Source organism: Poecilia mexicana, unplaced genomic scaffold, assembly GCF_051168715.1.
Source record: "Poecilia mexicana isolate PSO_F unplaced genomic scaffold, ASM5116871v1 scaffold_4, whole genome shotgun sequence".
Taxonomy (NCBI): domain Eukaryota; kingdom Metazoa; phylum Chordata; class Actinopteri; order Cyprinodontiformes; family Poeciliidae; genus Poecilia; species Poecilia mexicana.
Window position 1 is genome coordinate 1,924,955 of NW_028263373.1, and position 140,247 is coordinate 2,065,201.

General features: G+C 41.3%; 10 protein-coding genes across 17 annotated transcripts in view; 3 read left to right on the plus strand and 7 right to left on the minus strand.

Annotated features, from left to right (window-relative positions):
• Positions 1–642: 642 nt before the first annotated feature.
• LOC106922605 (polypyrimidine tract-binding protein 1-like) lies at positions 643–24,723 on the minus strand. Of its 3 annotated transcripts, none has more exons than XM_088004716.1 (15): positions 24,466–24,723; positions 19,322–19,352; positions 14,378–14,438; positions 13,353–13,525; positions 12,394–12,540; positions 12,165–12,293; positions 11,220–11,330; positions 10,972–11,149; positions 8,955–9,032; positions 8,501–8,643; positions 7,648–7,681; positions 6,028–6,120; positions 4,826–5,042; positions 4,664–4,741; positions 643–3,915 (listed from the first exon to the last, which is right to left on the minus strand). In XM_088004716.1, the coding sequence occupies exons 1-15, from the start codon at positions 24,531–24,533 to the stop codon at positions 3,783–3,785; spliced, it is 1,674 nt and encodes a 557-aa protein (XP_087860842.1). In that variant the 5' UTR covers positions 24,534–24,723; the 3' UTR covers positions 643–3,782. The 3 variants fall into 3 exon arrangements, with proteins under 3 accessions (XP_087860842.1, XP_087860841.1, XP_087860843.1); XM_088004715.1 differs by having other exon boundaries at positions 19,322–19,355; XM_088004717.1 differs by lacking the exon at positions 19,322–19,352 and having other exon boundaries at positions 24,466–24,552.
• Positions 24,724–27,742: 3,019 nt separating this feature from the next.
• On the plus strand, positions 27,743–38,780 carry stil (STIL centriolar assembly protein). Of its 3 annotated transcripts, none has more exons than XM_014995144.2 (16): positions 27,743–28,122; positions 29,001–29,111; positions 29,387–29,502; positions 29,659–29,837; positions 30,576–30,820; positions 31,018–31,101; positions 31,183–31,269; positions 32,056–32,209; positions 32,276–32,379; positions 32,453–32,561; positions 32,993–33,940; positions 34,480–34,579; positions 34,650–34,827; positions 35,744–35,834; positions 36,661–36,992; positions 38,028–38,780. In XM_014995144.2, exons 1-16 carry the CDS (start codon positions 28,043–28,045, stop codon positions 38,566–38,568), a joined length of 3,459 nt encoding a protein of 1,152 aa, XP_014850630.2. In that variant the 5' UTR covers positions 27,743–28,042; the 3' UTR covers positions 38,569–38,780. The 3 variants fall into 3 exon arrangements, with proteins under 3 accessions (XP_014850630.2, XP_087860844.1, XP_087860845.1); XM_088004718.1 differs by having other exon boundaries at positions 32,279–32,379; XM_088004719.1 differs by having other exon boundaries at positions 29,004–29,111.
• Positions 38,781–40,219: 1,439 nt separating this feature from the next.
• On the plus strand, positions 40,220–47,950 carry serpinc1 (serpin peptidase inhibitor, clade C (antithrombin), member 1). The gene is made up of 8 exons (XM_014995167.2): positions 40,220–40,313; positions 42,461–42,821; positions 43,828–44,043; positions 45,001–45,138; positions 45,280–45,498; positions 46,335–46,509; positions 47,270–47,334; positions 47,447–47,950. Exons 2-8 carry the CDS (start codon positions 42,462–42,464, stop codon positions 47,621–47,623), a joined length of 1,350 nt encoding a protein of 449 aa, XP_014850653.2. The 5' UTR covers positions 40,220–40,313; position 42,461; the 3' UTR covers positions 47,624–47,950.
• Positions 47,951–48,563: 613 nt separating this feature from the next.
• zbtb37 (zinc finger and BTB domain containing 37) lies at positions 48,564–61,439 on the minus strand. Its single transcript, XM_014995166.2, has 4 exons — positions 60,312–61,439; positions 58,325–59,297; positions 57,201–57,300; positions 48,564–56,003 (listed from the first exon to the last, which is right to left on the minus strand). Exons 2-4 carry the CDS (start codon positions 59,287–59,289, stop codon positions 55,482–55,484), a joined length of 1,587 nt encoding a protein of 528 aa, XP_014850652.2. The 5' UTR covers positions 59,290–59,297; positions 60,312–61,439; the 3' UTR covers positions 48,564–55,481.
• A 740-nt stretch (positions 61,440–62,179) lies between these two features.
• Positions 62,180–66,692, minus strand: LOC106922602 (uncharacterized). 2 transcript variants are annotated; one of them, XM_088004754.1, is made up of 6 exons: positions 66,481–66,692; positions 66,138–66,291; positions 65,876–65,908; positions 64,134–64,421; positions 63,765–64,055; positions 62,180–62,674 (listed from the first exon to the last, which is right to left on the minus strand). In XM_088004754.1, the coding sequence occupies exons 2-6, from the start codon at positions 66,199–66,201 to the stop codon at positions 62,511–62,513; spliced, it is 840 nt and encodes a 279-aa protein (XP_087860880.1). In that variant the 5' UTR covers positions 66,202–66,291; positions 66,481–66,692; the 3' UTR covers positions 62,180–62,510. The 2 variants fall into 2 exon arrangements, with proteins under 2 accessions (XP_087860880.1, XP_014850651.2); XM_014995165.2 differs by lacking the exon at positions 66,481–66,692 and having other exon boundaries at positions 66,138–66,455.
• Positions 66,693–67,543: 851 nt separating this feature from the next.
• s1pr1 (sphingosine-1-phosphate receptor 1) lies at positions 67,544–73,075 on the minus strand. Its single transcript, XM_014995164.2, has 2 exons — positions 72,677–73,075; positions 67,544–71,652 (listed from the first exon to the last, which is right to left on the minus strand). The coding sequence occupies exon 2, from the start codon at positions 71,527–71,529 to the stop codon at positions 70,402–70,404; it is 1,128 nt and encodes a 375-aa protein (XP_014850650.2). The 5' UTR covers positions 71,530–71,652; positions 72,677–73,075; the 3' UTR covers positions 67,544–70,401.
• Positions 73,076–85,817: 12,742 nt separating this feature from the next.
• On the plus strand, positions 85,818–94,637 carry dph5 (diphthamide biosynthesis 5). Its single transcript, XM_014995163.2, has 7 exons — positions 85,818–86,072; positions 87,547–87,671; positions 88,053–88,161; positions 89,866–89,986; positions 91,900–91,939; positions 93,041–93,147; positions 93,814–94,637. Exons 1-7 carry the CDS (start codon positions 85,938–85,940, stop codon positions 94,044–94,046), a joined length of 870 nt encoding a protein of 289 aa, XP_014850649.1. The 5' UTR covers positions 85,818–85,937; the 3' UTR covers positions 94,047–94,637.
• A 1-nt stretch (position 94,638) lies between these two features.
• Positions 94,639–105,137, minus strand: slc30a7 (solute carrier family 30 member 7). Of its 2 annotated transcripts, XM_014995161.2 has the most exons (11): positions 104,930–105,130; positions 104,577–104,678; positions 103,475–103,588; positions 102,916–103,003; positions 102,459–102,588; positions 102,161–102,376; positions 102,035–102,082; positions 100,003–100,138; positions 96,771–96,861; positions 96,512–96,661; positions 94,639–95,096 (listed from the first exon to the last, which is right to left on the minus strand). In XM_014995161.2, the coding sequence occupies exons 1-11, from the start codon at positions 105,007–105,009 to the stop codon at positions 95,049–95,051; spliced, it is 1,203 nt and encodes a 400-aa protein (XP_014850647.2). In that variant the 5' UTR covers positions 105,010–105,130; the 3' UTR covers positions 94,639–95,048. The 2 variants fall into 2 exon arrangements, with proteins under 2 accessions (XP_014850647.2, XP_087860871.1); XM_088004745.1 differs by having other exon boundaries at positions 102,035–102,376; positions 104,930–105,137.
• Positions 105,138–109,108: 3,971 nt separating this feature from the next.
• Positions 109,109–122,665, minus strand: vcam1b (vascular cell adhesion molecule 1b). Its single transcript, XM_014995160.2, has 10 exons — positions 122,476–122,665; positions 118,361–118,663; positions 117,994–118,284; positions 117,529–117,780; positions 116,271–116,537; positions 115,885–116,166; positions 113,171–113,473; positions 112,184–112,456; positions 110,330–110,590; positions 109,109–110,250 (listed from the first exon to the last, which is right to left on the minus strand). The coding sequence occupies exons 1-10, from the start codon at positions 122,501–122,503 to the stop codon at positions 110,090–110,092; spliced, it is 2,421 nt and encodes an 806-aa protein (XP_014850646.2). The 5' UTR covers positions 122,504–122,665; the 3' UTR covers positions 109,109–110,089.
• Positions 122,666–124,814: 2,149 nt separating this feature from the next.
• cdc14ab (cell division cycle 14Ab) overlaps positions 124,815–140,247 on the minus strand; it is a 27,669-nt gene continuing 12,236 nt past the window's right edge. Inside the window, exons 7-16 of one of the 2 annotated variants that reach the window (XM_014995158.2) lie at positions 139,242–139,304; positions 138,256–138,343; positions 137,574–137,804; positions 135,803–135,941; positions 133,463–133,619; positions 131,795–131,895; positions 130,819–130,866; positions 130,604–130,732; positions 129,245–129,581; positions 124,815–125,906 (exon numbers count right to left, since the gene is read on the minus strand). In XM_014995158.2, the coding sequence (XP_014850644.1) occupies positions 125,877–125,906; positions 129,245–129,581; positions 130,604–130,732; positions 130,819–130,866; positions 131,795–131,895; positions 133,463–133,619; positions 135,803–135,941; positions 137,574–137,804; positions 138,256–138,343; positions 139,242–139,304 (1,323 nt within the window). In that variant the 3' untranslated portion in view covers positions 124,815–125,876. The remainder of the gene's footprint in view (positions 125,907–129,244; positions 129,582–130,603; positions 130,733–130,818; positions 130,867–131,794; positions 131,896–133,462; positions 133,620–135,802; positions 135,942–137,573; positions 137,805–138,255; positions 138,344–139,241; positions 139,305–140,247) is intronic. The other variant, XM_088004727.1, reaches the window with a different exon arrangement.

Here is a 140,247-nt window from a genome sequence, read left to right on the forward strand (position 1 = left end):
CTTTGTGTTAAGACGTTCCCCGTTATGTCAACATGAATTAAACTTGTTACATGTGAAAACTGAAGGATATATTCTGGTTAAAAATATACAGCGCCTTTAGCCGGCAGAGGGATAAAGACTCATCCAGACTCAAAGTCCTCAGAAACGTAAGGCTTGAAGAATTATGTTTCCTGAGAACCACTGAGGTGACATCTAGTCAGAGTATTGTGAGTCAGACCGAATGTATTGGGGCCATCCCATTAGGCGTAAATAGAAGAAAATGTGGTGTAAATTTCCACCAAGAAAACTCAAATTATGAAAAATTAAGAACATTTCTGAGCTCCAAAACTCAAAACATTTGCAAGACAAAAACTTTTCAAACTCAGAAATTTATAAGATATTTTCTAGAAAATGTTTTAGATTAATCTCAAAATGTTACTTTTTTGTTGCAAATTTTCAACTTTGTGTTATTCATGCGTTAACTATGAATTGGCACCTCTGGGCCACCATAGTTTTCAGTTAAATCGTGACAGTTTCATGTGACATTTACCTGATTTTAAAATCCACTTTTGGACAAAGAAACCATAAAAATTAAAAGAGGACATGCTCCTTTTTTATACTTTTGTCAACAAAAACAGACATAAGAAACGACAAAAGTCCAAATGTTTTAAAAAAAAACTGATTTATTTTTTTTCTTTGTGACACAATGTAAGGCTCAGAACTTGTTGCACACTCGAATCAAAATATACACGTTTCATTGGATATAAAACCAACAATCTCCTCTCAGACAGCCATGTATAAAACATGTATGTACAGTCAGGTGACCTTTGACCCGGTTCGGGCTCCCGCTCCACCAGACAACGAAAGGTCACGATGCATTCAGGTGCACCCAGGGAGAAACTGAACAAGCAGCCGGTTCGTTATGTTCGCAGTTAAAAGCTTCTTCACAGTAAATAAAGGACTTTATGTCCAACATTTGGAGTGTTTTCATTGGTCCACTTTACTTCATGGTGGGAAATCCTCGTAACTCTCGATACTAACAGAAACCCTCAAAAAACACATTAAATATATAAGCAAACTATTTTCTGTTAAATGTCATTTAACGACAAAAACCTGTGAAAAACAATGTTGTCTTAGTTTTACAGAAAATATTTTAGCCAATAAAATTAATTCAGATTTAGTAGGCGGAGTCGGATCAGACTACTGCAATCGACCAATCAGAGGAGACTTCTTTAGGTTCAGCGAAATCAATATTTCTCATCTATGGAAGAATTCAACTGCCAAAAGTGGGAAATAAATTCAGGAGCATTATTTTGTTATAATGAGATATAAAACTCATTAAACAAGAAACTCAAATGCTAGAGATTTAAAACTTGTCAAAATGAGACATTTTATTGCAACAACTTTTAAATCTGGTTATAACGCAAGTTTCAAGTTTTAACGGGTTTTATATCCCATTTAAAAGAAAAACTTATTATAACACGTTTTACATCTGGTTATAACATTAAAGTTTGTTATAAAAAGTTTTGCATCTTATAAAAAGTTTCATTTTAACAAGTTTTATCTCTCCAACATGAAAGTCCCTCTTTTGAACAAGTTTCATATCTTTATAACGTGAGAAACTCTTGTTATAACGACATAAAACTCAACAAGTTTCTCATTTTAACAAGTTTTAAATCTCCTTAAAATGAGAAACGAGTTTTACATATTCTTATAATGTGAAAGTTTGTCAAAAGGAGTTTTACATCTTAGTATAACAAGTTTCTTGTTAAACGCGTTTCATATTGTGTTGCGTGAAAAACTCTCATTTTACATTGTTATGTGAAAGTTTCATCTCCTTATCATCCAAAACCTTTTTCTTTCAGTTCCAAAGTTTCACACTGACGCCATGAAACTCATTGAAATGATAAATTCACATAACGAGATATAAAACTCGTCAAAACGTGAAACATTTGGATAATAATGTAAAACTCGCTCCAACGAGAAATTTTGTTATAACGAAATTTAAAACTCATCAAAATGTTAAATTTTCGCATTACAACAAAGTGAAACTCAGTATAGGGAAAAGGTTTCACATTACAACGTGATAAAACTGGTCAAAAACAATAAAAAACAAAAAACTTTTATGTTACATGATGTAAAACTTGCTATAATGAGAAAGTTTGTTTTAACAAAACAAGTTTAATATCAAGTTATAGTGAGAAACTTTCCCGTTGTAGCGGTATGTAAAACACGTTAAAACGAAAAAGTTTTACGTTATAACGTGATAAAACTCGTCAAAACGAGACATTTTCACGTTTAAACATGATGTAAAAATCATTGTATTGTGAAATTTTCACGTTAAACATCTGAACTGGTACGTTGTCTCTTTTTTCCTTTTCTAATCGAAGTTCCTCGAACTTTTCCCAGGTGCACCGAACGCATCGCCACCGTAAACCTCAGCAGCTCATTTCTACGAAACACTTCGTTCAGACAGCAAAATATTGCGCTACGCTGAAAATGGAGTGGACTTCCGAGCGGCTGGAATGTCGACAGTTTGTAAAATTAAGACATAAATGAACCAAACCAGCAAACTTTGACTAAACCGTCTGAAGATTTCACTTTGTGATGCTGCGACTTCAGCGCTGGGTTGAAGGCACGCCGCGTAACCAAACATGAGCAAGTCGGTTGAAGTCATTTATATTTTCACAGGAAAAAACAAAAAACAAAACAAAAAAAAAACCACCAATAAAAGCCTGAACCACTATTATTTTGTTTTTTTAGTCCTTAAAAATCAGAAACCTGAGGCAGGTGGAATTGTTTGCATCTAAAAGGCTGTTTTTGGTTTTAGCTGTAGTGGATCACAAACGTATAAATTAAAAACGTTCTGAGACACGCAACTAACAAAACAAAAAACATTCATCTTCGGGTCGAAGAAGGCAGCGGAAACGGCCGAGCTCTCCGACAGCGAGGAAAATAAAACAAAAGCTCAGGAATGATTAAAATATTGCTACAATATATGATTACATAATGATTGCATATTTGGGAAAGAAAAGAGCCAGAAAGTGACGAGAAAGAAAAGTTCAATCTAAACGACGTAGCGAAGCTGCTAAAACACTCAGTTCACATGTTTGATGCTACAGTAACCAACATTACAAAACACTAACAGAAAGCACTGACAACACCAATAAAATACACAAAAATAGGAATATATCTGTAATACATCTCAACAGTAAACCTTTATCAACTGTAAACCTGCTTTTGCCAATTCAGAGGCTTCGTTTTTGTGTTTGAGTCAGAATAAGGCACAGGGGTCATTTTAAGGTCAAAGAGGCGTCTCTAGAGAACGCCTGGGTGAATCGTGACACCAGAAGCTACGACTTCCCAAACTGGGCTCATCATTTAACAACCTTAATTTTTTATTAAACCAGGCGAGAATCAGAGACTAAAGTGATCATTCTGAGTTAAGTCAGTTCTGAAGGGCTTGTGAAGGCCGACTTTAATCCGTGATTAAAAGTCGAAAGGCAGAAGACGCTAAAAACTTCCCAACAAGGAGGACATTAAATTCTGACAACCTGACCTTTTATCAAACAGTTAAAACTCAGAATACTGACTTTTCTCTGGTTTTAGAGAATAATTACAGGACTTCAGAGAACCACCTCTGAAGTGTCGTATTTATGGGATAATCCTACCTTTCTCTGAAGGTAAAGAGTCCAAAACAAAAACCAAACAATAATTTAACATCACAGCAGACTTCGTGGTGGTTTCTGCATCGGAATGATTGGAGTGTAGTGGACGCCGTATAAAAATAAAAACTGTCCGGCTCAGATGGACGACTTGGAGAAGGAGACGCGCAGGTGGTGCGTCTCTCCCAGGTCGTGGTTATGGAACGTGATGAGGCAGTCGATGGCTTCCTCCACCGAACCCATCTGGATCAGAGCCATCTTATGGTCCTTCCTGGATGAGAAAAAACTGATTTTTCATCTCCCAGTACACTTCAGAAAAACAAAAATTCAGAATCAGATCCTGCTAAAGGCCTCTAAAACCAATCACGCCCTCCATTTCCCTACAGAATGGAGAAAAACAACAACTGTTCGCCAACGGTGACGACCACTGGCTTTAGCTCTCAAGTTAACGCGCAAAATCCTCAGTTAGGGCTGGATAATAAATCAATAACATATGAATATAAATAGATAATACATCTGATAGAATATTAAAGATTTATAATATTCACTGAACTCCGATTCAGAACCGCATGGCATTCTGGGAAATGAAGGCAGAGGAAAGGTTTTAGCTGTTCAACCTCTCATAGCTAGTTAAGCTAGGTTGGTGGAATCAACTAGCTCACTCCCTCTTTGGTTACCTAGCAACTCACTCACAACCTACTTTTTTTCTCACTCCGTCAGCTACGCTACACACAATCTAGTTGTCATAGCAACAGACTGACAACAGTTCTACTAGCATATCAGGATTATACATAAAACTGTAAAGACTGAAGAAAAGACAGAACCAAAGTCAAACAATACAGCTTGTTAAAAGTTCATAAATGTAGAAACGGTTTGACAACAGGATAGTGTTCTTCAGAGCCAAGTCTGTGGTAATCAAGGTTTGGATTTAAACTCCACACACAGCTGCTGACGTTTTAGTAACAAGAAGTTGTAATCTTACAGGTTTCAAGGTTAGAAAGAGCGAATCAGTGACTTACTGGAAGAACTTGAAGGCCTTGACGATGGCTCCAGAGCTGGAAAACAGCATCTTCAGGTCGTCTTCAACCACAGAAGGGCTAAAACACACAGGCAGACCAGTTTTATAAGAGCGCTGCCATTGTTTTCTTACCGTCCTTCCTGGCTGAGTTCTGGAGACTTACGGGATGTTGGAGAGGTGCAAGGTGGCGGAGGGAGGAAAGATGTTGGAATAGTTTTTGGAGCCGGGCTTCTTGAAGCGGTGCAGCGGGGAGTTGCTGTAGTCTTTGGTCAGGCCCTGGTCCTCATGGCCTTCACGGGGAAGCTGGACGCTGGTGTGTTTGGACAGCGTGATCCGGAGAGGTTTCCCATGCAGCCGCTGGCCATTCAGGTGGCTCATGGCTGCAAGGCAAAGCAGGTTAAAGGTCAACAGCTCTACGTTCACGTTCTGCTCCGACTTATTAGCTTCATTTACAGCTAATAGCAACATCTAGATGCTAAAGACCTTCATATGCAGAAAATCCATACAAAATGGTTTCAATAAGTCTACCATTACTGAAACCATCAGGATGCACATGGCGGCCATCTTGTTTGGCAAGTTTGTTTTAAAAGTGACCCATTATGTTCCTGGAATAGGATAGGATAGGTCAGGTCTATGGCAGGGGTGTCCAAAGTGTGGCCCGGGGACCATTTGTGGTCCGTGATGGGATTTTGTTCGGCCCTTGGCCACAAGTCAACAGTGGTCAATTTTTACCATCAAAACACAAAACTGATGATACAAAAAATTGTAACGCGTCTTTTTTTTTTTTTTTTTTTTTATAAGTCTGAAATCTTTGTTATGTTTTGAATCTTTATGTTTTCGATATGCAGAGTTCATAAAAAAATAAATTAAAAAAAAGTAATTTTCAATGGAATTAAATTTTATGGCTTCCCCAGTAGTTTAAACTTTGGCCCACACATCACTGCTCTATGGTCCTTAAAAAACAAATTCATTACATTTTTTCCACAAAATCATTCTTAGATAATGACATTTGAGTCTGGTTGCAGCAGAGGAACGGGTGGAACTCTGCTGGGGTTGCTAGGTAACGGGTGGAACTCTGCTGGGGTTGCTAGGTAACGGGTGGAACTCTGCTGGGGTTGCTAGGTAACGGGTGGAACTCTGCTGGGGTTGCTAGGTAACGGGTAGAACTCTGCAGGGGTTGCTAGGTAACGGGTAGAACTCTGCAGGGGTTGCTAGGTAACGGGTAGAACTCTGCTGGGGTTGCTAGGTAATGGGTGGAACTTATAGTTTTTTGTTTTTTTTAATCACTTGTTCTGTTCTTAGAAGCAGTAGAAACCCAAATGGAAGAATAAAATGGGGTCACACTGATCATGTGCAGACGGTTACCTAGCTGAGCCTGAGTACTGTCACACATCTGGACCAGAGCGTTTTCCTTCTTGTTGAACAGGATCTTCACTCTCATCACGTCTCCATAAACACCTTGACACACAGTCAGAAGTGAGAAAAAAACATTTAAATATTCATCTTAGTTCGAGTCACGCTGTCATAACCTGCAGTCATAAACCCTACAAGACGTCGTGTATGAAGCAGAACGCTGACCCTTCGTCTTACTGCTAAACACTCTTAATGGAAATGTTGAACTTTGATGGGAATATCAAACTAACATGAAGGAGCTCAGGAGTAAAAAAAAAAACAATAACAAATTGATAAATATAACTTTGAAGGCAGGGATTCCTGAATGATTATTCACAGGAAATGCAAGTGAAGAAATTAAGGACAAGGGTCGGAGAAAATTAAATAAAACGATGGCAGATTACACCATGTAGGCACTGAATTACGGGTTTGATGAAACAAAACCAAGCGCAGCTGGTTCAGCACTGAGGACATGCAAACTGAAAGAAACCCAGCATGCAAACTTAAACTGAGGCTCAGTGACCTGAAATGAAACAACAATACATGCAGATCCTCAGAGTTTGCAGAAGCTCCAGACGGAAAAGCTTTTATTAATATTAATATCATCATCATCAATTCTTTGACTATTTTTTTTCCATTCTTACCATCAGGACCATCATTTTTAATGTTTGCTTTTTTAACCATCTTTACTATTTTTGTCTCATCTTTTATTACTATTCTTAGAATTTTATTAGTATTTTATCATGTTTACCGTTATTACTACTATTTTATTATTACAATTTTTATTGTTACTACATTTTTAATTTTATAACTTTTTTTTACCATTTCTGCTGTTTACTATTTAAAAAAAACTTTTTTTTTTACTATTATTATTGTTACTATTACTGAGAATTTCCAAACAGAAAAAAGTTTTCTTCAGAATAAAAGCCCCAGTCTTTGTATGTTTGGGTTTTGAATAACTAATGGAAGTAAAACAGGAATAAGAGACAAGATGGACTTTCAACAAAAGTCATAATTATCCATGAAAAATGATTCTGCTGTATTTTCAAAATAAAGCTCAGTCTTACTAAGGTTAGCTAATGTACACATTTTCTAATATGGTAGCACATTATGGACATTTCCTCGGGTATTATTCTGGTTTATTCATAAAATGTGTTTATCTGTTTATTGTGTATATTAAAAGACAAAAATACTCAAAACATGAAAGAAGTTTAAACCATTTCTTTTTTTGCCTCTTTTCAACCACTAAATTAAAACTAATCCAATTAAGTTGAACCTGTTTACATTAGGTAAATATTAAACCATTGCTAACAGCAGCTGATTGTAACGTTTTGCTGAGATTTTGCCAACTTCCAACTGAATTACTGAGGCCAAATATTTAAACCTGAAAGGAGCATCAAACATCTGAGGAAAAGCTCCACGTATTGCAGATAAACTCAAATCAACTCAAAAGGTCGAACAAAACAAGCAGACACTCATTTATCATGAATCAAGAAACATAAACCAAAATAAAATAAACAGAAATTCAAGACAAAAACCAGAACATCCAGGTGGTACTGATAATTCAAAAATAAGAAGCTAGTGACAACATACCGAAGAGAATAAAGAGGCAGTGGGGCGTAACTCTCTTTAAAGACAGCAGAGAAGGCAGCGGAGGGACAGGACAGGTAAAGGTGGGAGGGCAGGACAGGTGGAGGGTCCGAGGCGTTTCCATGGCAACAAATTAAAAGGGGAAGAGAAAAAACAAACAAAAAGACAGGTGAGGGGTCAATCAGAAGGATAAATTACCTTTGGAGAGGATGGGGTTAGATAATGTCAAAATAAAAGCCTGAGTGAAGCTCAACCTCCAACCTTCTTCAAATCTGATAAAATGGAGTCAAATTTTAGTTTGTGCCTCTGACATTTCAAAGACACTAAAAAATGTTTCCAGAGGTCATCAGAGGTCGTCAACAGTATCATCAAAGCAAAAGCAGCACAAAAAATTACTGCTGCACAAACCTAACCTCTGTGTGGTTGACCTCTGATGACCTCTGTGGTTGACCTCTGATGACCTCTGTGGTTGACCTCTGATGACCTCTGTGGTTGACCTCTGATGACCTCTGGAAACTTAATATCTTAACATCTTTAAACGGCACAAACTAAATTTTTGCTGCACAAACGCTTCACACCATTTTGTTAGACTTGAAGAAGGTGGGGGCGGCTTCACTCAGGTAAAATAAGATCATTTCAAACATCAGGTGTGTGTCTGTGTAAGGATGCAGGTGTGGGGAGGGGTGATGATGTCACAACAGGAAGTCAGAGCTAAAAACCTCAGAGGAAGTGTGTGTGTTTCAGAGGCAGGAGTTCGGGATTCCCCACTCAGCTCTGGGATTTCAGACATTTTGATCAGATATTTTCAGCAGTTTGGGGTGAAAGCGGGTGAGTGCTGCCCGTCGGCGCCGCTCACCTCAGGGTTCAGGTTGCTGACCAGCAGGACCGAGTGTCCGGCGGGGATGGAGGGGAAGCCCAGCCTGGCGGTGGCGGGGAGGGCCAGGGAGGCCAGCGCTCCGGGGAGAGCCGGCACCGTCAGGCCCGGGTAGGCGGAGGACACTGGGAGAGCGAAACACACCAAGAAACCTGAATAAAACCACGATTATCACACCAGGTGTTGCTTCACAGCAGGGGAGGAAAAATCGTTTTGGGACAAATCGACATCATGAGTGGCGAAATCGGTTTAGAAGAGCAAAAGGAGCCGCTTCAATAACCTCCGAATGAATACTTTCACTTCTTCATCAAATAAAGACCATCAGCAGAAATTCAGCATCAAACATTTTCAGGGTTGAATATTTGATGAAATATTCCCGGTACAGAGTCTGTAACGCTGGCCTCTGATTGGCTGCAGCTCCTCAGGTGAAACTCACCTGCTGGCTGGAGCGCAAACGCCGGTGGAAAGCCGTGCGTCGCTCCGGCGTACGGCGCCGCAGAGATGATTCCTGGAGCTGCAGAGAGGAAACAGAAACGTTCTGAGGCCGATTCTACTTCCTGTCTGTTTCTCTGAAACTTCTTTTAAAATCTGTTTCTGATCAAAGATTTTCAAAGTGTGGCAAAGCAAATCAGCAACCGGCTAACAATCAGCAGCTAAATCACACACAGTTACTAGACAGCTTTCATCCAGACATCACAGGATTAAATTCATAATTACGTTTTGCATTAATTACTAAGTAGCTTGTTCAATAATTCATTACTTATAAGTAACAGACATCATGTCCTTTATTCAAAATACATTCAATAATAAGCCCAGGCATAACAGGCATTTATTTCACTAATTATACTCCAAACATTAACATTTCCAAATGTATCAGAAACACCATTAAATAAATAAATAAATGAGTCGATGACATTTTAGCCGAATTAATAAGGAAACTTGAATTATTATTCAAAATTCACATTGTGCAGGTTTTTGTGCTACCGTTTGTGTCTGTTGTTTTAAAGCAACAGACACAAACGGTAGTTTGCAATGGGCTCTTTGCACCTAAGGCGTTGACGTCACATCTCCAGGAGCTAATGCGGCTCACTTTTTTCCGCTTTGAGTTACCATGACTGGTAGAAAAGACTAAGTCGTATTTCAGATGCAAAAAACCAATACTATGAACATTGTTGTCTTCCTAATATAATGGGCTTTTAAGTTTTCGTTAATTTCCAAGCGATCCTGAATTAAGAAGATGGCTTGTAAATATCTGTCGCTACCAGCTAACGCCGCACAGCAAAGTTTGCAGCCTTCACTTCACTCCGGATCAGCCTAAAACTACCGGGGATACGGATGGTAAATAAAGGAGCCTCCCTGAGTTATTTCCATGGAATCACTTCTATATTCAGCCTGAAAGAGTTTATGGGAACGAGAGAGCAGACCAGAGCCAGACAGCCGAGCAACTGATCCGCCTGTACATCCTGCTGTAAACACCGTCCTATCTGAGCTCTTCACAAGAAACATGCAAAGGTAATAAAACGAAATAACACGGAGACATGAAGCAACACGGTCATATTTTTCTAAAAGCAGCAACTTTGAACCTGAACAGCTGAACCAGATCTCTGACACCAGAGCTGCGCTACTGTTAAGCTATGAGGCTTGTTGAGCTTCGTCAGGCTTCGGAAGTAAAAAGCCCGAACCGGAACCTCCCCTTTAGTCTGACACTAACGACAATAAACACACATAATATACTTGAAAATAAGATAAATACATTGTCCGTTAGAATGTTTAGATACTTAAATAGCACATTTTACAAGAACAATGTCCGAGAATATTGCCTACTAGCATAAGCTAACGTTAATGTTAGCCACAAAGTTTAAGTAAAACTCACCTTCGTGTCAGTGAATGTATAACGAGGCGAACATCTTAAAACCTTTCTCCAGCTGACTTGTTGGGGCTTCGGATCGATGTACAAACCTTGGCCAAGCACTGCAAGCACCTCATGTAAATGATATTTGTATTGGAAAGGAAACAATCGAGCCGCTTTACCCCGAACGCGGAAGCTGAGGTGCAAAGAGCCCATTGGGCATCATTTTGGTGTGTGAGTGGGGGGCGTGGCCAGCAGCAGCTCATCAGGATTTAAAGGGACAGGAGGCCCAAAAACGCCTCGTTCTGAAAGAACTGAGCCGACTGGAAGCTGAATATCTAAGAATGATTTTGTTACAAAAACAGTCATGCTTTGTAGCCGATGGACTGAATTATTTAACTCCCCATTGAGTCTCATTGAGTTTTAGGATGTAAAAGGCTTCAGCCACTGACAGTCAGCAGTCTAAAGACGGCGCCCCCGGTGGCTGGAGGGATGAACAGGTAGGTTAAATCTTTGTAGATGCTTTATTTTTGTGAACTTGCCCCCTTTGCAAAGCCCTGCTGTAGCAGCAGACTTCACGTGGCGGCGTGTTGGCCGTCCTTACCGAAGGCGGCGGCCATGGCATGGTGCTCCAGGGCGGGCTGGCTGTCTCCGGACGGCAGGTCCGGCCGGGTGAAGTCCCGGCTCTTCTCGTTGTTGTATTTGACGTTGAGGCTGGTGAGTTTGGAGAAGCTGATCCTCAGAGTGCAGCAGCCGTTGTAGATGTTCTGTCCATCCAGAGTCTGGAACACAACAGAACCGTCAGGGAGCCGCCCCGCCGCAGCACTGGGAGCTGGGAGCAGCACTGGTTACCAGTTTGGCTGCTTGGGCAGATGAGCCGTCTGAAAACTGCAGCAGCGCCTGAAACTGGTTGTTCTTGGTGAAGATGATGATCCGCAGCACGGTGCCGAACTTTGAGAAGATCTGAGGGTCAAACAGGAGCAGAGACACGATTTCAGATAAAAGTTTAAAGGGATTTTAAAGACGGATTCCCATTTAGTTCTTTGAATCATTTCAACACAGCGCCAACAACTGATATACCATCAAAAACTATCAACATTTTCAACTCAAATCGCTTTTTTACTGCCAAATTATTAAATAAACAAACATACAGGCTCAAAAACAAAGATATTTACAGTTTTTAATCTGTTATTGAGGCTCTTAAACAGTCAGATTGGATCAAAGTGATTCAGGAAGTCCTGATCTTTCATGAGATTCTCTAGAAAAACGGACTGTGGTCGCCGACATTAGCATTAGCTGCTTCATGTTAACATTGAGATACTACTTTAGCTAACTCCTTTTAGCACAACTTGGACACAGCGACAGTATTTTCCAGTGTCCAATGAGATCGCTGAGCGACCCCGTCGTCCATCGATGACATTTACAGGTGTTGCTCATGCGTCAGATTTATGGTTGTACCAGAAACACAATAAAAAGGGAAAAAACAAACAAAAAACAATAATTAAAAAACCCAACTGTAAAAAATTTTAACGCATTAAAATCTACTTAATCGCAATTAACACAATATAAATATAAATGAATGTAATTAACCTCGATTAAAAACAGCCATGAATATATTCATACTAGGTTATATGTAATTAATCAAAATGGACATGTTGTAGAAGGCTGACTTTGTAACTGTGTTTATGTGACTCTGAAGGTTCAAACCCAGATTTCAGCCTGATCTTTAGTTTCCACCTGCAATAACTGAAGCTAATTGTTCCTCTCCAGGTGTAAAGGTGAAAGCAACATTCTCACCTGGCAGAGGGCGTCCAAGGTGACCGGATAGAGCAGGTTCTCCACCACCACCCGCAGCACCGTGCTGGGAGCTGCCATCAGCGTGTCCACATGGGAGGAGCTGAGGGCCCTCAGAGCCGCCTGGACCCTCTGGCAGAGAGAGAGAGCGGTTAACGGGGCCAATGCTGGCCACCGGGGGCCAACAGGAGCCACCAGGTGGCCAGCAGACTGCAGACAGAGCGGGAGTTACCTCCTGGTTGGGGGAGTTGTCCGTTTTTAACTCCTTGTGGTTGGAGAACTGCAGGTAGACGGGTTGGTGTCGGATGACGGGCATCATAGTGGAGTAATAACCCACCATGTTCTGAGCCGCTTCCTCCGAGTTCATCTCCAAGAAGGCCTGACAGGCGACACGAAGCAGACAAACAGTCAGGGCTTCTGCAGGTTTCAACAACTCAAATCCAGGAGCTTAAAGCTGCAGTGTCACTTTTTAATAAATATATATTTACACGTTTGTTAAAAATGCCACCATGTTTGTCGTGAGACAGATAATCTAAAGAAAAGATCAATCTCCTCCCAGAACAGCTACTGCCTTCTGAAGAAAAGAACCAAAAGCAACCAATAGGAGCAAGGAGGCGGGTCTTAGCGCTGTCAATCAACACTCTGTATGCATTGAAAAATGTGAAAATGGCCGTTACAGGAAAACAGTTTATTCACCGTCGTCAGTGGCTATGCTAGTCCTAGCTCTGGGTTAGTTTCTTGAAGGCAGAAGAGCCTTTCACAGATTGTATGTCTCATACCAAACTGTCACAACAAATATGTGAATTGTTTTTAATCAAAGCTACCTGCAGCTTTAAGGCCCTGCTGTTAGCACGAAGGTAAAGGTTGTTGTTTTTTTTAGCTTGGATCAAATGTTGAGAAAACACAAATTCCTGACTTTAAAACAAAGTGTTGTGAACCTTTTATATAAATTTTAAGCAAACCACTGAAAAACATTTTTTGAAAATGAAATTGTTCCATAAAAACAGCCATTTTAACCAGTTTGTTTCTGTTTCCCTCATGCAGAATCCAAACCACTGGGACAAACTATTCCAATTCGTATCCACTTTTATCCAAACCAAATAGATTTGAAACACACAGAGATACAGAGACGATATAAAGTCTTCAGTTTCCAGGATTGGCCGGTCTGGGCGTCATGGCGACGGCCTGTACCTGGTTCTTGGCTTTCAGCATCAGCAGGTTGGTGACGTCGCCGAACGGCAGGCCCAGGCTGATGACCTCGGCCTCTGTGATGTCGCTGGGAAGCTTGCGGATGTGGATGACCCGCGACGGCAGGCTGGGGCCTCTTATGTCACCTTTGAACTTCTTGCTGTCGTTGCCATTGGCTGCAGGAGCAAAACATGAGAACATTCAGCCACTAAGTGGTGAGGTCGTTTTCCTGTTATTGACCCCCTGCATGTTATTAACATTTGGACACAACGCCGCACGGCAAAAAGACGGAGGTATTATTAATGCAGTACGCCACAGCAAAGGGAAAATATCGCAGAAAAACCACTGAACAACTCGCATTCTTTTTTCTCGCTCTTTGTGTCAGCTACGCTACACACAGACCCGTTGCCATAGCAACTGACGACAACACTTTATGTTTCAAGATTCAACACCCAAAAAGATCAAACCATTCAGTCGGGTACAGTTTCATGTTTTCAGGCTTGATGTTTGTTTTATGATTAATAAGTGAATCATAAAACCACCGTGGTGGTGAATTAGCTACCACTGCTATTAGCTAAGCTAACACCGCGGTGGTAGATTAGCTAATTTGATCACCTGCTCTACTGATGATCTGTCAGAGACTTGACAGCTAAAACCAATGCTAGTCATTGTTAGCGATCCGCTTTTTGCCCTCCGTCTGGGAGGAGGGGGCAGGACGTTACCCTGCAACAAGTCTAAATCTTTTTGAGAAACAGTTAAAGCACAGTCCAGCCGTTACACAAAAAACTTTGATACTGTAGGATAAACTTTTATAGAATACAATATAGTGTTTTATTGCTGTTGTACATTTTTCCAATGTTAAAAATGTTTCAATGTTACAAAAATGTTAAAACATTTTAAACTGGAAATCATTCTTGTGTGTGGAAGAAATCATAATGTAAAATATCACAGATGATCATATTTAACCAACATTTAAAAATTGATACAAAAACAATGAAAACTTTGGGTAACTTATGTGAATTTCTGACCTGTGGTGCTCATGATATACGGGCCGTTGGAAACGCTGGAGAAAAGCTCGTCAGATCCTCTCTGGAAATAAACATAAAATTGATCACATTTAATATCAAAACGTTAAAGTTTTAATTATGCAAACAGTAAAAAAGAAAAACTTTCTGAATTAAAGAAGTAGAAAACCACAGATGTGCTAACAAGTTTTCCTCCTGTACAAGAGTCTGCTGGGCAGAAACCCATCATTACATTCGTATAGTTAGAGTCGTTCTCAGGGCCAGTGTTGCAGTGACACACTTCTACCAGCAGATGGCGCCCCACAGACCCAAATGCGGATGAATTTGAATGAAACCGGCAGGAACACTAGAAACCGATCATACCGCCCAAACATCACCTGCGGCCTCTGGCTGCCGCCCCACCAGCAGAGGGAGCCGGGGGGTAAATTCCTGAACCAGTTCAATAAAAAACAGATGCTGACAAACAGGCAGAGTCTCATTCAGCAGACTGAACCGTCCTCATCTCCGGCTGAAGGACTCCAACTAGAGCGCAACCAGAATGTTTCTCAACAAACCCAGAGTGAAGGTTTCACTTAAGATTTACCAATAAAAAAAGCAAAAAAACTCAGGTAACCTCAGGTAAATGTTTAAGTTAAAAATTTTTTTAAAGTTGACAAGAAACTTGAGCATATGATGAGGTAATTATGCTATTAGAAGACATTAAACTATACATAAACACCAACGACTACAACACATTAAAAAGGCAACCATAAAATGTTTTTTCCTATGAATTTTTTTCCACTTTAATACATAGCTCCCAACAGGTCTGAATCGGACGTGGAGCGCGCCATCTTGGTAGGCGGGAGCACTTTACCCACCACCGTGAAATACTAAGATAAATATCTGGTATCAGCAGAATCAGCTTAGCTAATGTAGCTTTTAGCTGCAAGCTAAGACAGACACGTAGCCTACGTGTTTGTTACCAGATGTACTTATTCTGCCAGTCACTAAACATTTTTATTCACCCAAAGAGTCGTTTGTCCTTTAAAAAGCAGCTTAGGCACCGATTGTATGTGAAGCTCCTCCAGGTCGGACGCACGCTTCATGTTCACCAGGTAGTTTTATCGTAGTGTGAATTTGGAGGCAGACTGTCCACGTTGTCCGTCATGTTTTCCTTCTCCGTGTTATACGGGTTGAGCCTCACAGCCGCCATTTTGTTCGTGGATCTTTTCTCTCACATTTGTTGGTCTGGAAGCCATGGACTGATTGCTGGGATTGCTTTGCGTGTTGATGGGAACACACATCAATGCTCAAAAAGTCTGAAGAACTATTATTGATCTGGACTTTTTTAATTTTTGGGGCCGTTTGCTGTTTGGAAGGATAAAATAAAATGAAGGATGGTTTTCAGCGCTATGCTACATTTCTCTGCTTCCAGTTTTGCTGCCTCATCGTTTCATCTCAGCAGGAAGCTAAAGGTTTTTTCTTTCTACCTGCATAAAGCTGCTGGGATCTGCTTACCGATCCTCCCATGAATAATAAAAGCAGCAGAAACCCGAGCGCTTCTCTCCGCTGAGTCTCTATCTCCGTCTCCATCTCCGGCCGCCAGCTGCCGAGCGACGGCCGGACAGAGGAGCCGCGCTCCGCTCAGCGGCCGCCAGCTAACCGCCATGAAACGACCGAACCGCCGCGCTGCTCCTTCTGATGACATCACTGATGATGCGGCTGGTTGCGCCGCATCACCGAGGGATTGAAAATAACTCGGTGTTGATGGAAATGATAATAGAAAACTGAAGCTCTGGATTTGTTTCCGGTTTAAATGAAATATGAGGAGATCAGCATCTTCAGAGCTGATCTGAAGATGTTTCCCAGAGTTGTGTAGCTAGTTACATTTACCTGAGTAACCTTTTGAAAAAATGTACTTTTAGGAGCATCCTTACTATGCTGTACTTTTTACTTGAGTTATTTTATTGTGAAGAATCGCTGCTCTTACTTGAGTAAAACGTTTGGCCGCTCTGCCCTCCTCTGCTGCTTCCAGATAAAGCTGCATGTTTCTGAATTAAACTGGTTCCTGTGCAGATTAATGAAAGTTTCTGAATTTAAGAATCCATCTGTCTTAAAGGCCGTTTTTCCTCGTAATAGTTCAGTAGATTTGGTTTGATTGGGGACCAAAGATGAATTATCTGCTCCATCTCCAGCTGCTGTGGTTCTTTCTCTGCTCCGAGTCAAACCAGCCAAACCTTCTGAACAACCTGTTCCCCTCCTGGCCTGTGGGGGCGCTGCACCAAAACCACTGAAGGAAATGACACAGAAGAAGAAGACACTAAGCGCAACTTCCTTCTTCACTAAATGTAAAGAAAAATGGAGTGGCGTCAAGGATTTCTCTTCAGTCTTTTGTTAAAGACAAAGCCATTTCTCCTGCTAACGCTAGCCTAGCGTGTTTGTTCTGGTTGTATTTACCCAGAATGCCCTGCGCTGTAGTCCACTTCCTGATTTTGTAGCAGTCTCCAGTCCGCTTGGCATTCACATTCTAACTGCACCAGAGTTCACTTCAACTGAACCCAGACTGAGGTTTGGAGGTGGAGCAGAGTTCAAGCTTCCACAAATGAACTGGACTGGAGTCGGATTAAAGCGGACCGAACCAGGCTGCCGTGAATTAGTCCTAAATCTCATTTCACAGTAAACTACATTGTAGATGATAACTGTCCACCGTGGGTCCTGGAGTGCCGGCATCCTGCATGTTTTAGTTCTCGCCCTAGTGGCCATAACAACCTCCTCAGCAAGTCGATGTTCTCCTTAGGTCTCTAACGAACATCATTTGATGCAGGTGTGTAAAACCAGGGCGAGAATAAAACATGCAGCATGCCGGGCCTCCAGAACCCACCTTGGACACCACTGTTGTAGATAAGTGTCCAAAGTGCGGCCCGGGAGCCATTTCTGGTCACTGGACCGATTCATTTTGTGACCCTCAACTCCAATTCATGAAATATACAAATCTGACCAGGTGCTTTATGCAGACAGACTCCTTTATCTTTATTTCAGGCAAATATTACCCACCAATTAAAATCTTCTTTCAAGGGACAATTTTAGGTGCAACACAGAGTATCTGTATTTTAATAAACGTTCTTATTTCACCTTAATTTCACAGCAAACAGAACCACGTGTAGCAAGACATCCAACTTATAAACTATGAAAAAGGTGAAGCATCTTGAATCAGGTTAGTCACCAGATTCACAGAAATCATCTAAAAAGAAACTCATTGAACCGGATGAGGAATTGCTGCATGCCTTCCCAAACACTCTCAGATGTTTTTATCCTAAATGTAGACCTGTCTGAACACGACTCCACCCTGCTGGCTCCTTTACCATTCATCAAACTAATCACCTGGAAAGAAATGTCGATTGGAACATTTTACCAGTTTTCTTCCCAACATCAGAGTTTATCTGGGATTATTCCCGACATTCACAGCCCTGTTGGGAATCTGTGAATTCCTGAAACCTTTCTGTGGATTATCTGGGGCGGTTCCGGTCTCGCTAGCAGAACCGGGTGTTAGCACTCAGCCTGGCTTCAAGTTACTCGGCCGAGGCCAGAGGAGGAAACCGTAGAGGACGCCGCCCCGGCTCGTCGCATCACTTCCTGCTCTCTGATCCCCTCAGATATTACCGTTTCTCCTGATCAACGCCGCGTTCAGGAACCACAGCACGGCAGGACTGAACACATGCTAACAACGTTTTTAAAATATCAAAAAGCTTTACTGCTAAACAATAAGCGACCAGCACTGAACACAAAACCAGCTAAAAACTAAACGTCTCATTGAAAGTAAAAGTACGGTTCCATTTTCACTCAATTGGGACAGTTTGGAAAAAAAAATTGTTACAGCAGGATAATAAATCCTGAGAGTAAATCCACAACTTCCTGCTCCCACCTTGAACAGAAACACTTTCTGAGATGCACAGCAGGCTGCAGAGCAATCCATTTAAACAGTCACACCAAACACAGCAGAAACATCGCTGGAGCGATCACAAACCTAAACATTTCCTCAGTTAAAAATAAAAAAGTTACGCCGTGAAGACTCGTCTGTCTTCAGCGGATCGTCGGCTGTAAATGCTCCAACACGCTCTGGTATCTTCCAGTTTTACTGTCCAATTACTGCATTCCTTAGAGATGTGATAAACCGGCCTATCGCTGTTCACACAACGAGAAACGAGCTCCAGGACGGCTGCTGGCGGCTCAACGTGACAACAGCAAATTAAACAATTATCACAACAGATCTCTGGAACTGCTACTGTTAAACATTTCTTATCGTGTTAAAAGATAAGATGTTAAATATCTGACGTTTTTACTATTTTGGCCTGTGAAATTATTTTGATTGTTTCAAGCAAGATAAAACTTTGGTCAACAAAACAAACAATTACCGACAACCCTGGAAAAAAAGTAAAATGATCAGTTTTTCTTCTTTTACTTTGGATCTGAGGATTTATAGATTTAACAGGTAAAACAAAATCACTATATTATGAAATGCAAAATTGAGCTTAAATTATTTTTTTGGCCAATGAATACCTTAAATTTGCCAGTTTTGGCCTCAGAGGAAAAAAGTTTGGACTCCATCTTAATTTAAAAAAAAGCTAAGTCTACTAAAGCATTTGCACTAGAAACTGGACCAAAATACTTGGTAAGAGTTTTTGCAGTGTAATCATTTATAGAGATTATGGGGATCCGATTTCTTCGCTTACAAACCAGAAAAATCAGGAAACAAGAAGGAATCTGGGTAAATTTTAGGAACTTAAATGTGTTGAACCGTGATTTCTACTCCGTCATCATCGAGAACCGTGATTTACCAGATTTATTTTGCAGTTAATGATCAATTAGAACCACAGAAAGCTTAAAGATGAATCCTCAAACTGGAGAGCAAACAGAGCAACAAACCAGCGGCGAGGACGGAAAGCAGGAGGAAGAAGCAGAGGTGCCTACCTTAGTACCAACTGTTATATCGTGGTGGACACTGCTGTGAAGAAAAGAAAGCATGTTAGAAGCAGCAGGGAGAAAAACTCAAACAGCAAAAAGAAAATAAATAAAAAGACAGAAAATGGTCGAGGTTAAAGAGACGGCGCGAGCGGAGAGGCAGGAGGAGACGGAGAGGAGCCCAGCAGAGATGGCAGGTGAGCCCAAGCAGAGCCGCTGCACCACCAACAATTAATATTATTATTATTATTAACTGCTTCTGGGTCGCTCTGCTCTAAAATCATGATTCACACTAAATACTAAATCAGAACCGTTTCTACAGTTGGAACAAACCCAAAACAAAAAACTGCGAATTAATTTTAAAATAATCGTGTTTTAGACTGGAATTAAACAGCCAAAGTGTAACAATGTGGGTCAGAGCTGAAGCCACTAAAGCTGCATTACATCAAACTTTACCACTGACAAGTTAAAACACTGATCATATTTAAAGGGCCAATTTTATGTGTTTTCCAGGCACATTGTTCCACTTTATAGCACAAATCAAGTAATTATGTTAACGTCAGTTATTATAAAAATGCTAAATATCCCTTAGAATAAATTTTACTTTGTAAGTTAACACTCTGGAAAATGCCTTCTCTTTTTAAAACTCAGAAACAACAATATGATGATGAGGGTTAAATGGTACTAAGTGATCTTTAATTCATTTATATTGGCCAATTGTAATTTCACTGAGAAGATTACACTCTATGCGGTAACACTTTATTTGAAGGGGTTGAATAAGACTGACATGACATTGTCATAAACATGACATAACACATGTCATGAACATGAATAAGCCTTCATGAATATATGACTGTTGTCATAAAGCGTCATTCTGTAAATTATGACACTTTTAAAACAAAGTTGACATTATTCAAAATGTCTTTGTTATGACAACTTGACATTAACCAGGAAATCATTACTGATATAAATTTGTTGTAAAAGTTTTACTGATTGCACTTTAAAAATTAGGTAACTTTATGTTATTAAAGGTAAAGTTTAAACAGTGATGATTTCCTGGTTAATGTCAAGTTGTCATAACAAAGACATTTTGAATAATGTCAACTTCGTTTTAAAAGTGTCATAATTTACAGAATGACGCTTTATGACAACAGTCATAAATATTCATGAAGGCTTATTCATGTTCATGACAGGTGTTATGTCATGTTTATGACAGTGTCATGACAGTCTTATTCACCCCCTTTAAATAAAGTGTTACCCTCTATGCTGATGATGTTTTGTTTTCCAAAATTCTTAGTTATGCGTTTCCCAGGCACATTGTCCCATTTTAAAGCATATTAACTTCAATTATGAAGTACTTTACGCATCAAATATGACTTTAGAAATTTGACTTCCTGATTTAACGCCTTGAAATTAGGTCTCTTGTCTCTTTAAAATCTCCTGCTTTTTCTGAAGCTCCACCTCCAGGAAGTCGTCATAACATGGCTCCTCTATTAACCCTTTAATGTTTTTACCAGCGTTGCTCAGGGCAGTAGCTCCTACAACGAGCTCAGCTGTTTGCCAATTGCTGCTGGCTAGTCTGAAGGAGCTGAATGTGGGAGGAGCTGAGCCTTAAAGGCGGGGCTACATCCACCAATGTGTTTTAGAAACTGAATGGTTGCCATGGAGATTAAGGATTTCTCAAACTTTGACAAAACACTACATTTGTGAAAAATATGCACAATTTTGTGTAAAAACACAAGCTTGACTAAATGTAGTGTTTTAAAAGTCTGGAAATAAAAGCACAGAGTTTGAATGTCGGGAGCCTGGACAGTTTGTTGATCCTCTTTCTTACAGAAACATAAACTCCTGCGTGTCGTCAGGTGATATTTGCAGCAGGAAATGATAAAATGCAAATAATGAATGTGTGTTTGATCACAGCAGAAGTTTTGTTCCTGTTAAATCTGCTTTGGTTAACAAACCGTTTTCTCCAAAAGTCAACCAAATACAGCCTGATGTCGACCAAAATGCTTTAAACGAACTTCTGAAGCGAACCGCAACACGTCCAACAGCTTTTAGGAGCCTGGTTCTTTACTCCTACTGGTTCAGGAAAATGTGTCAAAACTTTTAACTGAAAAGATTAAACAAAATTTTCAACAAAATCCTGAAGTAAACCTACAGCAGACAGAGAGGTCTCACTACACCACAATAAATACAAAACAAGCTTTCTGTGGACACAGACAGGAAAAATCGATTGAACATTTGAGTTTCTGGATGTTTGAAAAAGCTTTAGTAATTCTCATAAAATAAATCTTTGCAAAAGAAATGAAAGAAGACGATGATTCACACAGAAAAGACAGCGGCTCTGAGAAGTCTGAAAAATCGCCACAATTCTGAGATGCTAAAAGAATTAGACAGAAATAAATCCACGTGGTTCAACTGAAGTTATACACAATAAAACAATACGCAAGACACACCAGAACTAATATTGTATCGGCTGATTTTACTCATTTTTTGACAAAGCTGAATCAGTCTTAGCCGGTATTAGCAACCAATGTTTATTTCCATCTTGTTGAGATTTGAGTTTTATGTAAAAAAAAATGGTACTGGATAAAAATTGGCAGGTCAGATTCCTTAAAGATCGGTAATCGCCCAGAAACTGCAATCAGTGCAGTCCTAGTTCAGACTGGCATGAAAAAGTCAAATTTGGGTTGAATGATGTCAAACATATGAAAACAAAATACCATTAATACCATTTTAGGCCCATTTGTAACTTGGAAGCTAAATAAAATAAAAGTAAACTTGAGTTGCCTTGGCAGAAACAAAATCTTCTTCTGCGCTATTAAATATAAAAATGATTCACCCATTTCTATCTATTGGGTTTATTTGGTGATTAAATAATTTTTAATTAAATAAAAATAACACCTGTTGGCAATCAAGAAGAGCGTCATAAGCAAGCAAAGTCGTAAAAAACAAAGAACAGTTCTTACTAAGAACGATTCTTTAGAGTCTTTCAAAAGAATCGTTTTGCTCTTGAACGACATAAATAATCTCAGCAGGTTTGACTTGGTTTCCTTCGATCACATAAATATTGTATATATTATTAATATTCCTGTTGTTTTCTTTCCATCGCTATCTTCAGTTTTAATTTTCAGTGACAGTTTTAAGCCACTAGTCCATTATTATTTTTCAAAACAAGCCGTTGCTAAGCTAGCTGTAGCGTCGCACTTCGAGCTGACGTCACAGAAAATAAAGCGACGTCTACATGCTGTCCACCAGGAGGCGCCCGCGGACCACCAGTGGCTTTAAATCAAGGCTAAAACCCACTGTTTGCTGCTTCTGTACCATAAAACATTGACCAACATATTTGATGTGTATTGATAATTTTTGACAAAATGTAAAGTTTGTTCTCAAATGAGTGACTATTTAGTTTTTATGACTTTTTATTTTTGTGTTTTTATGATGTAAAGCACTTTGAACTGTCTTGTTGCTGAAATGTGCTGCACAAATAACCTTGACTGATTGATAAATTTTCCACACATGAAGTTTTGGGTTTAATCTTCCACTTCCAACATAGGACCTCCTGGTTTTAGGTCAAAGGTCACTAACATTTTAGATCGTAGCGTCATCCATCTTGAACGTAACTTCAGCTGCTTTCATACGGTGATAATATTAGGATGTAAACACATCCAGGTTGTTATGATAACTTTATTTTTATTTTTTTACATTTACTCTCCAAAACAGATAACGTGGAGAATTTGGAAAACGATTTTAAACGTCACAAACACATGGCACTTTATCAGAGGTGTGTGATCTTTTCAGAGCTACGTAGGATGAGTGAGAAACCGGCTGGTCGGCCTGAAGACCCCGCAGGGCGTGATGATGACTCCTGACGAAGAATATTCTCCAGCAACAGAAGAGTCACCTGGTGGCACCTTCAGGGGTTTATGGGTTCGCTAACAGGCTGGACTGGTGATACAGCAAAACATCAAGAGGAGCTAAAACTAAATGCTCAGAAGGTTTAAACTACGGAAAATAAAAAGTTATTAAAAAGAAATGGCATTAATGCCTATGATTTGACCCAGACGTATGCAACAAACCGCATGTGAAAGTGTGTAAAAACACCTTGGGGAAGTTCAGCTCTGTTCTAGTAATGATTTCATTTAAAAACTGATTATATTTCTCAAACTACTTTAAACTATTTTAAGTTTAGTTATACTTATAGAACTAAAATTAAAGTCCTTCAAATCTCAACTCACAATTTGCTGAATGTTTCCTCATGTTTAAATATTGTTCAAAATTTAGTTTTTAATACAAAAATTTTTTGGGAAAAATGTAAAACAAATTTTCCTTTGGATTAATAAGGTAGCTTTGATTTTGGATCAAGGCATTCTTTGAGTTATTTTAAGCATTTTTCTGTCGCTTAAACAAAACATTTATGAAGTTAAACACGTTAACAAAGGGCAAGTAAAAAAAATACAAAAAAGTAAAGAAAAAATAAAATTCACCAATCAATCTAGTTTCAGTAATACAAGTTACTTCCGTTTACAACTTTGGCTCATAAACAGAACTCCATGTAAAGTTTCAACCTCTTCAATTACTTCTGAATCTTTAGACGCTCAAAAGACACATAAATAACTGTTAAGCAGCTAAAAATGTAGTTTAGCAATAATTCTCTAATTCGGCTCAGAATTATGTCCCGTAAGTTACTTTTTATTTGTTTTTTCACTTCCTCAAAGTGATAAAACAGTAGCAGTGGGCGTGAGACACACCGTTACCGTAGAGATGAGAGCTGGAAGTTTGAGACTCCTCCAGCAAATTATTTATAAACCATATATAAACTGGACAAAAGCGGCCATGAAGCTTCTTTCTTTGGGTAAATATATGACAGTGTGCTGCAGGGTAGTGTAAGGGGACTTGTTCCCCCAGATAATGGCCCGTTGAGAGGCTAGCACTGCGGCTAACTGCTAACGTAGCTTCGTTTCCTGTTTTTTTTTTTTTTTTTTTTTGACAAACACAAACTTCTCCGACAGCTTCTTTTCAAAACAACAGAACCCGATACTCTGCGGAAAACTACAGCACCTTTCAACACGTTTGTGTGTCTGGTCTGAGATGGAAGTAAACAGTCAGAAACTAAATGTAAGAGGAGCAGTGAAGTCGATGGGATAACTCACCCGTCCATTGCACAACACGGAACTACGGAGCAACAGGTTCCAGCCAGCGGCCAGCAGGATTCCCCCATCCACAAACTAGTATCGACCGACAAAATGGCTGGAGGCGGGCCTGTGATTGGACAGATTTACTAAATATGTGGGTGTTGCTTCTTAGACTCGAGTGGGGATTGGCTAACGCCCAACAACAAAGAGGATATGTTCCAAAGAGCAGAGATCGTCTATACAAAAGAAGATGTAACCCTCTGAAGGGCTTGCTTTGCTAGTGGGCGTTGTCCCGGAAAAAAAAACCCGCAAACTTGCGACCCCCAAAGGTATGGAAGCCCGTTAATGCTACTTTGTAAAAAATCCACAAATATAAGTTAAAGTACTATAAAAATTTGATTAAAACTATGAGATTAAAAAAATCTTTAACACACAACAAAAGTTTCTGTAACATTTCGAGATAATACTATTTGGTTATGAATTTGAAAGCCAGAGCTTTGTGGTGGTTATTATGAGTTTAAGAAAACTAATAAATATGTTTTGTAATTATGAGATTTCAAAATCCTGAGGTTTATAGTCACAAGCTTACTGTTTTGAAACTAATCATGAAATAAGAAGTTCAACAGTATGAGCTTTAAAGTCTTAATTAAACTTAAAAAGACAAAATTATTAGCTTGAAAGTCATAAATATTAGAGTCAAGTTGTAATAAAGAAGAAAGTTGTAGTTTGAGTGTAATATCATAAATAAATGTGAGTCCTGAGACATCAGGTGGGGGTTCTGTTCTGTTATCTCTTCCCTTTTTTCTCTCTCTGCTTGTTTCTTGTCTAAATAAAGGGCAATAGTGCGCCTACTTTTTTAATGCAAAGATAAAAGACATAAAGTTGTAGTTTGAAATTTTGAAGTCATACTCAATAGACTGAAAGCTTTATTTAGATACAGTAAAAAGTATTAGATTAAGACTCATTTAGAAATTCTAATTTGTAAATTTAGTCATAGCCATTAGACAGGTTTTCTAATTGTCCCTTCTAAGTGGAATATTACTGAATGAGACTTTTTGTTTACACACAAAAAATTTTGGTGAAAAAAAAAATTGAAACTTGTTTGCATTATCTCTTTAGCTACTGACAGAAAGTAAATGGAGTGCTATTTATTCAAATTTCTCTAAATGCATAAAATAATCGGCACTATTAGAACAATTCCAAAGAGAACTGAGCTCATAATAGTGGAAATTAACAGAAACTGGAGGTACTAGGACAAAAAAGTAGGAGTGGGAGGTCTTACAAACAACATACAGCAGGGAAAAAGTCTTATTTTACAGAAAAAGATCAGACACAAAACCTGTGATCATACATTTGAGCTTCCCGTTTGGAGACAGCCGTCTAAAAGTTATATATAAGGAACTGAGACTCAGAAAGGACTGAAGTTGCTCCTATGAGGATTTCCATCAACATTTTTACCAAATGCCATAAATTTCCATACTGCCTGAACTATGTACAAAGAACAGTGAAATTTCAATGTATATTGACAATTTAGCATAATAAACATAAAAAAAAAAATCTAGAAGTGCTGCAGAAAATATCTGGATAATAATGTATAGTCACTTATTGACTATTGAAGTGTTGAAAAACACTTTTTCAACTTGGTGCATTGATAATATTAGAGAAGCAAAGATCCTAAAGAGGCAGGAGAACTAAGACTACAAAATGACAGAGGTTCTGATCCATTCGAAGGTATTACCATAGCAGTAGCTGGTTTCTTTCTCTCTGCTGCAGCCGAGTCATGTAACACGCTAATAAATAATTCCTCTCTGCTTCGCTTTTCAGGATATGAGTCTATGTGATGGTAAATGATCCAGCAGTACACAAATAATTCAGAGGGTGCATACACAAGGTGCATTTTTTAACACCTGTATCCATGGAAACACATTTAAAAATAAAAGCTGTCACAGTTGCAAGATTAAAAGTCACAACTAAAAGATTTAAACTCATTTGTTTGGATGTCATAAATGTAAAGTGATGATGACATGAAATATAACAATTATAAATTCAGAAGTCATTATGATATTTTTGAAATTCATCGTTATAAAGTAGAAAGTCAGAATTCATCAAGAAAATATCCTTATGTAAATTTAAATTTCACCACAGTAAATGGATTAAAAAAATACTAACAATAAATGAAAGTAATGTTATGAAACAATATCATTATGAGTTTATAAGTCACCATCGTGAACAAATATGTAACTATGAAATGCAAAAATAATTATTAAAACTAAATCCTAATAAGGAGACATACTTCTAATTTAGAAGTAAAAAGAGGTAATTGTGAAGTCAAAGTTCTTGATATGAAATACCAAAAAGTAGTACAATTTGGATTAAAAGTCACATTTGACGTTTCTAGAAGTTTATGGAAACATAAAATTTTAAATAATTAGGTTATAATGAGTCATAAACATGAAACAACTCTAAATCATCATGACACAAAAATCCATAGTGCCAAATTAAAAGTGTAATCATTTTATGAAAATAAAAGAAAATTGATTTTCTTTTACATAAATTATATGTAGATTTATGTTTATTATTATTATTATTATTTTTTTTTTTACAAATTATAATCTTAAAAAGTAATCTCAGCATTATTTCATTGTCTCAAAACCTTCATTAATAAAATAATTTATTTATGGTGATGGGCTTATCCTTCTTGCCCAGCGGTGGTCAAATCCAGGCCTCCAGAGTTCCCATCCTGCTGCCTCCCTGCTCCACCAGAGAAATGCTGTTTATTTATGCAAACTGCAGCTCTGTGTAGATTCATCAGAAACATAGTGAACAATGATACTGAAATGTGGGTGAACTCTCAGGCGTCCCATTATCTCTGAACAGATAATTAAAAGTTTTCCCAGTTGTAGAAATTTCTGATCTGTAGTTTTTCTAGTCGATGTTTAATGATGAATTGTTGATTTAGTCACATCTGGATCAACTGAGTGGCTCGTTACCGGCCCGGTCAGAGCTGATCCCGGTCTGCTGGAGTAAGGATGCATCTAAAAGTTGCAGGATGGACACTCTCGAGGACTGGACTTCAGCACCCCTGTTCTTAAACCGTTGACAACCATCATGTTGTCATGGCAACATGCTGTTAGGGATCTGAAAAACCATATTTTTCCGTCAGCCTGCAGAAGGCAGTGTCGAGTAACAGTTTGTCACATTCGACGATGACAACTGATGACGCGAAACAAAGCGGAAGGTAATTGGTCAGACCGAATGTGAGGACATTTCTTATTGGTCCATTCCTTCACCCCGCCAGTACGACATAGAATCAGCGCCATAATTAAACGGCGCTTGTCTTTAGATGTCAGTGGAATTTTGTTTTTATGTATTTTAAAACAAGCTCTAACAAACAAAGATGAAAACAGTTTTTGAGGAAATCGTCTTCTACGTCCATTAGTCATCTAAAGGAGTGGAGTTTTGCCCGGTAAGTGGAGCTCAGACGGAGCCGATGCGGCCGGAGCGGGAGGTTAGCAGCGGGCGTTAGCTGCGGGGACCCCGGTGTTACCGTCCCTCATCCACCGCTCACTGCTTCACTTCACCGGCCTCAGCAAGCATGAGCTACCCGGTGAACCTCCAGGCCCTGCCCGGGAAAGTTCTTCAGGAGGTTTTCACTCCAGAAAACATGAGAAGAAAGTGAGTTTGTTATGATATTTACCTGTTAAGGTGATTTAACTGTCATGGCTTCCACAAACAGCCGAGCAGCGCTGAGAGGTTTAATGGCGTCAATGTTTACAAATACTTCATCTAAAACAAGATGTCAGCGTTTGAGCCATTTCCTCCAGTTCTGTTCATTATTGCTATAACCAGATTAATATAAAATATTTAACATACGAGTGTGTTAAGGGTGGATTAGAGTTAGCAGCCAAATCCAGGACATTAAATGTTCTGAAAACTTTTATGAACATTAATTTGTTGCCAAGAACTGGATGCATTTAAAAGTTAAAGTAGTTAAAATGCGCTGCATTTGAGGATCACAAGCTAAATAACGTGAGTAAAAAATATGACGACAGTAATAGTTCTAAAATAAAACTGTCTTTATTTTGAGACATGAACTCATAATGTTGTGGTTATATTTAAATTTTCACTCGGAATTGTGACGTGTTAAATTCACATAATTCTGACTTTTTTTTTCAAGGAATTTAAAATTTAAATTTTAGAATTTATTATTGTTTGTCACCGGACACAATGAGATTAAATGTAAACTTAAAATGGTAACTAATTTCATTAAGTTCTTGGTATTCTGACTTTAATTCAATAATTCTGATTTTTTTTTTCTCCTCTCAGAATTCTGAGAAAAAAAAGTAAAAATTCTGATTCTTAAAATTCTCGGAGGGAAGAATCGGAATTATGACTCAAAATTCATACTTTTTAAATTCTTGTAATTCTGACTTTATTTCTCAGAATTTTGAGAAGAGTCAGAAATGTAACTTTTTAATCATATTATTGTAACTACAATCTCAGAAATATGACTTTTTTTCCCAGAAGTCTGACTTTTTCCTGTTTCCAACCAGCAGGCACTCCGTTGGCTCCCTCGCTCAACTGGAGTTCCCTAAATCCCGCTTGGCTCTGTGGGACAGCAGCGCAGTGGGAGAGAAGCTCCGCCTCCAGCTCTGCTCCCACAGGTAAACGCTAACCTGTTGCTAAGGCCACGCTAGCTCAGATTTGATTGGAGTTTAATTATGGAGACTCGTTTTAAAATCAACTAAATAAACAAACTGACTGCAATTATCTGCCTATAGTCGTTATTTCAGGTTAAAACATTTCACCTAATCTTATTTATAATAAGAATGGTGGTTCTGTTCTGGTTAGTGGTGCAGTGATTAAATCGGGTCGTTACCTCACAACAAAACCGAGATCTCTGACCTCTGACCTTGGCCTCCTCCTTGGTTTCCTGCAGGAAACCTCGGCTTGTCCTCCTGGAGAAAGCTCTGCGCCTGGCGCAGCGCCATGCCCGCCATAGCAACAAGCCCCGCCTCCACTGTTTCCTCCTGGGGTCGCTCTCTGTGAATGAAGGTGAGAGTCGGTTCCCATCCTGATCGATCGGTGCGCTAATGATCCGCTAAAAAAATGAGCTATTGGGTTGCTAACGAGCGCTAATGGTCCGTTATCAACCTGTTAATGATTAGCTAGTGATCTGCTCCATGTCCTGACCTCTGCTGCGACCCTCAGATGAGGATGGGGTCACTGTGACCTTGGACCGCTTTGATCCGGGTCGGGACCAGGCCGGAACCGCGGCGCCATCTGCTCTGCTTCCTGGAGACGTTCTGGTCCCCTGTGTGGTTGTCCAGTCTGAGACGCCGCAGGACGCCGTTGTCCAATCAGAGGCTGAGCTTCACCACTGCTTCAAGGTGATTGGTTTGTACAGGTGCTGGAATTTCATTTTGGTGTTTTCAAGGTTTGGAAAGTTCTTGAATTCTACATAAAGTCCTCCAAACGTGCTTGGAATTCAAACTGCACAGTTTATAATAAAGTGAAATCAATCTGGAAAACTTAGCAAACCAGGTTTTTAAATGAAAATATATATTTTATCACTTTCTGAAGGTAAATCAGACTAAACCTGTTTTGTTTTAGGTTAGTTAGAATTAGTCAGCCAGTTTTCTCCATTTGCTAAACGGCAGAAAACTTTGTGAAAAATAATTGGAGACTTTTTTTGTAACGTTCTTTGCATATTTGTGTCTAAGCATTTAATTTGAGCTGGAAAGTTATTTACAAATCTTAACGTGATTGTTTTTATGTAATGAATACTTATTCCTAATGGCTTATTGACTTATTGATTGTCGTTTACTTTATATGTTAGTTATTGAAATTGATTATTATTATAATGTTTTGGTAGTGGGGGAGCTGTGCGAGTGTTAAACATTTCAAAACATAAATTTTTGTCATATTCTACATTTTAGAATGACGTCATGTGACAGTGAATTAAAACTGTCATTTTCAGTTAATTTGTATTGTTTTTATCTCTAAAGTTGGTAGAAAGTTTAAAAATGTACCTTGAAAGTTTTTTAATTTTTCTGTGTTTAAACCATTTTTTATTTTACTTATCTTTTGAAGCTTTATCCTCCAGCTGATCGTTTCTGTTGTTTCAGGCGCTGCAGCAGTTGGTGAGCAGCAGACAGACTCTGGATCTGTCCCAGCTGCTGAAGGTCAAAGTTCACGTTGTCTGCCAGCAGCAGGCCGACGCCGCCATGTTCAACCTCAGCTGGTCGGCCGTCTGTCCTGCCGTCCCTCTGGACGTCCAGCCGGTCCGTGCCGTCCCCATCATCCCCACCGCCTTGCTGAGGGCACTGACGAGTGTCGGCCGACCGGCGCCCCCTGCTGGCCGGCAGCGAGGGTGAGAGACAGCTTTACTCTGACCCACAGCTGGGACATTAATCAGTTTTCAATTACTAACAATTGGAAAATCAGATTTATTTATTTTTTTACCAGTGAACGTTTTGGGTTTCCATTGTTCCCAGTAAACCTGTTTTCATTTTGAAACTGCCATTCTCTGATGGCGTCACTTCCTGCTGATGTTTGTGTTCCTGGCAGGTTTCTGACCATGGATCAGAGCAGGAAGCTGGTTCTGCTGCTGGAGTCGGACCCCAAGGCCTCCAGCCTGCCGCTCGTCGGCCTGTAGGTTTACAACTGTTTTCAAATCCACAGAAACGGATGGTGAAAACCCGTTTACTGACGTTTCCGTCTTCCTTCCATCAGCTGGCTGAGCGGCGTCATACATGCCTACAACCCCCAGGTTTGGGCCTGGAGCCTCAGGTTCATGTTTGGCTCCGCCCTGCAGGACAGGTGAGGGTTCTGGTTCTGGTTCTGGTTGTGGAAGGTGAGACAAAAAAATCAATCCACAAAAGAATCCTGATTCTTTTTTACTGCGATTCAGAACCGAACGGATGGACAATAAATCAATAATTATATATCAATAGATAACAGAGTTGATGGAATATTCACTGAACTCTGATCCAGAACCGTGTGGCATTCTGGGAGATGTAGGCAGAGGAAACCTCTCAAGGCTAGCTTAGCTAAGTTGGTGGAATCAACTCACTCTCTCTCTGGTTGCCTAGCAACGGCCTGCTGAGTAAGAAGCAGCTCCCCCCAACTTTGGTTACCTAGCAACGGCCTGCTGAGTAACTGCCAGCAGCAGTTTGACGTTTCCCCTCCGCGCCTCAAAACTGCTTAAAGATAAAAAAACAAAGGAACGGAAACTGGATCAAACACGAAATATCACACCACCAGGTTGACTATTTTAGATATTTAAAACCAAAAATTGATCAATAATTATTGACATTAACTGATGTTGACAGCCCTAATAATTACAAAATCAGTTCAGCCTAATAATATGAAATTTAAATGCGTTAATAACACAGATTAATCAAAGTGCCTACTTTGACCTAGAAGCCTCTCTCTCTCCAGGGCGGCGTAATAAAGGGGTGGGACACTCAGAAACTAAAATCAAATAAAATCCATCTCCTCTGTCAGCTGTTCCTGAACCGACTCTGTTGTTTGTGCCTGAAGATAATTTGATGTGTTAAGTTTCCGGGCCGTAGTTCTGATGATCTCGTCTCCGCTGCGTTTCAGGGTTCTGTCTGAGGTCGGCTGCTTCCTCCTGGTCGTGTTTGGCTCCGCCCACAGAACCCCTCAGTTCTTCCAGTGTCGAGATTCCCGACCGGGACCTGGAGCCCAGCTGGACTTCCAGCTGATGACGGCCTCCCAGGCCGCCACGCTCTACCAGGTAACCACCGGCTCTGGTTTCTGGGCCTGACGGGTCGAGGTGCTGGGTAACAATGTGTCCGGCCAGCAGGTGGCGCCGGTGGACGGCGGAGCGCTGCGGTGCGAGTTGGGCCCGGAGGATCGCAGCAGGCAGGGCGAAGCATTCAGAGCGGCTCACAGCGCCTTCAGCAGGTCAGAACTCACCCAGTTCTTCTAGTCAGACCAAGAAGAAGAGCGTGGCGCTGATGTTCGGTTCTGTTGCCAGGGCGACGCCTCCAGCTGCCGGTCCGTCCGTCAGCGATCAGGACTCTGGAGTCGAGGATGAGGACTTTTCTCCCCGACCGTCTCCGAGCCCCCACCCTCCAGCAGCTCAGGTGGATTCAGTCCCTCCAACCTGAAGCCACTGAATATCCGTCCCGTGTTTTGGCATCTCAATACAGAGAAAACCGAATGTTGTTTTTATTGTGATTAAATAAAAGTCCCTTCACCCAACTGGATAAACGCAGCTATTACAGCTGCAGACACCATTAAAGCAACACGATGCACCAAAGTCAGCAGAGATTCCTCAGGTTTATTTTATAACACATAAATGATGAACAACATTTAAAGGCACCAATATGCAAAATTCACATTTTGTTTCTTTGTTTTTCTATTTGTGTTTCTTGTGCTTCTAAAAAAGCCCCATTGCTTAAAAAAACACACAAGTCGATGTTTTCCGGTGTCATGAAATTGAGCTGAAAGGTTGTTTGTGTTGCTAGGCAACACTCACTTCCTGTAACGACTCTGCCGTTCGTTTCGGTTCCAGGCTCGCCGCGTCCAGCCGTCCGTTCCTGAACTCTCCCTGCTGATCGATGGCAGTTTCTCCTCCAATTACAGTGGGGGGCAGCACTCTGGCCCCGCCCACAGGCTGCCTCCAGCCAATAGGAAGCTGGCTTCCCCCACTGCCTCTTCATCAGTGCCACAGGCTCTTCCTCACCTCCACAGCACACCGAACTCCAACCTGCAGCAGCCCTGCGCCTGCTGCTCTGCCCACAACTGCACCTCCATCTTCCCCTCGCCAGCGCTCCTCCCTGCTGCCGTTGCTCCTCACATCCAGCATTCTGCTCCTCTTCCTCCCTCTTCCTCTCCGAAAGCATCTTCACCCCTCGCCTCCTCACAGCACTACACCCCCAAACATCCGCCCACTCCTCCTCTTCCTCCTTCCTCCTCTCATCAGCAAACTACTCCTCTTCCTCTTTTCTGCTCCCATAAACAGACTCCTCCTCTTCCTCCCATCGGCTATCCGTCCACCCCTCTTCTTCCCTCTCCTCTTCCTCCCATCGGCCCTCCGTCCACCCCTCCTCTTCCTCCTTCCTCCTCTCATCAGCAAACTACTCCTCTTCCTCTTTTCTGCTCCCATAAACAGACTCCTCCTCTTCCTCCCATCGGCCATCCGTCCACCCCTCCTCTTCCTCCCTCTCCTCTTCCTCCCATCGGCCATCCGTCCACCCCTCCTCTTCCTCCCTCTCCTCTTCCTCCCATCGGCCATCCGTCCACCCCTCCTCTTCCTCCCTCTCCTCTTCCTCCCATCGGCCATCCGTCCACCCCTCCTCTTCCTCTTCCTCCCCCCCCCCTGTGGCACGCAGACCCCCCCCCCCTCGCTCGCCCCCCCTGTGGGAATCCCTGCTGTGAGAAAGTGGGCGGAGTCCTGACCTCTGACACCTACCAGTTGCTGCTGCATCAGGACCAACAGCTGCGCCTCCTGCAGGCTCAGGTAAGAACTGCAGCTCGGCTCTCGTCTCCTTGGCTGCGGCAGCATCATGCTGAGGGTCTGGAGAGGAGGAAGCCATCTTAGAAACTCAACAGCTTGATGGGTTTTCCACAGAACACAGATCCAAAGCATTCAGAATATTCCTCGTTTTATTTTTTGGTGTAGGAGGTTTTATTAAATTGCTACTTTAATGCAGTGACTTTCTTGTATAACAACTTTATTCTGATGTTATTACGTTATTTTCATGTTACGACTTTATTCTCACGGTATTTTACTTTTTCTAGATGTAATCTAACTTTGCTAGTAAGGTTAAATCTTTATTTTACTGTATTACCACTTTTTTCTCTCTATATTAGGACTTTACTGTGGCTCTTTACTTTTTTCTTCTTTATTGTATAAAAACGGCTTTGCTCTGTTCTCCGGATCAGGTTGAAGCTAGTAGAGGTGAGATGCTCTGTTGTCATGGTGACAGGTTGTGATGCAGCAGAATCGGATCAGAACATGCAGTGTCAGATCCCAGATGTTCTGGTTGTCTCCTGCAGGTCCAGATGCTGCTGGAGGCCCAGGGGAAGCTGCAGTCGTCCGGCCCGCAGCTCCAAACGCCGACGCCCAGGAGCACCGCCAGCATCGCCGTGGAAACGGGTGAGCCTGCCTCCTCCCAGCAGCTCTCACCTTCACACATTTCCTCCTCTAACGCCGCTGCTGTTTGCAGGCGCCAGTTTGTTCTGGGGTCAAAGTCCCGACCGGCCGCTCCTGCAGGAGGAACCGGAACCCAAACCCGACCCCAGAACCCCGCCCTCATCCTCCTCCAGTGCCTCCGCCTCGTCACATGACCTGTCGCTGCACAAGCCAGAGGAAGGAGCGAGCTGCTCTCCATCCGACCCCCACAGGTAGACGGCAGGATCCCACTGGGATGGACTGGTATCAGTTGGCTGTATACTGGGCAGGTGACCAGAACTGTCCAGTTAAGTCTCTGCTCTTAAAGCTGCAGTATGTAACTTTTATAACTTTTTTTTTTTTTTTGCATTATTATGAGAGATGATCTGTGAAAAAAATCCAGCTTGTCTGTCTTCTCCCAGTGCTAACTAGAAACAACCAATCAGAGACAGGAGGTGGGACTTAGCGCTGTCAATCACCCTCTGCACAGCCTGTCATGAATGCTAAGGCTAGTTAGCATAGCAGATAAACGACAAGTTGTTTATCTGTACATGAGATTGATTGACAGTGCTAAGACCCTCCTCGTGGCTCTGATTGGTTGGTTTGGTGCATTTCTTCAGATGGCAACAGCTCAGGGAGGATATCTCCTAACAAACTGTCACAACATGGAGACAGTTTTAATGTAAAACAAAGTTACAAACTGCAGCTTTAAGAGGTGAAGCTTTCATTCATTCAGGAAGTTTGTTTCTGATTGGAAATTATACGAAAGTCTAAGGATAGGATGGCCTTTAAGGGAAAAAAAACATTAAATATAATTTCTGATTTGCTGTTTTGGTGATTCATCACGATAAGCCGGATGTTTATGATAAGCCAGGCAGCAAAGGTATCAGTCAGGAGCAGGCTACAAACATTTCTACAATATGTATGAACAATGAATCAAAATATTCTTTAGTAAAGTTTTAGTTGGAATCAGTGTGAAGTGTGTCTGGGCGTAATACTGTTGTGGCCAATAACTGATATTTTACCAATATCGGATATTTCTCCCAAATCTTTTAACATCATAAAAACTCAACCACAAATATCGGCCCGGTTTTACTGATCGGACCGATACTGCTGATCTGTAACCCGTGTTCTGTTGGTTCTGTCCAGCACCAGCGGCCTGCAGAGTCCGGTTCTGGGAGAGAGCGCCAGCATGTACGGGCCTCCAGCAGAGCAGCAGAGCTTCTACCAGAATCTGATGGTAACGCCACTTTTCTGATCGGATCAGAACCAAAAGGACAGAAAGCTGAGCTTTACCATGCCGGGATTACCTTATCTGTTAGGGATTAGATTAACCAGCCGAAACCAAACACACGAGGGATTATTCTGGGATTTCTTATTTGATTTTTAAATATTTCAAGAGATTGTGTAAAAAAATAAAATAAAAATTCCACTTCTATGGTTTTGTTTACTAAAACTCTGGAGTCTTAGGCTAAGTTCAGAGAACCAAAACAATAACGTTGAGAATGAAGTGGTATTAAAACGAGAGCAGTTATATTACCTGGATAATGTGAGATAATATGACAAGTCATAGAAAATTCATAATATTATCCAAAGTTATAATGGGAGAATAAAATCGTAATATTTCCAGATTAAAAGGAAAATGAATACAGTTGCAACAATATTAGTATAAATTCTCAATAATACGAGAATAAAGTCACTATAATTCCAGTATAAAGTAGTAACTCCTTTGTAAAAAAAACTTACATTAAAATGAGAAATGTTGAGCTGTACTTTGTATCAGTTTTAATCTTTTAAATCAGCATCAAGTTATTATCAGCAGAACTTTAAGACTGAATCTGTTCAGGAGAACCGACCACATTCGGGTCACGTTGGATCCTAATAACCATCAGATCCTTTTCCTCCTATTTGTACGTTTTTATTCTCATAATTTCACAATAAATAAATAAATATGGCAGTCTGGCCGTATTCCTCCATCCTGTTGAAACATGTTAATGTTTTTGTTGGATCAGATGGTTCTGATGGGTTCCAGCGGCCCGGTTCTGATAACTCTTCTTTCTCCTCAGACTCAGCTCAGCAGCCGCCTGCAGGAGTCGGACAGCAGACAGGAAGCAGAGGACGACTCCAACAGGAAGAGCCCGTCTGCATCCCAGCACTCCCAGTCCTCCCAGCACTCCCAGTCCTCCCAGCACTCCCAGTCCTCCCAGCACTCCCAGTCCTCCCAGCTGCCCTCTTCCTCATCCGACAGGAAGCAGGACCAGAAGAAGAGGAGGAGTCCGGACAGCGACGCCGTGACCCGAGCGACGCTGCGGCGGCTGCAGCAGCTTGGCGTCACCGTGGATACGGAAAATCTGACGGAGTTGGACAAGAACCGAATCAGAGCGGTGGAGACGGCCAGGTACCGGTCTCACCTGGATGGCTGCCCATTTATATGACGTCACTTCAGGATGCTAGCAAAACCTCACTGTTCTAACTATCTAAAGGGGCAGTGACACGTAAAATCCACTTTTTATCTTTCCATCATGTTTTAATGTTTTTCCCTAATCAAAATCAAACCTGGAGGGTTAGTTTGATCCTTTCATGTCTGAGAAATCCTTCAATCTTCATGGCAACCATCCATCTGTGCAAAAAAGCCTGGGTGGACTTATTCCCGCCTTCAAGGCGCAGCTCCTCCCCCACTCAGCCCCTGCAGACTAGCCACCAGCAATTAGCAAACATCTTCTGAGCTCGTTATAGGAGCTGCTACTGGTAAAAACATTAAGGGCTTCATAGAGGAGCCATGTTGGGATGACTTCCTGGAGGCGGAGCTTCAGAAAGAGCAGAAGCTTCTTAAAGAGACAGAGGTCCAATTTCAAGTCTTATTGGATACATGTAGCATTTTCACAACAACTAAAGGTAACGTAGCACAAAACGATATCAGCATTGAGGGTAATATTCTCAGTAAAATTACAATAAGACAGTAAAGATAAAGCATAAAATATTAAAGGAAAAATGTAATCATATTTTAACATCTTTCAGTTGAAAACTGAAAAAGTTCTGTATATAAGAATGGATTATTGAAGAACAATTTATCATGATCAGAGAACAACTTTAACACCATTTAATCATCTTATTGTTCTGTAGTTTCTGAGCTCAGCGGTTATGACGACCACTTTGCTATAAAATGGCACTCAGTTCCTGGAGATCACATGACTCCGCCCCTTTAATTCGCTCGGCCTCCTCTATCGGCCTAACAGGTCGCTGATGATGTCAACTGAGCTTATTTGATCACGCTGTGATGGTACGATGACAACACGCTACCCGGTGTTAAAGCAGCAAGATAAATCCCATCAGTAACCATGGCAACCAGTGGCAGTTTAAAGTTGCTATATTTACAAACAATCGATACTTTTAGATGACGTTTGACCTTTGACCCATTGTTTCTCTCCGCCAGCACGTTGGCGACCATCGACCCTGCGGCGGTCGTCTCCAGGCTGAGCGTCTCCGAGGCGATAGGCAGCGATCTGTTTGCCGGCGGCAGCGTGGACCTGAGCCTGGAGGCCAACGCCATCGCCCTGCGCTACCTCAGCCAATCACAGCTCAGCAGGCTGTCCCAGGGAGGCCACGCCCCCCTGCACGGCCACGCCCCCTCCAGCTGCGGTGACTCCCTGCTGTCACCTAGCAACATGTCCCTGGCCACCAGGAAGTACATGAGGCGCTACGGCCTGATCGAGGAGGAGGAGGAAGAGGTCAGAGGTCAGGAGGCCCGACAGCCGCTGAGCGACGCCCTCAACCTGAAGTCCCTCCCACAGAGTCAGCTGATCCGGGAGCTGCGGCCCAAAATGCAGCTGCTGGCCAGAACCGGCTCTGGCGAGGAGAAAGAGAACCGAATGGCACCGGTGGGCCGGACTGGTCCAAACGGGCCGCAGCCAGAGGGATCGGTCGGGAACATCCTGGACCTGAGCCGCCTGAGGCAGCTGCCCAAGCTGTTCTAACCCAACAGAACCAGAACCAAACCTGGACTTACCTTAATACATGTGAACTTTAGATGAAGTTGGGTTCTGGTTCTCTTGGACCAGAACCCGGTCAGTTCAGCTGACTCTCTGTTTTTATTTTTTTTGTTTTCTGGTTTTTATGGGAAATTTCTTCTGCACTTTTTTAATATTTATGATTTCACAAATAAAATTTGATTCAGATTTTAAATAAATTGTTTCTGGATAATTAATTACAGAAAATAAAAAGTTCAGTTTAACAGAAAAAGAATTTATCAATACAACCTGTTGATTAAATTATTACAAGACAACTTTTCATTCTTATAAACAGATAAATAATATGTCTCATATATTTAGCTCTGCTTTTAATGTAAGTTTTTCATCTTTTTATCAAATGTTTACAGGAGAGTAAAAACATTAGATCCGGTTTTAAATCCTTCCAAAAACGTTTAAAAAATTAAAATATTCTCAATATTTGAGTATCAAAACAAATTATTTTTGTTTTTTTCGGAAACGATTTTGATTTCTTTGAAAAGGTTTTTTAAAGTCGGAGAGTTTCTTGTGAGGTTGTTTGGTCAAACGTTTCTTCTAACAGTTTTGTTTTATTTAAAGTGAACTAAGATATTTTCACAAAAAATTAGACAAAAATAATAATTCAAGTCAGACAGACATTTCAGCTGCCCGTATCATTACTAAAACCCCATCCATGCACCACATCACTCCTATCTTGCAAAGACTTCATTGGCTGCCTACCAAGTTCCGTATAGAATACAAAATTCTTCTGTATACTTTTAAGGCTCTTCACAATTTTTCCCCACTATATCTTTCCAATCTTATTCATATTGCCACTCCCTCTCGTTCCCTCAGATCATCCTCCTCCATCCATTTGTCTGTCCCCTCTGTTCGTCTTACTACCATGGGGAGCAGAGCTTTCAGTCGCTCTGCTCCCCAACTCTGGAACTCATTACCACCTCACCTTAGAAACATAAAGTCACTCCCTAAATTTAAAACCGAACTTAAAACACACCTTTTTAGATCTGCCTTTTCAATATGACACAATTGGTTTGCTTGATTTTTATATAGATTTTTTACATAGATTTATATATAGATTTCATATAGATACATTGTTGTGTATTTATCTGATCTATTTTTAATTGCTACATTTTTATTGTTGCTGTTACTTTTCGCTCTTTGTACGGTGTCCTTGAGTGCCAGAAAGGCGCCTTAGAAATAAAATGTATTATTATTATTATTATTATGAAAAGAGCCCCATTCTGTGTTTAAACGTAAAGTAAAACAATTTTTGTAAAAAGTAAAATTTTTCCCCAAATGAAAAATTTTCTGCCCAAAGTTTCCTTTTCAGAGAATAAATAAATCACAAAGCAAATATTTGACCTGAAAAATTGCAAATATTTTTGAAATTCATTTTCAGCACATTATTTACTCAGACTTCTAACTTAATGTAATCCCAAAAGCAACTTTTATTTATTTTCTAAATTTAAAAAGGAAGGTTAAAGATTTTGCAGCTGGAAACAATTTCAACACAGTTGAATACAGTTTTGTTCCTGTGCGTGGGTTACCTGACCCGCTCAGGTATTGATCGGTTCCGGAGGGGTACGTCGTCATGGTGATGGCGGCGGGTCGATGTCTCAAAGGTTGGAGTGGATTTGTCGCTGCTCTGCAGGACAGTGACCTGATTCCAGCTCAGACTGCTCTCTCCTCCTGGACTCGCTGCCGTACCTGCTCAGGTAAATTCCTCATTATTAGCTAAAATAATTCTGGTTCTGGAATATTTGTGTTTTTGGTTTTATTAATGTTGCTGAAAGTAAAAGTTTCTTGAACTTCAGCCTTTTGGCCTCACTGATCTTTGATCAATATCTACCATTTGTTGCTGTTTTCCTCAAGTTTCTGATCAATAAGTGAAGGAAAATCTTCATCTGTGTCCGACTGAAATCTGAAAAAATAAAACTTTATTAGTAACGCAACCTGAACATCTGAAAAAGTGATCGAACGTTGGAGGGAGCAACTGATATCAAATGTCCTTATCGTCACTCTGCTTTAATTCAGCCGCATAGGAGGGTTTCCCAGCCTGAGTGGCCTAGTTAAAGGCTGGAATCAAGTCCAGGCTTTAATTAGGTCACTTCAAAACATTCATGTTTTTGTTTTGTATCGGTGCTGAAAGTCACAAGTTCAAGGTCACAACCTGATATTAGATCAGTTGTTTCTGCAACTGTTCAAGAAAGTTGCTGTGTTAGGGAGAGTTGCTGTTTCAGGGACAGTTGCTGTTTCAGGGACAGTTGCTGTTTCAGGGACAGTCGCTGTTTCAGGGACAGTTGCTGTTTTAGGGACAGTTGCTGTTTCAGGGACAGTTGCTGTTTCAGGGACAGTTGCTGTTTCAGGGACAGTCGCTGTTTCAGGGACAGTTGCTGTTTTAGGGACAGTTGCTGTTCCAGGGACAGTTGCTGTTTTAGGGACAGTTGCTGTTTCAGGGACAGTTGCTGTTTTAGGGACAGTTGCTGTTTCAGGGACAGTTGCTGTTTCAGGGACAGTTGCTGTTTCAGGGACAGTTGCTGTTTTGGGGACAGTCGCTGTTTCAGGGACAGTTGCTGTTTTAGGGACAGTTGCTGTTCCAGGGACAGTTGCTGTTTTAGGGACAGTTGCTGTTTCAGGGACAGTTGCTGTTTTAGGGACAGTTGCTGTTTCAGGGACAGTTGCTGTTTCAGGGACAGTTGCTGTTTCAGGGACAGTCGCTGTTTCAGGGACAGTTGCTGTTTTAGGGACAGTTGCTGTTTCAGGGACAGTTGCTGTTTCAGGGACAGTTGCTGTTTCAGGGACAGTTGCTGTTTCAGGGACAGTCGCTGTTTCAGGGACAGTTGCTGTTTTAGGGACAGTTGCTGTTCCAGGGACAGTTGCTGTTTCAGGGACAGTCGCTGTTTCAGGGACAGTTGCTGTTTCAGGGACAGTTGCTGTTTCAGGGACAGTTGCTGTTTTGGGGACAGTCGCTGTTTCAGGGACAGTTGCTGTTCCAGGGACAGTTGCTGTTTTGGGGACAGTTGCTGTTTCAGGGACAGTTGCTGTTTCAGGGACAGTTGCTGTTTTAGGGACAGTTGCTGTTTCAGGGACAGTTGCTGTTTCAGGGACAGTTGCTGTTTTGGGGACAGTCGCTGTTTCAGGGACAGTTGCTGTTCCAGGGACAGTTGCTGTTTTGGGGACAGTTGCTGTTTCAGGGACAGTTGCTGTTTTGGGGACAGTTGCTGTTTCAGGGACAGTCGCTGTTTCAGGGACAGTCGCTGTTTCAGGGACAGTCGCTGTTTTAGGGACAGTCGCTGTTTCAGGGACAGTTGCTGTTTCAGGGACAGTTGCTGTTTCAGGGACAGTTGCTGTTTCAGGGACAGTTGCTGTTTTGGGGACAGTCGCTGTTTCAGGGACAGTTGCTGTTCCAGGGACAGTTGCTGTTCCAGGGACAGTTGCTGTTTCAGGGACAGTTGCTGTTTCAGGGACAGTTGCTGTTTTAGGGACAGTCGCTGTTTCAGGGACAGTTGCTGTTTCAGGGACAGTTGCTGTTTCAGGGACAGTTGCTGTTTCAGGGACAGTTGCTGTTTTAGGGACAGTTGCTGTTTCAGGGACAGTTGCCATAGACAGTTTTTGCATCTTTTTTGCCTACTTCCTGCTGTCAGTCAGATTCTAATAAGGTGATTTTTTACAGGTTGTACGTAATCGGGTCAAACTGAACCAAATTTGGTTAAATATACTTTTTCTTTTTCTTTTTCATTATTTAATTACATTTCCAGGTTGTATTTATTCTGGTTAACTTTGCTAAAAAGTTTTGGCACCCTTCAGCGTTTCTGAAATCTTCTGGTTTCTAAATTGGTTTGCTAATCTCTCCTCCATCCAGGATGAGGACTACTAGTTGCTGGTTGCTTCTGGCATTGTTGCCATTGCTTTCCAGTGCCCAGCTTCTGGACATCTGCAGCGCCCGACCCAAAGACCTTGCTCTGGAGCCGCGCTGCGTCTACCGCAGCCCCGACCCGGACTCAGACGAGGCCGACGAACCGACCCCGGAGCCGCGGCCCGTCAACCCCAGGGTGTGGGAGCTATCGAAGGCTAACGGCCGCTTCGCCCTGGCCCTGTACAAGCAGATGGCCCTCAGCCGGACGCCCGATAGCAACATCTTCATGTCGCCCCTCAGCATCTCCACCGCCTTCGCCATGACCAAACTGGGAGCCTGCAACCAGACACTGGAGCAGATCATGAAGGTCGGAATCCTACCGCTAACTTGACAGCTAGCTGCGCTAACTCTGAAGCGCTACTCATAAACATTAGCTCTGATAATGCTAAACTGCTAAAGCACTAAGCCAACATAATATTTAGAAGAAGCTATTGCTAAAGCACTAATCGTAAGCATTAACTCCACTAGTGCTACACCAGCTTGATATTTATAGAAGCTAGTGCTAAAAAGCTAATCATAAACAGTTCATAAACGCTACAGCGCTGAACTCCTACACCAACACAATATTTAGCAGAAGCTAATAGTGAACTCTAAAGCACTACACCAACACGGTATCAATTGAAGCTAATGCTAAATCGCTAATCATTAGCTTCACTAACATTATGGCAACAGGTATTTGTCAGAAGCCAATGCTACAGGACTAACCATAAACATTGGTTCTGCTAATGCTAAAGTATGACACCCACATGGTATTTAGCAGGAGCTAATGCTAAAAAGCTAATCATAACATTCGTTCAGCTAATGCTAAGCTGTCAACATCATGGATGAAGAACATGAGGAGAGGAAACAGACATGCTGCGTAAACACTTCAAACACTTCAAAATAAAAACATGTATTTAAGAGCCTAACTATGTGAATAATGTTTAACAGCTAAAACCCAAAATTTCAACACGGATGTTGAACTTTACTTAACTGAAAGTTTACAAAGCAGTCAAGAAAATGAGCGCTTTAGAATTTAATTTGAAAAAATTACTAACAAAATAGCATTTTCAAAGTTAGCAAAGTGTTAAGCTAAAAAAAATAATAAATCAATTTCTTTAACTAAAATAGCAAGAATGGGAGAAAAATCACATTAAGATTAGTTTTGTGTTTTCAATACAACAAATCCTATTTTTAAGATTTGGTGATTTTAAGCCCAAAATGTTAAACCTCTAACATTTAAAGAAAAGTGAATAAAAGTTTAGGTGAAATCTGTTTCGCTCCACATCCAGTCAGTAGTTAACACTGACCCGACCCGATGTTTGCATCTGCAGGTGTTTCAGTTTGACACCATCAAGGAGAAAACATCAGATATGATCCACTTCTTCTTCGCCAAGCTGAACTGCCGACTGTACAGGAAGAAAGACAAAACGACGCTGCTGGTCTCCGCCAACCGGCTGTTCGGGGACAAGTCGCTCTACTTTAACGAGACGTACCAGAACATCAGCGAGACCGTGTACGGAGCCAAACTGATGCCTCTCAACTTCAAGGTGACGCCACAGATTATTAAACCGTTTCAAAGTGTCTCCAGATTAATAACTACTGGAAACGTCACAGGATGAAGTGAAACATTTGAATTGGACAGGAAGTAAAGTCAGTACTTTGAATATTAAATATGTTTTTCTTTATGTCTAATGTTCTTTGATTAATATGTTAATATTCTACATTTTAATGCAATTAATCACTTTTTAAACACAGGTTGTTAAGTCTAATTAATTAATTGTGTTTTTACTGAAAGCAACGTTTTCAATTTAAAAACCATGTCATTGTAGATATCATACCATAAAGACATATCTACGATGCCGTATTAAGGCAAATGTGGACAGAAAAACAAGAAAGGAGGAGTAGATTTCTTTAAAAAAAAATCTCACATGGTCTAGAAAAAACTTGGAAATTTTCTGAGTTTCAAAAATCTAAAATATTTGACTTTTCAAAATTAAAAATTTTAAATATTAATCTCAAAATGTAACTTTGACTTAAACAAGTTGCCTGTATTTTTATAATGGTTTTCAATTAAAATACAATTAATCAATTAATTAAGCCCCTGCAATTAACTTAATTAAAAATGTTAATCGAGTCTCACCTCTGGGTAAAAACTAAAATAACAGCATATTCTGCAAAATTAGAGTAGTAGAATATATTTATTTATGTATATGAATTCTAATTCTAATTATATAAAAGTAATTATTGATATTGTTAAATTATACTTACAAATTATAATTTATATATAATAAAATTAGGAATAAATAATTTCATTTATAATCTAAATAAATTTATTTTTTAAGAATCCCATTTTTAAAAAAAGCTCTATTTAATTTTGCTGAGAATATTACCCTCTATGCAGACGATATTGTTTTGTGCACCAAAAGTCTTGCTAGAGTTCAGATAAAGAATCTGTTGTTTTTTAAGTCAAACTGGATCCGTACCAGTAATTCCTCTGATGGCAGACAAACCCGGAGGCGGCTCGGATCACCATCAACGACTGGATCTCCAACAAGACGGAGAACAGGATCCAGGACACGCTGCCGTCCGGCGCCTTGGACTCCAACACCGTTCTGGTTCTTGTCAACACCATCTACTTCAAGGTTGGTAAAGACCTGAAGATAAAGCAATCTGCATAGAAATCTGTTTTAGGACTTCAGAGATAAAAAAGCAGGATATCATCTGCATACAAAGATAATCTGATGTTCCTGAACACTGAGGAACAGTTTTTGTTTCCCTTTCAGGGTTTGTGGAAAAACAAGTTTCCCAAAGACAGCCTGATGGCGTCAGAGTTCTTTGTGGACGACAGTCGCAGCTGTGAGATCAGCATGATGTACCAGGAGACCAAGTTCAACTACAAGGACCTGCGTGAGGAGAAGGTGCAGCTGCTGGAGATGCCGTACCGAGGAGACGACATCACCATGGTGATCATCCTGCCAAACAAAGGCCATCCGCTCAGTCAGGTAGGCTTCGTTACCTCCTCCGTGTTTGTCCTTACAAAGAGAAAATTATCTGGGAGTTTTGGTTAAATCTTCAGGCTGTAAATAAATTCAGAAGTATTGCAGAGGAAAGTGAAAACATAAAAAACTGTTACTTTTGTTAGCCAGAAGTTACTGGAATTAAACTGAGGTGGAAGAGCAAGGAAACCGGGTGATGAGGTGAAGGTGGAGATTACCTGAGACGTTTGGTGAGGCATTTCTGCCAACATTAGTCATTCATCAGGCCTGTGAATATTCTTTTTTTTTAGCAGGAAAGCAGAGAAATTGACATTAAAGCTGCAGTTCATAACTTTTATAATTTTTTAAACATATTTGTTAAAGCTGTCACATTGTGACAGTTTGAGATAAATAATCTGTGGAAAGATCGATCTCCTCCACCTCCTGCCTGAACTGCTGTTTGAAGAAATTAACCAAAAACAACCAATCAGAGCCAACAGGAGAGGCGCTGTCAATCACCCTCATGAACATGCTGCTAAATGTGCCAATATCACAGAAATAACCCACCGTTACAGGAAAACCATTTATCCACCATCATTGGTGGCTATGCTAACTGGTATTAGCACTCATAACATAAGGAGGCTGATTGGCAGCGCTAAGACCCGCCTCCTGGCTCTGATTGGTTGTTTTTAGTTGGCAAGATAACATTTTCACAGATTATTTGTGTTTTAACAAACTGTCATGACAACAAACAAGTAAACAAATGATTTTTTTTAAAGTCTCACACTGCAGCCGTAAGCTGAACCTCAGACCAGGACGCGCTGGGATGAATGTCGGATTATTTAGTGAGTTTTTCCATTCAGGTGGAGCAGAATCTGGACCAGAACAAGCTGAAGAGCTGGCTGGACCAGATGAGAGAAACCTCCGTGTCCGTCACCGTCCCGCGCTTCCGAGTGGAGGACAGCTTCAGCCTGAAGGACAAGCTGCAGCAGATGGGGCTGACCGACCTGTTCAGCGCAGACACTGCCAGCCTGCCCGGTACCAGAACCAGAACCTGGACCAGAACCTGGGCCAGAACCTGAAACACAACTAGAACCAGAACCTGAGCCTGGGCCAGAACCAATCCCCATAGAAAGTCATAATATTAGCAGAATAAAAAAGCAATAATTTAATGATGCTAATAGATGAAGCGTTTCCTTATTTGTAAAACCGATACATTTATTCAGGATTTTGTTTTTCAGAGTTTGTGTAGAAATGTTCATAGAATTATGACTTTATTCTAACTGTATCACTTTATTTTGGCTTTGTTTTCTCATATTATTACGATTTTAAGCAACATCAGCAGATTTCAGCTCCACACTGAAATATTCATTAAATTCAGTTCCACTGAGTTTTGTTCAAATGTATTACAGACAAAAAAACATTGATTTAAAAAAATATATCTCTACTAAATTAGAAAAATTTAGCAAAAACATTTTGACAGTTCTGATATTTAATTTTTTGTTTAGTTTTAATTTATATAGCAATACAGTTTTTTTTATTTCATTTCGTGTATATTTACAATTATTTTTAATTATAAATATGTAATTTTTATAACATTTTTTGCCTTATTTTTATTTTCTACTTAGTTATGTCATCCATCTTTTTGTAGTAGTTAATACTTTTTATTTTGCTGACGTTATGAGTTTTTGTCTTTGTTACAGTCCTTTACATGATTCGACATTAAACTCTCACGTCCAGATAAATGATAAAATCAGTCATATATTTATGAAATGATAATAATCGGGTGTTTTTCCAGGAATCCTGGAGGACGGCAGCGACTCCCTGTTCATCTCTGATGCTTACCACAAGGCCTTCCTGGAGGTCAGGAACACAAAGTTCATGTTTTCTGTTTGTTTTCACTCAAACTGCCACTGATTGGTCAAGTTGAAGTTTAATCTGATCTGCGTGGGCTTGTTGGTTTGTTGGTTTCCAGGTGAACGAGGAGGGAAGTGAAGCTGCCGCCTCCACCGCCGTGGTCGCCGTCGGACGCTCCCTGAACCTGGACCGGGAGTATTTCCTGGCCGATCATCCGTTCCTGGTGATCATCAGAGAGACGACGCTCAACACGCTGCTGTTCGTCGGCCGCGTGGCCGACCCCTGCCAGCAATGAAACGGCCGCTGTTCATTGGCCGATGAAACGGCTCCGTTGAACGACGCCGTCCTGTAAAAATCATTCAGAGGTCAGGAGGGTTTCAGGCTTCGACGGCACCAGAAACAAACATAATCCAGCTCCAGAAGAGCTCAAATAAAACATTTGTGTATTAAACTTACTTTGAATACTTAATGTTGATTTTCAACTAGACTTGGACTAGGCCATTTTTATGGTTTGATTTCAGCTCCTCTGTCCTTGTAAATGTAAAATCCTTCTTTGTTTGAGTCTGTTGAGTAAAATCCCAATAAAACACACTGAAGTTTCTGACTGTTAAAAAAAGAAAAACGGTGCTGAATTTCTGGCCCAACATCTGGGATAGTTTATCATTTACTTAATATTTCCAGAATGGGTTTAAATCCACATTTTCTGGTATTAAATTCAGAAATACTTTATACCCAAAAGAAATTAAATGTTTTAAATCAAATATTTCTTTCCTACTTCATTCTCCTAATACTACAGCTTCATTCTGGTGATATTCTGAATATCTTCAGCACTAATATGACTTTATTCTCATATTTTTATGACTATTCTTGTATTACTTTATTCTTGTACTGTTTTCTGTTCTGTTAATTTTACCACTTCACTCTCTTAAGTCTGACTTTATTCTCTAACGTATTTTTCTCGTAATCTTTCTTTATTCCTGAATCTTCACAACGTCTATTCTGGTTTAATTAGTGATTTGTTTGCTTTATTTAACCCGCTGCAACTCGTTTCATCCAAGAATCTTCAACGAGTCGATGTAAGTGGTGATGCTGTGGTCAGGAAGGATCTCCAGTAGCAGTCAGTCTTCCAGTGACTCTGAGTAGGCCTCTGACTTAAGGCAGCTGTTCAACAGTTTGAAGACCGTTAAACATGCCAACAGCTAAAATATGAAGAAAGGAAGAGGAGTCACTGCAGGTTTACACTTAAAGTGCTTTATTTCCTCTGGAGGAGAAACAACCTGTGAGTGATCTAGTGGTCATCGTGAAAGAAGCTTCTTCACATTTTATTTTTTTACTTGAACTAATCGACCTTTGGCCTTCACATACAACCCCCCTCCCACCCCTGTTTCCAACATGATTTAGCAACAGACACATGCAACATAAGAGCTTCACATAAAACCTTTCAGGTTCATCTATTAAGAGCTCGTCAGGTACCTCCTTAAAAAACAAAAAGTACAATATTAAAAGTTCATTCACTAAATTTCATTTTCTGCTTCAATATATTAGGATATACTTTGAGGAATCAACCGTAAGGAGTAATCTCATTAAGTGATTATGTTTAAATGATTTGATTTATAATTAGGCATATTGTGGTCAAAGTTACTGTATATTCTTTATACTAAACATTAAATTCACACAGTAAAAAATATTAAAAAGCAAGTAGGTTCAGACTTAAGCTAAAGAAACAAGAAAACAAAGTTTGGCATGTTGTAGAAAAGCAGAGTTACCAAAAACAAACAAAATGGAGCCCAGGTGATGATGTAGGTGATGAGGTTTGGCTGTTTTTCACAGTTTGAACATGAAAATATTTAGTGAGTAAAATAAAATAAGGCGGAATAACTAAGAGGGAAATGTCGGATTTTACGAAGTTCGGAGGCAGGAAGATCGTCACTTCGCAATGACTCGTTAAAATTTAGCAGTCGTTTGTTTGGGGTTTATTTTGTTGGGAAATAATAAAAATGAAAACAGAAGAGAAAGAAAAAGTTCACAGCAAAAAAACGAAAACGCAGATCCGACTTTTCCCTCTGGATTCCTTTAACAGAACCAGAACCAATCTGGTTCGTTTCCGACTAACTGGCTAAAAACAACGTGATGATAAATGAAGAGACTTCAGCCAAACCAAAAACAACTAGAGGAAAAATTAAAAGGCTTATCGTGGCATTTTTAAAAACTGCACCTTTGAAATAAATCAAGACTTTATGCAAAAACACATCCTAAACTTAAATGTTTGTTCCTGAAGTTTCAGGAGGACAAACTGGGTTAACGTCTTTGTGTTGCTAGCTGGGCAACATTTACTTTTTATGTACGGTATTTTTAAAATATATTTAAAAAACACAAGATGTCTGAGCCACAATTAATACAACTTCATTTTACAGGAAACCAACAACTAATAAAGCTTTAAATAAATATAGAACATTTCTCTAAATTTAAAATCTTCACATCCATTAGCTTTAGCTCGCTAGAAGCTAACAATGGATTAGCATCTCAAACAACCATTTAGACAATTAAGTGAGGTATTCGGTTACAGGAATATTATATTATTATATGAACAATACTTATAACATGGGAAGTTTTTAATTGAAAGATTAAAAAAATTACAAAAAAATAAAACCTTAAATTTAACAAAGAAAGGCTTGAACTTACCGTAGCGTTATTTTATTCTTTCCTTTTCATTGTTTTAATAACTCTGTACTTGTTATGATTCATAAATATTTGTACATTTTTAATTTTGTATGTATAATTTAATAATCCATTTGTGTTGCAGTTTAAAGTTTTAAATAATGAGATTTAAGAATACAACATGAAAATCAGCAACCAGGCTATTTTGATAGACTGAGCCAGTCGGAACCGGTTCAGACCGGTTCAGAGCTGCTCTGTCATTTATTTGTTTAAAGCCAGGTAATAATATTTAAACTGTACATTTTCTACAAAAGGACTATAAAAGTCTTAAACTTAAGTAGGCTAAAAACAAATTAGCATTAACATTTTAATGCTGTAAGTTAATGCTTATTACTTTATTCTGCTTAGCCTTGAACAAATATCTAGAAAGGTTTTTCCACTAATTACAAATTAGACTGGTTCACTGATTGGTTTGAAGTCGTTTCAAAGTATCAAGAGTTAAAATTTATTTTTGTCAAATAAATCAAACTGAATTACAGTTGGCACCTAGCTTGACTGTTCTGGCACATTTTCATGTTTTTTTTCCTTTAAAGAACTACATTTCCCAACAGTGATTAGCCTACAGTTTAACAGAAACTAGTTAAACATTTTGACTTAAAATTGTTAGCATTTTGACCACAGCAAATTAAACAGTTTGGACTGGTTCAGACAAATACTTAGTCAATATTGTTTTACATTTTGAACTCACACTTTGTTTAAAGAAAAGGGAAAAAAACAACACAAATATGCAAAAATATTGTAGCCTGAACTGGATTTCAACTAAAATCTTTTCTCCAACTTTGGTAGATTAAAAATCTGAAGGTTTTAGATTTGCATAGTTACCTAAATAGTTTACAGTTTCAAAGTGTTAGGTAATGCTAATTGTTGCTGTATTTTCAGTTTTTACAAAGGAACAAAAACACCATTGAAATAAAATTTAGGTAAATTTCACTTTGCTTAAGTCTAATTTTGGACAATAGTATTAGCTAGTTATTAGCATTTTGGTGGCTTCTGAACATGAAGTCTCATCCTAATGTGACCAGATTAGATTCATGTTTGTTTTTTATGACGCTTGGTAGAAAGTAAAAATAAAAACTGAGAAGCAGTTAGCCAGATTGTGCTTTTTTACAGAGATTAAAAGCACTTTTTTGATGCACATTATAAAGATCAATGAAATGTTGGATTTAATGTATAAAAATGACACACGCAGCTCCAAATGGTCACTTTAAGGTGAAAATTATGAAATTGTAATGCTAACAATATTACACAATAAACTGTCTTCACTTGTAACACAAAGTCGAAATCTGTTGGAATCACTACATTTCCATTCAAGTCTGTATTAAATGTGGCTGCAGTACACCTACAGAGGTCTTGTGGTTTTAGTATATTTTCTCATATTGCCCAGCCCTGTTTTTTATTTTCTGTAATCCAGTTGTCCCTCACAAAATTACTATTTTATATATTTTTACCTGCTGCTAGCGTGTACATGAATATTTTATTTCTGCAGTGTGCAAACTGCACTGAGGTTTAACCGTTAATGCTCTGCTACAAAGGGAAAAAAACAACAGAAAACGTCCATTTGAGAGACTAAAGAAGAAAGTCTTTATACCTGATAGATCCTGGTTAGGCCTGAATGTGAGCATGGTGGCGGCTCTGGTTGTGAGATCCGAGAGGAAAATCTCGAGTCGCTCAGTGTGAGGACGGAGCCGCTGGCTTCACTTGCATAAAAAAACGTTTTTTACTGTCCACTGAGAATCAGATTCACAGTCCTGTAGAAAACAGTAACAGCGGATCCATGTGCTACCTCCCACACGCCTCGATTAAACTCATTTACATTTATAAGCAAAAAAAAACAAACATCTAAGTAGTTTAAATACATCTGTCTGATAATATCTGTAGATTTGTTATTGTTCTGTTTTTAAAAAACTTTTTCTACCACGACTCTTAGTTGGCGTTAAGTGCGGAAGTTTGGGTGTTTCGGAGGACCAAAATGGCCGCTGTCCTTTGGTTGCCAGTTGCTCTGACATGCAATGTCTGGAGGTTTAAAACGACCGGGTTTTTACATCCATCTGGTCTGACAGGGTATAGCTCCGTTTATTTGTTTTAATCCCAAATCTTCAGCCGTTAATGACGCAGTACATCTAATGCACTCTGGATAAAACCACATCTAATTAGCATATGTTCAAAAATCACTCAGGTTAGCGGAGATTCACCTGAAAACAATAATCCTGCTTCCAAACGTCGACTTATATTATGTCTCAAGTCTATTTAAGATTGGGGTGATAAATGGTTAACAATGGAATCGTTTTCCATTGTTTTTCAAGGTACTAGCTAGCTGACGTAACAAGCTAGCAGCTAGCTAAAGAATCCTTTCAGTTTCTTTGCTCTACTCTTAAACTTTTTGTTTTGCTTTGCTTATTTTCTTTGTTTCCGATACATTTTATTTTTCTTGGTTGCAAGTGAAACATCCAGAAAGAGTTAAATTTTGAAGGCAAAAATAGCATCAGCTAATTATATTAGCATTGGCTAACTATGTTAGCGAAATTAGCAACAGAAGCTCACAGAAACAAAGACACTCTTTGAACCAGCAAAATATGAAATGTAGTCTCAACCTTGAAACATTCAAATTAATATCGTAAATAATTCCTAAAAAATGATTTTAAGTTATTTTTTAGATATGTTTATTCCACTAGCTCATTCTAAAAATGCTAGCCAGGAAACAGAATAATGTTGGATTGAAGTCATTCTACAGTTTAACTGACCAAATTAAGCTCGGTTTAATACTCATTAATTGCATTTAATTACATTTATTGAGACAGCTTGTGATAAAAATTAGATTTTTTTAATCCAACTGGATTTTTAGGACTAAACTGGGTTCATTAAAGTCTTTGAAATTTGATTATTTTTCTTTTCTAGGCCCAGATAAGTTGTATTTTTGTAAAATGGATTGATTTAGAAAACTATTTTAAATGTAATATATGGCCAATTTAAGCATAATAAATAGTTTGTTGATTTATAACAGTAAGCTGTATAATTAAACAAGGTGTTGAGAGGAGTTTTAATTGTTATGGTGAAATTAATGTTATACAGTCAGTTATATTTCAGGTGGAGTGCAGAAGATTTAATGTGTCATTAACCGACAGACTTCTGATCATTTCCTCCTTTAAATAATAAGCTTCATTGTCAAAAGCACAGATGTGTACAGTGATGACAGAGAAACCAAGACCTGTTTATAGAACCGATCTGAGAAGACTGACGGGGATCTGAGCGGACCAGAGCGCCCCCCGGTGGTGCTGAGTGAGCAGCAGCTGTATTGCGTAGTGATGAGAGGTAATTATCGAGCTGTGTAGCTTATCTGAGACTGTTTCTGTCCTACTGGGAGTTTGTTCGCTAGTTTGTCCCGCTGCCAGGTGGTTCAGGCTGAATCTATGAGAAACTTGGAAGGTTTCACCGCCACAGTTAGCAAACATCAACATGATCCGGTTAAATATTTCACAGCCAATTGAACTAATAAACCAGCGAGACTGGAGTTTCTCTGCGGATGATGGCTTCAAATATCACATTTAAAAAGGCAGAAATCGTAAAAATCATGTGGATCGGTAGCCGACAGTCCAGGGTTCGGATCCCTCTGCTCTGCTTTCTGCTCAGCTACCAATTAATAAAGACCTAAAAGGAAAAACCTAAAAACAAAAATTATTCTCTACATAACATTGTTTAGCCTAACTCTGGTTTTCTCCACAGACGTCTTTTATTCCCGTGTTTTCTTTCTGTTAGACGGATTTTTTGCACATTTAATTTGAATTACAGCTACTATTATTTATTTAGTACAATTATTCTTTAAGGATAATTATAAACAATAGCTATTGTAATTTTAAAATAAAATATCTTTCAGAAGAGAAACTTGATGTTTTTGTTTGTAAATTTTGGTTGATATTGATATCTGATATTAGTATTGCTGCTACAGCCGATAACTGATATTTACCGATATTATATATTTTCTCAAATGCTAACATCCGCTAACTCACTAAGAGCCGAGCTACTTTTTAGCTTAGCTTTTTAGATAACTTTTAGTCGTTTATCCCACTTAGCTTCGCCTAAATTAACATTTCTGGATTCATTTTGAAGCACCAATTTTATTGGTTGTTTTGTAAACTTTTAATTTTTATTTTTGAATAGTTCGACATTTAGATTCATGCTTTTATTTTGAAGTGGATGAAGGCAGATTACGCAACTGTTTCACTTCCTGCCCTCACGTTCTCTCCGTTTTCCCTCAATAAGTTTTAGCAACATACATAAAGAAACAAAACAAGATGGACATTACAAGATATAAACAAAATATATCTTCTAAAGATATTATAGCGCATTAGGTTTAGCTTAACTAGCTTTTTGTTAGCATGGCTAACTCCCTCCAGAAAAAAACGGCAACAAGATGGAAATAAACATCGTCTGTTTGTATCGTCTCAGTTTTACTTTTCAGTAAAACAGCTAACATCGGCCGATACCGATGTTGATGCTAATGTCGAGCATCCCTAGTTTTTCTGTCGTACTTTGTGACTGATTTAGCATTTTAAACCAACAAATTCAGCATTGGTAAAGCTGAACGATTTCTTTTTATCACAGATATTGATTATCGATTATGAAGATTTAAACAGTAAATATGAAAGTCAAAATAATCTAAACTGATATATTTGAAGCCACCATCCTGTAAGCAACAAAAATAAATGAATAAAGCTGTAAACGGAGCAAAATGTCTTGAAACTGATGACGGAAAAGTTAGAGCTGCAGTTTTTTGTTTGTAGTGTAAAAAATGAAATGTGACGAAGTCTGAAACTCCAGTGGCGCTGAGATGTAACTCTCCCAACGAAACAGTCATCGCTGTGGCACTTAGAGCGCAATGATTATTATTATTATTAACCTGACTGCTCCGGATTGTCTCAAGGCAAATAAAAAGGATTTGAACCGTAAAACTGGCACTGAGTATCTTGGCAAAGCCCTCCTTCTCCCCCGGACAGTTGGGATTAGAGGTGCACCGATAAATTGGCCCGATTTCCTCAAGAAAAGGTCTAAAAATCAACGTCTGTCCTCTTCTGCTCCAGAGTAAGAGAGGTTTGACCCACTGTTGCTAACTCAGCGATATTTAGCAAAATTCAGACATAAAAATCGGAACCGGCCGGAATCGGTAATCGGTGCACCGCTAGTCGTGATGCTGCGTTGTGAACCCGGAAATCCAAAAAGTAGAAACCTGCAACATAAAGTCGACGGCGGAACGCCGCTGAGCGTTGTGTGTGTGTGAGGTTGTAGGAGTGTGTGGCGATTCTTCATCTTTAGCTTAATCTGTTCTGTCTGGTTAGTGAAGGTAGATGCGGTTTAAAGCGGTAAGAATCTCATTTCGGACTCTGAGGTGTGCGTTGACTTCAGACGGGACCGGCGCGGCGTTCGCCTCGTCTCCGCCCGGGTCAGTCGGGCCCCGTGGTGGAAACCGAGGTCTGAGGGCCGTCTGCGTAATGGCCGCTGTTGCTCCCGCCGCCGGCCTCGGGTTCCTCCTGGCTGGGCGAGGCCTCGTCGCTCGGGCCGCCGCCGCGGGACGGGACGGAGGCGGTGGTGGTCTCGGGCGAGGCGCTGTGGGCCTCCTGCGGCGCGCAGCCCGGGTGGTTCTTGCGGAAGTGTTGGTTGAGGATGGCCTGGAAGGGGAAGCTCTTCCCGCAGACGTGGCAGTGGAAGGGCTTGTTGCCGGTGTGCTTGCGGATGTGGTACTCCAGCTGGTCCTTGCGGGTGTACTTCTTCCCGCAGATGCGGCAGACGAACGGCGTGATGCCCATGTGCAGCCGCATGTGGCGGTCCAGGCTGCCCTTCTGGTTGAAGGACTTGCAGCAGTAGATGCAGGTGAGCCGCGGGTTGTAGCGGAACCAGCGATCGCCCACCTGCTCCCTCAGGTAATCCTCGTAGCCGCCCATGTCGAACGCCGCGTGCTCCTCGCCCTGATGGACACAGACAAACCAGATGCAATACCAACAAAAACAGGATCAGGAGTGAAAATAAACTAAACGAGATAATTTACATTTAACCAGAGGAGAGCAGAAAACCCAAAAGATTAAACACAGCAAGAGCAGCAACATGCTTCCATTCAACTAAAAGTAAAACGTATCCATACAAGAAAATACTCAAGAGTGAGAAAGTATTTGGTAAAAAGTTTATTCAAATACTGAGTAAGGGATCAAACCATCAATCATTTACTATTTAAAAATTACATCATTGGCAAACCAAAATATAAAGTTAGGAGGATTTTTTGGTATTTTAAGGATCAAAATGACAATAATTCATATAAGCAAAAAAATAAATTCAGGTAAATTAAGTTTTTCCAAATCAGTTTCTGTCACTAAAAAACTAACAGAACCTGCAAGTTCGAGTCTGATTCTGGTTGATTTAGGGCAGAAAATCCAGAAGTTTTAGTCAAGTAAAAGTAGAAATACTTTATAATATAATTACTAAAGTAAAAGTACAAATAACGCAGTCATATTACTCAAGTAAATGTAACTAGTTACTAACCAACTCTGCATTTAAGAAACGTTTACATGTTTTGGACAAAACATGTTGAGAAGCACCATTAGGAACCTGAATAAGTTTATTTAGGAGATTTTGTTATTTTTTGGCTTAAAGCTGTAGTAAAACTTTTTTAATGAATATATTATTGTTTTACATATTTATTAAAACTATCACCATGTCATGACATTATGTTATGAGACAGACAATCTGTGAACAGATCGATTTAATCCCTGAGCTGCTGTCTGAAGAAATGCACCAAAAACAGCAAATCAGAGCCAGATGGCGGGGCTTAGCGCTGCCAATCAACCACGTTTACTCGATGCTAAATGTGCTAATCACTACAAGAAAACTGTTTATCCACCGTCATCAGTGGCTATGCTAACTATCCTTAGCAGTCATGACAGGCTATGCTTGCTGCAGTCGAGCAGAGAATAAGAAGAAGTGATTGACAGCGCCAAGTCCCGCCTCCTCGCTCTGATTGGCTGTTTCTAGAAGACAGAGGAGATTGATCTTTTCACAGATGATGACAGTTTCAACAAAAAAAGGTATTTTTAATAAATCAGGTTTTCAGACTCCGGTAGATCTGGGTCGGTTCTGGTCGGAAAGCGCCTCATGTCACCTGATGTTCTTACCTGAGAGCTCGGCTGCCGCAGTTCGTCGGCTCGGCTCGGAGACTCGCTCTTCGCTCTCTGGCGCTCGGTGAGGACGACCACGCTGCCGGTGGGACTGAACCTGGACAATCACCAATAATCGATTACTGATGTAAGTCAACTAATTTAGTAATTGATTCATTGTTATTTGAGTAATTCATCATGATAAATGATATGATTGTTGTAGTTGGTAGGATTAGATCTAAAATGTTAATTTTCTTATTAAAAAAAGGAATTAACTATTTGTTTATTTGTATTTTCTAGGTTCTTCTATAAAAGATCTGCAGAGTGGCAATTATTTTAGAAGATTAATCACCAGAATAATCGGTTCCTTCACTACAAATACACAACAAGTATTTATGTCCAGTTTCTAGTGGAAATATCCTAAAAATAAGAAAAAACTTACTGACAAGTAACTTTTGACCAAGACTTGGCAGCTTGTTTTGGGAAAATAATGTATTAATAATGAGGAAAAAAATTAGTTTCTCTCACGTCTGTCACAATAAACAATTAATTAATTGCAAGATAAATTAAAATTGCCTCGATTATTTTCATTCCGAATGATATTTTCTGAAAGACGACTTTGTTTACAGATACCATTTTATTTATTTATCGGCTGCAAGTCGTTTTTATTTCCATTGTGGAGAAAATAAAACAGTCAATGGGTCTTTGACACTTGTATTATTGTACTGAAACAACAATATTATCGTTTATCGCGATAACTTCAGAGACATTTTATCGTCCAGCAAAATTTGTTATTATAACAGTCCTAGTTAAGTTTATTTTGATATCTAATATTAAAGTTTATAAATCTATGAGAAAGTGTTTTTGCATTATTATCCTGTTATATTAATTAAAGTTGGTCTAAAAAACAGCGACATTATCATTTATCGCAATAACTTCAAGAACAAGTTATAGCCAAGCATTGCTATTGTGTTTATTTTGGATATTTTACATTTAAAAGGATAATTTTCAACGAGAAGGCAAACTTGTATTACTAAGTCATTTTTATATTACATGAAAACAACAACATCAATGTTTATCGCAGTAACTCGTGGGACAATTTATCGGTAAATTTCTTAATTTATGGTGTGGTTCCGACTCACCGGTCCGTTTCGCTGAAGCTGGAGGACGCCTGTCCGCTGCGGGTTCCCAGCCCGCCCAGCGGCGCCGTCATCAGCGTGCTGCGCCCCGACGTGTCAATCATCACCGTGGCTCCGCCCTCCTCTGCGGCCGCCGCCTCCGCCTGGTTCCCTCCGGCTCCGATCCAGTCCTCCATGCGCTCCGTTTTGATCCTGATGCGGTCCACGCCTCCGACTGCTCCGCCGCCGCCGCCGCCGCCCTCCTCGGCGCTGTCGGTCCTCTCTGGCTCGCTGCCCGTCTCCATGTACCACTGGCCGGCCCGGTTGATCCGGAGAATCGGCTCCTTGCTGGTTCTGCTGCTGGTGGCGCCAGGTCCCGCCAGCCCGCTGTGCTCCACGGTCGGCGGCGGGCTGAGTGGCTCCTCTGCCGGGCTGATGACCTCGCACACCTCCGTCCCGCCTCTGGCGCCCAGCAGCTTCAGCCCGCAGTGATGGCCACCGCCACCGCGCACCATGGCCTCCATGGTCCTGCCGGGCCGGGCCGCCCGCGGCGGCGCGTCGTCGTCGTCGTCGCATGTCGCCTCGTCCACGTCGGCCAGGCTGATCTTCAGGTGGATGCCCTCCAGGATCTGGGTGCAGCGGTCGATGATGTGCTGCATCTGCAGGAAGCTGGCGGCGGTCAGGTAGCTGATGATGTCAGCCAGCTGCAGGCAGAGGCGGCCCGTGTAGCAGAAGGTCAGCAGCTGCTCGAACACGGACGGGTTGCGGATGACCGTCAGCGACACGGTGCTCATCTGGCTCAGCGACATGTGGTCGCGGAAGTACGGCGAACTGGCGGCGAGGACCACCTTGTGCGCGCGGAAGCTCTGGCCCTGGACGTTGACCACGATGTCGCAGAGGCGGCCCTGGACGCGCAGCTGGTTCAGGTGCGACAGGACAGAGTTGCTGAAGTCAGGGATGTCCAGCTGGATGCTGCCGGAGCGCTCCATGCCGCCACCTGGTGGAGAACAGAGGAAAACATCATACCGATTAAACCAGAGCAAACAAAAACCTGGTTTTAAGCAACAACAAGGGCATTCTGGGTAAACACAACCAGAACAAACATGCCAGCCTAGCGCTAGCAGGATAAATGACTCGTGGCCTTTAGCCAAACACTAAAATCTGATACTGCTCCATTTCACAAAACAGGAAGTTGCGAGGTTTTTTGTAATTTCTTTCAGTGGCGCCCCCACAGGCCAGGAGGGGAACAGGTCGCTCAAAGGATTTGGTTCTTTTAACAAAAGTCCTGGTTTGGTACTTTGGTTTTTAAGGCCAAGTTGCATTACACTATAATCAGGAAAAACAATCATTTATAAATGTTTCGTAAACATACGATCGCTCATACGGATAGAGCGACCGTATGTTTTCTACGCTCCTTCACCCTGATGTACCTTCATTTTGGAGGGGGGCGATTTATGTTTTCGCATCCACCTGAATAATATGTAGTTGCGCCCCTGTACATGTCTGAAAATACTAATTTTTAATACAATAAATACATCCTTACGGGTCTAATGAAGACGGATATAAACTTTTCAGACCTAGAAACCGTAGCACCAGTGGCAGCATCATACTCTGGGGTTGATTCACAGCAGATCAATCAGGAAAAAAGCCCTTCCTCTAATTTATCCAACTTCACCTCAGATCATCAACATTTAACGAAATATTAATCTGTTTTTATGTTCATGTTTGTGTGCAGTTTCATTAAATCCTAAAAAATAAATGTAGATTTTCGTGTTTTTAGTAATTCCTGTAGTTGTTTGTTGCGCTTTTTTTCACTCAGGAGGAGAAAAGTTTAATTAATTCACTAAAGCCTCATTTTGACTGGACGGAAACTTCTGGTACGAAATGTTGCTGCATTACTAAGACGGCGCCGCTTTGATTCGCTCCAACATGACACCGAACCAGAACCAGTGGTTTTCTCGGCTGAATCCAGGTGCCAGCTTGAGCCCAGGTGTGCAGGGAGGGGTCTCACCTGAAGCGGGCTTCAGTTCGGTTCTGGTTTCAGGATGCGGTCGACTCTTTAGTCCCGCAGGTTTCTCTGCATCGCCGGCAGGCAGGACGGTGGATGACAGGAACTCTCCTCGGCTCGGTTCGGTTCGGTCCGGCCCGGCGGGGCTGCAGCTCCACCCGCCCCGCTGCTCCAGGCTGGTCGCGTCGCGTTCAGGGCCGGGGTTCGGCAGCTGGGCTCGGCCTGCGCTCCGACAGCAGCCGCTCCGCCGACATTCCACTGGAGGTCCGGTTCGGTTCAGTGTCGGTTCTGTTCGGGGCTGCAGCGGCGGCTTCTCATCTTCCTTTTTCAGCTGAGAAGGGCCGAGGCTGCAGGAAGGAAGGAGAGGAGGAAGAAAACGCGCTAGGACTTGTGGGAAATGTAGTTATATGGTTAATCTCCGCCGAATCGTTCGGTTTCAAGAAACTACATTTCCCAGCGTGCCTCTGACTGCGGAGAGGTCATGATGGTACTTTAAGAGTTTGGCAGAGTATTCCAGTGAAAGTACTAATGTTGAATTAATAATTTTAGGTACAAGTTCTGATTTTATAACGTAAAAACTGCAAAAGTACTTTTAAATATTTTTTTTTGTTTTGTTTTGTTGCTATAGATGCATTCAGGGCCGGAATTAGGAGGATAAGCGCCCTTGGGCTAGTTTAAAGTTACGGGATCCTTTACATTGAAGTTTATTTTATTCAGACAATGTCAATATAAATATAAATATAATATATAAAATATGATACGAGAATACGGAAGAGGATGAAGTCCACTGAAAAAAAAAATCTGACTTTAATCTCTACGCTATAGAGTCTATATCGTATTAGGGCTATCGAGTTCTGAGGTACAAGTCTGCCAAAATCTTAGAAATTTTTATATTAATCTCAGAAATTTTCTAGAAAAAAACCTTGGAATTTTTGAGTTTCAAAAGATGAACAACACAAAAATTTAACATGAATCTCATAAATTTTTCAGAAAACGTGAAAATTCCTGAGCCTTTCTTCTATCACATTGTAAACAGAAGTACGCGGTCCCCAAAGAAACAAGGCAAACCTGTCTGCGCTCATGTGAATTAAATGAATGATTTGCTTCAGGGACTTTTTGCAGTTGAGTCATTTGATGAATCCTCACATCTCCAACTTTATGGTACATTTAAAACAACTTACTTTGATCAAAGTGCAGTTTCAAGAAAAAAAAGACCTGAAAGAGAGGCTTTGCTTTACGGGACGAAATGTGAAAAGTATCATTGAAACCGTGGAAACTGAATGTGGCCAAATGCAGTGCCTTGAGGTAAAACTGCTTATTGAGAAGGTTTGCCTCAATAAACAGAACATTTCTTTATCCTGAGCACAATAGGAACTATTTAAGTGTAATTCAAGTGAAACAGTGAATGGGAAAAACCCACAGCAGCAGATTTACATTAGTCAGCATATACAAATAAAATGTGAACAATTTTTACAATGTTTTCCCACCTGCTAGTCCAGTAGATGCAGTCTGAAAAAATTACATTTCTAACATTTTCAGCTCCTTAAAATGTTAGCAAAAATGGAATAGCGTCAGATTTTAGTGGTTGTAGAATTTCTCTTTTGTCTTTGCTAAAAAAAAAAAAAAAACACGCGTCATTTCTCCCGCTAGGGCGTTTGTTTTGGTTGTATTTACCCAGAATGCCCTGCGCTGCAGTCCACTTCCTGCTTTTGGAGCGGTATCCGGTCAGTTCGGTGATCGCATATTCAAACCGCAACAGAGTTCATTTCAACCAGACCGAGGTTTGTAGGCAGCATGAATGGCCTTCAAACACTTCAAAATAAGAGCATGAGCATAAAAGTCTAACTACTTGAAGAACTCAGAACCAAAACTTCAGCACAGAAGTCAAACTTTATTCAACTGAAAATTTACAGTCGAGCAAATTAGCAGTTAAAGCTCTATGTAGAAAAGTTAATTTAGGAAAAGGTAAGCGTGCTAAACGATTTCAAAGTTTCAAAAGTGCTAAATTACAAATTAGCTCCGTTATTAGTACATTAGTGGAAATGTGCCCACCTTAGCTGTTAGGTTATGTGGTTAAATGGACGGATGATTATTTTCACTGGATTTGAATCTTCCAGATTTTTTTCTTTTTCTGACGTTTCATTATAATCGTTTCTTTATCCGAGCGGTTCTCTGTGGATCAGGTCTTGTTGCGTTTGGACTCTAGTTGCAGGTGTTTTTGAGGGTCGGGTCACCCTTGGTGATCTGAATGGTGACGGTGGTTCCATTAGCACCAAACGCCGTCCATGTCCGGTCTCCAAACGCCTCCAGCTGATCCTCACTCACCGAGACCGAACAGTTGACTGATGAGGTCACTTCTCTTGGATCTAAGCACATTCAGACAGCAGATTTAAAGGAATCTGACCACAAAGAAACCTGCCCCCATGATTATTCAATACAAATTAATACAAAAACTGTACAAAGTTCCCAAAAATGTGCACTGTTATTTTTCCCCATCACTGTCTGGAGGACAAGAAAGGTAGCTTTGATTTTGGGCTTCCTGAAGTTCAAAGGCCAAACATGACTAAACTTTGAGCGGAAACAACAGCTTGAAACTAAAACTAAACTAAGTATAGAAGGAAATGGGCATAGTTCATACCCTTACAGTCTACCTGTATACTTTCTATACAGGGTACAAAAGGGTATTTTTGGGGTCCTTATGAGATACTTAGAGAGTATTTTCAGTTTACTTGCGAAGATCTTACATGGTACCTAAAAAGTACTGCACATGGTATTTATAGTGTACTTACCCGGTACCTATGAGGTTCTTACTGGGGACTTAAGTGATTGCCTGCATCTTTTGGGAACTTGCAGGGTACGTATGAGGTATTTAGGGAGTGCTTTGGCGCTCCACTAAGGCAACTTACAGGGTACATACAGGTTACCTATGGTATGAGATTTACTTATGGGACAACTACGCTTTTCAGGGTGTCAACAGAATACTGATAGAGTAAATAAGGGAAACCAGTCCCTCCAGTTTTTTGTGATTCTGTGATTGCGGAAATTCATGTAAATTCAATAATCTACAGGAATCAGATTGTTGTTTTTCAGGTACTTATAATGCAAAGGACAAGTAGAACTCAGTAGTGAAAACCAAACAACTAACTTGGCATCATGCTAATCTGATGACAAACGTGACACACTACTATGTCTCAGTGATGTCTTTCTGTCCACTGACTGTGTTGTGTAATTGCAGTAGCTTCAAGCTACCCATACCGTACAATTGTCCTGTGGACCTATGACTGAAGGGAGGACAGGAATGGTGTCGTTTGGGTCGGTTGTTTGTGCCAGTTTAACAATGGAAACAGAAAAATAGCTCCCAACTGTACCACCGAGAGGAATTAGCATATACAATGAGCCCCAAACTGTTCCTTACGATTCGCTGCTCATATTTCCTTCCTCTAACAGCAGACTTACCGACTATAAACACCAGCTGGTGGTTGCTGTACTCAGAGCGGATGGAGAGAAGTTTGTTGGGGTAGTAGGTGCAGGTGAGGTTGAGAGGAAGCAGAAGGGTGGGCTTCTGAAACCTGGTGAGCTCTCCGAAGGTTATGTTACTGCTGCAGGGTGCCTCATTCAACCAGTACTCCTCTGTGTAGAATCTGCAGTAAGAGACGGGGAACACCGGAGGTGTACAGGTGGCCTCGATGATGTCATCAGGTGACACAAAGCGACGGCTGATGGACAGACTGGGACTGGGTCTGGTACCTGTACGGTAGAGTGTTTTTATGTACTTTCATAGACAGGGGTACTTTCTAGACTCTTTACAGGCTGATCAACTCTCACCCCAGACAGTCACAGGCATGTCATCGCTGGAGATGGAGGTGTACTCCTGGAGCCTGTAGTCACACCTGAGTCTGAACGTGCTGCCTACCATGTAGTGTCCCAGCAGCTCCTTCGACGTCAGATTGAAAACACACACATAACTCATTGCTACGATCACACTGAAGGGATGATTAGAGTCTTCTCTGAAGAGACGGCAGAGCCCGCCTGTGTAGTCAATGGGAACAAAGCAGCTGATTTCCACCGTTTCTCCGTCGGTGATTTCATTGCTCCCCAGGATCTTAGGTTTGTCTGCAGAGTAGAGGCATAAGCTACTTTAAATCACATGAAATCGCTACTGTAATCTATCAAAGATTAACATGAAGTTCTTGAATTTTCTATTGAGTCAGAAGTTTAATGTGTAGTTCTCAGGACTTTAGATGTGTTTAACATCAACTCTGAACCCTTTAAAGGATTTAGTTTGATTAAAATTATCAATCAAACTCATGTCCATAATGATTAAACTGAACAAACAAATGTCTAACAAAATCCACAGCCTTTGGCCTATTCCATAACAAAAGGCTGAAGGGGGAGTTTCATGACAAGGTTAGCTACAAAGTATGTTCAAAAGGAACTTAGAAGACACACAGTGCCTACTGGGTTCTTTCTGGGACCTGAAGGGTTACTTAAAGGGCATCAAATGCCTCACTGGTGAGAATCGGATCATTATTGTCCGATGTATTCAGGAGAGCGTTTCCACCACCAGTTGGATTTTCACTGGGCAGGCGGGTTAAGCCCAAATGCCTAACATTGCATCGTGCTAGTGCAAAGACAAACATCGTCATGTTTTTCTCAAGCAGTGATGTTTTTCTATCTTCCAATGAATGGACTGTGTTGCATGACCCCAGTGGCTCCACCCTAACCTACCGTTGCCAATGAAGGGGTTCAGGAATGGGTCAGTTGTACACAATGGAAAGAGGGTAAGTGGTGTATCGAACAGCACCAACCCGTGCTGCGCCGCTCAGTGGAAACGAGGCATAGGAATACTCACACAGGTTAAAGGTCTTAGCATGTTCTGAATGAAGTATTTCCACATGTGGAGTCATAGTTTGCACACCCTTCAAGGTCCATGTAGGATGCCTATGTGGTACCTAAAGGACAGGGTGCCTTTGGGGTTACTGGACCCTGAAGAGGTATTTAAAGGGCATCAACTGCCTTGTTTTCTCTTGGTGCCATACAATCTGGATCAGTTCAGTGCAGTGCACTATTTTATGGCCTACTGTACTCAAGAGAGCATTTTCCACCACCAGTTGGACTTTCACTGGGCAGGCGGGTTAAACCCAAACGCCTAACCTGGTGCCATGCTAGAGCAACAACAAACATCTTCATGCTTCATGTTTTCTGATCCCCAGTCAACAGACCAAGTTGTGCCGCTCTAACCATACATTACCATATTATTCTTCTCTTCTTTGGTTTTGCTTTTGGTCCAACCATCAAAGCTACTTGACCCTTCAAAATAAAATGCCTCATTTACACAATACCTGATGTAAGAAATTGGATTTTTTTTAATGAAAAAAAACCCTTTGAATATTTTTACTTCAATGGAGCGTTCCCATTTTTATAGATAATTACATCTAGAAAGCCCATAAGTTATTAAGAGCCAAGGTGTGAATAAATAACTTTTAGACTTTTTCACCAGTGTTTTAGCTCCTAAATCAGGTTTTATCATTTATTGAACTATTTTGTTCAAAGTAAAAGTGACTCACCTGACCAAACATACCTGCCGTCTGCTGTCCAATCTGTCAACAAATCAGAGGCAAACTGGATTCAATGAAGGTCACTTTGATTTCAAACTCAAGCAAATCCTTCATTTTAGTTCTCTAATGTATTTAATATCAGAAACTGTGATGTCTTGTTGACTTATTAGTGAAATTATTAACATTGTTAGATCATCAAAAAACAGCTAAAAGTTCCTCTCATTATGAGTTGATGTGTTGCTGATGGAAAGCAAAGAAAATATTTACTCACAGCAGAGAGACAAGGTGACGAACAGAACCAGATCCATCCTTGGACTTCTGAGGGACGAACTCATCCAAATCCTGCTGGAGTTCAGCTCTGATTACATCAGAGGTTCCCAAACTGTGGGCCGCCGTGTCATTGCAGGGGGGGCGCGGGAAGCCGTCTGGATGAAAAAAACAAAAAACAAAACATGAACACTGTATGCGCTGGGTTTTTACCTTAGAATGGCCAACTCTCTGTTATTCCTCTGTCAGTTTGATACAGTAGAGGCTTCCACACTTCCCATATTTGTGTCCTCTGTCACTTTTATCAGCAGTTAAAACTGTTTAATCCGTTGTTAAAATGTTGTAACCTGTTTTTCCGAGCCGCCTTTAAACGCAACATGAGCGCTACGACGCTCGCGCTGGGTTTCCACCTGTGAAGGAGACCTGCTGCTGCTGGGCGGAGCTACAGGTGTGTTAGAATCACGGCAGCAAACCAGCAAAACGCAAAGAACTTTTCACAGCTTTTCCCTCCAAACTAACCGACTGAGTTGAGTAAAGCTGTTGGATGCAGGTAATGTTAGCTAAAAGATGACTAGCTAATGTTAGCTAAAAGATGACTAGCTAATGTTAGCTAACAGATGACTAGCTAATATCAAGCTTAACAAGTACCTTGTAGGCTACGATGTTGGTGTCTATTTTCAGCTACGTACATTCATTTTGCCCCCAAAAAAGTCGATGCCCCCTCCCCCCGCCCCCCCGTCACACGCGTCGTTTCAACTAGACAGCCATTTGTAATCCATAGGGGGGGCGCAGAAAATGTTTGGAAACCCCTGAGGGGTCGCAGAAGAAAAAGTTTGGGAACCACTGCATTACACATTAACTCCTCCTCTATTTAGCAAAGGGTCCAGTCCAAAGTCATTGTCACTGATACCTCTGTGATTTTTTTTTTGTTTGCATTTCTGTCAACTGTTTGTTGTCCCCAAGCAGCTTGACTTTCTTGAAATATCTTTAATTAACAGTTTTTATTTAGACTTTTCACAAATTTTTGCTCCTGATTTAGATTTTCCACAGCAAGATAACAGATATTCTCCTGCAGTTTCCACATGTGACCACATGGGGGCAGCAGCTCACACTCACTGTGTTCTGATCCTGTTTGGCTCATAAAAGATGTTCGGCTGCACACTGGATCCAAGCCGATCCTGGACTGAAGGAAGCCCCCCGTGGAGAGAAACCAGTTCTAGTTTTAACAATCAGCCCTGAAAATTACAGATTAAAACAAAGGAAACAGAAGAACAGGCAAAAAATCTATATATAACTTATCATCTATTTGGTCAGGAATTCTGATCAGACTGAAAATTGTAAAGGAATCTGAAAAACTTGGGACAACATATGCCAGATGGATGGATGGATGGATGGATGGATGGATGGACGATCTGGTGAATCACCTTTATTTTTTCATTGGTTCATGAAATCTGTGTTTCTATTCCTTCCTTTATTAAGTTCTAATAATCAATCAAACATCTGGAGTCAAACAGCAGGAACATCTGTACTGCTGACAGAAAAATGTTGCAGCTTCTACGGGAGCCTGTTTGTGCCAAAAAGCTGCTCAGGGTCCTGAGACCGTGAGCATCATTTTTCCATTTTAAGATAAATTTTCTGCTTTTCTTCTCACTTTGTTTCGGTGACCTTTGTGCTCATAATGGGTGTTTGTGGATAAACGCTAAGAATTTATTCAAGTTTTTAGTGTCACATATAAATTAATAAAATCTAATCTAAGTTCACCAGCAATAAAACAAACACGTAAAAAACACATTCAGTCAAACTGATTCTACAATTTTTACAAAAAAAACCAAACAGTTTTTACATGAATGTAACAGGTGAAAACATGAATTTGGGTCGTTATGCTGTAAATAAACTGGGAATTCAGAAAACAAAAATACAATTTAGAAAACTTTTCTACATATATTTTGTGCCAATAATTTAAGATCGAGTTTTATCTGTATCATTTTCCAGCTTCACAATGTAATGCCACAAACTCTTTATTTCTGCTTTAAATAAATGGAAACTACAAAGAAAAAAGTAATTTTCTGAATCTTCAAACCAAAAAGGTTAAAAATCAGTTTTTAAAAGTCTTAAAATGTCCTAAATTACATGCAGTAACATGAAATCACAAGCATCTCTAAGGCAGACGGTTTCCACTCAAATCTACAACAAACTGCATTTTTTTTGTCTTTAGCCGTTTATTTTACTACAATAAAACACATTATAATTACTAGTTATTGTTTGGGTTTTTATTACCAATGGAAAACATAACTGGGCCTGATAGGAAATTGATACTTTTTACCATTTATTTACTGATGTTTCTGCTGTTTTCTATACTTACACAAGTTGTGATTTCCTGTTGAAAATGTTTCCAGACAAGGTGCAAGACGCTTTCGCAGCTGACTACAAAGATACGTGACATCCTGTGTGAATGTCAATCGCAGCTTTCTTAAAGAGTTGGCATATTTGGAAGACATTGTCCTGCACTTGCCTGTGCTGTTGAATTACCACCATGACGACACGCCTATGGTTAGAAGTGAATAAATATTGAAGGGCTGAGCCCCCGTTGGAGTTGGCTCATCTGACACGCCTTTCTGCAGGAAGACAAGTTTTTGTGTCCTTGTGATTCTTTCAGAGCTTATTTGAAGAACAAACCTAACAGGGCCAAATAACGCAATAATAAGCTTAATATTAATCACCAAAAATGTATGAAATTAAATTTCATAACTATCAGAACTGCTTTCTGGGTGAAATAAAACCTTAAAAATAGTGAAAATGTCCAATTATGTGAACAATTTCATTATTAAATTAATATATTAACTTAAATTTATAGATTTCATTAAAAGAAAGAAAATACATCAATTAATAATTTCCACCCTATGTGTTTTTATTTTTATAGATAAAAAATGTGATAACTTATAAAAAAAATTGTGAAATTAAAATTTACCCAGACAGATAAGAAATAACTATTAATTCAAACCTCAATTTTTATTATTATTTTTAAAAACTTTCTATCTTATTTTAAAACAAATGTTTTTTTATTTATATTTTAAGATTTTTAACCAACGTCTTTTCTTATTTGTACTCGTTAGTTCTTGAATGGTGTAAAATGGCTACAAAGTTGATATTTTGGATGTATTTCCTCTATTTATGTGATTCAAACAGGAAACAGCCAGAGATCCCAGACTTGTGATGGAGAATTAGGGCCAGAATAAGTGACTTTCATTATTACTGTTATTATTACAAGAATAAAGTCATAATATTAGCAGAATAAAGACACAAAAATACAAAAAAATATATAAATATAAAATTACTAGAAAAAGTTATTTAATGAGAGCAAAGCTTCAGCAGCTCGTCTGGTCTGTGGTTGTTTCTTCAAATTAATCATTTAATCTCTTCAAAGTCTTGCTATTTTGATGCTGATGTTAAAAGATTAAGTTTTTCCTATGTCTAATATTCCTCTTTTTAAAATTATTTTTCATGTAGGAGCTATCAAATTACTTCAGTCTACAAATATAACAGTTTTGGTAATTATGAGTTTATTCTCATATTATTGTGGCTTTATTTTTGTAAGAATATGACTTTTTATGTATTATTATGACTTTATTCTCATATTATTACGTCTTTTTTTCTTGGATTGTTACGACTGTATTCTCATATGACTTTATGTCGTACAAACTTTTTCTTGAAATGAGTTTATTTTAGTACTTTTGACTTGCTGTATGACTTTTTTCAGTAATATTAATTTATTCTCGTTTTTTTTTTTTTTTAACTGTATTCTCATAATTTTTTCCCCCAGCCTGGCCCTGATACTCCGTCATAGATTTCACACCCAGGATCCAGATTATGGTGTTTCTTTAAGTGCAGTGGATGAGGAGAGACATTTTATAGGAACTAATCTCTTAAATAATTGGCAGTAGTGTATTTAAGTGCTACAAGTTCTAGTTGGTCTAGAAAGGTGAGAATAAAGTCTGGTTAAAGAAAAAACCCGTTTCCCTTCTAGAGCTGGTCTAAACCTTCCCAGTGCTTCCAGTATCCCGTCGCCTTCTCTTCAGGAAAATGTTTTGTTTCATCAACAGCACCAGTTCACATTGGAAGTCCGAAGTTACGCCGGATGGACATTAAGAGCTACATGCAGAGTGGATTTCAGGGTTTCATCAGTTTGGAGAGTCTCCATTAGTCCAAAGACTTCCGATCCAATAAAAGACATGAAGAATCACGAGTCTGACCCGTCCACGTCTCTGTGTTTATGACGACGAGGTGAGGTTCCCGGACGACACCACCGTCGTCTCCTTGGGTGAGTACTCCGCCTCCTCCTTGTTGGGGTGTGAGGAGTTATCGGACTTGCTGCGGCTGAACTCCGCGCCCATGATCGGCCCCGTGAACTTGGGTTTGGGCCGGATCCAGGCGGTGCAGCAGAGCAGCGTCTTGAGGAAGGCCCGGCGCATCTCGTTACTGGTCAGCGTGTAGATGAGCGGGTTCATGGCGGAGTTCAGGACGGCGAGCGCCAGGAACCACTCGGCCTTGTAGAGGATGGGGCAGGTCAGGGTCTCACACGCCACATCCAGCAGCAGCAGGACGAACAGCGGCGCCCAGCAGGCGATGAAGCAGCTCAGGACGATGATGACGGTCTTCAGGAGCGCCATCGACTTCTCCGAGCTCTTGTTGTTGGCGCTGGCGCTGCCTCGGCCGTTGGTGACTTTGCGAAAGACTAGTTTGCGGCTGCGGGTGCGCACCAGTGCGTAGATCCGGGCATAGAGAACCACAATGGCCAAGAGGATGATGCTGAAGACGGTGGTGCAGAACAGGATGTAGGTCTTATGGTACAACGGCAGCACGGTGGAGCACTGCGGCAAGCTCCGGATGCAGTTCCAGCCCATCACCGGCAGTCCGCCCAGAACCGCCGCGATCATCCACACGGTGCTGATCAGCAGGAAGACCCGGAACGTGTTCCCGTTGTTGTGCAGCTTCATTTTCAGCATGGTGAGGTGGCGCTCGATGGCGATGGCCAACAGGCTGAAGACGGAGGCCGCCAGCGCCACGAACATGCTGCCCTCCCTGAAGAACCACTGTGTCGGCGTCAGCTTGTAGGTGTTGGCGCCGGACAGCAGGATGTTGGCGGTGTAGACGACGCCGGCCAGCAGGTCGGACAACGCCAGGTTCCCGATGAAGTAGTACATTGGTTTGTGGAACTTCTTGGTTCTCCAGATGGTGGTCAGGACCAGGATGTTCTCCATGATGATGAAGCAGCAGACGATGATGAAGATCACCGAGTCTGCCTTCAGACTCGAGTCCTGCTGCTGGGTCGACTTGCGGAACTTGCCGGTGTAGTTGTAATGTTTGGCGATCAGGTCGGAATAACTGGACTCGGCCATGGCCTGCAGCTGCAGCCGGAGTCCAGCAGGGGGTGCTGTGTCCTCAAACCTTCAGTCCTTCATGTCATTTGGTCGCCTTGAGAAGGAGCAGCGCGTTTTCTGCTGCTGGAGGAGGTCATGGTCCTGCAGAGAGAGCCGATCAATGCATCAATAATCGATCTCAGATTGAACAGATTCATCTTATACATGGAAATATAACTAAACCGATCAAATCTGACCCTGTCATTACAAAAACATCAAATTCAGCTACAGATATTCCAGTTTATAACACTTTAATGTGCGCCCCAATTCAGTTAGTACTTATAATTTCTAGAAAAATAGTGAAATCCGGAGAACTGCGTGAATTTATGTAAAATTTAGAAAAATCCGTCACTCAAACAGCCGCGGCGTCCTGTGGAGTTAATTAAAGCTCATTAAAAACCTCACTGGAGATTTAGGAAGTTGAAATCCGTCCAGTTACCGGTGAAAACATCCCAAACAAACAGTTTAAATTTATGGTGACTTCATTGTTTAGTTTGGCATTTTAGACGACAGCTTGAAAATGTTCAAACTTTAAAGGGAACGCATCGCATTTCCTTTAAAGTTCTCATTATGACAAGGAAAGCAACATAAACATCTTTTTAAAAGTTTTAAAACGCAAAACAATAATCATAATCCACCAGTTTATCACTATTTCTCATTTTTTAATGAATAAATAGTTAAAGAAAGAGAAAGCTGATCGTATTTTATATCATATGTCTGTTTATTGTTTTTGATATTTTAAAGTCTCGATTAAAAAAAAATCAAATTGATTAAAACAAGATATTTCACTTTCAAAGCCTCCTATGAATTTTTACATTTCAGTCCATCCAGCGACAAAAACACTAAAATGGTTTCATGTGTAAACTCTGATAACTGCAGCCTCCGCGTCTACGGGCTTTGTTCTGCATTTAATAATGCACTAAAACCAAATCAAAGGTTTTAGATTCAAGTTGCAAAACCTAAAAATAAAAGCATCACCGTATATTTCTCTTATCCAGACTTTAATCACCATATAAAGTTTATTTTCCAGATATTTTCCGTCTCTCTTGATGCGACTTCATCGCACATTTACATTTCCCAGACTTTTTATGCTCCATTATAATGAGACTTATTTAATAAAACTGACCTGGATTGAGCAGATCCTCCACACAGACCATGGCGCGACTCCCAGATTTCCTTTTTATTTCCCAAGAAAAGAGGAAACAAAACCGGCGAGTTTCTGCAGAAGCTTCGCATCGACACTCCGACCGCCGAGCTGCTGCAAAACCTGTGATGTTTAAAATCTTATTTCATATTTTCTGTCTTCAGTCAGAGTCCGGAGCAAGAAGAGTCCAACAGCGGAGTGAGGGAGTACACACACACACACACACACACACACACACACACACACACACACACACACACACGCACACACACACACACACACACACACACACACACACACACACACACACACACACACACAGGAGGGGGAGGAAGATGATGCCGCCCTCTTCATGCTCTTCGGGTCTTCTGCTCTTCAAATCTCACCGATCACATATTAATAATACTAATAAGGATAATAGTAGGAAGAATAATGGGGGAAAACCCAGAAGTAGCTTAAAAGCAGAAGCATAGACACATATGTAACTTCAATAAAATCAATGCTTCCTGTTGAAAAGAAAATAAAACATATAGTTTTATTTATACTTCTTATTTTGGCTTTGTAGAAATTATGATAGAAATAAAATCTATTTAGTCAGATATAATCTCAATATTATCTACTCTTTGATGTTATTAACTGAAAAATATCACAATCATTATGTGCTTTTCCCTGCGATTAATCTATGTTGTTTATTTACCATATTCTGGTAATTTCTTTGTCCATGATTGATACAAAGAAATTGTTCAATCCTGTTTCTTGAATGTTTCCATTTATTTTCTTCAATTATTGCCACACTTTATTTGGTTTCTACATCTTTTGAGTGTCAGTGTGTTTTCAGACCTGATAGTCCGGTATAACCTGATTGGGGACCAAAACTGCACCATTTGTTACATTTTCAGCTGCTGCGGTTCCCTTTCACACTACACTGAATTAAAGGAACCAAACCCTTTGATTAACCTGTTCCCCTCCTCGCCTGTGGGGGCGCTGCACCATGAACCACTGAAAGAAAAGAAACAAAAACCTCAGAAGACACTGAGAGCAACTTCCTTCTTCACCAAAGTAAACAAAAGCGGTGGAGCATCAGAGTTTAGCCGTCATTTGTCTTTGGCAAAAGTCAACGAACCATTTCACGCGCTAGGCTAGCACGTTTGTTTTGGTTGTATTTACCCAGAATGCCCTGCGCTGTAATCCACTTCCTGCTTAAGGAGTGTTCCTGAAACACAGAAAAGATTAACTTTACACTAATCTGATGGTTGGAGAACCTGAAGAACAGATTAAAAGCAATAATATCTTTGTTGTTGAGGTCAAGTGTCTGCTTATTCAATAATTTAGCAACAAAAAATGTTTTTTTAATTGAAAATGTTGCTTATTTTGTCAATATTTAGTGTATTTTCACTCCAGTCCGGTTTTGTCTGCTTTAATCCAACTCTAGCCCGTTTGTGTAGAAAGTCCAGTTCGTTAGGGAAGGTGTGAACTCTGGTCTTCCTACAGGTCTCGGTTCGGTTGAAATGAACTGCGGTGCAGTTTGAATACATACATGAACGTCAAATGAACTGGAGACCGTTCCAAAAGTAGGATGTAGACTGCAGCGCAGGGCATTCTGGGTAAATGCAACAAAAACCAACATGCTAACTTGGTGCTGTGGGAGAAATGACTCATGGCCTTTTAACAAAGACAACGAACCGCTAAAATCTGACACCGCTTCACTTTTGTTTGGATTTCGTTAAGAAGGAAGTTGCACTCAGTGTCTTCTTCAGAGGTTTTCATGTTGTGTCGTTCATTAGTTTTTGGAGCAGCGCCCCCACAGGCGAGGAGGGGAACAGGATTGTCAAAAGGTGTAGTTCATTTGACACAGTGTAATGTGAAAGCAGCTGAAAATGGAAGAAATGTTGCAATTTTAGTCCCAACTGAATCAAATCTACCAAACTGTCAGGTTTAAAAAAACACCCTTTGTTTTCAATTAAAATGCAATTGATTAATTAATTACAATTGTAATTGAGTCCCACTAATAATAAAATCCCAATAAACAGCACTGAAGTTTGTGGGCTTCAGTGTGAAAAAAAGTTCAAGATGCACGAATATTTTTCATGCAGTGACCCGTACTGGTAGTGTATACTGGTATCATACTGGTGTTAGACGTGAGACCAGTCCAGAGTTTAGTTGAAAACGACCAGAAAAGCGATGAGGGGAGGAGAGGGGGGTTGTGGGTAACAAAGGCCTCTTTCCGCGAAGCTGCTGACTGTATTCAGGCTCTGCATAGCTGAGCGTCACCATGGCGACCGGAGGAGGGAAACGGGACCGGGCAGCAGAAAAGCCCTGAGAGAGACGAACAAAACAGAAATCACCTCCAAACTCACAGAAAAGACACACAAAAAAATCTGGACTGACACAGAAAGGCCTGGCTTTACTTGTGGTTCTGGTCCGGTTGAAGGGTTAAAACCTGATTTAATCCTACAATGTTCCCAATTCACTTTCATTTGCACTTATTGTTTAAATATCTGTTCTGGTACTGCTCCATATCCCGGTTCCTCATGGGTCTGTAACTCTTTGCTGCAGTGAAACTTTAACTGCCGAACATCTGCAGCCTGTAATTATGGTTTGGACTGATTCTGTATGTGTGTGTCCCATTGTGTGTGTGTGTGTGTGTGTGTGTGTGTGTGTGTGTGTGTGTGTGTGTGTGTGTGTGTGTGTGTGTGTGTGTGTGTGTTTTAGTGTTTAACAGGAAAGCATTAGCCAGCTTCTTCCTCTCGGACTTCCTGGGATGTGATTCGTTGTTTTCCCAGCGGTGAGGAATGTGGCAGTTCGCCATGGCTGCCCTCGTTGCGGGGCAGAGGGGTGGGAGAGGGGAGATGGATGTTTCTGTTGTTTAAAAAAAAACTCGGAAAGCTGAATCTTGTTTCTGACATTCAGGATTGTTAATCGTCCTGTGTGTGTGTGTGTGTGTGTGTGTGTGTGTGTGTGTGTGTGTGTGTGTGTGTGTGTGTGTGTGTGTGTGTGTGTGTGTGTGTGTAAACCTAGATCACGGAGTCCATAAATCCAGACAAGACCCATACTTTGGGGACCCAATTCCTTTTAGGAACAAAAGTTATTCCTGAAATTTAATTTTTTACATTCAGAAGTGGTTACAGTACCCAAACATGTACTCAAGCAAGACTAGAACTTCTTCAACGTGATTTTACTTAAATAACGGTCAAAAAGTAGCCGTCCAATAAATGACTCAAGTAAACGTGATCTATCTAAAAGTATTTTGTACAAGGACTACTTAAGTACAGAGTAAGTCATGATGTCATCACATGAAGAAAAATAAGCTTTTATGTGCATAATTGTGTTATTTGTAAACTGTGTGTGTATATACACATATATATATAAACAACTATAAAACGACTACTTGCAGCAGGTATTGTAAATATTCTGTATTTCACAGGGTGAATCATTTCCAATGCCAAAAAGAAACATCTCAGAAACCATGCTACATGCAAATTCACTAAGAATATGAACATTTTGGTTGAAGAAAGTGGGTCTTTGCTGTTTTTTTTTTTTTTTTTTATGAATCATGAATTTGTCTCAGGAGACGTTAAAAACTGCAGTAACATTTAAAGTCTGTGGTGCGTCTGCATGGTGTTTCCATGTCTTTGGTGGTCACAGTAAACACAGGAGCAATGATGTGACCGGCTGATTGGATCTGTTTACAAACTCAACAGATAACCGTGACAACGAGTTTCTGCACACCAGTGAATCTGTCCTACTGTAGAATCAGATAAACTGAAGCAACAAACCATGGATAAAATTATGCCTCTTCTTTATTTAACGTTTCTAGGCAGAAAAACAGAAATCTAAAAGGATTATTTACACGCAGCAGAATATCTAGGAACAGTTTTATTTCTTTAAAGTTAAATGATTGATATGTAACACAGTGAAAGTTATGGGGGAAGAATAAGAAGAAAAAAATGTAAATTTAATCAGTTTTTTTATTTAGTAAGATAACTTTGTTTTGTTTGCAATTGAGAAGCTGCAAGATGTAAAAACTCAACAAAAACATATTTTAAAAGTTCATAACAAAGACAATTAACAGCGGGTCTGTTATCAATCACTTACATACTCCTACATTAACTTTGCTGATTTACAGCTTTTATGGTTCGGGGGTTTTGCTTTCCACGTTTTGTCTTTCATATTAGAGGTTAGTTTCTGCCTGAAGTAGAGGACTACAAGTATTTTGGAGCTTTGAACAGTTACAGACTGGAACAAAGAAGGGGTGCTGGAAAAATGGGTTTTTTCCAAACCAAAGTTAAAGATCCAAGATCTTTACATATTTCATTCTGCTCATGCTGCCTGGCGGGGGAGTCGTTCCAGTTCAGATACGAAGACTGTGCACTGCAGCTGGAGGGACCTACAGAGATACACATCAGTGTCCTCACTGGAGAAACAACTACTCAAAGAACAGAAGCAATGAAAAAATAGGATTCACAAAAACAATGCTGTCAACCATGTATGGAAGGCTGAAAGAGTCAAAAAGCTAAAATAGATAAATTTAGTTACAACCAAAACACAAAAACCCATGAACCATTTCCCAACCAAAGGGACACCAACTGACTTTCGACTGCTGTCCAGTACTTTCATTATGTTAAATATTTGTACTGCAAAGGCTGAACTCTCATGTGATTCAATTAAATTGTTTATTAGCATCTAAAAACTTTGCATTATATTTTTTTCTCATTGATTGTGGTTATTGTCCCTGTTTTGTCAGTTGACTTGTAGAACATATGTCACATTTAGACCCTTTTCAATTACCTGAGGTGTCCTAATAATATAATATCTACCTACAGGAGCTTCCTTACAGTGGAAGAAAATAAAATACTTATTATCCTGAAAGTGATTTCCTTTGTTGTCTTTACATCTTCTGGATTTCCAGCTGCTAGATTTTAGTTTTTCTTTAAAGGTGACCTATTATGCTTCCTTGAACAGGTTAGGATAGATCTTACAAAACATGTCCATTACTTCATTTTTGCATAAAATCATTCTTTAATAATGAGATTTCAGACTGCTCATTTCTCCTTTCAGAATTACATATTTTAGGGCATTTTGTCACATTAAATCCAAATAAGCTGCTGGCCACACCCCCCAACTCAACCTTTACACTCGCACATAAAGATGGCTGCAAACAGATGTGCATTTATACAACCGTACATCTTTGGAAAGCATAAGCGGAGCCTCCTGCACAAGCAACAAGAATGCACTAAGTGGTAGCACAGTTTTGTCACATTTCAACCATTGTTCAGGCATAAAGAGGTAAAACCAGCTGACCAAACGTCCTGGAGCTCAGCTTGGGTTGCTAGGAAATGGGACTGGACTCAAGTGGGGTTGCTAGGTAGTGCAGCATCTGTCGATTGTGACTTAACAATCAGGAAGTTTTTGAAATGGCTCATCTTCCAGACACCAACGGATATAAACTTTTTTTTAAATGGCTCTGTTTTGTGTGTGTGTGTGTGTGTGTGTGTGTGTGTGTGTGTGTGTTTTCCAAACGTTTGTGCTGTTATTAGCAGCAGTTGAAACCCAAATGGAAGAATAAAAACATTCAAAAAGTGAAATTTGCTCAGTAGGTCCCCTTTAGTAGACTCTCAGCTGTAATTATTGCCGGATAATATTAAGTTTTTGCCTTAATTTTTTTTCCAATTTCCAACTTTATTCTCTCAGTTTTGATTTAACTCAGTATACTTTTGCAGGATTTTGAATTTTAATGAATTAATTCTTCAATAATCTGTGTTTCATTTGTTTTAGCAACAAAGCACCTGAAACCCACAAGACACAATCTGACAAAATGTTAAGATGTTAATCTTTGTTCAGTTCACAAAAATCCACAGTTCTGCTGCCACTTTTGTAAATCTTTGAACAATTGTTGAAGAGATACTATAAATTCATATAATTTCTTATTTAAATATATAAACATGTGTAGTTGATGGCAGTAATCTGAAGATTTAGTTTGGTTATTAGTGTACAGTTTAAAATACAGCACTGAAATTAGTCTCCTTCACTCACTGACTCACTTACGTTTCCCTTCAGTATGTGATAGATCTCCTGCCGGCCTGTTACTGTGAGCCACATCCTGCTTGTGTGATTGACTTTAAACATTGAGAGCAGGAGGTTGGGTGGGAATAAAAGGTTGAGATCAATACAAATATAAATTTTAATGATCATCTTCCTCCATCTCAGCCATCACAGCAGCTCTGCACAGGTTAAGACATTAAGCATTATAGCCTGATGGAGAAATGGATTATAAATTATAATCTATCCTGGATTTACAGATTTAATGGTATTTGAGATACATTTACAATTTAGGCATTTAAAAATGAGCCATAATAAGAATGCAGCTGGTTTCTAGCCTCAGGTGTCGTTAAAGATGATCCTCATCTGGAACCGCAATGAACATGGAGCCAAATATTAATATGGTTTACCTGGAGCAAAACAGGCTGCAAAAGCACCTTCTCCAACCAATTAGTCCTTCTGACCGACGTTTAATTTGATTTAAGCAGCAACAAAAACCATTAACTCTGTATTTATAGGGGCAATATTATGTAAAATTGACTTTTTGAGCTTTACGTCATGTTCTAACTTGGAGTGTTGCTCTGATTCTTTCATGCATGTTTAAAAAAAAACCTCTAATCTCCATGGCAACCATTCAGCTGTTCAAAACGCCTGGATGAACTTATCCCCGCCTTCGAGGCTCAGCTCCTTCAGACTAGCCAGCAGCAATTAGCAAATGCCTGGTGGAACTGCGCATGTGCTGAGCTCAGTAAAAACGTTATTAAAGGAGGAGCCATGTTGGGATGACTTCCTGGAGGCGGAGCTTCAGAAGGATCAGGAGCTTTTAAAGAGACAGAGGCCCAATTTTAAGGAATTAAATTAAGAAGTTAAATTGATTTTAATTCATATTCGATATGAATAAATTATATATATATATTTTATACTGAAGAGACAGAAGCACCAGACTGAAGACTTTTGACGTCCAGTTTTTGGTAAAGAGAGAAAAAAATCCTGCTAAATTATGAAAATCAAAATTATTGAGCTGGTTTGAATTTATCATGCCATTAATTGGTTTATTGCTTATTGCGACAGGCCTAGTCATGTCTTCACGTCTTACTGTTGCCAACTCAGCAACTTTCTTGCGATATTTAGCAACATTTCAGACAAAGAAATGCTGGAATCAGACGGTCAGGATTTTTAAAGTGTAACCTGCAATCGGTGCAGCCCTACTTAAATAGAAGAAGCACCAAAGCTCATTGATTCTTTCCACTGAGTTAAATCTGTTTTTAACTTTCAGGCTTTCTATCAGCAGCACTGTTAGTTCCTGTCCTGGCTTCATTTGTGCTTCGACACGGCTGTGGGACAGATCAGGACCGCTGCGTTCTGAAACAAGACGCCCAATCTGGTCGTCCCGGTCCAGAGGGTTACCGGGTGGTGTGTAGGCTGTGGGGGGGCGAGGCCTCTGCAGCACCCCGGGGTCCTTTTAGCATTCAGCCCAGCGCTCATTAGACATGCAAAGCTGCAGGGTTTGAGCTGCGGGGCTGAAAGAGTTGCCTTTGTCCTGTAATTGGAGATGGTTCTGTGGGAGCTACAAAGAGCGCTGGGCCTCCTCATCCTCTCCACTCCTCTCTGATTCATCCCGTCCTTCCTCCTCACACAGTTTGGTAACTTGTTGCATAAAGATTCAGCTTCCAGGAAGTGATCCAGTTAAAATTTCCAGCTTGAGAAACAGCAAAGCTAAAAAAAAAAAAGAGGATCTAACCCAGTTACCTGGAGTGGCTTTATCATTTGTTACAACATGAATTCACCCCAGAAAAGCAAAAACAACACATTTTCCTAGAAGATTCAAACTAAATTCAATCATTTCAAAGTGAACAAACCTTCATTAGGTTGTAAAATGAAGTTCATTTCAGAAACACTGAACTAACCAACTTGTGGAGCCACATGTAGTCTTAGTAGTCTCACTTTCCCGCATCACTTCGTTCCACTTCAGTCTTTTTGCTTCAGGACTGCTAGAAGGTCTTGACGCTGCGACTGAGCATTACGGCCATAGTAGGAAGAAAAACGAGGAGGAGCACATTTCTGTAGAAAAATTCTGAAACTTTGAGACCAATTTCAAACATTTGCTAAAAAACTTAGAAATTAACTAAGAAATTTAGTAGAAAAAAAACTAAGGAATTTCCATTTTTGATTTTGGTTTATTTAAGGTTTTGTTTTACCCTGGTTAAAGATCTGCTGTAAAACACCTTTTGATTATATACATTTCCAAAATCTTCAGAGAAAGTTTTACTGCAAGACCCTCAGTCCAACTGAAGATTACGTGTAATTTCAAAGATAAATTTAGTTTTTTATTCTGTGAAAGTTTCTGTGGCTTTAGGTGTCCTCCACTAAAAAAGCAGAGTCCTGTCATCATCTTTGGCTTTGCTCCTCTGACGTGGTTCTGTCCACGTAGCTGCGCTTCTATTTCTGTCAGCAGGAACAGCTGATCCGTGAACAGCCTCTGTGTGAAATCCCCTCTGATGGCGAGCGACGCTGTTGAGCACCAAACGTGTCGCGGAGCGAGCCGTCGGCCTCAGGGTCGTAATTAAAGCTGCAGGAACGCCCTGGGAGATAAAACAAGCGTCCACATCCTGTCACATTAAACCCGGGGGGTTGCAGAAGGCTCAACCTCCACAGTGACCTCAGAGAGACGCGTCACAGGCCTGCCGAAAACCCCCGACGAAGCCGGGAAGTTCAGAGTCCAATTACTACGTCTAATTGGCTTCATGTGTTTAGACGGATTTCAGTTTGATTTAAACTGGATTTGTTTGTCATAATTACTCTATTTACCATAACTATGCTACTTTAGATATCATCCATCCATGATGCTTCATCCCTGATTCCTCCAAGCTGAGATAATTGTATGAAACCTGCAGAAAACATGAACCAAATGTTGTTTGGCTTCCGTTGTGTCCTGTGTTGCCGTGTTTCTATGAGCTGTTGATAATCTCAAATCAGAGATTACAGTTTATTCTGCTCTCTAAAGTGGAAATATGCAAATCCCTTCCAACGTTTCTTTGAGGATTTTTGTTTTTAATCACTTTGAAGATTTTCTCATAGATCTGCAGCCAAACTGGGGATCCACTGGACAAGCAATGATCATCTGTTTGTTCAAAATAACAGGATGTTTCCCTTCAACAATCTGTTTGTAGAGTGTTGAAATTCAGGAGCAAATGGTTTATAACAGCTTAAATTAAGCTGAAACAGAAACAATGACACATTTAAGGCTCAGACAGTCGGATAAGGAATAAAAATCTGATATAAATATGAGATTTTGTTTATTTTATTTGTTTTCATACCAACAGTTAAACTGTAAGTTTGCAACCTTTAGAAAGTCATTTTGGCTAAATAAGCTTCATTGGAAGCTGCAAATGTTACATGAAAAGATGCAAATGTTACTTTTTTCACTGTATTTACTAAAATATATCTATAATTAAAGAAATGTCATTTTATTTTATTTTTTACATTTTCAGATAAAAATAAACTTTAAACTTTTGAATAAAGGAGGATACATACATTTTGTTCTGTAGGATGGTTTATATTTGTGGAAAATTATGCTAAAAAAAGCACATTTTCAAACTTAGGACAAAAACTAGATGTAAATAACCTTTAGTATCAATGTTTTACCAATCAAATAAAAAACTATTAAAACTTGCATGCATTATTACAGTTGTATTTAAAGTATTAGCTGGGCCATTGTGGAAACTCCAGGGATCCACTTGTGGCCCAGGAGCCGCAGGTTGCAAACAGAAACCCATAAAACTTTAGGACAGTTTGGACCAACAGAAGCTGAACTTGAGGTTCATCAGACATTTGGTCTCTGCTGCAGCTGATCTGAGGTCAGATCTAAACCCAAACAGTAAACAGGTTTAATCCTGGTTATCAGTTTTAATCCTGTTTCTGTCTGAAGCCAGACCTCACATCACCTCTATGACACTCACCAGGCAGGAGTGTCAGAGTTTCAACTTTGAACCTTCATCAGTTCAATGCTGTTTGCAGAGTTTTCCTCAACCAGTTTCTACCAGGCCACGTTCATGTATCAGGCATTGATGCTAAAGCACTTTTTTTGTTGCTAAAATCAGATTTTTATTATTTTTATTTTAGTTTTACGCGACCGTACGTGCTACTACGAGCATTCTGTTTACGTCCCCGAAGAAACCCGCATGCGCAGAAGAAAGACGCTGACGTCACACCGTCACGCTCTGTTTACGGAAGTAATAATGGCCGCCGCTGTTTACGGATTAATTTTGAAATTTATTCAGCAATGGGAGCCGACAGTATTGTCAGAAAATCACAACAGGACGACGAAGCTAATAAAAGAAGCAAAAATAATAGCAAGGAGCTTTTTGTGGAGCATTTTGTAGAGAAGTCTGTTTGGATGTGGAGTCTGGACCGGGAATGATGGCCAGATTTACTGACATTCGGCCCAGGCTGTAGAACTGCCCCTTTGTTTGGTCCAATTCTTCCTGGAAGAAGCCCAAATATCGAACAGCATCATGTGAAAGATGAACTTTAGCTTCTTTTGACCAGAAAAGGTTGAAGAGGCCAAAGGGCCTCAGCTGCTCCCGCAGCGAAGTGACCCCAGGAGGTCGGGGGAAGGCCAACAAATGAGAGGAAATAATCAATTAAACCAATAAGAGCTAAATAATAAATCACAGAGTTTGGATTTACTTAATTTATCAGAAATAAGATTATAAAAGAGCCTTAAACTTGATGTGCAAACGTTTTAGTTAGTTATGGAAATATTCAGGGAAAAATTTAGAATATTCACTGTAAAAAAACAACAACAACCAACTAAACAACTAAACACTGGTAGCTGTTTTCCAGAATGCCACCGTAAAACGATGAGTGAAAATGATTGTGATTTTATGATTAAAATCCACAAACTAAAATAAAAATGTGTTTTTTTATATTTTACAATGTAAAAGTGAATGTTTTACATTGTAAAACATTATTTCACTAAGTTTTACTGTAAAAGAAAATGTTTTCACTTCTTCAAAATCTGTTTTTCCCAAAACAAACAAAACAACCTATAAAATTAATGTACAAATGTAAAATGTACAAATTACTGCAACTTCACAGTAAATTAACACTTTTGAATTGTTTTATAGTTTACTGATTTGTCCTATCACAATTTTACAGTTTATCACCGTTAAATATATGGATTTTTGTTGCTGTTGTTCTTTTGGGTTTTCCTACACATCATATCTTTATAATGTTTCAGCAGACAGGAAAATATTCCATTTTTGACCTCTTAAATCCAGACTTTCATCGATTTCTTTTGATTGTTATTTAGAAAATGTTTTTTTTTTTTAAAACACAGATATTGATGGTTTTGAATGATTCTGAACTGATCCAGTTCATCTGAGACCCAGAATGGATCCAATCCCACAACGGGACCCAGAACTGAAGAGAGAAACAGTTAACAGAACCGGAGCGTCAATTCTCTGGATGACTGGAGCCAAACAAACCCTGAAAGTCTGCAACAAAAGGCCGCAATCCTCCTCCACCATCCCGGTCATTCACTGGTTCCCAGTTAGACGGGGCGGCGGGACGGGGGCGGAGTCACGTGGTCCGGAGGCTTGTTTACCGCAACAAGGGGCGACCGAGAGAGAGAGGCAGCTTTTCCCACCGACTCATTCAGAACCACTTTCACACGCCGTGCTGCCGACAACCGTCGCCATGGAGACGAAGGGATGACCAAGAGCAGCAGGAGAGAGAGTTCATTACATTTATACCCATGTGACCTGAAACAGGAGGGTGAGTAAAAAAAGTTCATAAATCATTCATTTAAACTCAATAAACATTCATTTCAATTGCAGATACAGCAGAACAAATTAATGTAATTATTTTTAACAATTTCTTTTGTTTAAGTGACTTAAAACTGAAAATAGTGAGGAAAATTGTTCATTTTTGTTAAATTTATCCTCATGTTTTTGGTAAAAATATAAATAAGCAAATAAATAAACAACCATCAGAGGTGATTGTAGAGTTCCCAAAAATTGTAAGAGAAGCATTACTTCAACATAGTTTTACTCAAGTAAAAATAAAAAGTAGCCATCAAAGAAACACTCAAGAGTGAGAAAGTATTTGGTAAAATTTCTACTACGTATAGTAACTTATCAAAACTTAAATTATTTAATATTTAAATAATCACATGGACCAAAGCATAAAGCTTGTGGAGATATTGGTGTTTTACATACAAAAATGTATTAACTCAAATAAATATTAAAAAATGCTGAAAGTTTCGTGCTTGAGTAAAAGTAGGCAGATGTTTCTTAAAGCTAATGCAGAAACATTGATAATAAATGGGAATCTAAAAAAGTCTTGCTCTAAAAAGTTTTCATCTCCATCCTATGGTTCCATTGAGTTTGGGGGCCAAATAAAATCCTCCAGAGGGCAGCAAATGGCCCCCGGGCCACACTTTAGCCACCCTTCAGGTAAGGTGAGTTTTCTCAAGAAAAAGTTCCCTTCCAAAAAACCAACAACTTTCTCCACATACCTGTTAAAATAATCACAGTATTAGTGAATACGTTGAAAATCCCTTTTATACACTGGAATGTATATTTCTTAATATCTAAGTTTATATTTCTGATTTATCATATTTTGGACTTACATTTAGATTTTTTGTGTATTGATGGATAATAATTAAATGTCAACATTTTAACTTGACTGTAGTTAAAAGTCTAGTTAACCACAGTAAAAATATGTTAATTGGACAATATATTACAATTGCAGCTTCCACCATGAAGTCTTTAGATCGGCTCTCATACATTTTATTATAAATTCATGACTGACTGATTTTCTATTGAAAACCATTCAGATTTAATACACAAACAGCACTAACAATGTTTAAAAAGATGACATGCTAAACAATTTCTCTATTTTTGTCAGCCGATCTAAAGATAAGATATAGTTCTAACAAACTTGTCAAAACTATTTTTATTCGCTCTAAATTCAGCAGTCAGGGAATAATATTTTTAAATACTCGGTTTTGCTAATGGAGTTCGGCGCAGTGTGAGCCAGTTAGGCCGTATTGCGACTCTAGCTGTCGTGACTGTAAACATTTAACAGCATGCCGTATTGAGGGCTAGTTCGGTGAGATTACACGTGAATGTGTCAGGACGTGAATATCTAGCTATTGTGGATTCGTGTGGTGAAAAGTTTCCGAATCGAGGCCGACGGGATGCTGTACCTGATCGGCTTGGGACTCGGAGACGCCACCGACATCACGGTGAAGGGTCTGCGGGCGGTGAAGAGCTGCTCCCGGGTCTACCTGGAGGCCTACACCTCCATCCTGACTGTGGGGAAAGAGGCGCTGGTGAGTCCGGACTGAAACCGACCAGAACCCAGAAGGACGGGAATACAGTGAAAATAATACAGATCCGTGCAAACCTATTCATGTTGCAACCAGAAAGATGGGAAAGATTTTTGAGTAGGTTTAGTGTCGTGAAATATAAAGTAAATAATGAATGCTTTTCTAATATTTTTTGTTTTATATAAATATCTTAAAAGTGTGGCGGACATTTATATTTAACAGTTACAGCTACAAGTGTCTCCTCTTTCAAATTTTAGATAAACTGCGATTTTAGCTCCTTTCTCTTGGAGGGAGAGAGTCTGTAGTGAACAAAACTGTTGATATCCTTGCTCAAATGATCAATTGAATTTAGATCCTGACTTTGACTAAGCCTTTCTAACAACATATCTCTGGCTGTGTGCTTTGAGTAGGTTTTCTGCTGGAAGGTAAACCTTTACTGAGTCCTTTGCAGTTTGTTATGACACACATATGACTAAGCCTTTCACATTGATTATTAATATTTATTAAGGGGATTTTTGTTTATAGAAACCCTTTCATTTATGTTTCAGTTGTTTGTGTTTTTTATTTCTGTTTTATTGTTTTGTAGTTTCTTTAGCAGCTAGCATTGTTAGAGTTACTTAAGCAGAAAGCCAGCTGTGTTAATAATTTTAGCACGTTTCTTGTTTTGTTGGTCCTTACTTTAGCATTTAGCTACATCAGAACTGAGTTTAGTATTTTTTTACCTCCTAGGTGATAGGTTAGCAGCTAATAGATTTAGCAATTTGTTTTGTTGATACTTACTTTAGGATTTAGCTACTTCAGAATTGAGGTTAGTATTGTTTTGGTAATAAATTAGTAGCCAACAGCTTTAGCAGTTAGATATTTTAGAAGTTAACAGTTACTTCAGTAAAAAGCTAGTTGTGTTTGTAATTTGGGTTGCTTTCTTTGATAGTACTTGTCTTAGCATTTAGCTACTTCAGAATTGCGTTTGTAGTGTTTTAGCTTCTTTATGATATGTTAGCAGCTAACATTTGGCTTTAATATTGTTTCTTTAACAGTTAGCATTATTGGCATTAAGAGCAGAAGATTTGTTTTGTGTTTTAGCCTTGTATTACCAATGTTTTTGCTGCTTTAGCTGGGTTCTAAACACAATGGTAGCTTTAGCAGATTGCATTATTAGCAGTTACTTTAGTACCACTAATTAACTTAGTAGCAAGACTAGAAGATCTGCTTTATATGCAAATACGTTTAGCCTCACATTACCACATTTTTGCTGCTTTAGCTGGGTCTGAATACCTTAGCAGCTTTTTGTCAGCAGCATTAACGACAATATGTTCTTTACAACTTGTGGCTGACTTAATTGCTTTTGCTGTGTCTTAGATTAGTGTTGTTTTAGTAATTTATCAGTATTTGTTTTACTTAAACACATTCTCCATGTGTTCAGGAGCATCAGATGACCAGACACCAGTAAACGCCCCATCTGTGTGTTTCCCCCCAGGAGGAGTATTATGGGAAGCAGCTGATCCTGGCGGACCGGGATCTGGTCGAGCAGGGAGCCGACGAGATCCTGAAGGACGCAGATGTGACCGACGTGGCCTTCCTGGTGGTGGGCGACCCGTTCGGGTGAGCGGCGTCACCGACCCGAGGTCCGCTGCGTCAGCACGCCGAGCCGCGGCAGAACCGCAGGGTTGATGTCACAGCTGCTCCGGCCCGTCGTTTCTGAGCTTTTCTCCCAAAAACCACCAGATTCCTCAGAGTTAATAACAGAGCAGAGCAGTTTGGCTCAGAAACCCCGTTCGGTTTGAGAAATTACATGAAAAGTTTCTGATGTTTCTTTTGAAGGGATTCCTCCGGTGTGTGACCTCAGCATCTGAGCATCACTCTGTAATTCTGCTCCTCTGGGCTTTTCAGGAGAAAAACTAAACATTTTATGCTTCTGACCTTTCAGAACTTGTCCCTTTTTTTGAGCTGAGCTGAATTTCTAAATCTTGTTTTCTCCTGCAGAGCCACGACTCACAGCGACCTCGTCCTCAGAGCGGTGAATGCTGGGATACCGTACAGGGTCATCCATAATGCCTCCATCATGAACGCAGTGGGCTGCTGCGGCCTGCAGGTGACTTTACTCCTCCCACCAACCAGCCTGCAAGTCAATACTCGGGGAAAAAACCCACGATCAGACAGAAATGAGGGTTTGTTTCAGGATAAGTTCCAACAAATACGACTTTTTCAATCCTTTAACAGGTGGCGGTTCAAGGTGCTTTACTTGAAATTACACAATTTATGTTTTGTAATTTTAATCTACATATAGTGTAATTAAAAAAGAGGGATTTTTTGCTAAAAAAAACCCCTCAAATTTTGGGCTTAATTTCAGGAGTTTTCTACAAAAAGTCAAACATTTGTTAAAAAAAAAATACGGAAATTTCTGAGTCGAAAATTCACTTGAAAAAAACTTAAACATTTGAGCATAATCTCAAATTTTCTACAAAAACAAAAACATTTGTTATAAAAAAACGAATTTGGGCTTAATTTCAGACATTTTCTAGAAAAAAAGTTTCAAAAGTTAAAATTTTTGACTTGAACTTCAGAAATTTCCAAGTGTTCTAGAAATGAGTTTTATTCCAGCTAAATTTTTCTAGCTTAATGTTTTTTTTTAAGTCAGCATATTATGAAAGATTTAGGCCTGCATGTGGAAAGATGGTCAGCTTTCAAAAACAGGAGAAATCACAGCTTATCAATTAATAATTAGTCGATCGATGAGACCAATCAACTTCAGATTAAGTCACTAATCAATAACTTGCATCACCAGCGTTGCTGCTGTTGGCTGGTTTTTCTTTTTATCGGCTTCCTTCTCCTCATTAGGATTTTGTTGCGATGCTGTCGGCTCCTTTGCTGAATAAACTTTAAATTGATCCATAAACGGCGGCGGCCATCGTTACTTCCTCAAACAGAGCTGCTGTGTGACATCATTGTTCTTCGGGTCGCTGTGGGGTCGTAAGCCGTTCTAACAGAAGCCTCACTGATTAGTAACAAGAACATGAAAACAATCAGATTTCAGGAACGTTTGCGTTTGGCACCAGGAGCTGCTGGCTGGACGTTTCCTCCTCCGGGGCCAAAACATCCCATCTGCTCCTGATGAAACTCATTAAACTGTGTTAGCGTTTCGCCACTGAAAGCATCAAATTAATGTGACCTCATCAATAACTGAGCTGTCAAAGAGACCAATCAGAGAGCAGGACCCAGCTGTCACAGCACACACACCAACACACACTCTCCCAGATTTAACGCTGACACAGCGTCTCCGCTGGGATAGTTAATATGCTAATGAGGGACAGGATATGCTAATGAGGCACTTCAGTCAGCCCCTGCTGTCGGAGGGGGGAAACCCCTCCAGGTTCTGGACAATTATAAAACTAACAACATATTTAAATGATAGATATAATCTCCTTCATTTTTGTGTTTATTCATCTATTTATTGGCCTTTCAAACTGATGTGAAATTGATTTTTCTTCCACGGTTCAAGTCAAACCACGGCGCTCCGCTCCAGGAACCAAAACACAACACTCAGTTTCAATCATTGAAATGTTTGTTTTTACACAATTGTTGAGAATTCATTACCCAATCGATGTACACATAATCAAATAGTTTAAACTCTGAATCTAAAAATGAACCAAAGTATTAAAAAATTAAAACTAGTAAAAACTAAATGAACCAGACAAACAATAAATGAAATAAAAATAAATGAAATAAAACTATGCTCTAATGATAGGTAGTAACAGAACGGTAGCAGCTGACCTCTGACCTTTCTGGGTTTTTCCAGCTGTATAACTTCGGGGAGACGGTGTCGGTGGTGTTCTGGACGGAAACGTGGAAACCCGAAAGTTTCTACGACAAAATCTGTAAAAACAGAGCAGCTGGACTGCACACACTCTGCCTGCTGGGTGAGAGACACACACACAGACACACACACCCACACACACACACGCACGCACGCACACGCACGCACACGCAGACACAAATTAGATTAAATAAAATTAGATTAGAAAGCTAAAAGTTAATGAACCATACCAGAAATAATCCCCTATTTGAGCGGAGAGCGACTCCTAACCCCCCAGGTGTCGCCATCCGTCACTTGGGGCCCCTGAGGGCCCTAAACCAACAGTCTGCATGGAGGTGAAGGGCCTGCTGGTGTCTCTCTGCTGTTAATATTCATTAGAGGAAATAAAAGAATAAGCCAATGAAGAGTGAAGACGCTCATCCATCATCTCCACAGAAAGCCGGTTGTTTTATTGCAGGGGGTTAATGGACGTCTAATCCATTATATGGTTACATCAGGAGATACATACTGTGCAAAAGTCTTCAACCAATTTTTATTTCTGTGCATTTTCCTTCCTGGCAGGGAGAGTTGCTTCTAATAAAGAGATTTGAGAGTTCTTCAAATTTAGCTAATCTAAGGAGATTTAAATAACTAAAATAGAGCAGACCTGGTAGAAAATAGTTACTGGAGTAACTTTTTGGAAAAATGTACTTTTAGGGTATTTCTACTATGTTGTACTATTGAGGAACATTTCTGGACTCTCTACCCATGTGAGCAACTTCACTGAATTAAGAACAAACATGTTTTACGCAGAAATTCACCAGACACACACCTGCAGTTTTTGTTAGTTTCATAAATTTGAACATTTATTTGGATAAAATTTTCTTTTGCCTGATTTTGCTACTTTGTCGTTACATTATTCATATGAATCAAAAACACTAAAATTCCCATTTTATACTTTTATATTTTGATCAGTCTGATGATGTAATTTTTAAATATTAAACGATTGATACTTTGATCAGTTACTCAGAACTTGAGCAACTGAAATATGTTAAAGTAGTGTCACTGTTAGTTTAGTACAATCTTTGGCTGCTCTACCCACCTCTGGATTAACATAAAATAAAGTTACTTTAGCTAACTTAGCTCACATTAGCCTAGCTTATATGCAATATGATTACGTTAGTTAACCTAAGATAAGGTTTGCTAAGGTCAGTTTGTGCATGCTAAATGCAGCTAAATGGATAAACTAAGCTAACCTGGATTTATGCTAAGCTAAAGTTAGCCAAAAGAAGTTTATTTATTCATGAGACTGTCATAGAAAAACAGAGTGTCTTCAGTCAGAGGCTTGCTGTAATACAAACAGCTGCAGGACATTTTTCCAGTCCACTGTGATCACTGTCTACAATGACTCTTTAATTAAAGGAGCTACAACAACATCTCTGGATCAAGACAGTATTTTTGTATTGAAATTGAATGATGCTAATAAGCTAACTAAGCTAATGTTATCAATGTTTAGGTAAGTTAAATTAACATAACCTCTAATTTGACTAACCTGTTTTAGTGTAATAAGCTACCAGTTTGTATAGCGTTAGCTAAGGTAAGAGTAGGTAAGCTAATTGAATATATGCTAAGCTAAAGTTGGTTTAGATAAGCTAGTTTAAGATGAGGTTAGCTAAAGGCTAAAGTCTGGCATTATCCACACAGATTTTCAGAAACAATTTACTGTTTAGTAAACATAATTTCTATATTTTCTTCAACATGAATTTGTTCTAAAAAAACTGTAATTATGGATGATTAATAATTATTTTAGACATTATTTTCCAAGTTCTTCGCATTATTTACCAAACATTTTATGACTGACGATGATCTGACTGGAAAAAAGTTTTGAGAAAAATGTTTAAAAATTAATCTACAAGCAATTAGATAATTTATTAAATACCAACGTAACGACAGATGTTTTCAGCTGTTTTGACTCCAGCAGTAAAAACACAATGGAAGTTAAAGTTTCATCTAAATGTTTCTTGTTCTGTTTATCAGATATTAAAATGAAAGAGCAGAGCATCGAGAACATGATGAGGTAAGGACCAGAACCAGGACCGGACCAGAACCAGGACTGGACCAGAACCAGGACCGGACCAGAACCAGGACCGGACCGGACCAGAACCAGGACCGGACCAGAACCAGGACCGGACCAGAACCAGGACCGAACCAGGACCGGACCAGAACCAGGACCGAACCAGGACCGGACCAGAACCAGGACCAGACCGGACCAGAACCAGGATCGAACCAGGACCGGACCAGAACCAGGACCGGACTGGACCGGACCAGAACCAGGACCGAACCAGGACCGGACCAGAACCAGGACCGAACCAGGACCGGACCAGGACCGGACCAGGACCGGACCAGGACCAGAACCAGGACCTGACCAGAACCAGGACCGAACCAGGACCGGACCAGAACCAGGACCGGACCAGAACCAGGACCGAACCAGGACCGGACCAGAACCAGGACCGAACCAGGACCGGACCGGACCAGAACCAGGACCGGACCACGACCAGGACTGAACCAGGACCGGACCAGAACCAGGACCGGACCGGACTAGGACCGAACCAGGACCGGACCAGAACCAGGACCGGACCAGGACCGAACCAGACCAGAACCAGGACCGAACCAGACCAGAACCAGGACCAGACCGGACCAGAACCAGGACCGGACCAGGACCAGGACCGGACCAGGACCAGGACCAGGACCGGACCGGACCAGGACCGAACCAGGACCGGACCAGGACCAGAACCAGGACCGGACCAGAACCAGGACCGGACCAGGACCGGACCGGACCGGACCAGAACCAGGACCGGACCAGACCAGGACCGAACCAGGACCGGACCAGGACCAGGACCGAACCAGGACCGGACCGGACCAGAACCAGGACCGGACCGGACCAGGACCGAACCAGGACCGGACCGGACCAGAACCAGGACCGGCCAGAACCAGGACCGGACCGCGACCAGAACCAGGACCGGACCAGAACCAGGACCGGACCAGGACCAAACCAGGACCGGACCAGAACCAGGACCGGACCGGACCTGGACCGGACCGGACCTGGACTGGACCAGGACCGAACCAGGACTGGACCTGTTCTCTGGTTTGAAAGCAACACTTTGATTATTGATTTCAGGGGCAAGAAGATCTACGAGCCGCCGCGCTTCATGACCGTCAGTCAGGCTGCAGATCAGCTGATTCAGATCATCGAGAGGAGGAGGAGCGAGGAAGAGGAGGAGCTGGGTGAGTCCAACATGATCTGATCAAAAACCGATCAATCATCTATTGATTGATCCTCCAGAGCAATGATTCAGCCATAATGTACTCATTTTGTGTTTAACAATTATTTTAATTATCGATTAATCGACTGTTCAGACGATTAATCGGATATAAAAGTTGGCATTGCACAGATTTATCACTTAAGCCTTTTTTAACATTAAAAACATAAAAGATGCAAATAAAGAAAAACATGTTATTGCCTAAAATGCAGCATGTCTTCAGCGAACGCTTAATTTGTAGCAAAGATTTTTTCCCAGATTTTGAACCGAGTGAAGCTAAAACTGCAGATTTTATAAAGTTTATAACTTTTTTTTATTTACATGCAAAATGTTTATATTTGTGGCCTGATTACTGCTCTCAGTAAGTTGCTGTTTTAACAGATGTCTTTTTTGAGTCTGTATAGTTGGGTTAATGATTGATTACTAAACGTTACTTATTTGAATAATCGATTAATCACGATTAATCGTTTCAACCCTGAAGAAAAACTGAACCTCAGTTTTATTTAGAGGTTTATTTTAACAATGAATACAGTTTCATTCTTAATCAAAATGTTGAGAAAAACCGTCTGTCACATGCCTGTTCCTGACGGATCTACTCTGATGTTTTCCTTACTTTCCCGTCCCGGTCCAGGAGTGACGGAGGACACGGTGTGCGTCGGCCTGGCCCGGCTCGGTGCCGACGACCAGGCGGTCCGGGCGGCGACGCTCCGCCAGCTGGCGTCATGCGACCTGGGCGGGCCGCTCCATTCGCTGGTGGTCACCGCCCGGCTCCACCCGCTGGAGGTGGACATGCTGCGCCTGAACGCAGCACCAGACGCGCTGCAGCACCTGCGCATGATCGACAGCTCCACCTACACATCCTAACGCCGGCCGACCCGCTGGGCCGGGAACTTTCACCTGGATGAGGTCGGACCAGAATCCGTCCTCACAGGAACAACGAACTCGATCATCAGTGAAATGAAATAAAATCCATTCAATCAAAACAGCTTCACTGCAAAAACACAAAATCTTACCAACTATTTTTGTCTAGTTTATTGTATAAATATCTTAGTGAACTTGAAATAAGACAAAACTACAAACTAACCTAAAACAAGTAAATAATTCCTTAATATTGATAAAAAAGTTCTGGTTCCACTGGCAAATTTTGCTCATGTAAAATGTTTTGCTATTATTTAAATAATCAGTAAAACTTTTTCCATCAATATTAAGGAAGTACTTACTTTTCTTACATTTATTTTAAGTTAATTTTGTCTTTTTTCAGTTAAGATGTTTGCACTAGGGCTGTAACTAACTTATTTTAGTAAACGATTAATCGCGATTAATCGTTTCAGCCCCAGGTTGCACTAGAACCTGGACAAAAGTACTTGGTAAGATTTAGTTTTTACAATGTTGGTAAACAAACTTTGATGCACCTGTAGTCATTTTGTAAACGTCAATAAAGATTAAAATCAATAACTGAGCAGAGAAATTGATTTATTACAGTTTAAAAAAATCCCACTAACAGGTCACATGATTTGGTCACATGGTTTGGCACAGTAAAAAAAACGGAAAAAACCCGGTGACATGACACTGAGCCAATCAGCAGACACCAGCTGTGATGCCACCAATAGTGGGAGGGGCTCAGATTGTCTCTGATGAAGGCACTTACCCAGAATCCTTTGCTACAAACAAAGAGAAGGGCAGGAGGAGCAAGGCGGACAAGTCGCCCACCAAACCCAGTTAATTATTTATAAAACCAGCAACGTGGGTGGGGCGTTTGAGTTCATCAGTTCTTTGTGTCCCCCCGCCCCTCCCTTCTGCAGAGGGGTCAAAGGTCACCCTGCAGCAGATGACTGATTGGTCCCAGGATGGGAGGAGGCGGAGCTTCTACATGGCGGCCATGTCGATCTGAACGTACAGCTGTCTGACGCCGACCTGCAGAGGAAACCAACGTTAGGAACTGGTTCCACGTTCAGTCTGAACAGAATCGTTCATGTTCAAAGTTCTTTTAATGCCAGCTTAATACAGGCTAGTTGCTCATTTTAGAAATCAAATCTTGAAGGTTACATTTTGAAAAGTAAAGCAGCTGGCTTACAGACGGCGAGCGGGGTTCTGCCGAGAGGCTAAAAGTAGCAAATACCCTACCTGCAACAGATGAAACCTCACTTTGCCACAGAGATTAGCTTAAGAGTAAACCAGAGATCTGGTCACAATGGCTCTGAACATGGGTACAAATAACAAAGAACCAGCTAATATTTTAAAATACAGAAATTATAACAAATGGAGGTTTGAACCGTTTTATGAATGAAAGACTTTTCAATCCCAGCAGGTTGATTATTATTCAAGCCAATGTAAAAACAAAACTGTCAAAATTTGTTTTTGAGCAACCATTGCTTTTTTTTTATCAGTGTTTCAACTACAGAAAAATGCTGAAGTCCTTTGCTCAGAGTCCAATGAGCTCTAAGCTCAGTTTTTCAGTTACAAATTTAATTTCAACGTGTATTTTTGAACAACCACTGGCTTTCATCCTGCTGTGTTTCAAAGTTCTCCTTACTGTAGTTTTTATCACCTGATCACAGTAAAATAATATTCTAGTATGGTATGCACTTGTGTGGTTAATTCAATCATTACATATGCTGTAATCTGAAGTAACTATCAAAATACATCCACAAAATTTACCAGTTTTAAATTTTTATATATTATTCTTGACACTAATAATTACTCATTTACGTTCCTTAGATGCTGAGTGTCGCTAAAAAGCTTCAAACCCAAAACTAGAAACAACTTTAGAAATGTTGGTCACATGCCTATTTTAATATATTATATGTAGAAGATATTAGTGAACTTAAATATGTTTTATTACATAATCTAGCTCAGGGTTGAGATTATTTACCGAGTTTATTTGCTAAATTCACAAACTTCTGCTTCTATGATTCACATGTAGTTCACACTCCAACCACTAGATGGTATCAAACTACTTCTAATATCTTTAGAGGCAGATGTGAAAACCAACATTTGGAGCATTCATACACCCCTTCATCTTCAATTAAACAGGTGTGCAGCTAATTAGCTTCCCTTGTCCAGAAGCTTTTATTCTTTCAGTTTGAGCTGCAGAGGAGGCAGCTAGCTAACCGAGCTAACAGAGAGGACGCACGTAATGCAGCGCACTTGGAGTTTAGCATGAAGGGCTTAATAAACATGCAGAGGTTACTTTATTAATATCTGTTAAAATGTGTAAATTTAAGTGAACTTGTTCAGATTAAACGGATCTGAGTGAACTGAACCGGTTTCTCCTGGTTCCTCCGGGCTGAACTCCAGCCTCTCCAGGTGCTGGACTCGTGTTCAGATACCTGAGTGAAGATGTTGTGCGTCTGGCTGAGGATCCAGCGGGTGTCTGCGTCCGGCGCCACCAGCAGCTTTAACGTCCCGATGTAAACGTCGGTGCACAGCGTCCAGAAGTGAGGCTCCTGTAGGTTGTAGACTCCCTGCAGCTGCTGCACCTGAACGCGTAAAACCAGGAATTAGACACGTCCGTAATCCGGATCTATAGCTGGAATAAGAACTGAACAGGTGGGTTTGAGTGGGCGGGGCTTATCGCCAGGTACGAACCCTCTGGTAGCATTCTGGCAGGGCGTTGTCGAGCGACGGCGGCGTTCTCTGCATCAGGATACCGATGGACTCCTTCAGCAGCGGCACAACACTGAGGGTCAGAGGTCAGGATGGGAATCGATAAGGATTTACCAATTCCATTATCAATATCACTTATCAATTCTCTGAGTTAGGAAATAAACTCAAATTAAAAAATGGCACCATGTTTGAAACATCCTCTCCAGTCATTTCCCGCGATGCTAAAAGAGCGAAATGTGCGGCAGCGTTCTTGGCAGAAGACGCTGCTTCTGCGACGCCATCGTGGATATTTTCTAAATCAAAACGCGGAGCTTATAAAATACGTCATCACGCAAATATGGTTTCACGTTATTGGAACCGATAAACAGAATCGTTAGGATCAACGATTTGAAGAATTGATGATTCCCGTTCTGACTAGTCAGAGGTCAGAGGTCAGATCACATCACAAAAAGGATCGAAACAGAATCTCCAGACTTTCAGTTGGAGTTCGGTCCAACTTTCTCCACATCTGCAGGCGTTTAGCACCGCGGTGACTCCGACTTTCCAGCTGCGGAAACCTGATCTCTGCGGTCGGGTGAAGGCCTCCGGGCTGACCACAGCTCCGCTGTGCCGAGTCCTGAAATATGCGGCTCCGCTCGCTTCCAGCCGTCAGACTGCATCACGGCGGCTCGATTTATCGCCGAAGCTTCGGAGAAACCCGACCGCTGGTCAGGAGACAGAGCATGGCTCCAGGACGGCCATTAACCGCGGGCTGAGCGTTCTTTACATTAGTGGAAACCAGCCTCCATAGCCGCCATCAGGGCTTGGATTGATTTTCATGCTTTCAGGTCTGAGGAATGAGTCTGCAGAGCTGAAACCTGAGAGGAAACCCATCAGCATGTGTTTTCATCTGCAGAGATTAGACTGAAGATACAGGCTGTAAACTCTTCTGCTGCTGTTTTAAAACACATCCAACCTGCAGCAGAACAAACAAAGTTTGCTCCTTCATCTTTGCCGAAGTTCTGTAGAAGCTACAATGTTGAGGCGGTTCAATGTTTCCTGCAAATCCGTTTGGGCTTCTTCTTTTTGTCGCCTTCAGAGGCAGAGCTTTGGTTGTTTTTAGGGATCCTCCAGAACGTTTTTTAAAGTGAAACCCTTTATGTGGTTTAAGTCCTGCTCACATCATCTTAGTCTGAGATCAACTGGAGGCAGAGCTTCAAAATCCTGGCTTTCTGAGCCGCCTTTGCTTTAAAAGTGACACATTATGATATTATGGAGCCATAAATTCTATTCTATTCTGTAAATCTGTGGCCTACACAAAACAAGTCTACCCAGTTCTGCTTTGAGGATGAGCCGTTTAAGGCGTCTTGTCACTTAAATCTAAACGAGCTCCTGGCCACGCCCCCCCAACTCAACGTTTATACTTGCACATGAAAATAGTTGTGCAATTATTCAACTGTACATTGGTGAAAAGCAGAAGTGGAGCCTCCTGCACAACCAGGACGAATGCAGCAAGTGATTTCTGGATGGTCAACAATAAAACGTGTTTTCCAGCAGCCATTGTACAGTGCATACAGCAGATGCTGTAGTACTGTATGAATGTGACTCAATCGGGAGGTTTTAAAAACGGCTCATTTTCCAGATACAAAAAAAACTTTAACTTATTGCCAAAAAATGTATTTTTTTTTAAATCACTTTGTTTTTAGAAGCAGTAAAATCCCAAACTTACATACAAACACAGTTTGTACCTATTTGCATAATAGGTCCTCTGTATTAGATCCAGTTATGTTTGAAATCAGTCAGCTGTTGAGTTTATGGGATGGATGATTTGCTTATAGCAGTACTTTTAAGAAGGGAGCCACCAGATGGCGCTAAAACGAATAAAATTATAATTTTTTATTATGAAGTCAACTCTGTTTTTCAATCAGTATTATAAAATAAAAGCAACAATAACTTATTGGACATGTTGTTCTTTCTGACTGGCTCATCAAACTAGCATGAAACATTTCTGTCAAAAAAAAAAAGATGCAAAAACCCTTAAGAACTCGTGGTTAAAATCAGACGGTAAGGCAGCATTTATGCTAAATGAATGAAATAATTACTGAATAAAACTGAGGAAAAAGTTCATGTTTACATATTGTTAGTGTCATGTCTGGGTTTCATCAGAAGTAAGGCTGCTGGGAAACGTTTGGGAACCTTTCGGTTAAAACGCATTTAAAGTTTGGATGGAGTTAAAATTCAAACTGAGGAGGAAACCTGAGTTGTTTTGATGTTTGTGCTGCTCAGGTATTTTATAGATTTATTAGTTATCTGTCTTCAGAGATTAATTTGATCAATATCTTGTCTTGGTTTGCGAAGCTCTGGTGGCCAATAAAGAGAATCTATTGATCATTTTACACCCAGCAGGTGATCAATAAACTGGATCTTTGGGGAGTTTAAGGTCAACAGTTTTTAACATTTAACAGGAAGAAGCTTCAGGTTGTTTATTGATCATTGGAGTCATTAGAGGTTAAAACTAGAAGATCCACAGATTATTTAACTGACCACAAAAATCAGAGTTCATATGAGATAGAAAAACGATTCCATTCATTTTTGAGTCATTGTTCATGGATAAATGCAAAAGTTTACAATGAATTTTAGATTTACTCAGAGAGATCAGGTGAAAATATGGAACAACTGAACAGAAGGAAGAACAACTGGACAGAATAATCGGGGGACGGATCAGCGAACCGGACTAATGATGGATGGACAGAAACACTGTTTTGTGAATCTTTTCTTCAGCTAAAAGCTTCTGAGTGAAACTTTATAAATGTGGATGTTTAACCTGTTCCTGGTCCTCAAGGCTCACTGTCCTACATGTTTTAGGTTTCCCTGATTTAATGTGCCTGATTCAACTGATTGCATAAACGCCTGTTAATCAGTCATCGATTGAAATCAGCTGGGCTGAAGGAAGGAAATACCTAAAACATGCAGTGAGCCTTGAGGACCAGGGCTGGGAAACTCTGCCTGCGGTTCCTCAGGTTCCCTCTGAGGCTCCAGGAATTTCAGCTCAACGTTTAAAACAAACCAAAGCAGCAGCTTCCCCTCTGAACAGGAAGTGACCTCACTCCATTGTTCCCCTTCACCTGATCACAACCGGACTCTGGCAGCTCAGAGAGCTGATTGGTTCCCTGCTGAGGCTCCGCCCACCTGTCAGCTCAGCTGCAGGAAGAGGAGGAGCTTCCGGGAAGCTCACCTGACGCCGATGAGGAGGGCGATCAGCATGGAGCAGATGGGGTCGGCGATCATCAGGTCGTACTTCTGCATCAGGAGGGCGGAGATGATGACGCCGATGCTGCCCAGAGTGTCGGCGATGATGTGGAGGAGGACGCCTGCAAACAAACCATCATCCACTCAAACGCAGGTTTTACACTCAATTTAAATAACCATTATTATAACGAGGGCTGAAATAATTAATCAGATTAATTGTGATAGAGACTCTAAAAAAGACAAAATTTTTGAAGGAACAACATATTTAAAGCAGTAATTAGACCAAAATCGTGCAAAAAATATATAAATACATTTTGCATTCAACAAATATATCCCACCCAGATTTCCTCTAGAGGGAGTTTTAGCTCTATTCATCGATAAAAACAGGAAATCTGAGCAGCTTCTCAGTTTAAACCAACAAACCATCTTTGTTCTGCTTGTCAAGAAGATACTTTAAAATAAATCCAGGTCAAACATCGAGCTGCTGCAGTTCCAGCCAGCTGTGAAGGCAGCAGCTACATCAATGTGGTGTGAGAGCGCCCCCTGGTGGCAAAATCAAGCAATTTGAAATCAAATAGCCTCTTAGATACATGAAGGTTTTTTCTCAAACTTTGGTCTGCTTGCAAGCAGAGTGAAACCGCTTTATGTCCCAGGACACCGTCTCTGGTTCTGATCGCGGATTTCTCTACAGACTGAAAACCAAACGACGTTTCCAGATGAATCGACGAAGAAAATCCTCAAAAACGGAGGATTCTCTGGATGTTTCCTCCAGTCATTCCTACAGCAGGGGGTCGGCCAATTACAAACCGGATTCCAACAAAGTTGGGACACTAAACAAATTGTGAATAAAAACTGAATGCAATGATGTGGAGATGGCAAATGTCAATATTTTATTTGTAATAGAACATAGATGGCAGATCAAAAGTTTAATCTGAGTAAATGTAACATTTTAAAGGAAAAATATGTTGATTCAAGATTTCACAGTGTCTACAAATCCCAAAAAAGTTGGGACAGGTAGCAATAAGAGGCTGGAAAAAGGAAATTGAACATGTAACAAACAGCTGGAAGATCAATTAACACTAATTAGGTCAATTGACAACATGATTGGGTATAAAGAGCTTGTTAGAGTGTCAGTGTCTCTCTGAAGCCAAGATGGTGAGAGGATCACCGATTCCACCAGTGTTGTGCAGAAAGATAGTGCAGCAATACCAGAATGGTGTCACCCAGCGAAAAGACTTTTATCATCATCAACCGAGCATAACATCATCAGAAGATTCAGACGACCTGGAACAATCGCTGTGCGTACGGGTCAAGGCCGTAAAACTACTGGATGCTGATGATCTCTGGGCCCTTAAACGCCACTGCACCTCAAACAGGAACGTCAAGGAAACAACAGCCTGGGCTCAGGATTACTTCCAGAAAGCAGTCAGTGAACACCATCCACCGTGCCATCCGCCGCTGCCAGCTGAACCTCTACAGAGCAAAGAGGAAACCATTTCTAAGCTCCACAAGCTCAGCCGTTTGCACTGGGCCAGGAGTCATTTAACATGGAGGGAGGCAAAATGGACGACTGTTCTGTGGTCAGACGAGTCACGATTTGAAGTTCTGGGACTGGAACGCCATGTCATCCGGACCATAGAGGACAAGGATAACCCAAGCTGTTATCAACGCTCCGTTCAGAAGCCTGTGACGACTGAACAGTTAGAGGCCTGTATCAGACATGAATGGAGAGAATTCCTATTTCTAAACTTGGGAGACTGGCCTCCTCTGTCCCCAGACGTCTGAGTGTGGTAAGATGAAGGGCAGATGCCTCACAGTGGTAAAAATGGCCGTGTTCCAACTTTTTTGGGATTTGTTGACGTCATGACATTTTGAAACAACATTTTTCCCTTAAAATGATACATTAAACTTTTTATCTGTGATTTGTGTCCTATTGTGAATAAAATATTAGATGTTGCGCGCGTGTGTGTGTGTGTGTGTGTGTGTGTGTGTGTGTGTGTGTGTGTGCGTGTCCTCACCCTGTAGGATCTGCTTGCTGGATCCTTCTCCTGGGCGCTGAAGCTCGTCTGAGGAACAAAAAGCAACAAGTTCAGATTTTCTGAAAACGTCTCGACTGATGGAGAGGAGACGGACGTTTGTCTCACTGTGACAGTCCTCGTGTCCTCCATGTCCATGTCCCTCGTGACCATGTCCATGATCTCCATGTTTGTCATGGCTGTGTCCATGTCCCCCATGTCCATCGTGGCTGTGTCCATGTCCATCATGGCTGTGTCCATGTCCTCCGTGTCCCCCATGTCCTCCGTGTCCTCCGTGTCCGTGGCTCAGGCTGCCGTTGAACAGAGAGTGGCTGTGACCATGACCTGCGGACCGACAGGTTTAGGATTTCAGGAAAACGACTCGTTAGCTCGGCGGCGGGTTTGTCTCGTCTCCAGGTGGGACTACCTCCGTCCCCGTGCGAGTGTCCGTGTCCTCCGTGCTGGAAGACGAAGATCCCGACTAGGTTGACCAGCAGGCCGGCCACAGAAACAGGAAGCAGCCGCTCGTGGTGAACGTCTGGCGGCTCCAAGGCTCTCTGACACAGACGGACAAATCAGAAACTGGAGGAAATGATTCATGATTTCAGTCCAACATGGACACCAGCAGAAGGCTGAACTGTCTCCACTGGGTGGCGCTGTTCTTCCTCTGCTGGTTCCACATTAGACTGATCCATTTCCTGTTTTGGGATTTTGCTGTTGTAGCTCATTGAGTTTTTGAGATGTTAATCAGCTGCACCAAGTTCTACAAAGGACACCTTGTTGCCACGGTTACGCATCCTAACAGTGTTAAAGCTAAAAATTAAGAGTAAAAGAAAGAAAAGAAAGGTCATGTGTCCGACCTGCGATGATGTCATCACACTCACCTCCACTCCTTCTGAGAAGATGAAGAAAGCGGTGAAGATGAGGAAGAGTCCGTTGACGAAGCCGGCCAGAACCTCGGCTCTGACGTAGCTGGAAGTGAAACAAGGCAGAACGATCAGACCCGAGCAGCCGAGCTCAGAGCAGCGGAAGGAATGGGGGCGGGGCCTGGTGCCTGGAGGCGGGGCCTGGGGCCTGGAGGCGGGGCCTGGAGGCGGGGACTGGGGCCTGGAGGTGGGGCCTGGGGCCTGGTCCTAGAGACAGGAGGCGGGTCCTAGAGACAGGAGGCAGGTCCTAGAGACAGGAGGCGGGTCCTAGAGACAGGAGGTGGGGCCTAGAGACAAGAGGCGGGGCCTGGAGGCGGGGCCTAGAGACAGGAGGCGGGGCCTGGGGCCTGGTCCTAGAGACAGGAGGCGGGGCCTGGGGCCTGGAGGCGGGGCCTAGAGACAGGAGGCGGGGCCTGGGGCCTGGAGGCGGGGCCTAGAGACAGGAGGCGGGGCCTAGAGACAGGAGGCGGGCCCTGGGGACAGGAGGCGGGCCCTGGGGACAGGAGGCGGGGCTTACCCGTAGGAGAAGCTGTCATTGGACCTCCACCTGGAGATGACGGACGCTGCCAGGCCGGCCAGCAGGGCGGTGCAGTCAAAAAACATGTGGAAGGAGTCTGAGATGAGACCTAAACTGGACCCGGAGGAAGAGGAGGAGATTAAATCTCTCTGGCTTTTTAAGACTTTCTTGGGTTTAATTATTTGTTATTTTTAATCATTTTTATGGTGTTTGTCTATTTGATTTGACTGTTTTTGCCAATATTTTATATTTGATCAGAAATATTTAAATGCTATATTATTTTATTTGATCATGAATATCTTATCTGTATTTACCATTTATAGTTTAGGTTTATAACTTTCATACTTCAGGTGTTTTCTTTGATGCTCATCCTGTGTAATTTGTTCATCTATTTTATTACTTTAGTGATTTTTATGTCCATTTGTTTTTGTTTTAACTTCTCTGAAGCTTCAAGGTTTCAAACCTCTATTAATGTCTCTGGATTGTTGACGTTGGATAAAGGTTCAGCTGAATCGACTTAAACCTTTTTTGTAAATAAATGTACTAAATTACACATTTATTTTATAACTCTGCATTTAAATCCACCAGCAGCTTCACAATCTTGGTCAGCATGTAGAAACAACTTTAATTTGTTCAGTCAGTGCAGTTAGGAGTGTTTATTTCCACCCATATTAGGACTTTGCTTTATTTTATTATACTATCTATTGTTTAATACTACACTGCAGAATAACGTCTCCACCAGTGCAGAGCTTGCTCAGTTCTGACAGGAAGTGATTGCGCACAATACAGTAAATTTACAAACACATCAGAATCGCTTAATGTTTAACTTTTAGCTGCAAATGTAAAGTTTTATTTGTCTTGTTTTAAAACGGGCACAGACAGGATGGAGGGATAAACAGAGAGGAGAATATTTCCTTTAAAAGCTTTAATATCTGATGACCGGAGGAGTTTCCGTTGTCATGCGCAGTTTGAGTAACTGCAGCGTCTCAGATTAAAGATGACGGACACACACACACACACACACACACACTGCTAACACTTACGTGGCATAACGAGAGAACAGAAATCACACAGAGAGATGCTGCTCGGACTGTTAGCCTACCTGTTACTCCAGATGCCGTAGGTTAACTCCACGAAGGCGAAGGAGAGGTTGAGGCAGAGGAAGAAGAAGAGATTCCTGGAGGTTTTATCAGCTAAAATCGACCTGAAAAGCAAACAGAAACAAACATGCAGTCACAACAAATAAACCCACGAAGGAAGCAGGGATTAAAATCTCCAGTCAGACACAAACACGCAAACTGCAGTTAAAAGCAGCCAGTTTTCAGCCTGACAGCTGAATAAAAACAAGTTTGAAGCAGATTGAGCTGCGAGAGAAACACATCTGTTCAGGCTAACCGGTTAGCTTCCGGCTAACAGTCACAGCTAGCGGCTAGCTGCTAGCAGCGCTAATCTTACCTGAACCACCCGGACAGTTTGACCAGCAGGTTGAACTTGGCCGGTTTGTACTCATCATCCTTGATAGATAAAGGTAACATTTTTACACCTGGACGCTCCACAGTCTCACCGGGAACGTAAACTGGCTGAGATGCTAACTGTCAACTTCCGGCGAGGACAGGTTTCACAATAAAAGCGCTTGAGCCTCCCCCCCCCTCCTTTTTTTTTTTTTTTTTTAAAGATGCTTCCCCTTTTGGGGTTTATTGGGCCAAAGAAAGAAACATGTTGACTAAGATTAATGATCAGTCATTGCTTTAAAAAAAAAAAAAAAAGCTACATTTGGACAAGTATTATGACTGCTTCGTCTTTATGTCTGGTATTTATTAATTAATTTATTTCCATTGAGAAGGGACAGCTCAGTAAATTAGGATATCCTCTAAAAGTTTTTTATTTTAATAATTGAGTTCAAAAGCATACACTCACAAGTTCAGTACTTTAAAAATGAATTAAAAAGTTATTTGTTGCACGGTTCAGCTGTTTGTTTCTGCCAGAACAGGGATCTACAACCACCTGACATATTAAAACAACATGTTGCCATGTTTGGATTCTTTCGTTCTCCCCTGGGCCCCTGGTGAATTTCATCTAGGACTGCCCCTGTGTGTGAGTCTGATCATTTTGATGATTACAATTACTGAAACCCAAAATTAGAATAAAATCAATGAGTTTTAATGCTTTGTGGCCTTCACGATAGTCCATTTTAAGATGTACCCACTATCCCAGCTCCAGTTGAAATAAATTAATAATTAAGTTACGTTTTCATGTACGTCCAACAGAAATAATTCAGAAACCAAATTTACCTTAAAATGCAGTAAAACTCACAGTAGAAACCGTCTTAGCACTACTGCTTTACAGGAATAAGATTTTTAAATACATGCATAAAATGCATGTTAACATTTTTCTGGTCATTTTCAAATTTAAAACTCAATTGATTCATTTTTAGTTTCTTTTTAAAATTTTGGGGCTTAAGAAAATTACTTCACCTTTAAGAGCAAAGAAAGATCAGAACCAAACTTTTCTCATAATTTTATTTCCAATTAAAAATATTTCTGCATGTTTGTCTAAAACAGACACAAAAACATGAAGGAAACCGAACCATAATTTATCACCAATTAAAAAAAAGTGAACTGTTATTATGTATTTATAAAGTTTCTGAGACGTTTACAGGTTTTACAGGAGACGGAAGTGCGAGCAAATCAGGAAGCTCAGATTGATTTAAAATAAATAAATCTTATTGTTTTTAAGGTTGAAATGACCAGCAGATGGCGCTCCTGTGCAGCGGACAGTCTGAGCGCATCCAGCGGGTTTTCTCAGAAACTGAAATATGGAGCAGATCCTCCTTTTATTCAGCAGATGGTCCACATCTCAACTGTTGGTGCATTTTATTTTATTTTGTATTATTTTTTATTTTGTCAAAGTATTCACACTTGTGAATTTTTCCACATTGTGTCAGATTACAACCAATTATTTTTTATTCAGACTTTAACAGAGTCAAACATGGTTTCATTTTGTTGTTTACAAGTCTCAAGTCTTATAAACAGGTTTTCACACAGAACTGTTAATTTTTTTTGTTTGTTTTTTAGGTTTATCTACCTTGTTACACTGCAAAAGCACAAAAACTTACCAAGTAATTCTGGTTTCTAATGTGAATAACTTAGTTCACTTGAATTAAGACAAACTAATGTCTTAATTCAAGACATTAGTTCGTCTAGTTTGTTTGTTCATATATATGAATTATATATTCATATATATGAATATATAATTCATATATTATATGAAACTAATATATTTTTCTATGAACTGGATCAAAATTATTTTGTAAGATTTTGTTCTTGGTAAATTTGAGATAAAACAGCAAATCATCTGCTTGTTTTTATTCTAATCTGAGTTTCTGCAGCAGCTGCATTAAATGTTCCCTAAAAGTATAAAAAAAAATCTGGTTTTATTTAAGTTTGTGCTCAGATTACAAACCTGCTGAGTTCAGATTCACTTGTTTATATAAAAGCAGAGCTTGGACTGAAGTTGACCTCTGACCTTGGCCTGCAGGCTCTTGGGGACTCTACTGCGCTGCTTTCTGCAGATTCAGCAGAATCATCATACTGGATGTCTCTTTTTGCTCCTTCTGCTGTTTTTCCACCGCGTGGCGCTCGCTGCCCTGCCGTGTCGCCGCGACCTTTCACCCTGCGTGCGGAGGCGTTCTGCTGCGTCTCGTTCTTTTAATCTCCTGCTGGTATTTCCTGCCTCACAGTGAAGATGGAAACATTTGCTTCCCTGACCTGAAGAATCTCTGCCTGCAGATTTTAATTTGGCTTTTTGTCTCTTTAGTGCTGCAGATTTCTGCAGGATGGAGCGTCTTTGACCTTTGACCCTCAGGGTCGTTCAACGAGTCAGCCAGAGTTCGAGACGTTTTGCTGCAGATCCGACAGGAGCATCTGTTTGGAAGACTCAAGACTTAAAGCAGGATTTTAAAAGGTTCTGGAGAGTTTCAAAAGTTTCTCCTGTAAACGTTTCGTGTGATGATCCGTCATTTCAGAGGAGAAACGTTTCTTTTTTCTTGCAGCCGTTTGGTGTCAAAGCTGCTTCTGGGGAAATATTAGCTTTGATTTTACAAAAGCTTTGGATGTTTTTGAAGTGGAAGATTTAATTTCTATTGTGAATTTGATTTAGATCAAGTTTTTCTAATTGTTCTTGAACAGATTTTACTCTAATATTTCATCTCTAAACAAAGTTTTTAAACAATGTTTTTATTGTTGTGGGTTTGGATGTAACATAAAAAAAAACTGCAATGCAACCAAATATCTTCATAGAGTCGTTTTGGGTGATGCTGCTGCTGAAGGATCTCCAGTAGCAGTCAGTGTTGCAACACCACTGAAGAGGCCTCTGACTGAAGATTGTTGCTGTATTCCAGCTTCATGACCATGAGGATGCTAACAGATTAACATCCAGATAGCAGAGACCACCAGCTGTTAGCTCACTTTGCTAATCCACCTCCTTTGCTTTTGCTGCTTCACTTTTAATTTCTTTCTGGCTGTAGGGTTAGAAAGCCGAGCAGAACCATGAAAATTATATTATTCCTTTGCAGTGTGTTCCAGATCTGCAGGTTTTACTGTACACTGTAAAAAAAGAAAAGAAAAAGGTTGAATGTAGCATAGAAATGTGAAGGAACTTTCCATTCTTTTAACAGATGCATTTCCTGTGTTTTCTATTTTCTGTCAATGTTTCTGTGAATGCACCAGGAGAAAAATATGGAGCATTTCAGTTCTGGATGAACAGAAACATGAATACATTTAAATCAGGGTAAAAATTTGTGATTTAACCACATTTTTACAGTTCAAGTTAAGTTAATTTATAGGACATTTACACCAGGCTCAGCTGATCGAAGTGCTTCACAGCAGACCAAACATCACAGGTAGAAAATGATAAAATAGGAAGATAAAATCGTCTATTAAAAATAATGAGGCAATTATAACTGCAGGAAATACCAAAAACTGACCAGTTTGTTATTTTTTACAGTAAACATTCTCAGGTGTCTCATGTTTTTAGTTCTGCCGGTTCAGCCGGTACCACAGCGTGTTCTGGTTCTGGTCTATAAACATGAAACCTCTCCTGCAGCTTTCCCTCGTTTCTCGCCGTCTGGACCTCGCCTGGTTGCCATGGAGACGGCGTCACATGACCGGAGGAGTCGGCGTTCCGGTGACGAAACAGACCGCCACTGTGTGTGTCTGTCTGAGCTGAACCGGGTCCAGCGACACCAGCGAGGGTCCCGGTCCACTTCACACCCCAGTTTCCATGGCGACCAGCGGCGGAGACAAAAGCCGCCAGAAACGGCTCCTTTCAAATCATCTGGAAAAACGATCCAAACTAACCCGGGTTTAATCTGTACTTAAAGCAACTTATAGTTGTTTAGATATGAAGTTTCGTGTCATTTTTATTTTATCATCATGAATTAAATAATAACCTGAGCAAAAAGCCGTTTTCCTCTCCAGAAACCGTGGAAAGTTACCACCGTCGCCATGGTAACGGCCGGAGACGACCTGGAGGTTTCCAGTAAACTGCCGCAGAAGCAAAAGTAAAAGCTGGAGGAAAACACAGGGAATTCCCAGAAAATACAAATCCCAAGATATCAGATGATGGAGTCGCATCGAGGCAGGAAATAAATATCTTTATTAAAAACAAGGAGAGCGGAACTGCAGAGTCAGCAGAATCAGAGACAAAAACAGGAGCTGCGTCAGTACCAAACAGAGAGAAACCAAAGTTTGAACAACATTTCAGGTTTTTAGATGGATCTGGAGCATCAGCGGACAGCTGCCTTTCCAGATGTGCAAAGAGTATTTACGTATCCATGGTTACCGCCGGGCTCATGACAAAGGTTCAAAGGAAGATGAGGTAGTTTAGGGAAAAGGCAGCAGCACGTTTAAACGCAGAGAGTCGGGATTTCAGGACCGTTTTCACATCCTGGCAGCTTTTTACCAAATTAAATGTTTCAGTGCGTCTGTGTGCTGCGAAGCAATGCGGGAGTTAGCGATTAGCGTTAGCTTCTGCTAAATACATGCTGGTGTAGCACTTTAGCGTTAGCGGCAGTGCTTCAAGGCTAGCACAGCTAATTCTCCAGCTAACAAATTATATTTACAAAAAAATATTTTTTATTTTACAAGAGAGTTAAATACTTTTAAACAAAAATCCAGGCTGATCTGATTACTTTTTACCTTAATAAATAAACTTATCTAAACAGTTTTGTCTTCTTATCTCTGTTTGATATTAAATTTCATTATCTCAAACACTTAAACTAAAAACAGGAACTCTGTGGGAGGGAAAACACCACGTTGGAGCAAAGTATGCTGGGAAAAGCGGGACCTCTGGAGAAAGCTTGAATCCAGAGGGAGATTAGCTTCAGCCACATGACGACGTTACGCAGGAAATCAGAGCAGAAAAGCATCAGAGGTCGCCTCCACACATCTTCAGTCAGTGGATCCGTCGCCACATTTCAGCGAATCAAAGCCCCGCCTCCTCAGTCCTGCTGCTGTCAGACACCAAGGCTGTAAAACTTCAGCAACTCGTTCAGATGTCCCAGAGGGCCGAAGGAGAAGCAGCCATATTTTAGAGTCTGTTAGCTCACTGCTAGCTTCACGCTGACGGCGGCGCAGACTGTGGCAGCTGGTAGAAGCCTTTCTTCCTGGATCTCCTCATGTAGTCGAGGATCAGAGCGGAAGCCGTCAGCCCGGCGGCGATGCCGGCGGCCGAGAGGAGGATGATGCTCCAACCGGGAGGAAATCCGGTTCTGACCTCTACAAAAGGAATACCAGCAAAAAACCAAATGAAATGCGACCCGAGACCTTCGTTTAGTGAGTTAGTGATTCCACTGACCTCTGACTCTGATGCTGAAGACTCTGACCTCGGAGCCCAGGTCGTTGCTGACGTTGACCTGGTACAAGCCCGAGTCGCTGGAAGTGACGTTGACCAACAGGAAGGTGCCGTTGGTGGAGAACAGCTCCGTCCCGTTGCTCAGCTTCTTCAGGATCACCGCCGGTTTAGGGAAGCTGATGGTTCGGCAGCACACAGTCACATTTTGGCCCTCCTGGACTTCCGTAGAAGGGAAGATGTGGACGGTTGTGTTCCTCGGGGGAGCTAAACCAAACGAAAGCAGAACGGAGGCGTTACTGTGGAGGGTCCGACCCCAGCCCAGTCCGGTCTCCTTTCTGCTTCCTTCAGGCTCAAAGCCAAACATGATCCTTATTCACCGACACGCTGATGACGCAGCGACCTCTTCACCATTCAGCCTACAGAAACAGGAACTCCAGCTCTTTGCTGAGCTGAGACAAAGCCAGCGAGAAGATCTCCAACATCTGAATACTGAGAAGTCTGGATGTGTTAAGGTAAGTAGGCAGTCACCCTCCCACCTGGTTACCTGGCCACCAGGTGGGAGGCCAGGCAGAGAAGTAGAGAGTTCTGTAGGTTTGGTTTCTGTAAACTGACATTGTTAAGTTTTCTGCAACATCTGAGAGAAAGTGGTAAAATGTGCGTCACATCAGAGTTTTGCTGCGGTTTGTCTTTTTAAAAGTCTCCTGCTGTGAGGAAGCAGTTATAAAATCTGCTGTTGCAGTGATTCATCCTCTGCTGCTGGGCGAAGTGATCGAGGCTCCGGCCGTCTCTCGGCACGCTGACATTAACTGTGATAAATCTCTGAAGCGAGTGCGGAGGCGGCGCTGTGACTAATTCCAACACTTTAAGGAGGTTCTGACCGAAAACAATCAGGAGAGGCGTCAGGCAGCGGAGCAGCGGAGCCGCTTGCTGGTCGCCCTGTCGGGGTTTGGCAGGAACCTGAAGCATTCTGGACAAAGAGCTTCTCAGAAATGTCTTCCAGCAGCGTTTCTGCTGACTGAATGTTAGCAGCAGCGGGTCAAAGCGTTTCAGACGAGGCCTCTTGACCTGCCGGTCGACCTTTTAACCAGCACATCATCACCTGATAGCGGACAACCTGTCATCACACTGGGGGTCAAACTGGCTTCTGCTAATTTCTTAGAAGGTCAAACAGCTTTAGGACAGGATTTCTACTAAATCACCACTTCAGAACATCTGAAATGAAAATGATCTCCAGCTTATTTATTTTAAAAGATAGCTAATATTTTTGTCCACAGAGAAAACACATCAACCTTTAACCTTTGCATTTAAATTAAGGAACAAAAACAGGCAGAAAATACATCAGTGACAATAATGTAAAGTTCAGGAGGTCAGGATTTGCTCTGCTCGTCACGGTTTATCGGCTTTTTTACGTTTCTGGAGGTTTCTTTGCCTCCTGTGACTGAAACATTTCTGGGACTTTGGATCAAACCAACACCCGGTTCGATCAGTCGGGCTGACGGCTCAAGAGTCTCGTGACTCAGGAGTCGGATCAGAGTCTATTTCTGTCCGAACATCTTGTGGAAAGAAGCCAGACGTCGACTGCCTTAATAAAACCCGTCAGAACGGAGAAGAAACAGGCGGCAGAAGAAGAACAGAGAACTGGATGGGAGAAAGTCAGGAAGGTTTTAAACGAGATCTGGAGTCTGTTAAGTTATTGGTGTCTGGAGGAAATCAGCAGATCAAAAAGTTAGCATCGCTAATCCTAAAGCACTGATCATAAATATTAGGTCTGCTAATGCTACATGGTAATTAGCAGAAGCTAATGCTAAAGTGCTAATTAGTTGCTGTTAGCGGATTAGCATGAATGTGGCTCCTGACCTTTGACGGTGATGACGTTGTAGACCAACTGGGAGCCGTACTGGTTGGAGGCTTCACACTGGTAGCGGACCGACTCCTCCAGAAGGGTGGAGGAGATGCTGAGGGACAGCGAGGAAGAGGAGTTGGCGTCGCTCCTCAGAAGCTCCTCCCCGTTTCTCCTCAGCACCAGGGCGGGGGGCGGAGCTCCGTCCGAACGGCAGGTCAGCGTCACCTGCTGTCCCTCCAGCACCTCCTCACCGGGACAGACGGACAGGACGGTCGACCTCGGCGGGTCTGGGACAGAAGAAAGATCATCTCACAGTTTACAGAGAAAATAAAACAATCTGAAGCAAAAACTGAAACCAGTTTTGAAAAAACAAAAACAATGTACAATTTTTTGACAAATGTCTCCTTCAGGAAAATTATAATTTTTAAAGAACCGCATTTTATTTCAGTTTTTAGATTTAAAGCAGCAGTATTATGTTTTCAAGTCACACAGTGGCATTTTATAGCACAATCTGCTGCAAAAATGATACATAAAATGTGTTAATGGTGGAGAAACAACTCACCGTCCCAGGAAAACTGTTAAACTGATGGCTAGTTAGCTTAGCCATCATCGATGGCTAAGCTAACTAGCCTAACATTCACTGCAGGCTATGCTAGTCACAAGGAGAGGTGATTGTCAGCGCTAAGCCCCGCCTCCTGGCTCTGATTGGCTGTTTGTAGTAAGGGCCGGGAGCAGGTTTTTCAGATTATCTCTCGTGTCCCAACTTGGTCACAGCTTCATCAAATATGCAAACAAATATTCTTATAAAGGTTCCATCCTGCAGCTCTAATGCAGTTTATATGTTTTGTAGTTTTAGCTTAATTATTGCTTTGACTGTTTTTTTTCCCCAACAAATTGTCTGTTTTGAGTTTGTGTTCTCCAGTTAGCGATGAATCAATTACTGAAGTATTTGAACCGACTGATCGTTTGAGCCTGAGTTCCCTGAAACCCAGACGACTCACAGTGGATCTGCAGGGTGACGCTGGTTCCTCTGGACCTCCAGACGTCTCGGTCCGCCGTCAGCAGCTCCACGCTGCAGGTCACGACCTGCGCCGCCGCCTCCGCCTTCAGCTGCAGGACGGATGAGACGTTCTGCAGGGAGCCGGAGAACCTGTGCATCTCCACCATGAGAGTCCGGTTCCCTGACAGCCAGCGGAGCCGCAGCTGATTGGACGAGAAGATGTCGGTGACATCACAGCGCAGCTGGACCTCCTGGCCCAGCAGGACCGGACCGGGATCCTCCAGAACAGGGTCAGATGGGAACGCTGGAGAGAAACCAGTAAGAGGAACTCAACATCCAGCTGCTCATTTATCTGAACTGTAAGTTTATCATTTAACCTTTTTTATACAATATTAGAAAAACAATAAAGACACAAATAAATCATTTAATTCCTTTTTTAAATAAGAAAATAAACATTTTATTGCCTAAAAAGCAATAAAATTCCCTTAGTGAATAAAATAATGAAAACTGAAATTGAAAGAACATTTTCAATAACTGAAATAAAAAACAAATAAAAAAGGTAATTAATCTGGAAAAACTAAAATTAACTGGAGCTGCACTGTGTGTTTAAAACATAATGAAATGATAAAGATTCTTCATCTTATGAATCCATTTCTTAGCCTTTTGAACTGATTTTCTTCCCACTCATGTAGTTTACGTCAGATTACGGCGCTCCATAATCCTCCGTAAGCAAAATGTCGACAGCAAACATTGGAGAAAATCCAGAGCAGCTGGTTGTTCAACAATAACTGGAAACACTTTTGGAAAATATGATCTTCTGGTGAGTTTTCATCACTCATATAAATAAGTTTTACCAGAATTTGAACCTGGTGAAGATAAAACTGTCACTAGACGAGCTTTGGGTAGAAAATATTTACAGATGAAGTTTGTTTTTATCCTAAATGCAAAATGTTTTTACTTCTCTGTATAGTTTTGTCTTATTGCTCTGAATGTGTTGTTTTTTCAGAAAATGGCCTTTTCTTTTAGAAGTTAATTAATCGATTAGTAAAGTACTCAACAATTATTTTGATGATTGATTAATTACGATTAGTTGCTATTTTCTTATTAAATGTCTTCATAATTTTTTTTTCTCTTTTTGTTTATTCCAAACTTTTGAAACCATTTCTTTTTGCATCGACTGAACCAGGTTGGTTTTGTTCCAGTGTTTCTGGCTCTGATTGATCATGGTGTCATAAAGCCGACCGCCAGCCGTAACGGGGGATTCTACGCTCAGCGGCCGGATGAAGCCGTTTCAGCCGACAGGTTGCAGCGTGCGTGGGCCGGTTGGTTCTGTTCGTCTTCCTCATGCCGGGTCGCGTCCCGTCAGTCAGAGCCGTTCAGCTCAACCTGCAGCTCAGACTGAAGGAAAACGCCAAAGAAAATGAACATTTCTCACGCTCAGCAGCTGCGTTGGGTCTTTTTCTGTTCGTCTCTCCTTCAGTTTCCAGGTTTAATAAAAGCAACCAGAGCAGCTGCTGCTGTTTCTAGTTAAACTTTATTCACTTTTATTTCCAGAAACCAGATTCCCACGGTGGTTGTGCTGCGTTTTTAAAAGCCGACAGCAGGAGGAGGTGTCAACGGCCTGCGTCAGGAAGTAAATCAACAATGTAAAACTTTCCGACCTTCGACCTTCAGCGGCGGCACGTCCCAGCAGGCCGAGCTGCAGCAGCGTGTCAGAATGAAACTCAGTCCTGTAGATTGATGCTGGAATGATTTCCTCTCAGCTTTTCACAGTTTGTTCCAGGGAAGAAAAAACTAATTTATGATTTATGAGCCGTTTCCTTTTTAACCTCTGAAATCAGCAGGCAGGAAGCCAAACTCCCACTGCTGATACCCAGACTCCTGGAAATATTAACATCATCATCTGTGGGAGTTTATGACTGACATCTGGGGATTTATTACTGCTAATATGCTTTATGTCCAATTATCAGCATGAATATGACAGTAAGTTAGGCTTTTAATCATTTATTTTATCTCCATCTCCAATGCACATGAAATTACATTTGTTAATTTTTCTGACACTAGAGACCTTTATTAATTAATCAGACAGACAGAAAAAGGAGGCAGAGAAAGGACTGGGAGGCGAACCCAGGGCGCTTCTTCAAATAAAACTTCTGGAAAAGTTTTATTGTGTGTGATGTGTGAAGGAAAAGGTGAGAGCGGTAGCAGCATCATACTGTGGCACCAGTGGTGGGTGCTAATGCATTAATAGCGAAGCTAATTTTATGCTGAGCACTTCAGTTAGCTTTGAAAACGATTAGCGCACTTAGCTTTCCCCAATTTAATTTTCCAGCTAAACTGAACTGTAATTTTACAAAAGTTTGACTGAATGAGGTTTGGGTTTAGCATTAGCTCCTACTAGCTACTATGTTGGCATACTGCCTTAGCGTTAGCAGAACTGGTGTTTATAAATAGTGATTTAGCATTAGCTTCTACTAGCTACCATGTTGATGTGAAGCTTTAGCTGAACTAGTGTTAATGCTTTATGTGTCAGCATTAGCTTCCAATAATTACGCTGCTACAGCGAGGTTAGCATTAGCAGAACTAAAGCTAATGATTTGTGCTACTAACTTCAGCATCAGCTCTACCCCCCGTGTGCATTAAACAGTTCAGTAGGACTTCCTCCAAACTCTTGAACCACCAGCAGGGTGGCTGAAACATGCGGGTCGGACTCACAGTAGACCTGGACGTGGATCTCTCTGGTCCTGATGACCGAGTCGCACTCGGCCTCACAGCTGTAGCCTCCCTGATGCTGGAGGTCTAGGTTCAGCAGGTGGAGGTGCGACTGGCCGTCCTGCGGCTCTGTCCTCTGGAGGAGGGTCCGGTTCCGGTTCTGGTCCGTCCTCCTCCAGCTGAAGGCGGGAGGATGGAGGCAGCCAGAGGCGTTACAGGTGAGGATCAGAGCCGAGCCGCGCTCCGCTGACACCTGAGGACTGGAATACAGCTGCAGCGGGTGAGCTGAGGAGAGAGGCACGGAGAGAGTGAGTCCAAGTCCAACGGGATCCAACGGGATCCAGCAGGATCCAACGGGATCACGGTCCGGTCGGTCAGCTGAGACGTACCGCTCACAGTGATGGACCTGGACTCCTGCTGGGAGCCATACTGGTTGGAGGCTTCACACTCGTAGTGGGCGGAGTCTTCCAGTGAGGCGGAGGGAAGGCTGAAGCTGAGCAGGGGGGCGGAGTCAGTCCTCAGAAGCTCCTCCCCCCTCCTCCTCAGAACCAGGCTGGGAGGCGGAGCTCCTTCAGAGCTGCAGGTGAAATTCACCTGCTGGCCCTCCACCACCTCCTCACCTGGATCCACTGAGAGGGAGGTGCTGGTGGGCGGAGCTAAGCGAGAAAACAGGAAGAAGACAATAAGGACTACAAAAAACAGATTATAGCATGTTATTGTTCACATCTGGAAATTTCCCGCATGCTGGAGGGCAAAAAGATGATTCCATTCCTTGCCGTCCGTAGCGGCGCCGCTGCGGCAGAACCGCTGACCAAATGACACCTGGATGATGTAGCGATTAGTAATTCAGTGCAGTGCGCCTCAGCAAAGGGAAAAATAATGCAGAAAAACCGCTGAAGAATAACTCAAAACCAATCCCATTGTCTCGTTTTTCTCGTTCTCGCTGCCATAGCGACTGACAACAGCTCCACTAGCGTATCAGGATTCAATACCAAAAACATGCAAACATTTCCCACACAAAGATCAGAACATTCAGTTACAGTTTTACGTTTTCAGGCTATTAATAAATGATCGCTGGAAGATTAGCTATGAGCTGCTATTAGCTAATACAGCGGTGGTAGATTAGCTATTAGCTGCTATTAGCTAACACAGCGGTGGTAAATTAGCTATTAGCTGCTATTAGCTAACACAGCGGTGGTAAATTAGCTATTAGCTGCTATTAGCTAACACAGCGGTGGTAGATTAGCTATTATCTGCTATTAGCTAACACAGCGGTGGTAGATTAGCAACACCTGTTCTACTGATGTCAGAGTTAATGTGTGGGTCGATGTTTTCCTTTCTTTTTTAACTGAACCGAAATACAATTCTGCAGCACATCTTCATGTTAAGCTTGTCAAAATCAAGCTAGCATAGCTGACCTACTTCCCTCTCCATCGTAATTTTTTATATTAAAACTTTTTCCTGACCTTGTCAGTGTTGACAATTGGCAGCAAAGCACTGCGCCCCTTTGCCTTTTACGTATGATGCATACGTTTAAGATTTAACACTTTATATTGTCAACTTCATAGCTAAAACCAATGCTAGTCATTGTTAGCATGACGTCACGCTGCAATGTGGCTACAAATGAAACAAAACGTTCATTCTTACCTAAAACTGTGATGTTTACAGCTGCAGTCCGGTTTCCTTCTGAGTTTCTGGCTTCACATTCGTACCGTCCAGCGTCAGAAAGCTTCACCGCCGATAGGACGAACTGACCTCCGCGACCTCCGGGCAGAGGGCGACCGCCTGCCGTCCAGGTGATGGTCGGCTCGGGGTTTCCCTCAGCAGAACAGCGGAGAGTCAGCGGAGAGCCAGACATCACCTCCACCGGGTCGGATATGTTCATGAGGACAGGAGCATCTGCAGAGGAGGAGGAGGAGGAGCTGAAATTCAGACGCTGAATTGAGGTTTCAGACTCGTGTTGACACCTTGACTGATTCAGAGGGTCAGACTAAAACTGAAGATGAATTCCATGAGTCTGAGGACTTTGAAGGTCGCATGGAGGATCAACTCTCCACCCAGACTGATCACGGCTCAGACGGTTCTGACCCGGTTAGTAAAGGTCTGACTCACAGCGGACATTCAGGGTTGTGCTGGTCTCTCTGGTCCTGACGTCCCACGGCAGACCTGGCAGCTCCAGCGTCGCCCTGCAGGTGATGTTCTCTCCCGAATCCTCCCTGAGGGGCAGGAACTGGATGGAGCTGGACCCAGACCCTCTCGTGCTGTTCAGAACAGTGTTTCCTCGGACCCAGGTGAGGTTCAGGTCCCCGTTGGGGTACAGCTTGGGCACCCGGCAGGTGAGCGTCGCCTTCACGCGGTCCCTGAGGCGGTCCTGCCCGGCGATCTCAGGGTCCGAGGTAAACGCTGGAACCAGAGGACAGAGATGGCGTCAACAACAGCAACCCGGCTGGGCCCAACTCGCCTCGGGTCAGGAACTCACAGTAAACGCCGACGGAGGCTCGGCTCTCCGCCCGTCTATCTCCACACCTGGCCTTACACGTCAGCTGCCCTTCGTCATCTATCTTAACAGGGTCAAAGGTCAGAATGGAGTGGGTTCTGTTGGCACTGATGGACGCCCCCAGGGGTCGGTCGTTGACGGTGGCCCAGGTAATGCTCGGTTCTGTGGGACAGTCGTGGACCTGGCAGACCATGCGCTGGTGGGAGCCGAGCTGGAGCAGAGGCTGCCTGGGCGACAGGCTGACCTGGAGGCCCTGAACGCACCACGATGACATCAGCAGCATGACTACGGAGCCAAACAGCAAATCAGGACAGGTGAGGGTAGAACACTACATTTGGCACAAAATCATTCTGAAAACAGACACGCAACTAAAAACCAAGCATGTTTGAAAAGCAGAAGTGGAGCCTCCTGGACAACCCCCAAGAAATGCAGCAAGTGGTTTCTGGATGGTAAACAACAACAAAACTGTTTTCTTTTCCAGCAGCCATTGTACAGCGCATCCAGTAGTAAAACCAGCTGACCAAACATGCTGGAGCTCTGCTTGGGTTACTAGGTAACGTGGCCAGATTCCACTGGGGTTGCTAGGTAATATGGCTAGATTCCACTGGGGTTGCTAGGTAATATGACTAGATTCCACTGGGGTTGCTAGCTAACGGGGCCAGATTCCACTGGGGTTGCTAGCTAACGGGGCCAGATTCCACTGGGGTTGCTAGCTAACGGGGCCAGATTCCACTGGGGTTGCTAGCTAACGGGGCCAGATTCCACTGGGGTTGTTAGGTAACGGGGCCAGATTCCACTGGGGTTGCTAGGTAACGGGGCCAGATTCCACTGGGGTTGCTAGGTAACGGGGCCAGATTCCACTGGGGTTGCTAGGTAACGGCATAGTCACCAAAAAAAAAAAAAAATCGGGAGATGTTTGAAATGGCAAATGAATTTCCCAGACACCAAAAACATTAACAAAAGAACATCTGGGTGTTTTTTAAGCACTTTGGTTGTTTTTAGAAGCAGTTGAAGCACAAAAACATTAATTTTCCATAACAGGGTCACCTTTAAAGCAGGGGTGTCCAAACTTTTTATCACGTTTGTCTAAAACGTGACAAACGTTCAGCCAAGAAAATACAAAAAAATAAATAAATAAATAAAGCAAATAAAGTAGTCTGTTTTTATGTATATATATCTTTTGGTAGGAAGGGGATTTTAGTCATCATTTATCCAAAACTCCTTTCAAATTATTTGGGCTCGATTGAACAAATTTAACCTAATTTCTAAGAACAGGGATTTGGGTCACTTCCTTTCAAAATGCTTTCCATTTTCAGCCGAGTTTAATAAATGAAGCAGGCGCAACAAAATCGACTTTTCAGTAAAAGACTTTGGATTTACTTGGTTCTACTTATAACAAAATATGAAAACTTTGTATTGTACAAAACATAACATAATTTTTGTCTCACACAGATCTAACCAAAGAAACAAATTAAAGAACAAAAGTATGGTGGATGACTGATGGGAACGGGGGCCAACAGGGGGCAGCAGGGGCCGACGGCGGGGCAGCAGGGACCGACAGGGGGGCCAGCAGGGGCCGAAAAGGGGGGGGGAGCAGGGGCCGACAAGGAGGGGGGGCGCGGGGCCGCTTTAACCTGACAGTTATAAGGATCATCTTGATGCCAAAGGTGACTTCAGCAGCCGTGTGTTCTGGCTGTGTTCCTTCTGTCCACATGAACGGAAACATGAGACAATCAGCGATTTTAGTCCAGGGAGAAAAGGTCGGAACAACAGATTTCCTAAAAGTTCAACTAAAGAAATGAAAGTAAAACGATAAAAATAGAAAGTATTCAGATGATTCTCATGCAGAAATCTGCAGGTGAGTAAAAACTGCAGCAGTTTGAGAAAAGACACTAAAATGTCTTATTTTATTTGTGCAAAAAATATTTTGATAATTTTCATCTTTAATCCTGCAAAAAACAAACAAAAAAAAAATCATAAATAAATGGATCAAATCTATAAAAACTTTTCTAGCCATCATTCCTTCTGGTTCTGGATGTTGAGCAGCTACGAGGAGATTTTTGCTCTGAAACTCTATTTTTGGACAGTTGTTATGATCTGTAACCATGGCAACAATGTTTTTTTGTTTGTTTGTTTGTTTGTTTTTTACAACAGGAGGCTGGTGATTAGCATTTCAAAAGCTCAAATAATCCCTGAACTACAACCCCAAACCCCAGAGGAGCTGAAAAGCAGCCTGAACGGACGCAAAGAGAGAGAAGGAGGAAGTTCAAGAGAAGCTGCAACAGCAAAGGAGGCGGGTTAGCAGAGCTAGCTAACGACTGATGATGTCATCCAGGACATGTTACTGAGGATTATCGGATATTAGCTGTTAGCATGTCATGATGATTGCGAGACTGTCGTATAGCAACAATCTTCAGTCAGAGGCCTCTTTAGATTGGTTGGGAGACTGACTGCTACTGGAGAGCCTTCATTCCCACAGAATCAACAGCAACGCTCACGATCAGAGTTACGACATTATTATGCCTTTGAGATACATAAGGCACGTTTTAATTGAATTGATTTGGATATCCAGAAGAATAAAGCTTGAATCGAACCCAACAGGTGTGAACGCGCTGCTGGCTGTTGCTTTTGCAAAAACATTAATGATTCAAACTCCAAAACACAGAAACAAAAAAAACTGAACAAAACAAATGTAACAGAAAAACGCCGCAGTAGACGATCCAGTAGAACCGAGTCTACTGGACTACCAGGTGTGAAAACTTTCTGTGCTCTGAGTGACATCATGCTTTATGATTTATTTTACACGTAAAGAGACAGACACCAAAAATCATGCCAGGCCTTTTAACACATCCAGGACTTTTACAGCTCTAGGGTTAATAACATTTCTGCAGACCCCACACATCCTGGACACAAACTGTTTATACTTTAACCTTCAGAAATAGTTTCTGTCTCTGATGAACAAAACGAGCAGCCTAAAGCCGGAACAGACAGATTCTCTACTAGGAAATAAATGAAACAACCCAACTTCCTTTTTTCTAATTAAAATATGGCTCATTTTATCCTTTATTTTTCTTCCTCTAAAGTTTATAGATTTGTTTTTAATGTATGAGCACAATGAGGGATAAAAACCAAAGTGTAATTCCTCGCTTGTGCCAAAAACTTGTTCTGGTTCTGGAGACGTTTGGGGAAAAATTTCAAGACAAAAAAGGAGCAAAAAATGAACAATTTAATGTCTTTACCTACGGAAAAACATTTCTGCTGCAGGACGACGATAAAAAAAATTAGGATAAACTTTTATAATGACAGGAATTTTATCATTTTGATGATAAATACAAATTAATTATGCTTAAAATCCCAAAAACTGTCATTACTGTCAGGATTGATAGTTTTACTATTTTCTCCACTGTTTGTTCAATAAAAGCATCAAGAAATACCAATAAATTTAAAATTCAGTTGCTGTGAGCATTTAGACACAAATCATTTCTTTACGTATCTTATAGAAGTCTGTGGCAAATAGAAACACACAGGATCATTTTGGTTTTGACAGTTTTTATTCTAAATATGAACTAATGATGTAAAACTGATTATTTGATTTAAAAACCTTTGATCCCCACAGGCAAGTTAAATCTCAAACAGACCTGTTTCAAACGGCTGAACGCTGACGTTTAAATCAGCAGCAAACACTGAAAACAAACACTGAAAACAAACAGAACCGAACCGGATCCGGGCTGAAAAACGCAGCTTTGACGCTCAGAAACGAGACGAATAACGAGAGGAAAACAGTTATTAAATATAAAGAGACAAACCCATAAAAAACAGCCCTGAGTTAGATTGATTTAACAGAAATCAGTGATTATCTTCAACATTTTGATGAATTAATCAGCTGATTGTGAACCTATCAGCTGATCGGCTGATGATCAAAGCCTCAGATAAACTGATATTTCCATTAATTTAATCATTTGGAGCCATTTTTATGTTAAACAGAGATTCTGCCGCTTTGCTTTTATTATTCAAATGAAATCAGAGCAGCTGAGACGCTTCAATGAAAGGAAACAAAAAAACAGTTTTCTGACCATAAACAGGAAGCAGAGTCTCACCTGAGAGGAGCTGAAGGCAGCCGTCCATCCTGCTGGACGGATGGATGAACGGATGGATGGACGGTTGGATGAACGGATGGATGGACGGTTGGATGGACGGATGGATGCAGCAGCAGGAGCAGCAGCGTCTCTCTCCTTTGTGCTCCGTCTCTGAGTCTGAAGCAGAAAATGAGCTCGACACATGAACCCCCACAGCCCTGATGAAACAGAAACGCCCCCCTCTGATCGGCATCCTTTATATGCAGGAGGCCACGGCGCCCTCTGCTGGACAGAAGGAGAACATGTTTCCATGCAGGAGGCCACGGCGCCCTCTGCTGGTCAGAAGGAGAACAGGTTTCACTTTCATAATGAGGAGGCTTTTCTGTCTGGATCTGAATGTTTATGTTCCTGAACGTAGCTTCAGTTTCACTATTTAATCTGTTTCTCATCTAAATAACAAAATAATTTAATCTAATTTCCTCTGATAAATTAACTTTAAATGTTTTATAGTTTGGATGGAAACTTTCCATCTGTCTAAATACCAAACCAGTTAGTTTATAAAAAGAATAGATTAACTCTGATAAAACAGTTTCTCATCCAAACAAAAAAAAAACGACTAAAGGATGTTAGTTTATCAGAAAAAAGATTGAAACATCAAACCAAATACTTTAAAGGGTGAAAAGAGACAATTCAGTGAATTTATCAGTATTTAAACATTCCTAGATGAGGTGTTTTAATTACTTGTTGCTGTTTTGTACTTTTTGTTGTTTATCTCTATTGTAAAGAGATCAAATTTAATTGGGAATAAATGCATTAATCTGCAGTTGAATTGTTTTAATCATTCTGAAAATACAAAATTAAATGTCATTTTAAAAAAAGCTTTAGCTTTAGCTTCCATCCAAACAATAAAACATTTAAAGTTAGTTTGTCAGAGGAAATGAGACGAAACTAAATGATTCAAAAAGAGACAATTCAATTAATTAATGAGTCATTAAATAAATATTAAATATGGTGTTTTAATTACTTGTATTCTCTGCTGTAGAGATTATTAAAATAAAATTTAAATCAAAAAATGTATTAAAATAAACTAATTTATCAGTAATTAAACTCTTAATAATTCACAAAGTAAATAATTAAACATAATTTTATTCAAATAAAAACAGGATTTATATCAACATTATTAGCTACATTTTGGCAAAAATAATTATTGGATCATTTTATTTATTTCTTGAAGTTTTATTTAAAATACATGTAAACATTTCCAACCAGTTCAAAATAAAATAAAATTTCACTTTTAGAATGATTTATTTCCACTTAATCGTAGCCGTTAATAAAAATCAGTTTTTGTTTTAGAAGTTCAGGTGTAAAAGTTTTATTCTTAAAAATAAAACGTCTTTTCAGATGACTAACTGATAACAGACTGAGTGAAGATTATTGATCAGCGTCATGTGATCAGACTCGACTCAAAGTTCAGAGGTGAAGAGTTTAAAATTAAACTAAACGAGCACTGTAAAATGTTACTGTAGTAAATTTTACTTTAAAAGTTACTTTGTGCAGAAGATGTAAGAATTAAATAAGAATCCAAAACAAAAGACGTTAGCATACATCATGAAATATTTTTTAAAATATTTTATTTATTTATATTATATTTATTTATATTTTTAGTCATTACCAAATATGACTTCAAACGTGAATATAATGCTTCACTGAAAACAAAAGCAAGTAAAAGTAAAAGTTCAGGTTCTGCAAACAAACTACTGAGTTTTTGTACTACATTACAGTAACTGGTTACTTTCCATCCATCCATCTTCTTTACATCCTTAGTGGGTCAGGAGGTGCTGCTGCCTCTCCAGCTAACATTCCAGGTGAGAAGCAGGGTCACCTGGACAGGTCACCAGTCTGTCACAGGGCAACACAGAGACAGACAACCATGCATACACACACACACACACAAACACACACACACACACACCTAGGGGGCAATTTAGGAGGAAACTGGAGTACCCATGCAGAAAGACCGGGGCTGGGAATCGAACCCAGAACCTTCTTGCTGCAAGGAAACAGCTCTACCAACTTACTTTCCACTGAGGTTTTATTCTTTCCCTGCACCAACTCCATTTCCCAGAATCCTCAGTTCATTTCTCATCAGATTTATAGAAAAACGATTAATTTAGTGCAGATGGATCCAACCAGAACAAAACGATTTAAATTCACACCAACCAGACTGGAGAAACTCAAACTGAATAATAATTATTCTACTTCCTGTTTTAATTCGTAAAGAAACTTTGTTCGACTCAAACATGAATATAATTATTTATTTCCTGCAGAAGCTTCGACTCAAATAAAGAGAAAAATAATGATTGTGTTTCCTGTTTTTATTTGTGCAGAAACTCTTGGTTCAGTTGAGAGAAAACATTATTTTCTGACTTCCCTTTAAAGTCTCAGTGACATAAATACAGATGAAAAAACATTCATGGTTAAAACAGCAGCCACACAACTTCCTGTTGGGGACCGCCACAATAAAAGTCTCTTCTTCATGATAACGTGTCGAAGGCACTCTGGGCCTGTTTGAAACTGCGGCTCCGGTCCGAACTCTCCCAGCTGGAGGTGTGATACGGGTCGGAACCGAGCCTTTGGACCCGATTACTGGAAGAATCCAGAACTTCTTCAGCCGAGGGACAAAAATCAGACGGGCTCGGACGGATCCGGCTTACAAAAAAACACATGTAACAATTTTTAAGACGAGTCGATTAGTAAACATTAAAATATAACATGATGTGATCTGCTGAGCGCCCCCTGCAGGCAGCTGCTGGTTTGTGCTGGTAAAACTGTTCAGTCCGACCGTAAAAACGACACTCGAACTACACTTCTGCTCATGTCTCCACGGCAACTACAGCTACATTTTAGCCTAGTTAAAGTTTTGTTGCTCATTTCATTATTTTCCAGGCATGTTGGAGGCGTCAAACTGAACCAGATAAAACTTTTTTCCTTCTTTGTTGCTGGTGTCGTAAATCAGAACCTGAGAAAGAGAAACGTCTATTTTCAGTCCGTTAAAGATAAAAGTTTCTGTTTTTTAAAGCTTCTCTAAGGCGTTTCAGACCCAAGTCCCGTCTTCACCAAAACTGGACGTAAATACTGTAACCATGGCGACGGGGTGAGCCGCCGATCAGCTGACCGTCCCCGTTTATCAAAACGAAACCAAAAACCTGCAAAAGAACTTTGAAGCCCGAGTTGTTCTGTCAGGAACAAAAAACGCTGTGGAGCCGATCGGGTCACATTTACACACAGCTTCGCTCACATACAGTCTGAGTCCAGAGTCCAGCTCTCGCCGGTTTATTCGGGTTCCCGATTCAAAGCTGGAGCTGTCAGAGGAGGAGGTGGTTCTGGACCCTCAGGTCGGGCCTCGGGTCGGGCCGCGGGTTCTAGTACTGGATGTATTCCGACTGAAGAGACTGGAGGAGGAAACACAGGAACGTTTTGAGTCGTCAAACGGGAAACTTTCAGTTTGGTTTAATGAAAATCACTCGGTCTGTTTGACTTCAGAACCGGGCCAACCAAGCCTGGTTCTGATCCAGTTTACCCCAGTTAAAGCTGCAGTGTGAACCTCAATAATTATATACATTTCACATATTTGAAGATGGTGTCTCACACCGATATAGTTTAAAATGAAACAGATAATCTGTGAAAAATCTGTGCTCACTAAAAACAACCAATCAGGGCCAGGAGGCGGGGCTTAGCGCTGCCAATCACCCTCGTGTGGCTCTTTCTCTCTGCTACGCTGTAGCTAGCATAGCCTGTCGTGAATGCTAATGCTGCATAGCAACCGATGACGGAGGATAAACAGTGTTCCTGTAACTAAGTTGTTTAGCAGCATGTTTATGATGATTGGCAGCGCTTTATAAAAGTTAAACTGCAGCTTTAAGGTGAGTTAAACTGATAAAAATATATATTACAACAAAAAAAGACAATCCTCTGTAAAAAGTTACAAACTGCAGCTTTAAAGTTAAAAAGGAGTCTTTCCTGTCCACTGTCGCCACATGCTTGCTCAGCAAAGTCACTGAGCTGCACAGCAATTAATTTAGTAATCGATTATTGTGATGAATTATCGATTATAAAAAAATTTAATTCACCCCTGAAAATTATTTTAGACAATTTTAGAAACAGAAAGATGAAAATAAAATAATTAAACTCCTTTTTAAATGAGACAATAAACATTTTATTAACCGACATGCAATAACAGCCTTCGCTCTTCAGCGAAGGATCAATGCAGTGCAGAGTGGATGTATCGGCTAACCGATTAATAATTAGACGGCTTCTTTCTTTAATTACAAAATCAGGGACCAAAACGTGGACTGGATGTTAAACATGAGTTCAGTAGAAAAACAGAAACATTCCTGAATAATCTTCTGTTCTCAGGATGAAAGTCAGAGACAGCATTCCTGAGGTTTCTGTTCCCTGAACGGAAAAAGGGGAATTCCTCGTTCTCCTCCAGCCGGCTTCTGTAAACCTAATTACAGCAACAATCGCAGCAGGTTTGTTGCGTTTTACTTTTGGTTTTGACTCCTGGAGTTCCTGGGAAGGATTCGCACGGCTGCATGTAAAGATAAGAAGGGCTGGGGTCGGCCGAGATCTGATCAGGACCAAGAGTTTTTCCTTCCACTCATCTGCCGCCTTCCCCGTTCCTGGAACGATTACCAGACTGAGGCCTGCTGGTGATTCTTGTTTTTATGTTCTGAAAACTTCTTACAGATGAAACCAGAAGTTTACAGAATAAAAAGAAACTTGGACATTTGTCTGTCTCTGTCTGAACATCAATCAGACAAAACTCATTTTATTTCAGGTCAGATAAAAGCAGCAAAATTATCTCTATTTGCTAAATGCCAGAAAAATTAGTGAGAACATTTTTAGAGATTTTTTTTAAACTTTCTTTGAATTCAAAAGATAATTTTCATCTGATGAGCATCAATTAGACATAACCAAGTTTATTTATAGGGAACATTTCAGTAGCAGGCAGCTCAAAGTGCTTTTAAAACACAAAAACAAAGTAATAAAAACTCCATAAACGTTATAATTTGATATTTTTTCATGTTTCTTCCATTCGGTTACAGCAGGCAGTGAGGTGCGTTCAAGGTGTCTCTGTGAATTTGAGTTTCCATGGAAACGTGATGGACAGGCATCTTTATGTTTGTAAATTTAATAATCGCTGAGCTTATTTTGGTTATAATGTGACATGATGTCTAAATGATCTGAATGTTATCAGTGGTCACTGTGACATTTCTAAATGTAATTTTTATTTTAACCAATCAGAAGTTTCCAAAGCGATGACATCATCATGATGTCTATCTTTTTTTAAACTTCTGGTTTCATTGATTGATGCTTTCTCAGATATTTTATCTTTTTACGTTCTTACATTTTGTGCCTCATTGCTCAGCCTCAGACTTTGTGGCAGCGATTCCTCGTCTCAGCAGCAGCTCTGGCAGTTAGTGAAGCTAAAGTTTCCCGATGCAGAGAAAACCCTCGGCTCCCTGATCAACGCGCTTACAGAAGAGCTGGAAGGATTTCAGAGACCAAACATCACAGGAAACAGAAACACGGAGACATTCAGCAGACGAGTCACAGCGGCGAGGCGTCCCCTCCGCCTGCAGCTGCATGAGGACCGGATGCACCGACCGCGGCCCGTACGGCCGGAACCGATTTCTGTACGGCCGGAACCGATTTCTGTACGGCCGGAACCGATTTCTGTACGGCCGGAACCGATTTCTGTACGGCCGGAACCGATATCTGTACGGCCGGTACCGATATCTGTACGGCCCGAACCGATTTCTGTACGGCCGGAACCGATTTCTGTACGGCCGGAACCGATATCGGGTTTCCAACCTGCCCATTCTGACGAGTATAAAACTCAAACAGCTTCAGGCTCTTTGGTAGAAACGATAGTTTCACATAAAGGTGGACAGAAAATATTGATAAGTATAAAAATATGATTTAAAAAATGTTTGCAACTCATTTCCAGCCTTTAAATTTTATGGTTTTCATCGTATTTTCAGATCTGTTGATATTTGTTATGCAGCTCTCACACTCAGTTTTTGCTGTTTTCACACATAAATAATTTTATATTTATTGTTTTTACATTAAGTCTGAATTCTTATGATCAGAAACTTGATAAACTCCCATCACTAGTTTCTGGTCAGGCTGCAAAATATCAACAAAATATTCAATAATGTTAATTTAAAAATTAACATTTCATTGTTTCCAATTAAAGCAACAAAGTTTACATTTTTTACCAGATTAATATTTTACGCTGCATTCTGTGCCTGAATGATGGAGTTTTTTCATAATTGCGTATCAATAGGAGATTTTTCTTCTTTTTTTTAACAGGATTTAAAACAGGAGAAGCTAAAAATGCAGCTTCAGTTCAGGGTAGAAAATATTTACAATGAATATTTTTCATCTTAAAATGATAAATATTTTTATCTTTTAAACAGTTTTTGGTTCAATTACAGCTTTAGGTGAGTTTCTCTTTCAGAGTGTTTTATAATCTGCATTCTCCAGTTAAATTACTTAATTATGACGACGATTACCCAATTTATGCATCAAAGCATCTTTTTTAAAGCTTGACCTGATTTTTATTGATTCTGAACCTGATTGGTGCATCTCGGGTCGCTGCAGCGTGGGAACGCGTCGTCAGAACGGACCAATCACACGGACAGAAGAGTTGGGAAGCTCCAGCAGAAACAACCAATCAGAGCAAAGGGGCGGGGCTAAGCTGCTGCTGTGTCAGAGGACTTACAGGTATGGAGCGGCTCAGGTAACGTCCTGAGGGGCCCTTCATGGCGCTGTAGGGCCCATGGCCCCTGAAGGCACTGACGTCCTGATGCTGCGGCCTCATATAGCCCTTGACCACAGGGGGCGCCGCGGAGCCGCCATACAAGGTACTGTTGTTGTTGACCTCGTGCTGCGCGCCGCGAGGCCCGCCGCTGTAGCCGGGCGAAGGGGCCGAGGGGGCGGGGCTTACAGAGACGGAGGAGGAGGGAGGAAGAGAGGAGAAGGGGGTCTTCTCATCCTCCTCGGCGTCGGCGGCGTAGAGATCTCCGAGGGAGCTGGCCAGGCGCGAGCCGAAAGCTGAGCTGAGGTCAGCAGATACAAAACATCAACAGGCAGGTCATGTGACACAAACACACCTGGACAGGAGACAACGAGGGGTGCTGCTCATGACCTCTGACCCCATGAGAATCTGTCAGTTCGGTAAACCGACGTTCCTACGGCTGTTCCAGTCACCGCCAGCAGGTGGTGCTACTGCTTCACTTACTGGAGTTTAACCTGAAATCTACCAAATATTTTTACTTAAACCAAACTGAAGCGAACGCCGGTCGACTAGGAAAAGGTTTGGTGTTAAAAAATATCCAGACACTCATTCAAAAATTCAGTTTTTGTTTCAACAGATTCCCTGCTTCTGGCTGTTTGATACTCCTTTCAAAAATCGATTCAAAAATCTAGCAACTTAAAAAAATTGACGAGCAACAAATTTAGCAACATTTTTAAAAAGCAACATGTAAGAAATCTGGAGACGATTAAAACTGATGAGCAAAAAACAACTGAGACTTTTTTTAAAAAAAGTCACACTTAACAAATCCAGCGAGTTTTTTTTTTTTTTTTTTTAAATTGACGAGCGAATTTAAAAAAGCGATTATGGAAAACTCTGTAAACGCTTAAAGTTGTTCCCTCAGAGTGTCTGAGGGGGAAAGTTTCATTCCCAACCCAGCTGAGAGTCATGAACGCTGACCGAGCTGCACCACTGCAACCAGGAGGAAAATTCAACTGCAGTAGCCACTGACTCACCAACGGAGGGCAGCACTGAGACCGTTTGGGTCAAATACTGCAGAACAAATTTACATGAAAACAGAACCATCACTTTATAGTTCATCTGCAATAAAACACTGACTTGGGGTTTAGCTGCTGTTTAAATTTCCAACCGTTTAAATGACTTCCTGTTCACAGAGATCAGCAGGAAGAGAAGAAGAAGACGCCTGATGAAGAGCAGCAGGATGTAATAAACAGGGCGAGATGGAAGGAGTGACATAAAGAGGAGGAGGATGAGGAAGAGGAGCGGAGGAGTAAAGCATGATGAAGAGCAGCAGGAGGTTCTGACCTTCGGATGTTTGACATCGGCGATAGCGAGTTCCTCCCGATCCTCTTGGCAGCAGGAGAAGTAGAGGATGCTGGGAGTTTGGAGGGCTTGAGGATCGAGGCGGGACTTTGACTGCTCCCTTTTGATAACCTGGAAGCAAATAAAGATAAGATGATGATCAATACTTGTATGTATTATTGATTCCAGCAACCAGACCGGTCGGGTGGCGGTCGTACCGGAGCGGCGGTGAGCTGGGCCGATGGTGGCTCTTAGACTCCTCAAATCTGCAACCAAACAGAACCGTCAGTTTACAAAACCACGGATAATTATTACTGCACGGATCCGCGCCTGTTAGCCGCCAGCGCTAGCGACGTGCTGCTGCAGGCGCCATGACTACGCATCGAGTCACTTCCATAAAACCAGGCCGCTCTGATGCAGGATGACACTAATCCGTCACAAAATGTTCATATCGCCTTTATTTCTATAAAATATTATTTTAATTAAAATGACTGATGTTTTGATGCATAAAATGTGTTTATAAATCTGTAACAGTTTGGTTTCTGTCCAGATGCACGAGAGGACTAAAGGGATTTATCTTTTATATTGGTCAATAATTTTACTTTGGCTCTTACACTTTATAAAATATTTTATTGTGTTTGATAATTGTTATGAATATAAACGAGGCACAGAGACCAGTTCCTGTCTCTGGCGGCTGCAGAGCTGCTGTAGACCCACCAGGTCTCATGTTGTTTTTCCAGCACAAAGAACGGAGCATTCAGTTCGTTTCTGTTTTCAGGTTTGATGTTCATTTTACGATTATTGATAAGTTGATCGTCTGAACGCTAGCGGAGGTTGATTAGCTAATGTAAACACCTGCTCTGTGCAGGTGTGTGTGTGTGTGTGTGTGTCGCCGTGTTAGTGCCAACTGAACCGAAACACACCAAACTGCAGCACATCATCATGTTAAGGTTGTCATAGTCAAGCTAGCATAACTGAGCTACGCTCATCTTTCTCCATCGTTTTAAAATTGAACTTTTTCCTGACTTGTGTAATGTGGACCTGGCTGGTCGTAATGTGATGATGTGATTGTGTCGTCTTAATGTGCACGATGAGCAGCGCGACGTCCAATCCAGTGACGGGTCGATGCAGAAAGGATTCCATCTAAAAGCAGCTTAACGAACCCCGGCCTGGGGTCAAAGTTCAGTCCTGTACCTCACAGCTCCTCCGCTCACAGATGGGCGAGGGTGGCGGCGGCTCTTCAGGGCTCGGAGTTTGTCGCCCTGCGTCAGACCCGAACCGTCTGTGATGTCACCCTGCAGGAGAAAACAAGCGCTCCTGTGAGGCGACGGGTGAAACGGGTGGAGAACACAAAATAATAAAAATGTTTTTACTAGAGCAGGACTGGAGTTCTGCTGACCAACAAAGATCTGGATATTTCTGTAGATAAGCTGCAATATTCACAGTTTCTGCTGGAAATGCACCAATCCAATACCAATATCTGTATCGATCCCGAAACTGAAAACAATTCTAAGATCCTGATCGGATCTACCCAATCTATTTCACATCACACGTCCTCATTTATTTTACATTTCATTTAAAATTCCTAACTGAACCATCTGAAGGTTTGGAAGTTTTTTAAAGAAAATCAACCTGCTGTTTGTCAGTTTCAGTTTATTTGACTTTGGCTGATCTGCTCCTAATGTCACTGACTGAGCAAATTAAAGTTGTTTCTACATGTTTGATCAGCTGGTGAAGCTGCTGGTGGGTTTAACTGAGCTGTACTGGTGCAGAGTTATCAGATACATTTGTAATTCTATTAATTTATACATAAAATAGAAACGATTTCAGTTAATTCAGCTGGTTTTCTGTACTTGATCGGCCGATACCAAACCTCAGATATCGGAAGTGTGGAAAGTTGATCGGTGCATCGATGGTTTCTGAGCATTTCTGACAAAATATTCTGCAGAAATCTTTTTGGAGGATTTTGGCTCACCTGGATCCTGCCTGATTAAAATCAGAATCGGATCTGGTATGAAAACAATGTGATTCTAAAGCCATACGGCCCGGTCCGGCCCGGCCCGCTCCGGCACCGAGCGTTTTAGCCCAGAGTGAACGTAGCATCTGCTGGGTTAGCAGCAGCAGTTAGCTGGTGTGGAAGACGAACGTCGTCCAGACAAACGGCCATAAATATGCACAATGGATGCAAGAAGGGAAAAAGCTGGCTAGTTAGCTGGTGTATGCTAGCAGCTACTTACCAGTAGCCTCAACTGCCTCGAGTCACAAAGTTCAATGAGGATGTCTGTGGGCGACTGAAACTTTTGCCTGACAGAAAAGTCCTGCGAGGAAAAGAACCTAGATAGAGTATAAGAGATGAAATGGTCCTGCTACGACAAAGATTAAAGGATCTAAGGCCAACTTTTATGTTTTAAAGGAAATTTAAGGCATTTCAAGGCGTTTATTTGAGAAACCTGAACTTTTTAAGGATGCGCGGACACTCTGGATGTAAGGTGCAACACAACGTGTCGACTTTTACTTAAAAACTGCTTTATTATTTAAAATTATTTTAAAAATCTTTAAACAGTTTATCAAGCTTGGCTAAATTTTCAGTTTCTATTGTTATTTTTTTCCAAAGGACCCCTGAAGAAATTTACTCTTTAAAAACAGCTTTGGCCTAATCGCTGCTGTCAATATGAACCTTTTTTCAGTCTGTGTACTCCAGTTAGCAATGAATCGATTACTCAACTAGCTGACGATTATTTCAATAAATCGATTAATCACGTTTCATCCGATTAATCGTTTCAGGCCCAACCTGGCGGGTCTGGAGCGATGAACCAAAACAGGTTTAGGTTTTCCGTCGATGGAACGGTTTGTGTGTCTAACCTCCTGCAGACGTTCGGCGCTCGCCGATCGGAGGAAGTTGGCGTTGTGGGCGGAGCTTAGCGACAGCTCGTCCAGGCCGCTGATGAGATGCGCCGTCTTGTCCTCCGTTCTTCCCTTCAGAGTGTGCTGGCTTTGCAGCCACAGAGACGCCTGCTTGCTGTGGACACAGATCACATCTTCACTCAGGATGAGGTTTAAGAGACGACCTTACGACCTCCAGAAGACATTTTAAGGCTGTAAAATGCCAGAGGACCTCATGGACACGTCGTCCTTCCATTCATTTTCTCCAGGCTAAACATTTAGCTAACAGCTCATTGTTGGAGCTAAAATGTAAATAAATGTTTTGGTTTAAGATGGAAGTATATTTATTTAATAAGTTCTGATGTAGCGAACGCTCCGATCCGCTGGTGAAACTGAGCTTAACCTGATTTATGTCTGTTTTAAGTAAATTCAGCTGCTTTCTTCTGTGATAAACCTCAGATATCAGGATCGGTAGTGAAAAAGTGGATCGGTGCATCGCTAGTTTCAAGCCGAACAGACCGACATCTGATTTCTACTGCACACCTGCAACTGGTGCAGAAACCAGGTCAAAGGTCACAGTGATCAGCTGGACAGGACAGAACGAACGATCTGATTTCTGTATCGGCTGTTTCCACCGTTCGCCGACACATTCTTCCTTTCTTACTGCTGCTCCTGCCAACATTCGAGAGGAAATGTTGCAGCAACCATCTTCCTGCAGGACTTCCTGTCTCTGTTCAGGGTCTTCATATCTGGAGGAATTTCTGTTCCGGAACATAAACCGGACCAGATTCTGATGCTTGTTGATGGAGGTTCTGGCTTCCCATGGCGAGGCAGGGATGTTATGTTAGCGACGCCGCGGCTGCAATCAGGAGGTGAAGGTGCTGCAGATCAGCGTTCAGCTCTGTTTGTTTTCCTGATCTCACTTCTGCTCGTTACTTTCAGTTTCATCGCCTTCATGTGAGAAACGCTGCGACTCGTCAGCCAGGATGATGAACTTCATCATTATTAACGAGCTTTTAACGAGGAAGAGTCCGTCTTCCCTCTTCATCAGATTCTGCTCCAGTTCTCAGTCTGTGCCTTACATTCTGATCCAACTGAAACCAGTTAACACGTTTGTCTTTGGATCTAACTGGGTTCATGTGTGATCTGGAGATCAGTCAAAAATCACTTTATTTACTGCAAAAACATTAAATCTTAACAAGAATTTCTGTCTGGTTTCTAGTGCAAATATTTTAAAATACTTGAAATTAAACCAAAGTAACTTACAAGTAACTTTTTAGCAACAAATAAGAGCGTCTTTAAATATGGATGAAAAGTAGAAGGCAGATCACCGACGAGACATTTTACCGTCATGTCATCAACGAAATCGGCAGAACTGGAGCAGCTGCTGAAAAGTTACATGTGAGGTCCGGTTCAGACGGCGAACCGGACTGGGTCCGGTTCAGACGGCGAACCGAACCGATTCGGTTCAGACGGCAAATCGGACCGGGTCCGGTTCGGACGGCGAACCGAACCGATTTGGTTCAGACGGCGAATCGGACCGGGTCCGGTTCAGACGGCAAATCGGACCGGGTCCGGTTCAGACGGCAAATCGGACCGGGTCCGGTTCAGACGGCAAATCGGACCGGGTCCGGTTCGGATGGCGAACCGAACCGATTCGGTTCGGACGGCGAATCGGACCGGGTCCGGTTCAGACGGCAAATCGGACCGGGTCCGGTTCGGACGGCGAACCGAACCGATTTGGTTCAGACGGCGAATCGGACCGGGTCCGGTTCGGACGGCGAACCGGACCGATTCGGTTCGGACGGCGAACCGGACCGATTCGGTTCGGACGGCGAACCGGACCGATTCGGTTCGGACGGCGAACCGGGCCTCACTGAGATGAACGATAATGTTTTTGTTTTGGGATCATTTTCAGGTCATATATTAAACCAGGAAGACATTTTAAATATCCAAGATAAATAAACAAATCAAGAAAAACAACAAATAAAAGGAATTACAATGTTTCTGTAAATGTCCTTCAAAATAAGAGCTGGCTGAGACCGAAACACCGACTGCAGACTTTTATCACCCAGATTTTGGCAGGAAGAGAGAAACGATAAACCTTGAGCTCATTTTAATTTATCATGCGATTAATTGATTTATTCCTCAATAATAAATATGATTATATTGATGATCATATCGATGATCATATTGATGATCATATCGATGATCATATCGATGATCATATTGAGGCTAAATCTGCACGATTCTCATTCTTTTGTGCATTTTGTCTCCTGGAAGCTGAAACTGAACAGGAACAAACCAGCAGAGACTCACTCTTCCAGGAAGTTCTGCTGCGGCCCGATGATGGAACCGGGCCTGCAGATCCGGATCCAGGCGATGGCCTCCGCGGCGGTGAAGCGGTAGTGTTTCATCAGGTAGCAGCCAATCAGAGTGCCCGTTCTGCCCAGACCGGCTGGCGGAGACAAACAGAAACAGCAGCAACAAACATGAGCCGTTTGGATCAGAACCGAGCTGCAGATCATCACCCAAAAGCAAAACACTGCTTCATCACACCGTCATGTCTGTGACCCGTTTCAGAACAAACCCGGTTTAATGTCAAACAGAACCAGAGCCAAAAACTAAAAGAGGTTTTTAAATTCATGGAGCTCCTCAGTCCATCCTGGACCTTCAGCTTCTGTTTTAAACATCACATTAACTGAGGCCACATCTGTTTGGGTTTCATTTCTCTTCCAGATCACATGAACAGAACCTGTGTGACAGCAGGAAGTAGGCCACGACAGGCTGCTGCAGGTTTCACAACTCAGATTTAAACCTTTTATAAACCTTTGTCAGACCATTATGAATTTATTTAAGGTTTATCTCCTTAGAAATGTATAAACTTCATCCGGCCAAGTGGTGATAAATTCACACTGTAATAGACACAGAAAGGCTAGTTAGCCAGCTAGCAACGGTATGCTAGCAGCTCGTTAGCGGGAGCCTCAACCGCCTCTCAGACGTCTGAGGGCGACTCAAACTTGTAAAAAACGTGTCGCCCTGTAAAAGATCTCAAAAAGCTTCAAACCCCGATCGATCAAGAAACGACGTCACTGACATGTTTGGAAAGGATCCAGAGTCATTTCTGGGAATCATCCAGATCTGAAGCAAACGGAGCAGAAAAGGAGAAAACAGACACCAAACTCACTCAACAACAATATTATCGTTTATCGCAATAACTTCTGGGACAATCCAGCAAAGTTTGTTAGTGTGACGGGCCTGAGTGTTTGGAAGCCCAGCAGTTAACAACAATTAGCTTATTTTAGCCGAACTCGCCTGAAACAACCAGGGAGCTGACCTGGATCACCAAGAACTCTGTTTCCACAGGGAAAACATCCATTATTCATCCATCTGGTAAAAACAACAGGAAGGTCAGCTGCCTGAACGGCCTAGTCCAAGGACAACTGGATGCCAAACAGCTGCGGAGGGAACTGATTCCTGGTCTCCAGCTGAGTCCTGGCAGTGGTGACAAGTTGTTATTGAAGGAGGAAGAGGGGACGCGTAATCTTTAGAGTAATCTTCATTCATGCTGACTTTTCAAAACTGGAAACGTGAGCTCAGCATTTAAAACGTCCAGAAGAAACAAACTGTGAGCAAACTCACAGAATATGACTAAAAATATTTACAGGAATGATTGTTTCGACCCAAACCGAAAATTACACCTTAAAAGGTCACCAATGGCACCATGAAGGTTATTAATGCAGCTAAAATGGTCACTAATCAGGAAGCTAAGGCCATTAATGGGGTCAACAATGTCATTGAGACCAAAAAGGTCACCAACGGGGCCCATAAAGTTATTACTGGGCCAAAACGTTAGCAAGCGCTAGCTAAAAGAAACCATGTGCCATTTATTTCTACTTCCTGCCTCAGTATCCATGCTGAACAACGACCCAAAACCTTTCATGTCGTATTACTTCACTCGTTCTGTTCATCCTCACTCAGCTCAGCTAAGATCATTTTTCCCTCTGACCTCATCCGACAAGCCTTTCCCAGGCGCAGCCCGCCCCCTGCTGGCTGCTCTGGGAACTACCGCTCCCAGTAAGGGGCCTACCTTTGCAGTGGACGGCCACGGCTCCTTGCGCGTTCTCACAGACGTGCAGGAAGCGGCGTACGATGGTGTCGTTGGGCGTGCTGCCGTCGATGAAGAAGAGGTCGTAGTGGTCGAAGCCGGCGTTGGTGAAGCGCTTTCCGTCGTAGATCTTCTTGTTCAGGCGGATGATGGTGGTCACGCCGTGCTTCCTGAAGTAGGGGAAGTAAGCCTCGGGCGCGTGCAGAGGGTAACCTGCAGGGGCAGAGCGTCGCTCTAACATATCGTCTCTCATTACGACTTTCTGAAATCATCTGGGAAACTTCAGCTGGGAGGAGCAGCAGTGGAAACTTTACTTTCCTCACTAATCTGGCGTCTCTGGAAGCTTTGGAATCTGAACCAGATCTGCTGCTTATGTTTCAGACAAGCTCAGGAATTTACTTGTGCAACACAAGAGCGAGGTTATCCTGATGCAACAGAGGGAGGGAACATAAACACCGCCGGGCATCCTGGGAAAATCTAGACTGTTTAAACTAGGAAAGGTTTTTATAAATAAAACAGCTGCTGCAGGACAGAGTGAAACCAGACAATCTGCATGACAAAAGCAGTTTGTATCCGTCAGTGAAATAATACCGAGTGGAATAAAATGTTTTCTTGTGTTTTCCATGAAATACGAGAAGAAAGCAGCTTAAATTTGTTCACGCACCGTTTTCTATCCTGGATTTGGGATGCGGTCCGCTGAAGGCCAGAAACTTTCCCGGGACGATCCAGTTCAGGTCTCCGTTCTCGACGCGCTGCAGACAGAGACGAGCCGACAACACAGAGAGTTTACACGACTTCAGGCAGGGAAACATAAAACTGGAGCCTTTAACTCTGATTATTTAATTCAGGCTTGTTTTAATTTAGTCCTGCTACGGTGAAACTACTCCGGTTCTCCAGAAGAGGGCACCGCAGTCCAGGTTTCCAACTTTATCTCATCCTGATGCAGAAAAGGAAAAACTGAAAACGTCTTTAACACTCAGAGGCGGTAAAAGATCTGAGCACCTGATCAAGTTATCAGTCATTGAATATTTAAAATGACAAAATCAGATGTACCAAATTATAAAATTAAGGGGAAATTCTGGTATTTTAAAGACCAAAATGACAATAATAATAAAATAAAAAATAACTAAATCAGGCAGAAGAAAAATTTTCCAAATCAGTTTCATATAAAAACTTCAGAAACTTTAACAGAAACTGCAGGTCTGAGTCTGGTGAATTAAAACATGTTTGATTTTCATTCAGTGGGCAGAAAATCCAGAAGTTTAACTCAAGTAAAAGTAGAAATACTTCAAAATACAATTACTGAAGTAAAAGTACAAAGAACAGCAGCAAACATAAAACTTTTGAAAAATGTTACTCAAGTTAATGTAACTAGTTACGACTCAACAGGAAACACTATTAATATAAAGACTGACATAACATGAAGGAGTCTTTATGTTTATGACTGATATGAAATGTTATTCTGAAAATAATGAAACTTTGAGTTAAGAGGTTCATTATTTACCAAATGAAACTTTATGAAAACACTCAAACTTTCATGGAGACTCCTTCCTGTATGGCGGAGTGATGTCAGTCTGGTCCTTCAAATTAAAAGTTCCCAGAGTCGCGTTTTCAAACCATTAAAGCAGTGACTGGTCTTACTGGTTTTACCTCGTAGTGTTCGTATTCGTCCACATCAAACGTCTCAAAGTCAAAGAAGCCGTGCTGCAAAGCCTGGAAAACGACGGAAACCGTTTGTTTTTGTTAATTACAGGATAAATACAGATTCATTTCCTATGCTAAAGGTTACAGTCGGGTCATTTCCTCTCACTGCGGCGTTCGGTCCTGATAAAACCATTTAACCATCGTTAATATGCAGACGTACGGCGGCAGCAGTAAGTGCCGACCGGAGCCTGTCAGTCGCTGCTGATTTATTCTCCAGAATGTGAAAAGCAGCAGACGGAAACGTGACGCAGCCCGACCTGCAGCAGCTCCGGGTGAGTCAACACCTGATCCACACATGGACTAATTAATCCGACCAAACAGGTCCGTGTCATCTCCCACTGCACCGTTTGGACTTTACATGCAGCGGGCTAATATGATAAAGGTCAGAGGTTACAGGAAGCGCCACTGGGAAAGAAAATGAACTTTGTTTCTTTCTGTCCTGTCAGGACGATGCCAGCCGTTTGCTGCCTCTGGTCACGGCGGTTGGGTCTGCCAGGCAGAATAATGAGTCCAGTTCTCCACCGTTTGCTGAATCATCGTTGTTCTTTTCTCCTTCTGAAAGCGTTTTTGGAGGTCAGATTCATGAAACCAGCGGTTCCACAGTCAGACGTGAAAGGCCGGCGTCCTGCAGCCGTCCACTCCAGCTCTGTTTAACCAGATTTAATCCAGTCCGTTTGGTTCGAAGGTCCGGTTTGTTTGGGGAGGATCTCTGGTCCTCCAAACCTCTGTCTGGGTTCGGCTGAATGAACTCTGGTTCTGGGCATTCTGGGTAAATACAACCAAAGCTAACATGTTAGCCTAGCGCTAGCAGCAGAAATGGCTCCTGGTCTTTAACCAAAGACTGAAGAGAAATCCTCCAACCGCTAAAATCTGACGCCTCCATTTTAGTTTCTATTTTGTAAAGCAGGAAGTGGCGAGAAATCAAAAACTCCTCCTTCACCCGGTTCAGTGA

What these genes read in the sequence shown, in the direction of transcription:
- LOC106922605 (XM_088004715.1), bottom strand. Translation starts at nt 24,533, where the DNA reads ATGGGGGAATCCTGCTGGCCGCTGGCTGGAACCTGTTGCTCCGTAGTT. An exon ending in CTGCCCAAGCAGCCAAACTG is followed by an intron (nt 11,150 to 11,219) that starts GTAACCAGTGCT and finishes GTTGTGTTCCAG; the next exon opens with ACTCTGGATGGACAGAACAT. An exon ending in TGCCATGGCCGCCGCCTTCG is followed by an intron (nt 9,033 to 10,971) that starts GTAAGGACGGCC and finishes TCCTCTCTGCAG; the next exon opens with CTCCAGGAATCATCTCTGCG.
- stil (XM_014995144.2), top strand. Translation starts at nt 28,043, where the DNA reads ATGAGCTACCCGGTGAACCTCCAGGCCCTGCCCGGGAAAGTTCTTCAG. An exon ending in CCCACCCTCCAGCAGCTCAG is followed by an intron (nt 32,562 to 32,992) that starts GTGGATTCAGTC and finishes TTTCGGTTCCAG; the next exon opens with GCTCGCCGCGTCCAGCCGTC. An exon ending in AGAGCGGTGGAGACGGCCAG is followed by an intron (nt 36,993 to 38,027) that starts GTACCGGTCTCA and finishes TCTCTCCGCCAG; the next exon opens with CACGTTGGCGACCATCGACC.
- serpinc1 (XM_014995167.2), top strand. Translation starts at nt 42,462, where the DNA reads ATGAGGACTACTAGTTGCTGGTTGCTTCTGGCATTGTTGCCATTGCTT. An exon ending in CACTGGAGCAGATCATGAAG is followed by an intron (nt 42,822 to 43,827) that starts GTCGGAATCCTA and finishes TTGCATCTGCAG; the next exon opens with GTGTTTCAGTTTGACACCAT. An exon ending in TCAACACCATCTACTTCAAG is followed by an intron (nt 45,139 to 45,279) that starts GTTGGTAAAGAC and finishes TTTCCCTTTCAG; the next exon opens with GGTTTGTGGAAAAACAAGTT.
- zbtb37 (XM_014995166.2), bottom strand. Translation starts at nt 59,289, where the DNA reads ATGGAGCGCTCCGGCAGCATCCAGCTGGACATCCCTGACTTCAGCAAC. An exon ending in AGCTTCAGCGAAACGGACCG is followed by an intron (nt 57,301 to 58,324) that starts GTGAGTCGGAAC and finishes GTGATTGTCCAG; the next exon opens with GTTCAGTCCCACCGGCAGCG. An exon ending in TGCGGCAGCCGAGCTCTCAG is followed by an intron (nt 56,004 to 57,200) that starts GTAAGAACATCA and finishes TGTGTCCATCAG; the next exon opens with GGCGAGGAGCACGCGGCGTT.
- LOC106922602 (XM_088004754.1), bottom strand. Translation starts at nt 66,201, where the DNA reads ATGAGTTCGTCCCTCAGAAGTCCAAGGATGGATCTGGTTCTGTTCGTC. An exon ending in CATGCCTGTGACTGTCTGGG is followed by an intron (nt 64,056 to 64,133) that starts GTGAGAGTTGAT and finishes TCTACCGTACAG; the next exon opens with GTACCAGACCCAGTCCCAGT. An exon ending in CCAGCTGGTGTTTATAGTCG is followed by an intron (nt 62,675 to 63,764) that starts GTAAGTCTGCTG and finishes GAATGTGCTTAG; the next exon opens with ATCCAAGAGAAGTGACCTCA.
- s1pr1 (XM_014995164.2), bottom strand. Translation starts at nt 71,529, where the DNA reads ATGGCCGAGTCCAGTTATTCCGACCTGATCGCCAAACATTACAACTAC.
- dph5 (XM_014995163.2), top strand. Translation starts at nt 85,938, where the DNA reads ATGCTGTACCTGATCGGCTTGGGACTCGGAGACGCCACCGACATCACG. An exon ending in GTGGTGGGCGACCCGTTCGG is followed by an intron (nt 87,672 to 88,052) that starts GTGAGCGGCGTC and finishes TTTCTCCTGCAG; the next exon opens with AGCCACGACTCACAGCGACC. An exon ending in GCACACACTCTGCCTGCTGG is followed by an intron (nt 89,987 to 91,899) that starts GTGAGAGACACA and finishes TCTGTTTATCAG; the next exon opens with ATATTAAAATGAAAGAGCAG.
- slc30a7 (XM_088004745.1), bottom strand. Translation starts at nt 105,009, where the DNA reads ATGTTACCTTTATCTATCAAGGATGATGAGTACAAACCGGCCAAGTTC. An exon ending in TACGGCATCTGGAGTAACAG is followed by an intron (nt 103,589 to 104,576) that starts GTAGGCTAACAG and finishes CTCCGGGTCCAG; the next exon opens with TTTAGGTCTCATCTCAGACT. An exon ending in GCCCTCCTCATCGGCGTCAG is followed by an intron (nt 96,862 to 100,002) that starts GTGAGCTTCCCG and finishes TCTGACCCTCAG; the next exon opens with TGTTGTGCCGCTGCTGAAGG.
- vcam1b (XM_014995160.2), bottom strand. Translation starts at nt 122,503, where the DNA reads ATGGACGGCTGCCTTCAGCTCCTCTCAG. An exon ending in GATCCACGTCCAGGTCTACT is followed by an intron (nt 113,474 to 115,884) that starts GTGAGTCCGACC and finishes GTTTCTCTCCAG; the next exon opens with CGTTCCCATCTGACCCTGTT. An exon ending in CTTCAGCATCAGAGTCAGAG is followed by an intron (nt 110,251 to 110,329) that starts GTCAGTGGAATC and finishes TTCCTTTTGTAG; the next exon opens with AGGTCAGAACCGGATTTCCT.